The 144,179-nt window shown below is 36.5% G+C and overlaps 2 protein-coding genes across 9 annotated transcripts; one reads left to right on the top strand and one right to left on the bottom strand.

Moving 5' to 3' along the window:
• Positions 1–4,695: 4,695 nt before the first annotated feature.
• SVIP (small VCP interacting protein) lies at positions 4,696–13,611 on the top strand. 2 transcript variants are annotated; one of them, XM_082843820.1, is made up of 4 exons: positions 4,696–4,811; positions 7,490–7,540; positions 8,078–8,191; positions 11,180–13,611. In XM_082843820.1, the coding sequence occupies exons 1-4, from the start codon at positions 4,758–4,760 to the stop codon at positions 11,192–11,194; spliced, it is 234 nt and encodes a 77-aa protein (XP_082699946.1). In that variant the 5' UTR covers positions 4,696–4,757; the 3' UTR covers positions 11,195–13,611. The 2 variants fall into 2 exon arrangements, with proteins under 2 accessions (XP_082699946.1, XP_082699945.1); XM_082843819.1 differs by lacking the exon at positions 11,180–13,611 and having other exon boundaries at positions 8,078–8,754.
• A 9,480-nt stretch (positions 13,612–23,091) lies between these two features.
• On the bottom strand, positions 23,092–142,624 carry GAS2 (growth arrest specific 2). Of its 7 annotated transcripts, none has more exons than XM_082845173.1 (9): positions 142,488–142,624; positions 134,034–134,198; positions 123,538–123,659; positions 100,907–101,048; positions 90,033–90,096; positions 81,860–82,001; positions 75,172–75,279; positions 60,644–60,697; positions 23,092–24,274 (listed from the first exon to the last, which is right to left on the bottom strand). In XM_082845173.1, the coding sequence occupies exons 2-9, from the start codon at positions 134,176–134,178 to the stop codon at positions 24,056–24,058; spliced, it is 996 nt and encodes a 331-aa protein (XP_082701299.1). In that variant the 5' UTR covers positions 134,179–134,198; positions 142,488–142,624; the 3' UTR covers positions 23,092–24,055. The 7 variants fall into 7 exon arrangements, 6 of the variants coding, with proteins under 6 accessions (XP_082701299.1, XP_082701297.1, XP_082701300.1 ...); XM_082845171.1 differs by lacking the exon at positions 142,488–142,624 and adding an exon at positions 142,196–142,457; XM_082845174.1 differs by lacking the exon at positions 142,488–142,624 and adding an exon at positions 142,196–142,457 and having other exon boundaries at positions 100,907–101,045.
• Between the last annotated feature and the right edge of the window lie 1,555 nt (positions 142,625–144,179).

Genomic DNA, 144,179 nt, shown 5'->3' with positions numbered 1-144,179 from the left:
AAAAGAACGTCAGGGGCTCAAAGGTCCAAAGTATACACTATCCTAGTGTTTCTTCTATATATTGACCAAAATATATAATACCTCCTATTTAAGCTCAGGCTCTCCCTGCTTCTCAAATGTGGGCTAAGATAAATTTTGTTTGGTTTAATTTCCAAACCATTGTGGAATGATCATTCTGTAACATACAATCAAAATGTTATGGCAATATCAAATTATTATAAACAAACATAAGTGTTTACTCTCAATTTCTCTACTAATCTTGTTGCAAAGTAGTAATGAATGTAAGATTAGCACCAAAACCAGACCACACAGAATAACACTACTTTGTACATCTTAAATGGTTTGGGATGAAAATAAAGGTCTGAGTCCATACGTACAAGTCCTTTATTAACATGGATTGTGCCCAGTAGAACAGAAGATGCAGGATGAGGCTAGAGCACTCAGTTGTGTTGTGAAAAGTTTGAAAAAGTAGTTTTTGTTTTCATTTTGTCTGTTTAAAATCTCTATAACAAAAGTTTTCTCCTAATTATATAATTATAATATTCATGCATATTAAAATTATCCTGAAATATTATTTTAAGGTTCAGTTCTTCCTAATAGTGATATACATAATCTTTCCATTTTCACTGATTTGTCCCTTTTGTTCACTTCATTTTGGGTCATTTCAAGACTTCAAACACTCAATAGATGCGTATAACATATCTTCTCAGTCAATCACATACCATAAGACTTGGGAAGAAAAATCCTTATGCTTAACATCTCTGTCAAATCCATTATGTTCAGAAATGCCTTTACCCTTTCTCCTGATTGTTAGTTTTGGTTTCTGCAAATTCTTTTTACTTGTAGCATTTGTTGCTTGACTCGTAGAAAAAAATGTTTATGTCATATTTATTCCCAGATATGATTTATTTGATAATAGTGCTTCTCATATCTGGCTTCTATCTGAATGTGACCTTGTTTTAATTTAGAATAGCATTTCCAGCTCTTTATACAATTCTTTTTGTATAAGAAAGGCTTCTCTCTCTGAGACTTTTCCCAGAGGACTTACAGTTTGTATAAACTTTTCCTTATGTATATTTTGATTGAATTTCTTTTTCTTTGTGTATTTTAATCTCTTCTAGTGGACATAAAGCTGAAGTCTGTATGGAAGAAATCATGCCAGAACAAAATATGCAGATTTCTAACATCAAGTGGCATTTTGTGATTTGACTTCGTTTGAAAAATAAAGACAATGCTCTGCCATTTCCGCAAAATAAACAGTGCAGCCATTTAACATCCAAGCTACAGGGTCTAGAATTTTATTAAATACCATATCTTACTACCACTTTCTTTTCTGTGGTAGTTTGAGATTTACTTCTTTTCAACAAATAATAATATGCATAAGCCTTTGAAAATGATGTATTCATGTTTAAATTTTTACAATTGGATTTACAACTTATTTAGAGATTTAGAGTTATGATTTAATAATAGGGGGAAATAAATTTCCTCTGCTGTATATTTATAATGACTTGTGTTTAAACAAAATGTTTAAAATCTTTAAACAGTCCTAGGAGAGAGTTTTGTTTTGTTCTGTTTTGTTTTTTATTGAAGTATAGTTGATTAACAATATTAGTTTCAGGTGTGCAATGTAGTGATTCAATATTTTTAAAGATTATACTCCATTTAAAGTTACTATAACATATTGCCTATATTCTCTGTCCACATAGTGGAAACTATGTGTCTGTGTGTATATATTTATATATGTGTGTTGTAGAGGTGTGGTATTGCCAATATTAATTTGTAAAAGGACTCTATTTAATTGGCTTAAAGGAAATTAAGTGCTTATATAAATACTCAGAAATATAAAAGAAAGTAACCCAAATGAATTTTAGGATCACATGATCTAGAATTAATAGATTAAATGAAATAGATTTAATTTAAATGAATGAAAACAAGTTTCAGTTTGTTGGTTTAATTAATACAGACATTTCTTTAGGGTCATCAACATTAAGTATAATATTTTTATTGTACCTAGGTTTACTAGAAATCAAATAAGATCTTATCCCCATTACAAAATTTGTCAGCAAGAAAAATAACTTGATATGATGAAACTTTTAAGTAAATTAAATAAGAGTTTTAAGCGAACTCTTTAGGAATAATTATGTTTTAAGTATATCTATCGAAAATAGGTCCTCCAGATTTTTTTTTTTGTAACTTGAAACTGCTAAATTAAGTTCAATAATGGCAATTCATTGAATATCCAGATCATTTCCAAATAAGATACTGAAATATTAATTACCTAACATAGGTTTCCTTTTACAGAGAAACTAAAGATATTTAGGACTATTGATAAATATGTAATATCGTATACTAACGCATATATGTGGAACCTAGAAAAATGGTACAGATGAACCAGTTTGCAGGGCAGAAATAGAGACACAGATGTAGAGAACAAATGTATGGACACCAAGGGGGGAAAGTGGCGCGGGGGTGGTGGGGGTGGTGGTGGGATGAACTGGGAGATTGGGATTGACATGTATACACTGATGTGTATAAAATAGATAACTAATAAGAACCTGATGCATAAACAAATAAATAAAATAAAATTCACAATAAATAAATAAATATGTTTAGTGTCACACTGAGACATTTTCTTTAAGGAATCACCTGTTTTTAGAAACTACAAATAGTATTCACAAGTTTGCCTATCTACAAAATGCTAATGTACAAGTTCATAAATTGCTTACTCCTTAGTTTTCACTAGAAACTAAGTTTTTTGAGGTTAAGAATTATAATAATTTAAATATGTAATTAAAACTAGTAAAAATTAATAAGGAAGACATCTTTGTATGGGAAAAAGAAGGTATAAAGAATGGAAATGCGTTTTGTTAAGGGAAAAGAAAGTAATTTTGTCCTAAAGCTGGTTATTCCTAAATGGGAAAGAAAATAAGGGACAAATTAATGTAGATATAGAAAGTTGTAGAAGATTGTGAGGGGAAAAAAAATGAATCTTTAGAAAGCCATTCTATGTGTGGTCAGGAGTGATAAAGATTAGAATCAATTTAATTGAGTAAATTAATTTTATTATGAAAGGTAAAGTGGTACAAAACCTGAATTTGGCTTTCTCTCTATTAAGACAAAGTTTTCTTAAAATATTGATTTGCTTTGGATAACTGACTGCAAAGTTTCTTTACCTTTAACCAGTAATCTGTTACAACTTTTGACATTTGCTTTTGAAATCTTTTATTGTCACTGGTTAAGTAATTAAGTATTGTTCCACTGTGACATACAATCCTATGTGACCAAGTATTTTGAAACCTTTTTGATATTTTTGAAAAACTTCCCAAATATCAAATTCTAATCGAAGTTATTTTGACTTCTAGCTAACTCTAGGATGCTTCAGAGAGGATACCTGAAGCATCTGAGAAAGAGAAATATTAAACAAATTAGGCTTATTTGGTATGTTAAATTACATGGGAAGCATTATCAAATGAGTGCTGATAAACCTTCTTATTTTATATTGTATGGGTAAATGTTATTAATATAGATATACTGGAAATTATATGGAGCTCCTAAAAATCTGGTTATGTCTTAGTAAAATGTTAACAGCCATAATGTTAGTAATTATCTTGAATTGTTGTATGCCACAGCAGTAACCAAGTTTTTTTGTCAATTGCACTGTAATCAGATCTTCAATCATGTCTTTTTAAGTCCTTTGTCATTTACATATGGTCACTATTTCACTCCCATGCTCTTGCAAAAAATGCTTCATCTTCAAGAGGAGTCATAGAAAGGATTTTTTTGACAGGTGCAGGCTTCTGATAATTTTTAGACCATAGCACTGAACTGGGTAAGAAATTATAGAATTCTAAAGGAAAACTTTGTGGCTTCATAAAACTGTTAACAGAAGATTAAGATCAAGAACCCTGCACGCTTGCATCAATTTTCCAATGATACATCCATTTGGCTGTGAAATTTGTTAACTCATATGTTAATTCATTTAAGTAGATGCCCAGGTGATTCTTATGCCTATTAAAATTTGAGAAACATTCAATGTAAATATTTCTGAATATATCAAACATTATTATTACTCTTGAATGGATAAATGAATCCAAAGCACCAGAAACTAATAGGAAACTCAACTAAAGGTGCATTCATGAGGCTCAATTCTAAAACACAGTGATGGATTTCACGTTCTGCCCTCTTAACTGAAGTAGTACTGAGTGGCACTTACAAAAAGGGGGCTGACATCAACTTGAAATCTTGGCTTTAATTTCTTGGAGGTCAGAGTCCCTTCTCACAAAAGGGGTAGCATAAACTATCCAGAGTCTTGTCACTCATTTATACAGGGCTAGCCAACTGGGCTAGCTTTGAGGCCATAGCCAAGCTTTTCCACCTCTCCTCTGCATGTCGCCCTCAGCAGGTGTTTCCTGGGATCAAGGCCCCGTCCTAGCAGAGCCTCTGGAAGTGTGGGTGGGGCGGCTACTCAGTGGGGCGGAGGCTAGCTTCAGGGGTGGGGTCCAGGCACGACCAGGCTGGAGGCTGGCATCAGGGGGGCGGAGCCGAGCCCCAGAGGAATGGTGGGGCGGGGGTGGAGCCGCGGGGCGGTGGTGGGGCGCTGCGGCAGAGGAGCGGGGCGGAGCCGAGCCGCCCAGTCACCAAGCCGCCCGCTGAGGGCGGAGCGAGCACCGCATAACTGGGACTCGGGTCTGATCGCGCAGTTCGCACGGCCTGGTCTGGGGCGGTCCCAGGAGGAGAATCCCCCAGCCGCGATCCCCATGGGGCTGTGTTTTCCCTGTCCCACGGAGGCCGCGCCTCCTTCGCCGGACCTGGTAAGTAAGACCGCCTCCCAGCGTCCCCGCGTCCGCCCGCCGGCGCCGCGAGCACCTGTTCCCGGAGGGGCGCGCCGGAGGCCCCGAGCTGCGGCCCCAGGACTGGCCGTTGGAAGCGGCGGCACGGGCCGTGGAGCCCGTCGACGGGGACCTTGGTGGCGGAGATGGTGGCCGTGCTCCGAGGGACCTTGAGGTCCTGCCTGCCGGACCTGGGCTGCTACCGCCGCGTCGGTGTCTTTCTAAAGGCGGCTCCAGCGTCTCTTTACCTTCAGCCGGGTGGCAGAATTGGCAGTTCGTAGGACGCAGGCGCACGTGGACGGTGCGATGTGGCGGCCATTCCTGGCGATGCGGTAGATGGAGTTAGGGTGCGAAAAGAAATCCTTTCTCCGGGAACTGAAGTGTTTAATCTTGTAGGAGATGTGCATCTTCCTGTTTGTACCAGCTGTTTAAAGAAGGTGATCAATAAAGTCTCGTATATTTCTGCGCTTTATTGGATATTGTATTAATGATTTACCTTTAGTCTTTATCACTTTTAAGGTTTTTTTTTTGAAGTATTTTATGTAGTACCGAGTGTACAGTTTGTAAAGTTGCCACGTTTAGCAAATAAAAATATAGGGCGCCCAGTTAACTTTGAAGTTTCAGATAAACAATATATTTAAAAGATACGTAGGTTTGTTCCATGCAATATTTGGGACATACTTGTACTAGAAAGTATTCGTTATTTATCTGGATAATTTCAGATTTAACTAGGTGGTTTGTGGTATAATACATTTATACTTTTTGTAGCTTTCTAATTTTTAACAGCATTTTTACCTTAATAATCCTTACAGGAAGTTGATAACAGAACACCTAAATTCCTCTCTTGTATCTGGCTAAAAATTCGTTGAAGGAAATGAGTTGTTTAGGGAAGTACATTAACTCTTCAGCTATTCGATCATAAATACTAAAAATGACCTGGAAGTTGATATGAGAAAGTTCACCTTGTCTTTCTTGCTACTGTTGCTTTTAAATGTTCTTAATTTTGTTTATCTAGCTATTGATAAAATGCCAATCTGCCAGCATTTGTTAAGCCCTTCCTCCCCTCCCCCGCCCCAGATAACCACATTGCTTACTGCTTGAATGTCACTTTATCTTTGAGGCTTTTCTTCACCACCCTACATAAAGTAGATCTCCACGCTACCATCCACCCATCCTTCCATTTCTTATTGACCATACTTTTCTTTATATTTCCCTAAAGCACTTACTTCAGTCTGACAGATGTATATTTATTTGATTATATGTGACTGTCCTCATTGGAATGTAAATTCCATGTGGGTGGAAACATTTATCTGTATTATTTCACTGCTGTATCTTCAGCATCTAGAAAAGTTCCTGAGGCATGATAGTTGCTCAATAAGTATTTATCCAATGGATGAAATGAATGAATGTATTGTGGTATGGAAAATGGGGGAATTATTAACACAGCTCCCAAGAGAATGCTACTTACTGTCATATATTTACATAATTTATAACTTATTATTATGAATAATATAGATATAGAAAAATAATATTCACGGTTTCCCAACATGGAACAGTACATCTCATAAATTTCCTCTAGTCCTTCCTGTCCTACTTAATAAGATTCACTCACTTCATTCATGAACTTCTTCCGAAAATACCAGCCTGCTTCAAACTCCTTTTTTTTTTTTTTTTTTTTGCGGTACGCGGGCCTCTCACTGTTGTGGCCTCTCCCGTTGCCGAGCACAGGCTCCGGACGCGCAGGCCATGGCTCACGGGCCCAGCCACTCCGCGGCATGTGGGATCTTCCCGGACCGGGGCATGAACCCGTGTCCCCTGCGTTGGCAGGCGGACTCTCAACCACTGCGCCATCAGGGAAGCCCCAAACTCCTTTTTAATTGGCAGTACCAAACCGTGTATTTCCCTGCTTGTATTATTAAATGTCATTTGTTTTATTATTGCCCTGACTAGCTTGTAAGCTCTTTTTTTTTGAAAAAGCAAATAGATTATTTTATAGGCCACTCTGTGTGTGTATGTGTATGTATGTATGAGATATATAATGTATATATATGATATAGATGTAGGTGTATGTCTCATCATGTGCTTATTTGGAGGGTTTTAAATTTGTTTTTAATTTTTATAAATTTATTTATTTTATTTTTGGCTGTGTTGGGTCTTCGTTGCTGTGCGCGGGCTTTCTCTAGTTGCAGCGAGCAGGGGCTACTCTTCGTTGAGGTATGCGGGCTTCTCATTGCGGTGGCTTCTCATTGCAGAGCACCGACTCTAGGCATGTGGGCTTCAGTAGTTGTGGCATGCAGGTTCAGTAGTTGTGGCACGTGGGCTCTAGAGCGCAGGCTCAGCAGTTGTGGCGCACGGGCTTTGTTGCTCCGCGGTGTGTGTGATCTTCCTGGACCAGGGCTTGAACCCATGTCCCCTGCATTGGCAGGCGGATTCTTAACCATGTGCCACCAGGGAAGTCCTTGAAGGTTTATTGATTGGGAGAATGAAATTCAGAAAGTTGAGTATTTTATAAATGTTATAAATAATGGCATTCTTAATAGGACATTTGGGGCCAGTACTATTTTTGTAAACTGTTATATTACCTATAAGATAAAAGTATAAAATATCAAGGATAATGTTTGGTTTTGTTTTAAACCGTATTTCTTACACATTTTTCCTAGGAAGAAAAAAGAGCAAAGCTTGCAGAGGCTGCAGAAAGAAGACAGAAGGAGGTGAGAGTAAAAATAAAATTCTACCTTAGATAATTAAATTTGTGTTTTGTTCTCTATAGATATCTATTACTAGTAGTATTCTCTGATGAAAATGGTATCTGATATCTTAGAAATTTAAATTAAAGGAAAACATTTTCAAAATGATTTCTGTTTCTATAAATTGGTTTAATGCATTTATGTCATTTAATGTATGAAAATTTCTATACACGTCTTCTGTTATGGGAGATGCCAAGGAAGAATCTTAATAACATTCTTCCTTGAGATGAAATGACTGTGCCTTATAAAACACTGACAGATGTGAAGTAACTTTAGCAGGGAAATGTGTATGGTTGCAAAATACCCAATGAAGAAATCATATGTTGTACGTAAAGCTGTTGTAGAAATAGTCTAATTCTTTGTTACCAAAAATAGACCAACCCCATCCCCTACCCCCCAACTCCAAAGAAAAACCTAAAAGGCAGAAAACAAACAACACCTTTTGGTAACAGGAAATTAATTTTTGTTCTTTTTCTACACTCCTTAATAATTTTCCTGAAGGCTGCATCTCGGGGCATTCTGAACGTTCAGTCTGTGGAAGAAAAGAGAAAGAAAAAGGAAAAAATAGAAAAAGAAATGGCTGCATCTGGACCCCCACCAGAAGGTGGCCTTAGGGTAAGTATTAAAATTTACTTAAGGTTTGATTTACCTGGAATTTTTCAAAACTCCAGTAGCAATCCGTTCAATAATTTCCTCAGGAACTGGATTGTCAGAAAATTGTGAATTAATTTAAAAGCATGAACAATATAGATTGGAAGAAGTGTCAGCTTATTTGGACATTCCAACATTCATTGGAATAGATTTGCTTTCTTTTTCCCAAAATGAAAATAGACTTTTCCTGTTTATCTCAACCCTATATCATAATACTTCATACTTATATGATTAATGGCAATCTTAAATGTGTAGAAAACTTAAGCAAAATGAAAGGACACAAAGAAGAAAGTAAAAATCACCCAAATTCAGTGTCATTTTGACAGACATCGTTTCTAATCTCATTTTATACTTCAGTCTTAGAAAATTGGATTATACTGTAAACTACTTCAAACTCTTTGAGTTTTTTTCACTAAATGATTTGAGATTTTGAGCTTCCCCTTGTCACTCATTATCATAGTTACGTTAATGTTAATTTGGACAATAGGGTGTACACAGGTGAGTCTGACACATGCCCATCCCAATAGCAGCAGTTGTAGCTCTTGACACTAGAAATATAATGATGGACAAGTTAAACAACGTCCCTGAACTTGGGGATCTTTACAGTCTAGCAGGATTATAAAGGTTTTCTTTTACAAGTTAAAGCTCAGGAGGCGAATGGTTCAGATATTAAGATTTTCTTCTTCCATTTTTAAAGGAAATACATTTCTCAAGGGTATTTGTGAAAAGGACAATGTCCTGAGTTTCATTTATATTTAATTTGTCAGTGATTTATGAGCACTTGTTTAGCTGATTCTCTGTCTTCTCCATTTGGTTTGGTTTTTGCTCTCAAAACTATCTGTATAAATACATATATGTACGTACCACCCCAAGTTGTGGGGCAGGCAGTTCAGGAGCATCCTGAGCAGACATGATTCTGACTCAGGAATATCACATAGCAATAAGATTTATCTGTGTGCATTTTATCGTTATATGTTACTTCATCTAATCTCATTTAATAAATGAAATTAAAAGAAAATAATTTTTTATAGTTAACTTTTAACAATATATAAAATAATTGGTTTTGATATTAAGGTAAATAACTGACCATTGTGTTTGTTTGTTTGTTTGTTTATTTATTTTTTAATATACCCCCATAATAGAATAGAATAAATGTAAAGTAAAACAGTTGGAAGATACAAGGTCAGATATTTATCAGAAGTATAGGTGCTTACTTTCAATATTCTGTTGAGATAAAGATCTGTGTCACCAGGTTTACTTCATATAGAGTTCTCAAAGACAAAGAATTTGTGAAAATTAAATTATGGAACTGAAAATGATGCTGAGATCAACTATTTCATAGTAGAAGAAAAAGAAGTTCTGAATGACTTGAAGTCACATATAATGTTACAAAAGGGATACTTTATGTATAGTCAGAAGGTACTTATTTAACATGTTGTAACCTAACAAATTTAACATCAGCTTTTGAACTCCTAAGGGAGAAAGGGGCTTTCTTAATTAAACCCAAAGCTTCTGTGCCCTGAAGCCTATAGATTAAAAATAAATTAGGCCCTATATTTCTTCTGGTCCCTTCAGAAGTGCTCAAAATGAAAAACATCTCAGTGTTAAATTTAGTACCTTTTTTCTTTGACCACCTGCATTGCTTATTGAGAGCATAAAGTGAAGTTCAAAATAAATTTTTGGAGTAACTTTAAAGAGTAACTTTAATGCTCAAACCCTTTGGCCTAGGCTCTTTTAGGGGCTGCTGTCAGGCTGTTCTACAGGCTGGCCTTGAGTGTTCTGTGGTATAGCTACATTCTTCCTAACCCGACTTCATAGTATGAGGAAAACATGTCCTTCCCTGTGTTCATGCCCTCCACATATTCATCTCCTGACTAGCTGCCTCTTCCTGGGACACTTGGCATTGGCCATGCTCACTGTGTTCTGGAAAGGCAGAACTTATTTTACGAAGTCAGTGTGATGATAGCATCAGGACACAAACTAGCATCAGTTCAGGATATACTAGTAGAGGAGTGGTGGCAGATGTCTAGAGCAGTGGCTCATGAGGAGCTTTCAAAAAAGACTGAACCTTGGGTCTGACCTTATATCAATCAGAATCTCTGAGAGTGGGACTTAGCCATCAGGATTTTTAAGCTCCCCAAGGAGTCTGATGTCAAACCAGATTGAGAATCACTGCTCTAGTGTTTGTAACACTAGTCCTAAGAGATATTTTGTGGAAAATAGAATCCCATGGTAAAAATGTTTAAAAATCCTGAATATTGTGTTATATATTGAATTCCTTTCTTAGAGATTAAAAAAGGCACACTATTTAAGTCTGTAAGAAGTTCTAAAATAAAGAAAAGCAAGTTTACTTGGATTAATCCTTAATTTTCAAACTTTAAGTAAAGATTTTTTAAAAATATGTAAAAAAAAAATTCCTTGAATGTACTTGGAAAACACTACTTTAGAGACTGGTAAATATCTCTGGTAATATCCCAATGGCTTTTTCAGAACTTACTATTGCAGATTTAATAAACTTGATTAAACAGAACACCAAATGGAATAGTTTCTCAAGTTAAGCAAGGAAAAGACTTGGCCAGACCATTATTTAATAATTTCTACCGTTTCTTCGCTCCCCTGCCTCAAACAAGAATTTCTTTATTTTTATTTTGTAGTTTCATTGTTGTTCTTGTTTTGTGATGTTTTGTTTTTCTTTTACTGATTATCAGGTATTTGGGAATCTAGCTACCACTCATTAATCTGCCCAGATATTTTGTTTTATTTCTTTATATTTTTATACCATCATGTATCTTATTTCATACTATAATGTAAAATTTTACTAATCACTGCTACTCACAAAGATCATTTTACATTTGTATAGCCTATATTTCTCTCTTATCTGTTTGTTCACTAGAGTATAGTAACATAACTTTAAACAAAATTTACTTTTCTCTATATTTTTATCTTTTCTAGTGGACAGTTTCATAAAGCATAACACGAGTGGAAGAGTCTACTGCCAATAATTAATATCTGCAGTCAAGCGGACATCCTCAATTTAATATCTTCTCTTTGAATAAATGAAGATTCAGACTTCGTAATTTTAGTGCTCTTAAATGCAGTGCTTTTTCAAAATTGAATATTGAAAATGCTTTTGATTGTTAGACTTAGAAAATGGCCAGACCTTTCATTAAATATTTATTTTCCCTACATTTGCTCTTCTGCAGACAGTGGGTGATTTGCCGTTTTTTAGTAGTTAAAACATGGGCCTAAATAGTGAATATATATTTATATATTGCATGGAAAAATTCTGCATACATCTCAGATATTAAAGTTTGCACTTGTATTTTCCCTCCTTTATAAAATGACCTAGCTATTTATAGTTTGCCGATTAACCTTATATCTCTTTATTTCATTATATGTGAAGACTTTTGCTTAAACTTATGGACTTAGTGCCTTTAAACTGATCATCAGGGAAAATCTTGAAAAATCATTTGAAGGGCTTATATGAAGGAACACTGTAAATTTTTATAACTTACTAAGAAATTAATATTTGTAGAAAACTTTGAATTTCCCCTAATTTATTTTCTACTTCTGTAGCTTATAAAATTAACATACTGTGTTTTACATTATAATACTTTTTGGATTTTTTTTTGCTTGCTGAGTTTAAAATTATATATTAGTGGTACCATCAGAGGGCAGTGATGTACTATTATACAGTATCAGATTCAGCTCTGTAAAGATCATTGCAGTAATTGAATGAGTTAAACTAAGAATCTGGATGGGTTAAATATAACAAAGTATAGTGGTAATGTGTTTGTCCAAATTTCATAGGTGTTTTTATTCTTTTGTATTTATTAAAGAATGATCATAAGATTTATATAGATGTCAAATTACCAAGGCAAGTATGAATATATGAAAGAGAAATATGTAAGTACTGTATTTAAAAAGGTCTACTTTAAACATAAAAATATTGTGAGGTAATTCTATATGATACATTGCCATAAACTGTGTAGATTTTTGTTCATTTCTAACATGTATTATAACATATTTGGTTTTTTTAGTTTTTTAATATATAATAAGCTAAAATAGAAGAATTGCTGTGTCTTTTAATTTGGTTGCTCTTTTGGATGACAAGGCCACAGTCTGAGCCCTAAATTAGAATTTTCAAATATCAAGTACAATAGGGACTGTAAATTAAATAGACCAGCTCATTTGATTTACAGAAAGGAAACTGAACCACTATCTCGCTCTTCCTTCCCACAAATCTTGTGTTATGTTGCAGTATGTTATATATGTTAATTTTAAAGAGTTTGAACTAGAATATAGATCTCTTGACTCCTCACTGGAAAAATCACTTCCTTCTGTTACAGAATGAAATATCTGTGACTATCCAGGTAAGATATGTAGTTATAGACAGGTTCAATTTTAAGTTTTAGAGAATTAGTGGTATGTTTGTTCATAAAGGATAGTGAAGCCATTGAATTATATTTTAGAAATATAGTTTTTGACTTTTTCAACATGATTAATTTTTCCAAGGCAGAAAAGAAAAGGAACATTAATAGATGAATGGATATAGAACCAGAGCATACTATCCTAGAACTGTGCACGTCCTTGCTTCTGTTTTAGTATGGAAAGAACAATTTTATCTATATTACAGCTTAGAGAATTACAGCTTGGGTTAGTGTAAACAAAAGGTTTACATCTAGGGGATAATGCTCTATTTCTAATAGCAGTTTATATCCAAATACCATGCTTATTTACTGTTGAACCAAGAATGCTGTGCTGATGAATTGCTTTCTAGGAACAGTGGGATATGCCATTCCCGCCAGTCATAGCCTGCCTCCATGGGTGTGATCGTGTTTCCTCAAAACCACATGGGTTGCATGGGCTAAGGGGTGATAATGTTAGGAATAGTGTTAGGAAGGGGAAGGAAAAAGGAGAGACTGGATGCGTGATAGGAAACCAATAAGTGACTACTTAAAAAAAAAATGTATACACACATACACATATTCCAGGAATCTTCCTCAAAGTTATGAATCAGTTCCTGATGAAAACTTAGCCTAGAGCCAGTTTCCCATAATTCATAATTTAAATAGGAAAGCATTATAATGATTGATATGTCACCCAAACTCCCCAACCAAATTACTAAAATAAAACCAAACAGTAAAATGCTTATATGTAACTATCATGTTGAGATATAAAATGCTTAAATCACTATGTCTTCATTCTAATCATTAAACTATTACTATGGTAACAAAGAGTTGTATATTACCACACAGCCCCTTTGCTAACGTGCTGCATGTTTTTTAAAACATCTGTATGTGATACTTTTGTTCCACTGATTGGAATGTAATTAATAGTTTTGTTATAAATGCTGTACTGCCTTACAGGGTACAAATATACATTTTCCTATATAAGAAATTGGCTTTGGCCATCTGTTTAACAAAAATTTATCTTTACTACATCTTAAATAATTTATAGGTAAGCATGTTTCTTTTCCAAAAAGAAATGCTATTGGGCTTCCTTGGTGGCGCAGTGGTTGAGAGTCCGCCTGCCGATGCAGGGGACACGGGTTCATGCCCCAGTCTGGGAGGATCCCACATGCTGCGGAGCGGCTGGGCCCGTGAGCCATGGCCGCTGAGCCTGCACGTCCGGCGCCTGTGCTCCACAGCGGGAGAGGCCACAGCAGTGAGAGGCCCGCGTACCGCAAAAAAAAAAAAAAAAGAAAAGAAACGCTATTATTAGTCTGGATTTTTCTTAGAGAAATACTATAGTAAAGGTTCTAACTATCATCCTTGGTACCTCAGAAGAATTGGCATAAGCTATGAATTTTCTTTTTCTGCTCCAACATTTCAACTTGTTTGTTTTCACTGATAAGAATTATGCTCTGCCCTTAGAAGAAAAGGTAACCCTTGTCAGTTTTAGATTTGAATAATATCTGCATAAACAGATCAGTAAGAGGTAGGTAGATATGTATACCTATCTGGGATGATATTTAAGGTATTTAAGGTATTCCTTTAACATCTCCAAGCAAGCATGTCAAATGCCCATGATTACTGTATGTACTTTAAGTTGATTGAGATGTGGTAGTTTTCTCTTTCTCAAAAGCCACTGAAACCGTCCATTTGCATATATAGCAGACTTTGAAACTAAGGTGATTAGCAAGGTTGCAGAATACCAAATCATATGGAAAAAATCATTTCTGTCTTTATATGCAAGTAACGAACAATCTGAAAATTAGAACAATATCAATCATACAGTATCATCACATAGGATAAAATACTTAGGAAAAAAGAAAAAGGTAAAAGATCTGAAGTAAAAACCACAAAACTGAGAAAAAAATTTTTTTTAAATATATGAATGGTGAGACATTCATGTTCATGGATTGGTGGACACAGTGTTGTCAAGATGGCATTCTCAAATTGATCAATAAATTAAATGAAACATCCTAGCAAACTCTGGCAGAGAAATTGACAAAACAATCTAAAATTTATATGGGAAATGCAAGATCTATGATAGCCAAAACAAGTTTGAAAAAAGAACCTAGTGATTTTCACTAAGTCAATGAGTAAGAGCCATCTACACTTAGTCCTTTCCTTCTGAATATAGTCTCACTTTTCCATATTCTTTTTCAGTGCCATTCAGCTAGCAGCTAGACCCCAATGTCAATTGTGACCATGTTCTTAGCTCCATTTAAAAAGGCCATCATAGGGCTTCCCTGGTGGCGCAGTGGTTAAGAATCCGCCTGCCAATGCAGGGGACACGGGTTCGAGCCCTGGTCCAGGAAGATCCCACATGATGTGGAGCAAGTAGGCCCATGCACCACAACGGGAGAGGCCACCACAGTGAGAAGCCCGTGCACCACAACGGGGAGTGGCGCCCGCTCGCTGCAACTGGAGAAAGCCCATGCGCAGCAACTAAGACCCAACACAGCCAAAGGTAATAAATAAATAAATAAAATTTAAAAAGACCATCATAAGATGTGTAGGCAGAAAGAATAACGCCACCCTCCCCAAAAGGTGGTCCCATCCTAATCCCTGGAATCTGGGAATATGTTATATAACACAGCAAAAGGTATTTTGCAAATGTGATTCAGTTAATGACATTAAAATGGGGAGATTATACTGGGTTATCCAGGTGGACCCAATCTAACCATATGGATTTTTAAAAGCAAAGAACCTTTCCAACCTGTGGTCAAAGAAATGTAAACAAAGAAGCAGCATCATTGCAGTACTCTATGGCTGGCTTTGAAGATAGAGGAAGGGAGGACATGTACCAAGGAGATCAGACAGCCTCTAGAAGGTGGAAAAGGCAAAGGAACGGATTCTCTCCTAGACTCCTCAGAAGGGAACATAGCCCTGCTGACATATTGATTTTACCCCATTGAGATCATCTCAAACTTCTGACCTACAAAACTATAACATAATAAATTTGTGTTGTTTAAGCTACTAAGTTTCTGGTAAGTTGTTACATCAGGAAAAGAAAACTAAAATAGTAACTAAATTAATTAAATTAATTATTAAAGACATAAATGTTTAGGAGAAAAATTTAAGCACAGTAAAAGTTTTGATGGAAATACTGCTGATTACTATACAGAGAAATTCAGTGTTAATATTAGTTGAGGAACATAAAAGTCAAATCACTCGGGACTTTCCTGGGGGTACAGTGGTAAAGAATCCACACTGCAATGTGGGATGGGGTTCGATCCCTGGTCAGGGAACTAAGATCCCACATGGCAACTGCGTGCCACAACTACTAAGCTCATGTGCCTCAACTACAGAGTCCACGCACCCTGGAGCCTGTGCACCACAACTAGAGGAAATCCACAGGCCACCACTAGAGACAAGCCCACACACCACAATGAAGATCCCATGTGCCTCAACAAAGATCCCATGAGCTGCAACTAAGACCCAAAGCAGCCAAAAACAAATTAAATAAATAAATCTTAAAAAAAAATCAAATCACTTGTATTTTAAAAGATATAACAATAGGGCTTCCCCGGTGGCACAGTGGTTAAGAATCCGCCTGCCAATGCAGGGGACATGGGTTTGAGCCGTGGTCCAGGAAGATCCCACATGCCGAGGAGCAACTAAGCCCGTGCGCCACAACTACTGTGCATGCGCTCTAGAGCCCGCGAGCCACAACTACTGAGCCCATGTGCCACAACTACTGAAGCCTGAGTGCCTAGAGCCCGTGCTCCACAAGAAGAGAAGCCACTGCAATGAGAAGCCCGTGCACCACAAGAAGAGTAGTCCCCGCTCGCCACAACTAGAGAAAGCCTGCGCACAGCAACAAAGACCCAATGCAGCCAAAAATAAAATTAATTAATAAATAAAAAGATATAACAATAATCACTATTCCAAGATGATTTTATTTTCTACAAAACTTTAGTTTTTTTCCATAACGATTATCATGACTTCCAGCACCACCAAATTATACCAGGCCTGTTGTTTTTAAAAGGTTATGTCTGAGATTGGTTCAAGATTATGGAGTAGAAGGACATGCACTCACTCCCTTGTGAGAGCACCGGAATCACAACTAACTGCTGAACAGTCATTGACAGGAAGACACTGGAACTCACCAAAAAAGATATCCCACATCCAAAGACAAAGGAGAAGCCGCAATGAGATGGTAGGAGGGGCGCAATCACAATAAAATCAAATCCCATAACCACTGGGTGGGTGACTCACAAACTGGAGAACAATTATACCACAGAAGCCCACCCACTGGAGTGAAAGTTCTGAGCACAACGTCAGGCTTCCCAACCTGGGGGTCTGGCAATGGTAGGAGGAATTCCCATAGAATCAGACTTTGAAGGCTAGCAGGATTTGATTGCAGGATTTTGGCAGGACTGGGGGAAACAGAGACTCCACTCTTGGAGGGCACACACAAAGTAGTGTGCACATCAGGCCCCGGGGAAAGGAACAGTGACCCCATAGGAGACTGAACCAGACCTACCTGCTAGTGTTGGAGGGTCTCCTGCAGAGGTGGGGGCAGTTGTGGCTCACTGTGGGGACAAGGACACTGGCAGCAGAAGTTCTGGGACGTACTCCTTGGCATGAGCCCTCCCAGTGTCCAACATTAGCCCCACCAAAGAGCCCGTAGCCTTCAGTGCTGGGTTGCCTCAGGCCAAACACCAAACAGAGAGGGAACTCAGCCCCACCCATCAGGAGACAAAAAGATTAAAGTTTTACTGAGTTCTGCCCACCAGAGCAATACCCAGCTCTACCCACCACCAGTCCCTCCCATCAGGAAACTTGCACAAGCCTCTTAGATAGCCTTATCCACCAGAGGGCAGACAGCAGACGCAAGAAGAATTAAAATCCTGCAGCCTGTGGAACCAAAAACACATTCACAGAAAGATAGATAAACTGAAAAGGCAGAGGACTATGTATCAGATGAAGGAACAAAATAAAACCCCAGAAGAACAACTCCATGAAGTGGAGATAGGAAACCTTCCAGAGAAAGAATTCAGAATAATGATAGTGAATATGATCCAAGACCTCGGAAAATGAATGGAGGCAAAGATGGAGAAGATGCAAGAAATGTTTAACAAAGACCTAGAAGAATTAAAGAATAAACACCTAGAAGAATTAAAGAACAAATAAACAGAGATAAACAATACAATAACTGAAATGAAAAATACACAAGAAGGAATCAATAGCAGAATAACTGAGGCAGAAGAACGGATAAGTGACCAGGAAGAGAGAAGGGTGGAATTCACTGCCACAGAACAGAATAAAGAAAAAAGAATGAAAATAAATGAAGACACCCTAAGAGACCTCTGGGACAATGTTAAAAGCACTAACATTCGCATTATAGGGGTCCCAGAAGGAGAAGAGAGGGAGAAAGGACGTGAGAAAATATTTGAAGGGATAATAGTCAAAAAGTTCCCTAACATGGGAAAGGAAATAGCCACCCAAATGCAGGAAGCACAGAGAGTCCCATACAGGATAAACCCAAGGAGAAATATGCCAAGACACATAGTAATCAAGTTGACAAAAATTAAAGACAAAGAAAAATTATCAAAAGCAACAGGGATAAATGACAAATAACATACAAGGGAACTCCCATAAGGTTAACAACTGATTTCTCAGGAGAAACTCTACAAGCCAGAAGGGAGTGGCACAGTATATTTAAAGTGATGAAAGGGCAGAACCTACAACAAAGATTGCTCTACAGGCAAGGATCTCATTCAAATTTGACAGAGAAATCAAAAGCTTTACAGACAAACAAAAGCTAAGAGAATTCAGCACCACAAAACCAGCTCTACAACAAATGCTAAAGGAACTTCTATAAGTGGAAAACACAAGAGAAGAAAAGGACCTACAAAAACAAACCCAAAACAATTAAGAAAATGGTCATAGAAACATACATATCGATAAGTACCTTAAATATGAATGGATTAAATGCTCCAACCAAAAGACACAGGCTCGCAGAATGGATACAAAAGTAAGACCCATATATATGCTGTCTACAACAGACCCACTTCAGACCTAGGGACACATACAGACTGAAAGTGAGGGGATGGAAAAAGATATTCCATGCAAATGGAAATCAAAAGAAAGCTGGAGTAGCAATACTCATATCAGATAAAATAGACTTTAAAATAAAAGAATGGGGTGATCCCACATGCTGCGGAGTGGCTGGGCCCGTGAGCCATGGCCACTGAGTCTGCATGTCCGGAGCCTGTGTACCGCAACAGGAGAGGCCACGACAGTGGGAGACCCGCATAAGGCAAAAAAAAAAAAAAAAAAAAAAAAAGAATGTTACAAGAGACAAGGAAGGACACTACATAATGATCAAGGGATCAATCCAAGAAGAAGATATAACAATTCTAAATATATATGCACCCAACATAGGAGCACCACAACACATAAGGCAAAGGCTAACCGCTATAAAAGAGGAAATTGACAATAACTCAATAATAGTGGGGGACATTAACATGTCACTTACACCAAACGACAGATCATCCAAACAGAAAATTAATAAGGAAACACAAGGTTTAAATGACACAATAGACCAGATAGATTTAATTGATATTTACAGGACATTCCAACTGAAAACAGCAGATTACACTTTCTTCTCAAGTGCACATGGAACGTTCTCCAGGATAGATCACATCTTGGGTCACAAATCAAGCCTTGGTAAATTTAAGAAAATTGAAATCATATCAAGCATCTTTTCTGACCAGAACGCTATGAGATTAGAAATAAACTAGAGGGGAAAAAAACCATAAAAAACAGACACATGGAGGCTAAACAATATATTAGTAAATAACCGAGATATCACTGAAGAAATCAAAGAGGAAATCAAAAAATACCTAGAGACAAATGACAACAAAAACACAATGATCCAAAACCTATGGGATGCAGCAAAAGCAGTTCTAAGAGGGAAGTTTATAGCAATACAACTCTACCTCAAGAAACAAGAAAAATCTCAAATAAATAATCTAACCTCACACCTAAAGGAACGAGAGAAAGAAGAACAAACAAAACCCAAAGTTAGTAGAAGGAAAGAAATCATAAAGATTAGATCAGAAATAAATGAAATAGAAACAAAGAAAACAATAGCAAAGGTCAATAAAACTAAAAGCTGGTTCTTTGGGAAGATATACAAAATTGATAAACCTTTAGCCAGACTCATCAAGAAAAATAGGGAGAGGATTCAAATCAATAAAATTAGAAACGAAAAAGAAGTTACAACAGACTCCGCAGAAATACAAAGCATCCTAAGAGACTACTACAAGCAACTCTATGCCAATAAAATGGACAACCTGGAAGAAATGGACAAATTTTTAGAAAGGTATAACCTTCCAACACTGAACCAGGAAGAAATAGAAAATATGAACTGACCAATTACAAGTAATGAAACTGAAACTGTGACCTAAAAATCTTCCAACGAAGTCCAGGACCAGATGGCTTCACAGGTGAATTCTATCAAACATTTAGAAAAGAGCTAACACACGACCTTCTCAAATGCTTCTAAAAAATTGCAGAGGAAAGAACACTCCCATACCATTCTATGAGGCCACCATCACCCTGACACCAAAACCAGACAAAGATACTACAAAAAAGAAAGAAAATTACAGACCAATATCACTGATGAACAAAGATGCAAAAATCCTCAACAAAATACTAGCAAACAGAATCTAACAACACATTAAAAGGATCATACACCATGATCAAGTGGGATTTATTCCAGGGATGCAAGGATTCTTCAATATATGCAAATCAATCAGTGTGATACACCATATTAACAAATTGAAAAATAAAAACCATATGATCATCTCGATAGATGCAGAAAATGCTTTTGACAAAATTCAGCACCCACTTATGATAAAAACTCTCCAGAAAGTGGGCATAGAGAGAACGTACCTCAACATACTAAAAGCCATATATGACAAACCCACAGCAAACATCATTCTCAATGGTGAAAAAATGAAAGCATTTCCTTTAAGATAAGGAACAACACAGGATGTCCACTCTCGCCACTATTTTTCAACATAGTTTTGGAAGTCCTAGTCATGGCAATCAAAGAAGAAAAAGAAATAAAAGGAATACAAATTGGAAAAGAAGAAGTAAAACTGTCACTGTTTGCAGGTGACATGATACTATACATGGAGAATCCTAAAGATGACACCAGGAAACTACTAGAGCTAATCAATGAATTTGGTAAAGTAGCAGGATACAAAATTAATGCACAGAAATTTCTTGCATTCCTATACACTAACATCAAACAATCAGAAAGAGAAATTAAGGAAACAATCCCATTCACCATTGCAACAAAAAGAATAAAATACCAAGGAACAAACCTACCTAAGGAGGTAAAAGACCTGTACTCAGAAAACTATAAGATATTGATGAAAGAAATCAAAGATGATATCAACAGATGGAGAGATATACCATGTTCTTGGATTGGAAGAATCAATATTGTGAAAATGACTATACTACCCAAAGCAATCTACAGATTCAATGTAATCCCTATCAAACTACCAATGGTATTTTTCACAGAACTAGAACAAAGAATCTTAAAATTTCTATGGAGACACAAAAGACTCTGAATAGCCAAAGCAACCTTGAGGGTAAAAAACAGCTGGAAGAATCAGACTCCCTGACTTTAGACTATACTACAAAGATAAGTCATCATGACAATATGGTACCAGCATAAAAACAGAAATATAGATCAATGGAACAGGATAGAAAGCCCAGAGATAAACCTATGCACCTTTGGTCAACTAATCTATGACAAAGGAGGCAAGGACATACAATGGAGAAAGACAGTCTCTTCAATAAGTGGTGATGGAAAACTGGACAGCTACATGTAAAAGAATGAAATTTGAACACTCCTTAACACCATACACAAAAATAAACTCAAAATGGATTAAACACCTAAATGTAAGACTGGATACTATTAAACTCTTAGAGGAAAACATAGTAAGAACACTCCTTGACATAAATCACAGCAAGATCCTTTTTGACCCACCTCCTAGGGTAATGGAAATAAAAACAAAAATAAACAAATGGGACCTAATGAAACTTAAAAGCTTTTGCACAGCAAAGGAAACTATAAACAAGACGAAAAGACAACCAACAGAATGGGAGAAATTATTTGCAAACGAATCAACGGACAAAGGATTAACCTCCTAAATGTATAAACAGCTGATGCAGCTCAATATTAAAAAAACAAACAACCTAATCAAAAAATGGGCGGAAGACCTAAACAGACATTTCTCCAAAGAAGACATATAGATGACCAAGAGACACACGAAAATCAGCTCAACATCACTAATTATTAGAGAAATGCAAATCAAAACTACAATGAGGTATCACCTGACACCAGTTAGAATGGGCATCATCAGAAAATCTACAAACAACAAATGCTGGAGAGGGTGTGGAGAAAAGGGAACACTCTTGCACTGTTGGTGGGAATGTAAATTGATACAGCCACTATGGAGAACAGTATGGAGGTTCCTTAAAAAACTAAAAATAGAATTACCATATGATCCAGCAATCCCACTACTGGGCATATACCCTGAGAAAACCATAATTCAGAAAGACACATGCACTCCAATGTTCATTGCAGGGCTGTTTACAATAGCTAGGTCATGGAAGCAATCTAAGTGCCCATCGACAGACGAATGGATAAAGAAGATGTAGTGCATATATACAATGGAATATTACTCAGCCATAAAAAGGAAAGATATTGGGTCATTTGTAGAGACGTGGATGGACCTAGAGACTGTCATACAGAGTGCAGGAAGTCAGAAAAACAAATATTGTATATTAACGCATATATGTGGAACGTAGAAAAATGGTACAGATGAACCGGTTTGCAGGGCAGAAACTGAGACACAGATGTAGAAAACAAATGTATGGACACCAAGGGGGGAAAGTGGCGGGTGGTGGTGGTGGGGGTGTGATGAATTGGGAGGTTGGGATTGACATGTATACACTGAGGTGTATAAAATTGATGACTAATAAGAACCTGCTGTATAAAAACAATAAATAAAATTCAATAAATACCAAAAGCAAAAAAAAAAAGGTTGTGTCTGCTTTGATTAAATCATTCATGTGACAAACTGAAATACTTCCTCCCTGACTTTCTGGAGCAAGAAAGGTGGATTTTGTCTTTGTTGAAAAATGAGGAAATGACAAATTAATTTCACCTATACTTTTTATTTCAGGGCAGCCCTTAAAGTACTGTTTATGATAAAACGTAGACTCTCTGCTAAGGAAAACAAACACCAGCACCACTCAGCTATCCAAAGTGAAGAAGTGCTAGGTAACCATAATTTGACTCTTCCTTTAACTCCCAGGGGACGTTGCCATTTGAATATGATCTTTATTTCAGAATGAAGCATTGATATAGAGACAGGTAAAATTTTTTAACATCTTTTTAATTCTTCAATCAGTGAGGACAATATTTTGCTGTTTATGGGTACAAAACAGCCCTGTCCTAGGTATACAAGGGTATACATAAGTCTGTAACATTATTAGCTACAGTGAAATCACTTTACTAGACAGCACAGCAAAGTTGGATTAACTAAAGATATAATAAGAAAATGCTTTGAAATAACATGAAGTCAATGGACATTTGACTGTACAATTTACTCTTTCAAAATATAAACGTATGTCAGCTTATGTGTGTGAATTACACTCAGTCTCAACACAGCCACGTGTCTAGGAATGTGTAAACAACTCATAAGCCATTCTCTAAGGGGTGCAGTGAAAACTTCCAAAAGTGCCCCAGGTGTTTGTTCAGAGATAAGGGATAAACTTTAAGGCATTCTTCCAAGTGAATGTAAACTTTTCTGAAGTGGCCTTTCCAGTAACGTATTACTGTCGTAGATACACTGTACTTTAATTTATAGTGCTGTTGGATATTTTTAGTAGCACATCATCACACTAATTGTCACTTTTAAAAAATCAGCTTAAAAATCCTGCAATTATAAAAAATGTCTGGGGTGTTGTTATTCTGTACACATTAGGCAGGCACTTTCTGTTGACTTAACTGTAAATCCTATTTTCTTCTAATAATTTTTATCTTTAGCTAGAATTATATTGCTAGTATTGTGTTCTAAATACCATGTTCACATATTGAGAAACAATGATTTGCCTACAATTTGTCTAATTTAAATCTGAGTTGATAATTTCTTTTAATAGGTCATTTTCTACAGAAGTGTTCAAAATAAATAGTGCTACTCTTTGAGCATGTTTCAACATGATGACGTCTTTCTATCTGTTATGTCTTTTTCCAAAGTAATTTTCAGAGCATGTGAACTAAACTGACTACTGGAGATGTGGATACAGGCCATTATGAGAGTCCCCTTGTAGTGACCAACTAGTTTCATTTAATTTCCTTCTTTCCCTTATAATTGGCAGAGACCACCAGGTAATTATCTGGATTCATGTCCTTGAGGGTTGGAGATTTGCTCTGGATGGGGGATGTCTTGCCATCCACACGGGAGATCTGCAGCATCCGGCAGGGGTCGTGTTTCAACAAATACCCTGCAAAAGTTTCCCAACCTCCTCCCACACGGACCATGACATGCTTGTTGTGCAGCATCTGGAATGAAAAGAGAGCAAAAGAGTTAAATTCTGAGAATTCTTGCAGTATCTCAAATCAGCTTCCAGCTCTAGCGTTATTGTTTTCTGTTTTGTTTTTCAAGCCCCTATTGTCCTTCCACTTCTTGCACAGTGTCTGAGTTAGCATACAGTTTATGAGAGAAGCTTTGTTTTTCCCATGCAAGTGGATCATGCATGGTACATATCCCCAGGATCCTGCTTTGCCCTGCTGTGGGAATCAGGGTGTAGGTACAATCCCTTGCTTGGTTCAGCGAGTCTAGAGGCTCCTTGCTGACACTGACACCTGATTTTGCATCACAGCCTCATCATTGCCCAATTTCCTGCTTGCTGCCTCAGATCAGAGCTCTGTTCTCCCCACTGGGTTATTCCCCTCTGAACCAGGACTTAAAAGACCATGGAAATGCCTGCTATGGAATATAGCTTTTTTTAATTGAAGTATAGTTGATTTACAATATTGTTAGTTTCAGGTGTGCAGCAAAGTGATTCGTTTATACATATATATGTATATATATTCTTTTCTTTTCAATTCTATCCCATTATAGTTTATTACAAGATACTGAGTGTAGTCCCTGTGCTATACAGTAAATCCTTGTTGTTTATCTATTTTTGGAATATAAAGTTAATAATCACACAAATACTCAATGCAAAATAGAATTGAAAATGCACTCAGAAAAATTGAAATCTTCCCTAGTCACTGTCTGAGGCTTTCAAGGAAAGATATTATGGAATGGCCAAACATTTATGTTGTCTTTACTCTCATTCTTCTTAATTATGATAGAATACTTCTTTAGAAACAAAACAAAAACAAAACCCTTACCTTCAGGGCCATGAACCATCTAGAGCTCCAGGGTTAACAAGGCTACAGATTGAAAAGGTGAAGAATATGTGGTTCTTCCTATCTAGTAAAAACATGTCCGAGTTGTGGAGGATTGGCACAGGGAGCCAAAGATTTGATCTTGGCTTCTTTCAAATATCACAAAATGTAAGAATAAGGGGGAATGTCGCACCTTCACCAAAGACCTCTCCCCTGCCCGAAATACGATGAACACAGAGTGGCAATGTAATCTTGGGAAGGGAATATAGGTTTGGGAGGGGTTTGGTAAGTACTTTTCATGGTAGAGCCTATGAAATCTCTGAATTTCTCTCACTCTGTGTTACCTTCAGATCTGGATTTTTTTGACTCCTATCCAGTGGGGGAAGACTTTGCCCTTAGCTGTTGAGATTCTGATGAAAGTTTTGGATTCTCTTTCTGTATGCCTGTACCCACAAAATATTGCATATATATTTAGGGCTTTCACAGACTCCCCAAAATCCATCCATAGGCTCAAGGTATGAAATCCTGAAACATGGGGTTGACATAAGGCAGTTTTCAAAATCAAATATCGTGGAAAGTAATAAAAATGTGCTGAATAACAATAAAATTATTAGACTCATGAGAATTAAGTGTAACTATACTGGTTATTCTCACTTAGAATATTAGAATTTTAGAATAGAAAGGATCTGGGGAAACATTTTCTAACAAGAAGGCTTCAAACTTATTTTAGCACCAGCACCTACTCATTAAATAAAATCTCAGTGGGAACCCATGAAATATAAAGCATATAAGAGGAGTCAGGATTTAGCTTATAACCATTCTGCCTCCCCAGGTCCGCCAGTGGTCCCATGTTCCTGTTGTTTAGGATGGAGATACTGAGGCCCAGATCTTTAATATGATTTCCTGACTCCCAGTCTAGTACTCTTCCCACAACGGTTCCTCCTTATAAAATCCATCAAGGCTTTTATAATTTTACGGGCCTATTTTCATTGCCACAAGTTCCTGGGTGTGCCTCTACTTCCTGTTTTCAAAACTTGGGAGTTACTGGGACAAAAACTGCAAAGGCCAGGGTCAAAATAGCACTTTGACCCTTTCTCCCATTGTTCCAAGAGCACTGCTTTTGCCTATTGTTGAAGTTCTGGTACCTCCTAGCCCTGTAAATTACATTTAAGAATTGTCTCTAAACGTCCTTGGTATGAATGTCCCTGGCAGAATGCCCAAGTTCTCTTGACTGTAAGCAGGCTGTTTCAACCAGAAAGAACCGCCAGCCAGAAGAGTCTTTAAACAATTAGTGAACTCTGGGAAACAGTGACAGAAATGCTTTTCAGCCTGGAGTATATGATCATGAAGGTAAAAACTCTGCTTGCGGATTCTTTAATGAATCCATAGGACAATGCAAAGTGGATTCAACATGAGACAGAGTCATTCTGAATGTGAGTAACATAGGAATTAAATTTCTGCTCATCTCGTCTTCCAGAATCTTCCTATAGCTAATCAGCAACGTATAACTTCCCAAAGAAAGCCAATGGTCAAACTGGACAAGTTTCAAGCATGGGATTAAGGTATCAGAGCTACAGGTATTCCTATAGCCTGATTGCAGAGATTTAAATTCCATGCCTTTTCTTAGAACATGCTCAGTCTCAAGAAAAAAAAAGGAAGAAACGAATGCCAACCTCATGTCCATGACCAAAATCCCTATTGTTTAACCTAAAAGCAAATCAACCTGCTATAAACTAAATTGCTCTCAACCCTTCCTTCCCTTCACAGCATTTACCGTGTCAAACTCCAACCTTGGATTAAGTGTATAATCTTCTTCCTAAATCAGGGCTGAGCTGCTGAGCTCTTCGGGAAGAACTCCTTCCACCTCAGAGATTAGTGACATTAGACCAAGTGCAATTAATTGAGCCTTTTATTTTTTGTTTTGATCAGTCCCATTTCTTATTCCTCTCTATTATTCTCAAGTACACTACCCATTTCATCCTCATCAGTCTACCATGACTTCATCTTTGTCAGGCATGGCTTCCTCTCTCTTGGTACCTCCACCGGCTAATTCACTCCAACCTATATTTATCCTTTACCCTGCCTTTCTTGTCACATAAATAAGTCCTTCTGTTCAAGGTCAAGTCCTCCCCCCCCCACCCCCGCCCCGTCCTAATCCCCATTTCCGCTCATGAAGAACCCAGCTACATCAAACGTCTCATCCCTCTTCTCTCTCTTTCCAATTTAGTGTATAATGGTCCTTACCCTTTAGGAAATAAACATATCCAAGCCCCTCCCACTCTTGTGCAAAGAAAACTCTTCTTCTTTCATCCCAGTCTACTTTGCTCTCATACCTTCTCCTTACACCTGAGCTTCCTGACAGTTAAGTTTACACTCAATGTTTTCACTTCTAATTTCCTATTTACTGTCCAACCAACAGTAGGCATTGCTTCTGCTTAACTGACTGCATGAGAAAGAAAACCAGATGACTTCTAGAATTATCAAATCCAGTGGACTGTCCCTAATCCTTGTCTTCTTTGATCATTCAATAAGGCATCTGATAGTACTGACACTCCTTCCTTGAAACTCCCTACTCTTTTACTCTCCATGACAAGACTCTCTTTCCTGGATGTCCTGATACTTACCTGAGGGTTCTCTCTCTGCTTCCTTCACAAGTTGTATTTCTTCTACTTATTTTTAAGTTTTGCTTTTCCAGAGGATTCTGAAGTTATCTGTCCTTTCTCTACTGCTTTTCTCAGTCTAACCACTCTCTATTTGCAACCTCATGGTTTTCACTGCCATCTACTTTTGCGTCCCCAAACTATAACTCTAGCCCTTGTTTCTTCCTGGAGCTTCCAAATGCAAAGGCAACCTGCCCTTTTCCTTCCACTAGGGCCCCACAGGTCTTTCATCATAGGGTTGGTGACATGAGCAACCTCCGTACCTAGTCAGATACCAAAAACATTCATTTCCCACTAAATGTTTCTCAGGATTTTTGCTACCATTGCCACCACTTAGTTCAGGAATTCATCTTTCCCTGGTCTATTGTAGAGGGCTCACTGCCTCCAGGCTTGCTGTGTCCAATCCATTTAGTAAACTGCCACCAAATGGAATTCCATAAGTGCAAGTGTGATGGTGTCCTGCCTAAATACTCTCACGACCTCCCTCTCTCCTGTAGGGTGAGTCACTTTATTTGCATATGTTACTCTCCGTGACCACTCCTGCCAGCCTCATCCCTTCCCTGAGCCCTGGGACCCATGAATACTTGTAGTTCTATATTCCCAGATAACATACTCTTTCTTTTATGCTTTTTGCACATTTGCCCCTAAATGTGGAACGTCCTTTCTGTTCTTCCCTCCCTGCTCACCAGGACCATAAACATTTCCCCAATTCAAACATCACCTCCACCTGAAAAAATCTTCCAGGGTCATACCCCTCATGGATAAGGGAATCCTTCCTTGACATGTGCTGTTTAGTTTACACATGATTTCACTGCTTTGCTCATTCTACCGAATTGTAACTATTAATTTACCTGTATGCCCCTTTTAATAATATGGAGCTCTCTGAAAAGAGTGATGATGTACCTCTCATGTTTGGACTCTCACATATGTGATCTCAGAACAGTGTCAATAGTGTAACCATATAGTACTCCTTTTCATGTATCTTTCCATACTACTTACTTTGCCTAATGTAAGATATCAGTATCAGTATTACTCCCATTTTATAGATAGTAAAACTGATGCTCTTAGAAGAACTGATGCTCTTAAACAACTTGTGCAAGATCACACAACAAATCAGTGGCAGAACTGGGACAAGAATCCTTTTGTTTTTGTCTATTATACCATATCCACTTATTCTGTAAAGCTCCTAGATTTAGATTTTCATACCTGCTTAGTTACTTACAAGTGATAATTTAGCACAGGCAAGGAATTATCAATGTCAGAAATAGTTATAAGTTGCTTAAGCAGATTAAATGCTCACATAAAATGATTTATAGTTTTATGTCCTAATAAACTTTAAATAAATAGTGCATTTAATTTAAGAAGGTTATCCTCTAAGTGGCCCTAATTATTTCAGAAATAAATATGTGTCAAGTACAGGTAATACAATAAAATATATTTATAGGTATCTGTTGGCATAAGGAGAGCTGGGCTTTGATTCTCTGTTCAGTGTGCATTTTACAGTTCCTTTATTTTTAATGCTTCACAATGTTGAACAATTTTGTGTTCTCCATTCCAAAAGATAACTCGTTTTGGCTAATAGGGCTAATATATATGTGAATTGAGTATTCAGTGTAGTTTTCTATGTTGTTTGTTGCATTTTTCTCTTTTTAAAATATCTTTATTGGAGTATAATTGCTTTACAATGTGGTGTTAGTTTCTGCTGCACAACAAAGTGAATCAGCTATGTGTATACATATATCCCCATCTCCCCTCCATCTTGAGCCTCCCTCCCACCCTCCCTATCCCACCTGTCTAGGTCATCACAAAGCATCAAGCTGATCTCCCTGTGCTAGTTGCACTTCTCTTGAGTAAAGAAAAATAAGTTAGAGTTGCTACAAATATTCCCCAACACTGCACATTGCAAAGCAGTAGTTTTTGCATATTAGGCTTATTCTAACATTGCTATTTTCTACAGTTGACCTCATTCCTCACCATGCCCCTGATTCTAACAAAGGGAAAAAGATTCTTTACCAATTTAGCAATATTTCTTAATGCTGAAGGGGAAAAGAACAAAATAACAAAAATCTTGTCTCAACATTTCTCCCAAAGGCCTTAATGAAGTTTCATAAGCAGATCTGGGTTATTGTAAACATTTTTTTTTTTGATGTCTATGAGTGACATACATACTTTGCCCAGGGAAAAGAATCAGTAGGTCTCAAAGTTATGTTTTTTAATAATTTCTTCTAATAATGGGAAAAAGAACTCCCATTCTTACCAAGGGCATTTTGATTTCTGCCTTTGTTCTATTATGATATTTGACTACGTGTTGTTTTCTTAGTAGGTCTCTTCTCTTGTGCCAGCAAAAGGGAAACTTTTTTCTTAGTTGACACAGAGTCATAATATTAGAGCACCTACTATGTGCCAGATAATCTACAAATATGCCTTCTTGAATTAAGGAGGATAAAAAAATTGAGGTCATTGGCAATGCTGTCATTTCACAGATGTACAAACTGGCAGACACAGGGTCACACAGGGGGTTCCCAGAGCCAGGCTAGAAATCACACCTCCTTTACTCCCAATCTAGTACATGGCCTTACAATTGAACAGCTATACTCTTCCAAAAATTATTATTCTAAAAATGAATCCAATCTTGAAAGGTGGATGAATCACTTAATATATTAACCCAGTAGGGGTTTATAACATGTCAGATAAGTCTTTTGATTTACTGGATTCAGTGCACATCTTGTCAGGCTACACTATGTTTACCTAAAGCCCACTTTCTAGTACCACCTTTCAATCTTATTTTCCTAACATAGTAAGGTAACAAACTATCCCATAAACAACAAATTCTGTAACTCATCCAGATGCTTAATTTAAAGAAACAAATGGGTTGAAAGGAAATAAGTTAATTCTCTTATATCAACTTACAACATAATGGAAAATCCAAAACGTTGTAGAAATGATTAATCAATAGCTTCCTACAAATGCTGAGATCACTGCGGTATCAGGGGGTCTAGTGGTCTGGCTCTTATGATGTGTGATAACAGGACTTCAGGAAGAAGATTTTTTTTCCTTTCTAATTATTGGAGAGACAGACTGCAATCACATTATGTGCAGTTGTCAAGAACTTAAAGCAAGAAAAAATATGTATTTTTCTTCTTCTTGGGCACATTAATCAGAATTAAGTCGACTCACTTTTTGTTGACAAGGTAGAGCTGATATTTATGTATGGATCACAGAAAATCATATGTTTTACTAAATGAAAAAAATGGTCACATAAGAGAGCCAGGAAATATTATGGATTTACTGGTAATGTATTTGGTTTTTAAGGTGACCAGGTTGTATAAATTTATATTATACAAACAAAAAACAAGCAAAATACCACCAACAAAAATAACTAACTAACAGGAAATGTCTTTTAGGTATGCAGAATTTAAAGTTAAATGCTTTAGGTCCATATCTGATAGCTTTATTTTATTAATTCCCCAGCACAGATCTGCTTGCATGTTCACATCTGTCCTAAATCATAATTCCTATGAAATGCTTCAGGTGTCGCCACCTTCTCAGCAAAACACTGACACATCTCTTCCATTCTGATTTGAGTCTTTTGCCGGTGAACTTGAAAATGCAGGGAAGCAGGAGTGTCTCTCAAGTGCTCTGAATACAAATGTCATTAGACCCGGAGGATGTGAAAGCTTTCCAGCAGGATGCCCTCATCATCTCTCACACTTCACTAATCCACCCTCCACTCCAGTGCCAGAGTGATCTTTGAAAAAGGAAAATCTGATCAGGCTACTGCCTTGTAGTGGACCTGTGAGTGGTTCTCCATTGTCTGCAGTGTTCCTCAGCCATTTTTAGTTCCAGTCCATCTGAGGAATATGACTCTTTCTCATCAGAACAAAAGCCCATGGCAAAGATTCTGGGAAAGCAAGGGTGTGAGCGTGCGAGCATGCATGGGTATGTGTGCTTGTGCGTGTAGGGATGGGGCAGGATCTGCATCTCTAGGGTGGGCAGAAGAACACATCATTTGAGGAAACAATTTGCCAGTGTTTCTGATATCCCTTCCCCTACCTCTGTCCCTCTCCTGCCCCCATGAGAACAACCACCCTGAGGCACCAAGCACTTCACAGTCCAGTTCCTTTCCCACCTTCTTTCTCATTATGCCTTAATGATCACATACTGTTGTGCAGGTTGCACACTGCACAACTATGCGCTATACTGTGGCCCTACCTTTCTGTACCCATGACCACCTTCCAAATTATTTACCCAACAAATATTCTGAACTCCTTAGAATCCCCTGAAAGTTTCATCCCTTTCTACATGCAGAGAATTGTTCCATATTCAACAGGTGAAGTAAAGTGAGTCTCTTCCATTGGCCATTCAACAAATATTTGTTGAGTGCCAGACAAGATTATTCCTTGCTAAATTTTATGCCCTGAGGGCCTAGGGCAGTGAAAAGTACATAATAGGCACTCAATAAATGCTCGTTACATGGATGAATGAACAATGTTAACACCTACTAATGCTCCACCCAGGTATCACTGCCTATATGGAATATTTTTGCACTCTCTGACATTTAGATTACCTTCTTTGGACCTTGAGATTTTCCTGCACAGACCTCAAGCAAAGCACCTACAATACTTTGTTGCCTTATTTCTTGTCCATCTTTCTGACCTCTCTAAAGGGTACCTGGCAACTATTACCATATGTGCTATGTAAAACATCACATATGGAAAGATAAGAAAAAAGAAAAGATGAAATGCTTTGTCTTTAGAAGGAAGAGTCTAAAAAAAAAAAAAACCAGGATGTGAATGATAATCTACATCAAATATTGTTTAAAGAATTCCTTTGAGAGAGACAGATTTTGGGTCAGAGAAGGAAGCTTTAACAGGGATCATATTTAAAAGGGGGAGATCGTATTGAGAATCAATAGAGCAATGGACAGAAGAGAGAGAAAGGAGAAGGGGAAAGAAGGAGAGGAGAGAAGAAGAAAGCGTCCTGAATGAATCCAAAAGTAAGTATATTATTCTCTTCGTTATCTCCCTTCACAAATTCTCATAGCACCAGGAATGCATATTTTTTAAAAATATAGTTCACTATAGTAACAAATCACTTGATAAAAATTTCAACCCCTCCTCTTTCTCTTTCAATGCTTAAGTGTTTGGGGCCACTCTCATTAAGCCCTTCCCCACTTAACTGACCACAGTGGCTCATATTTCTGCCCAATCTGTGAACTGCTCTCCACCTGAGCCATCCTTCTAAGAGGCAACCATCTCTGACACGGACTGAGGAGAGGAGACAACCCACCTAAATTTAGATCAGTTTGGCTTCCTGGGACATCATATGTTTCCAACCCTGCTCTCTGTATGCTTTTACAAGCCCTCATAACTTGAGTGAAAATATTGTTTTTAGAATGCAGTCATCCAGAGAAAGAGTGTTAAATTAATTTATAGGACAACAGACTCTGTCATCTGTTATATTGAAATGGCATACGCTGAAAATTGGGCAACTGGGAATTCAGCTCTCTGCCTAAGGTACCCTGACACCTGGAGGAGTAAGATGGCAGGTGTTCAATCACTAGTTGAAAGGCTGAAACCTGCATTTTCAAGATATGTGTTGAGGTCGCCTGTGAATAGGGCAGCGGAGGCTCTGTTAACCACAGGTGACATAGGAAGGCTCGTTTTTGTCAAAGGTTGGGGATTCATCTCAACATCTCTAGCTACTTGAAATTATAAACGGTTAAATACTACCCAAATAAACAAGCTTCTGGAATTATTGTTTACAAAGAATTTTTCATGTTTATTGTCTCATTTTTATCTACCTAACCATCCTTTTGTTTATCACGCCCTTTTCCTAAATAATGCTTCAGAGATTTGAACTACAGTCACCAGAGCAGAAGCTACCATCTGTTTTGTCTTTACCAGACTGCCCAGGTATGGTTAACACTAACTAGCTGTACAACCCTAAGACACTTATTGAATCTCTCTGTGCTTCAGTTTCTCATCTGTAAAATGATTATAGAGTTTTTTGGATAAAGATATTAATATGTGCAAGCATTTAGCCACGTTGCCCGGGGCATGATACTCAATAGCAACCTGCCGTTATCATAATTATTATTAAAAGAATAATACTGTTATTGTGATAATGATGATAAGCTTCTTATGGATTTTATTTCAGTTACTTCTGTAGCAACTCTAAGTGGCTTGCATTATTATCGACATTTACAGATGACAAAATGATAGCTCAGAAAGGTGAAGTAAATTGCCCAAAGTCACTTAGCTAGGAAGTGACAAAGTTTAGATTTGAACTTGAGTTTCTCTGACCTTGAAGGCAATACTCAGTACCCCTTAACTATACATTCTAAAGGGGCTTCACCAGGAGTCATGGTTGCCCGAGTTCTTACCTAGACTCTTCCCACGGACAAACCTCTTTTCTTTAGGAATAGGTGTTGTCAATTTATGATGTCTCCATTTATGATCCTATCGCCCAGCTCTCAATGTACCCAGACCCAGAACATAAAGGAACTTAATACATGCTTGGAAGGATTTGTTTAAATTTGAACCTGATTGTTTAACCCATACAAAAATACTGAAAATTAGGTATACCCAGAGTGCTTTGCCCTGGGCCCCATACTCTGAAAGGAAACTGTAGAGCAGAAATCTCTGACAGCCTGCAAAATACTTTCACTTAAATCATTTCATTTTGTTATCACACCTGCTTAGTGGTTTGGCTGGTTAATATTTGTTTCCATTGCACAAATGGGGAAAAAGAGGTTAGGTGGGTAGCTCATGAACACACAGCAAGAACACAGACCTAGTCTCCTGATTCCCAGTTTTGTGATTTGCTGTCTTCAGTAATAAATTACAGCAGGGGGAATGTAATCCTCGAACCCTCATTTGAAGGGTGAACTGTTGCAGTGTCCTAATGATGAGAGCCAATCCTCCAGCATGAGCAGGGCCTTGAATCAGAAACCTTCTGGCTGTTGAGGCTGGCCAGAAAAATATTCCTGGCCTGCTTTTGTTGTTTCCCTCTGGAGGGGTAAAAAGTTTAATTTCCAGGCTCAATGTAGACAAATGACTCTCAGTAGCTTCTTTCTGGAAGCAAACATGAGAAGAGCAGCTAGCAGACGAATGTAACCATTGACTGGTAAAAAGTTCCCTTTGCATCTGCCTTGAAATATGTGCAGGAGCCCTTACTGCCAACTGTCTGTCAGTTCTCATCTCCTCGTTATGTAAGGTCTCCATTTTCCCAGTTCTGCACCAAAGGAAATGAAGAAGCCTTGGCCGCAATCTAATTACCAGTCCACGGCAACATTTCAGACAGGGAAGGCAAAGTTACCATAAATATTTAATAGAATACTCAGCATAGTGAAAGCAGCGAGCTGGAAAATGATGGTGCCGGAAAGGGAACAGTTGTCTAGAGGAAGGATTTGTAGCTGGTATATACCCAACTGAAACTAGAATTCATCTACCCCAAAGATGCAACATCTATTCAGGAAGGGGAGCTGAGCTCCAAGAGGCAATGAAAGCCCAACCCTTCCACTAATCAAACAGGGCCATGTTTGTCTGACTCAATCTGAACTCCATTCTCTTCTATGTACTGATAACAAAACCCAACAGACTGGAATCAGTACTGGGAGAGCCAAAGGTTAACATTGCCAAAGGTGGCAATTCAGGTCCTGAAAAGTAACAACAGTGTCTGGAATCCAGACACTGGAAAAATTACTGCTTTGCCCCTGTTTTTAATGTATCTTTAGTATATTGGTAGACCCATTAAAGTGGAAAACCAAGTATTACTAAATATATTCAGAACTTTTATATTGACAAAATATTTGAAAACCTGAGTCTCCTTTTTCTCAAAGCCCCATTCAAATGAAAGGCAAGGAATAAAGATGTTATAAAGCTACCAGGGCAAAGAGAAATTAAGAGGATATAACAGTAGACAAAAAAGGCCAAACACAGTTTTAGAAGATGGAAAAAAGATAAATGAGTCATAACTGACTGAAGGTAGAGAGAGCTGAAACTAAAAACTTGAAATGACAGCTGATGAAGTGAAGCAAGTCAGATCAGGCCTTGAAACTACAGGAAACTCAGGTTTTAAAGTCGTCAGGTACTTCCATCAGGTAAGGAGAGAAATATAGCTGAAAAAAAAGAGAAATGGCTGAAAATCAGTATAAGGATCAGTTAGCCCCCAGATTTTTACTGCACCCCACTCCAGAGTTGCTATGCCTGTGACTATCTCCATGGTACCAATGACCACATCATCACAGCAGGAGACTGAAGGTTTCTCTTTGTAGAAATTGAATCAGAGATGCTCCAGACTAGGGCTCAGGAACAGGATGAAAAGATGGACAGATACATGATAAAGCAAGTCCAGCAAAGTGTTCATTGTAGAACCAGATGGTAGTTCTATGGGTATTGACTTCTCTCTGAAATATTTTCACAATAAGGTGTTAGAGGAAAAATTCATCCCAAATCCAAATCCAATCTGTTCTCACCGTCTCCACTGCTATCTCCCTCATCCCAAGGTTCCTTCGTCTCACCTGGATTTACCACAATAACCTCCCAACTGTTTTTCCTGCTCCTGTTCTGCCCCTCGGTACACTCTCAACAGAGAAACTAGAGGGATCTTGTTCAAACAGAAGTTACCTTGGGTCACAGCTCCACTCGAAACACTGCCTGGCTTCCCATTACACCGGGAACACACTACAGGGTCCTTCCAACAGCCTCCAAGTTCCTCCGTGACCTGAACTCCTGTTACTTCTCTGACTTTATGCGCTACCACGGGGCCCTTCATATGCTCTGATGCAGCCACATTGGCCTCCTTGCTATTTCTCAGACACTCCAGGGCTACTCCAGGCACATTCTTGACTTGGTGTTCCTTCTGTCTAGAAAACATTTCCCCTAGACAACTGGAGCGCTAACTCTGCACCTCTTTCATGCCCTTGCTAATCTCTCATCTCCTCAGTAAGCTGACCTTAACGACTCTTAAAACTGCAGTCTCCGCTCCCGGCACTCCCAGCCTACCTTACCCTGCTCTACTTTTCCTTTCCCACTCCAACACAAAACTTATCACTTCTAGCAAGCTCTATAATTTACATATTTATTATATTTATGGTTTAGACAGTAGAATCCGTCCCAACTAGGGTTGCCAGATTTATCATATAAAAATACAGGGCACCCAGTTCAGTCTGAATTTCAAATAAGCAACAAACACTCTCTCAGTATAAGTATGTCCCCTGCAATATTTAAAACAAACTCATTCTAAAAGGTATCTGTTGTTTATCTGAAATTCAACTGTAATTGAGCATCCTGTATTTAATCTGACGACCCTACACACACACACACGCACACTCACAGGAGTATAAGGTCCTCAAGGGGGCCAGGGATCATCTGTTTTGTTCTCTGATATATCCTCAACTCCCAGAACACGGCATGTTTCAGAGTATATGTTGAATAAATATATGTTGGGTGAATGAATGATTACATTTTCTCAGGTGCGCTCTAAGAATACAAGGGAGTAATCCCCAGAAGACACGTGATGCAGGAAATAGGGAATCCACCATCAAAGCAAGTTTAAAAAACATCAAAGCAAGTTAAAAAAAAAAGTGTCAGATGACACTGTGAGGCCAATCTGGGGGAGGAGGACACATGTGGAGAGGCCAGAAATGAAACCAACAGATGAACTGGTGCTTCTGCCTGTGACATGATCATTGTGATGGGCTTCACAGTTCTTTCAGGGGATCTGCTAGGGGTTCTTAGTCATACTTAGGACCAAAAACAAGACATTATTGACTTCAAGGAAAATAAAAATGGTTACAAAAAATAAAAGTAATCATGGCACACTACAATATTTACATGACCATTATAAAGTAAATACTGACTACAGTACTGATTTGACCAACATTGTGGTACCACCAATGATGCTCGGCAAATAGGAGGAAGGCAAGTGTATGTGTGTTGGGGGGTTAGGCGGAAGCCTCAGACTGCTAAATTGTCATCTTCCTGCTCTTGCTACCTTGGGTTTATAAGCAGACCATAGAAAACGTCTAAACTTTAGAAACTAAGGAAGAACAGCATGATTACATAACTTAGAAATTTGGAGACAAATGAAAGAAGAAACAGCTTCCAGAGGTGAAACTAGCTGCCTCTAGGGAAAATTTGGGAGAAGAAGAATGGAAAAGGGTAGAAAGGGAAGGGGCAGGTTTGCTGTTTTTGAACATAAATCTTACAGCACCACTTTATTAACTATATATATATATTTACAAAAATTAAAATTTAATTTAAAACCCTCAGTTTTGCTACTTAAGGAAACAAAATTAAAAGGGGAAAAATAGAATTTCTAAAACATCAACATAGAAAACATATTTTATTATCCACAAAATTATATTATTGCTATAAAAACTTTATTCTTCTTTTGCAAACTCGCTGGCAGGCTCTCATACACTTCACTATATAAGGATGCAATGTTACCTGAAATTACTACACATTTAATGATGAATCTTTTTTCCTCTTTGACATACTTCAGGAGTAGTAGATAATGGAAGAGTATTCAGACCTGAGTTCCAACCTGGCTACCTAATCTCAAATGTTTACTAACATTTTATTAAGACTTTTTGGTTTACAAAATCCTTTATACCACCATTTTGTTTGATCCTCTAATGTTACTTTAAAAGTTAATTTCATATTATACCTATTTGGATTTCTCCCAACATTAAACAAAAACATCACAATTTCCTCAGATAAGATGGCTACATGAACTTAGGAGGGCAAAGCTTTGCTACTTGCATTGTTTCCTTATAGTTTGTTTTATCCTCCCCTGTTCTTTCTGACTCTTGAACAATTATAAGTCTACAATTAAAGCCTTAGCATTTCTTTTCCAGAAACTTTCCTTCCAAGATCACGCTTCCTGGTTCTTCCTATTTCTCCCTCCATGCTAATTAAATGCCAGTCACTGCTTTCCTTGTAAACCTCATTGTCTCCAAAAACCTTCTCTGAGGCACAAAGTATTGCTTTTCCTTTCAGTTTTTCATGCTATTAAAACAGTTCAAGAGCATAGAAGAAGAATATACACCAATCTCACTTACCAATATATACGTAAAAATATTACTTTTGCATATGGCTTTTAAAAAAATCTTTATCTTCCACACAGTTACTCTTTGCTACATCTTTTAAATAGATTGTACTATTCTGAACTCAAAAATTTTTCTTTATTGAATACTCTATTTCCAGCCTTCATTTTCCAATATGAGGAGGTGAAGTTTGGAGCTCACTTTCAAATTATTCAGTCTTCCTAAAGACCAAGTGCAGAACAATTAAACAATTCATCACTGACTGTGTCTACCCACCCTTGCTTCAGGGACTGGTCATATGTTCACTTATAAATGAGCCTACTGTTCCATGGGGCCACCCAGAGGTTCCCATAGGGAGGATGACACACACTCTCTTGATAAAAGCCACACCTAACTAATACCCTAGGAAACGATCACCTGAAACTGCTCAAATTCACCATTTTCAGACAAGAACTTCCAAAGCTTGCATATTGATTTTCTTTGCTCTTAAATTCACTTTTGTCTCCAAGAATTCAGGTATCTCTTTGTCCAAGTTTCCATGAACGTTTTCAGCAGTCTATCTTTTCTTTTTATGTTTCCATAATTTTATATTTCTATTCTCTCATTTCTGTAATTTTACTCATTATTTTTTAAAGTCTTTCGTACATGCATGCATGTGTGTGTGTGAGAGGTGTGTGTACAGGTATGTTATAGCAATAAAAGTTAGAGCAATAATTTTTATAAATGTATCCCAGCTGATATAAATATATATACATCCATCCCCATTACCATGTCTTTTCTTCCTTCAACTATTGTTGGAGGGATGTTGTTTGTCTAACTAGGGCCTGGCTGGAGCAATGGAAGACTTTCTTTCTGGTTTAGTCCATCTGTCTTAAATAATGTGAATTTTCTCATCACAAAATCCACAGAACCATTCCTCAGTCATGTGGGTTCCACTTCATTTTCTCTCCTCAACAACCCACTGCACATGATGACATGTTTCTGTTTACACAAGTGTCCTCACATATTTCAGGAACCTACCTGCACAGCTATACCTCTTCATGTCAATGAGAAATCGTGGTTTTTCTGATAAACACTTTCCTGTGTCCTTTTATTCCAAGTCAAATTATGATGTTGAAGGAGCAGCAATGCCCACTCCTCAGTGACAAATCTAGTCTGTACTTCCTAGTGCTTTGTTTCCAATTCAGCTAAGCCTCTGGTAATGTGTGTGTTAATATAAGGGCCTCAGATACAGACTCTGTCCCTAGCTTGCTAATAAAAATGTCACCACTGTAGACAGGTTGAGGCCATCCCCTTATCTGCAGTGTAGGTCTACAAGAGGGAAAGCCACCAATGATGTAAGTCGCTCTGATTCTGCTCTTTCCTTCTTCAGTCTTAAATGTCCTCTTTTGTTTGTTCTAATAACTTTTAAGGCCACTCAAAGTTCTTTTCTGTCACTTTGTGATTCATGCCCCCTAGCATCTAACCAGCTTATGTTGCAAGATCAAAACCAAAAATTTTATAATTAATGTTAGAGTCACATCAGTGGCCTTCAGAAATGGATACTCCATATTTTGCCCATTAAATAGTTATTAAAAGCATGACTGTCTGAGATCTTGAAGACTTCAGCACTGAGGCCTACAAGCTGAGATGTACTTTCCATCTACATCAGCCTGGCAGTGGTCTTTGAAGTGTGACATCTTCACCTAATGCCCTCCTCTCCGTGCTTTGCCTAATTTTCCATTTAGAGAGCTCTCCCTGCCCTCTATACCTTTATAAGCTCTTTGTGCAATTTCATAAAACTCCATTAACCAGTCTCAGCACATTCACCATCTATTCATTCTTAACTCTCAAGTCTACCACCCTTTCTTCCCTGTCTCTCCCATATCCTAAGAGGTCTTCAGGAAGGTATTTAATCTTGCCTGACTTATCTTTTTTTTCTTTCCATTTTGAGCCTATTTGATCCTTTTATTCTAACATAATTTAAATTATCTCCCACATAGCTTTGTCAAGCTTATGCTGATAAAGGTTTGCAAAGGATGTTATGAAAGAATCTTAGAGATACCTTCAGCTTAGTCTTGAGGGGCAAGAGTTCTTGAGAATATTTCTTGGAGGAAATGATCTGAGTCTCAAAGAGAAGTAGGATTTCACTGGATAAAGAAGGGCTAGAAGGGCATCCCGGGTTGGGGGATAAGCACATGCAGAGGGACAGAAATATAAAGCAGCACAATCTGAACATAACACCAAGTAGTTCACTGCTACCATGGCTAAAATGTGAGAGGGATGAGGAGAGACTGTTAGGAGATGCAGCTAGTGAGGTAAAGAGTGTCAAGAATAAGATGACCCTCATGGAAGCAACCTACATGCCCATCGACAGACGAATGGATAAAGAAGATGTGGTACATATATACAATAGAATATTACTCAGCCATAAAAAGGAACGAAATTGTAGAGATGTGGATGGACCTAGAGACTGTCATACAGAGTGAAGTAAGTTAGAAAGAGAAAAACAAATATCGTATATTAATGCATATATGTGGAACCTAGAAAAATGGTACAGATGAACTGGTTTGCTGGGCAGAAATAGAGACACAGATGTAGAGAACAAATGTATGGACACCAAGGGGGGAAGTGGTGGGTGGTGGTGGTGGTGGTGGGATGAATTGGGAGATTGGGATTGACAGGTATACACTAACATGTATAAAATACATAACTAATAAGAACCTGCTGTATAATAAATTAATAAAATTAAATTAAAAAAAGAATAAGATGACCTTGAATTCTGTACACATGGGACAGGGAGGGCCACTCATGGGTTTAAAGCAAGGGATTGGCATTGCAAGATTTCTATTGCTCAAAGATCGCCAGCAGATCCATAAAAAAGTCAAAGCTTGAAGGAAGAGAGATTGGATAAGAGGTTTTTACAGTATTTAGGAAAGAGGTGAAATGACTGAGACTTGGATTGAGGTGAAGAGAAAGGGACAACTCGACTGATCTTGCTGCTGCTTTCTCACCTTCGAGTAACTTCATAAGTTATCTCTTCCATCCTTGGACCTTTATTTTGATTTATAAGAGACAACATAAAATTATGAGCATTATGTTTCAACTCCTAATCTTGAAATCCCTTGAAAGCCTGGGGTTAGGACACCAGGAGGTCATGGGATTTCAGGATTTGAAAGGGTTTATTCTTGGGAATGAGCTAGAAGAAACCTCAATGAGGAGTAAAGGAAGCTTTGGGGAATGTCTCAGAGAACATGGCTTTGGACAGGGGACGAGCAGTACAGACTCAAAACAAGACAGATAGCTGATAAGCCAGCCCACACTAAGAAGTTAAGACGTTGCCAAGCTCAATAGGCTTTAATTTCTGATATCTCTCAAATCAGTTCCATACTTTCTTACTTCTATCAACCATTATCAGATTTTTGTTCTCTCTTTGAACAAACAATAATTGCTTTCAGTTTCTCTGCCCTTCTTCTCAGGGCCACCGTACACACTGCTATGGGACTGAACTTACTGTGTACTGAGAAATCTTTGATACATATATTCCAGGTTCTTAAAATATGGCCTGAACTCAACTCTTCAGCTTTCTTCCCCATATATACCTACCTTACGTAGACATTAGCCAAACTATATCACTCACTGTTTCCTGAATACTGTCATTTTCTTTGAATAGGATACGTTCTCCCTGATGACATATACATAGTCATCCCCAATCTATTTCTTATCTGGATGCTTTCATGGCTTTCATACTTTCCTATCTCCAAATCAGATACCATTTGTCCCTCCTTTGAATTGCCCTCTTGAAATTTTTTTTAAAATTATAATGACTTGTTTATTTGCCTTATCTCTTGTAAAATGCTTACTGTGAGCACCGAGTCTCACTCAACATTTTATCTTCCACATTGCCAACTAGGTCCTTTGCACTCTTTATTCTTTCTTTCCAAAGATATTTATTAAGCAACTACTAGGTGGCAGATAATATATTAACCACTACAGAAAGCATATAGAATAAATCCAATACATCCTTGCCTTCATGAAGCTTAGAGTCTACTGAGGAAACAGACATTGACCCAATAAAGGTAAATATGAGTACCATCAAGGATCATTCCAGGGGGCTAAGGGATCGAAAATCATGTTTTGAAAGTCAATTTAGGTTAACGGACTCAGCAGCCATTCTTAATCTCCTTCTTTCTTTTTGCTTCTTTGCTAGAGACTGAGAAATCAAAACACCCACTTTCTCAGCTTTCCTTGCAGTGGGGGTGACTATATAACTCTACTGGCCAACAAGGGATGAGATCTCCAGAAGGAAGTCATTACCAGTACCACTTCTTCCACCTTCCTCCTGTCTTAAACTCAGAACCAGTGTCCCCAGCCATCTTACGACCACAGGGAAGAAACATGAACATGGAAGCCAATACACTCAGGGCAGCAGAGCAGAAGATGTAAAAAGCCCATGTCCTTAGTGGGATACCGTGTTGGTGAAGAAGCAGCAGCAGTGATCTCTGAACTTCACTGTCTATGAAGTTTAAGGCACCATCAACGCATTTCTTTTGTTACATGTAATCAAGTGCAATCCAAATACATCCAAAGGAAAACTAACAGTGTTGGGAAGTCTAAGAAGGCTGCCTGGAAGATGAACATTTTGTGCTGAACCGTGAAAAATGTGTATATGTTAATCTGTCAAAGGAAGTTGGGGGCAGTAGTAGACAGAGAACATTGCAGACAAAGGAATCAAGTTGGTCCCCGATGTGGGGCACTCGACTCACTGAAGATGCTACAGAGTGTATGTGGCGATGACATTGCAGAAAACAAAGGGAATAGTGTCATCATACCAGCCTGAAGAACCAGGCAGGAGCCCTGTAGAGCCATTTAAGGCTTCTGGTCTCCAACTTCAGCGAAAAGCCTTCTACAGACTCTGAGGGGGGAAATAATGTGTTTGCATTTTTACAAGCACTCTCTAGCGGCACTGTGATGACTACATAGAAAGGAGGACGGAGTAGATGTAGTGGGCCAGCTTGGAGACTGTTGCAGCAGTCCGGGCTAAAGATGGTGGCCTGGGCCAGCAGGCTGTGCCTCATAGAATATTTTTCATAGTGTCCCAATTACCTCATTCCCTCACCCCCCAGGATTGATGTTATCTTCTTCCCAGAATGCACCCTGGATTCCCAGGTGGGAATCGTGACATGATGTAAGGCAGATGAAATGGGGAGGGTATACATTCCCTATTTGACAGCAGAGAAAAGTTAGACACAGAAGGCAAACTGCCTGGGCAAACATTTCATCCCTTTAGAGCAACTTCCAGGACAGGTTCTGAGGCCCATGCTTGTATATCATGCCAAGTTAGAAGAACACTTTGTCATAATTAATGTGTTATAATAAACCTTCACTCTGAACTCTTATTTTATAACTCAGCATAAAACTGAGTTACAAACATAGGTAAAACATATTTCAGAGGTAAAACATATAGCTTTTCTGCTAATTAATTTCAGAGTGTATAAGGTGGTATAGGTTTTTTAGTCTAGGGGCCATGAGAAGGCTCCAGGAAGTAGGATTTTTCTCTACTTCAGCTGATTGATTATTGACTAGCAGTTGATTCTCTAAAAGCATCTCTGTCATGTTAGTATCATTCCCAGTAAAATGACACCTAATAGGGTCACGTTCTTCTCCTTCATCTATCACAATAGCAATCAAAATAATTATGTAAATCTTTATTTAATTTCATTCTCCACCACAATGTTAATCTATTTTGGAAAAATAGGTTAACCAGCATTATCTCTCTAGTGACTGGCATCATCCCTGGCACAGAGCATTTACTAAAACTATATGTGAAACAATAACCAACAATTATTGAGCAATTACTAATTAGTAGATACTGTGTTAAGGACTTTAAAGGCAACATCTCATTTATTTTCATGCTAATTTTATGAAGTAGATATAACTACTCTCTCCAGTTTAGAGTTGAAGAAAATGGAACCTAGAGATATCAAGTTGTTTAATCACAAAATTTAGTAAGTGGCAGAGCTGGATTCAGACTCAGACCACTTATTAATATATGATACTGCCTTTCTTGAATATATGAGTGAGTGAGTGAATAAATCAATGAATATTGACTGAATTTTCTGACAATGCACCAGGCATCATACAATCTGTTTCCAACTAGTACAAACCCTAGACTTAACTAAAAAGTATAAAAATCACCTGTTCATATGTAATTACCATAACATGCTGTCACATTTGTGTTTCTCAACCCAGGAGACATTCGGCAATTTCTGGAGACGTATTTGGTTTTCACAGCTAGAAGGGGGAGTTGCCCTGGCATCTAGTGGGCAGAGGTCACAGATGCTTCCAAACCTCCTACAATGCACAGGACAGCCCCCCACGACAAGAAACTGTCTGGGGGCTTCTCTGGTCCCACAGTGGTTAAGAATCCATCTGCCAGTGCAGGGGACACAGGTTCAAGCCCTGGTCCAGGAAGATCCCACATGCCGCGGAACAACTAAGCCAGTGCACCACAACTACTGAGCCTGCACTCTAGAGCCCGCGAGCCACAACTACTGAGCCTGCGCACCTAGAGCCTGTGCTCTGCAACAAGAGAAGCCACCGCAATAAGAAGCCCGCACACTGCAACGAAGAGTAGCCCCCACTCGCCCCAACTAGAGAAAGCCCACGCACAGCAACGAAGACCCAATGCAGCCAAAAATAAAAATAAATCAATCAGAATATGTCACTAAAAAAAAAGGAACTGTCTGGTTCACTATGTCAATTGTGCCAAAGTTGAGAAACCTTGTTCTATTATCATATGACTGTTCATATGAAGTTAGATTAAAATCATATTTAAACCACTCCTGTAAAAAAAAAAATTCTCATCAGATTAAATAACATGCAAGACTCTCACAAAATAACACTTTCCTATAGGAATAATAAGAGTGATAATAGAGGAAAGTGGTGGGGACATTCCTTTTTCTTGTAGGTCAGCAGTGCCTTGCTAAAATGCAGAGCTGAGGAGGAAATGTACACCATTTCACTTTGTAGATACACCCTGACACCTTAAAGGCAGACAAGCCACATGACCAGCAAGGAGCCAGTAACCCATTCTGCTTGGGCCTGAAGCTATCAGCTATTACATACTTAAAAAGGGAAGGGGAACAAATAAATTCCCACAGACACATCTCAACGTTATTTAACATCTGTTTCAAAATAATTAACAAGGTACCAAGCTGTTTTACAACCTTGAAAAACCTGTCAAAGAAAGGAACGAGTAGCAAAATTGCAGTTGTTGAATCTAGGCACTAGGGGGAAGCAGCACATAAGAGCGTGGGTTCATCCCTGAAGAAAAATTTAGTGCTGCATTGCTTAAATTCTCTTGGAACAAAAGAAGTAAACATGCTTTTCCCCAACATTTCTCACCATTGCCTTGTATTTTTTTTTATTGGACTTAAAATTATTAAGCTGCTTTTGTTTTCTAAATAAATCTTTTATTCTCGAATATTTGTTTCTCTGTGACAAATATGTAGTGTGTATGTGGGTATGTAGACATACAATTATGCATATTATATGAACATGAATTGCATATATTGTATGTAATTATATAAATTATACATATGCCATTTATAATAATAATGCTGGTGAACAGAATCCAATAATATCTGTCACTCTCTGTTGAGCATTTTATCTCACTTAATAATTTTAACAATCTTATGGGGAAAGTATTAGTTTTTTCCTTTTGTAGTTTAATTTCCAAGGATCAGAGGGATCAAACAACTTGGCCAGGGTACCACAGCATAATGAACTACAGAAGTGGGATTCATGTTACACATTTCAGAGAACCCAAAGTCTGCGAGCATTTTGAGATCAGGGATCTTGTCTTAATTTCTATTCTTCCTCACCAAAGTTAAGTGCTACAAATCTATCAGTTGTAATAACAGCTTGTGCCCATTTCATGGCATTAAAGAAAAATAATTCATATGGGAAAATGAAGGAAATTACTAGGATGCATGTTAAAATGCAGATGACCAGGCTCACTCTGGACTAATTAAATCAGAATTTCTCATGAAGGGTATTTTCCTTAAAGGTCTCCAGGTGATTTTAATACATAACTATTACTGAGAATCCATAGGGTAGTGACTATGAGAGTCAAATTTTGAGTAGTTTGAGAAGCATTTTCTCACTTTTTGGTAAGTCCTCAAAGACAGAACTGAAAATGACAAATAGCTGTGGAGAAGGTTATGAAGGTGATGTTTGCCACTGAAGGAGACACAAGTTTGCAGCCCACCAACACTGCTAATGTCCCACTCAATTGTGTTCTATTCCATTTGTGGTCAATTTTGTGACTTCAGTGACAGAGGCAGGAACCTATTCTTGTCTATTTCCATAAACAGCATTTCCATGCAAGGCCAACAACATGCATAGAAGTTCGTGGTAGATACAATTAGAATCATTTCTGTCCTACATCACTGATTATCTTCTAGAACTTCAGCAGAATGTCCAAGATACATCTCGAGATGTGATTTATCATTAATACTAACTCTAAATTACTATTATTGAACACAGGAATATTATTGAACACAAGGAACGTGTTCCTTGCACATAATGAACAAGTGACAACCTTTTGCTGTGTGGGTAAGTGGATAAACGGACCAACAGTGACTTATTAATTGATGAGATCCCTTGCTGGTCTTATTAGTTAATCTTCAAAAACCCACCACAAGGCTACTTAGTTATCTCTACCAGTACTTCTATCTACCCAACTGCTTAAAAAATACAAATCGATGTTAACAGCTCAGATAAAGTTCTCCTTTTCCCATTTTTTTAAACTCAACTGAGGTAAACGTAGATCTGAATTTAGAAATGAAGGAAGGTCTGAAAAGCTTCGTGATTGTTTTAACATAACTATGAGATATAATTAGGAACATTTTAAACTATTCTAAGGTGGCACAAGAAAAGTGGCTTGCCTTTGGGAAGACGAGAGGGTGGGGTTTTTTTTGTTGCTGGTTTCCGTTGGATTTTAACCAAACCTCCCCATGAAAAAACTAAGTCATTCTACAGGACTTTTTCAAGAAGCCTGACTCCTATATGTTGTACTCATTGTGTTCAGAATCCATTCAAATCACTACATATAACTTATAGTCAGTATCAGCATGAAAGCAATTCCTGGATGTGCTAACATGTTGATATCTTCCAGAATTATCATGCCAATTCCCACATAAAAGTAAAACCGTCTATGCCAATTGTTTGTCTGTTGCTTTGTTTTGTCATTTATATTCCAATAGGCACATCATTCCGAAGAGTGGTACTCAGGAAGCTAACAACCCTTCCAGTGAAGGTGGCATAATATCCAGTACTTTGAACAGCAGAGAGCTCAGAGCAAAAACTCCAAGTGTTTCAATGTAGTAACAAAAAGTAAAGGTGGAGACACACTTAGCAGAGTTCCCAAAGAACCTTGTAATCCACACAAAGTGTCAAGGCACAGCTGTGGAGGTGACTGGGGCATTCCCTGGTTCCCAAGACACCAGCAAAGTTCTTTAATCAGCACGAATACTGTTCTGTTCTGTATGTAATATTGTTCTTAAATATTAAGCAGCTGCCACCTGGCAGCTCTGATACAGTAGGAACGTGTCAGGAGCAAGGAAGAACAGTTTCCAATGAGAATACTAGGTCAGAGTGAATCAGAGAGACTAAGTGAGTGTGTGAGAGAGGACAGACTACACACCCACCCAGGATTAATAGAAAAAGAGGGGGTGGGAGGGCACTGGATGCCTCATGCCACTGACCTTCTTTGTCCACCCAGCCTGCAAGGATGTACCTTCTGAGTGTGTGGGTTGTTTGGCTTTCTTTTTCCATCAGCAAGGATATTGTGCAGTGTTGAGTCTGTGATACACAGAGTAGGTTGGGTTTAGATGATAAAACAGCCACGACTCTCGCGGGCCAAACAAGCTGTCCTTGTCATTCAGAATTCTGAAGATGAAGCATTTAGAGTGTGACAGAAGAATTTTAGAGTTTTTTCAATCCCCCCTGCCCTTTTTGTTCTCCAAGAGGAAGGATGTCCTTGCAATTTAACCACAGGCTTTTGCCTGTCTCAGGTTTACTGGAGCCTTCTGTGGCCAGGCCAGACGATGGAATATGGTCTGCCAATGACTCTAACGCATGATCTCAGACCTCACAGTTAGAGGCAACAACCAGTTGAGAAATAGTGTCAAGAGAGATGTCTCAGAAATGAAGCTTAAATGCCCTTACAGGAGAGTGGAGATCGAAGGTAGGCAGAGGACCTAGACCCCTTCTGAGAACATGTGTGCAGGACTGGGTCTGATTCCCAGGCATAGTGGGGGAAGGATAAAGCCCGCTTCAAGTGTGCCCAGAGAGGATGGCCAGGAAGGTGAAGAGCCTAGGAAACCTTGGTTGTGAGAAGGGCTGAGTGGACTCCTTAGAGCAATCAGCCTCCACTTACAGTTCAAGCAATTTCTACTATATGCCAGGCTCTTAATATGCAACAAATCCAGAAGGCACATGTTTCTATATCCATTTTGTAGATAAGGAAACTTAAGCTCATTGAGGAGCAGTGACCTGCAAGAAATCACTGTCCACGTAAGGCAGAGCTGGGGAGGGGAAGTCTTGGTTGGGCGGTGAGGAATATAAACTACCTAAGCTACAAAGTACCTTACAGATCAGCATCCAATACTTTCCTTTTCACAGATGGTGACCAGGAGCCCTTTAACAACATCATGACTTGCTCAAGCTGGCTTTGCCCACATCAGCTGAGTCTTATCTTTGTTGGGTCTTCAAACAGTGCTACCCAATAGGTTCTCAACTAAGGAAGTGATTTACTTTAATTTTCTTTTAAACCCCCATGTGTTGATGGAATGAGATAACTTTGAGGATGATGATGATGGTGATGATAACCATCCTTTAATGAAGTGACTACTATGTGCCCGTTGCTGGGCTAGCTTTCCTCTCTAGCTCCCACAATGACTCTGTCATAGGTATCACTAATCCCCTTTGCATAGATGAGAAGATTCATTCTCACAGTAGTTGCATGATTCACTCAAAGTGACCAAAGAGTATCAGGTCTCCATCTTATATTTTATTCTAAAATCTGCATTCTTTTTACATATCATGCTGAGAGAATTTGTCTGCAAAAATTATTCATTAAGAAATAACTTAGTCCCCATTTAAACTAATCAAAAACAAACAAAAATGCTATGTAGAACAGCCATTGATTAGTATAAAGAAACGATTATTATACTGATTTGACCTAAAGCCTAATGTTTTGGTGAGCTCATGCACCCTTGCCTTTGATGAAGGTACAAGTTCCACTTTGCTTTTTGAGATACTAAAATTAGCCTATGAAGCCCCATTTCTGTACGTACCAGACACAGGGAATCTAGATATCTCAAGTTGAGAACGACTTTGTTACAAAATATTAAAAATAATTCCTGCTGATTTTACACTTTTGGACTTTGTATTACACTGAATTAAATTATAAACCTCAAGGAGTTTACTCACACATTTTTGGCTAAAAGCACAGACCAGCATTGTGATTTGATTTCCATTAAGGTTACCAATGAAAATCTATGAGTTGCTAAAGGGTTACAAATCTCTTCCTGTAGCAACAAAAGCACTATAAATCCGCAAGAGCTTTTCCCTCTGAGGGAGAAAAATTACAAAAGAGAAATGATAGATGGGGCTTGCTAGAAATTTTAATTAAAGGTGTGAGTGAAAAATTCTGAATCAGGCCAGTGGCAGCTGCACTCAGACATGACCTGCTACAACAGCAGAGGCGGGGACACGTGTCGGGAAATAGCTATCCTGTGAGAACAGCCATAATACCCTTGAATTTCATTTCATATGGCTCTCCATAAAGTCTAGCTCTGAAAGGCCTTGTGCGAGACCTCCCTAGCTCAGAGAATAAGTCAGAATACAAAGAAATCGGCTCTTGGTTGCTCAGTGAAACCAGAGTGTAGACCACAGCATGTCTTTAGTGTGTGTGTGTGCTGTCCCTTGTTTGTCAAAGGACAGTATGCCCTGCCACCGTGCACCGCTTGCTGCAGTAATTAAGTAGTTAAAAGCCCTGGCCATGGAAGTTTCCGTATGAAACTTCTTTAAGAACTAGGATTGAAGAATATCAGCTACCCATATAAATATTGTAATGTTCTCCTCTTCTATTGCAGGCTTTACCAACGGAGCATTTAGGAGATGCATCTTTTCTTATCCCTACTTCCACATGTTCACTCACTAGGTTTTGACATGCTTTGGGGGACAGGAAGAAGAACTTGAACTTAATATCACATGAACATGGTTCCATCTCAATTCCATCACTTATAAATTGTCCGACTCCGGTCTGTTAATTTCTCAGATTCTCATCTATAAATCTCACTAGCCTTGAGGGCTATTTGTTATAAGGTCATATGCCCTTAATTCAAAGTGCTTGGTAAATAGTCAAGCATTAAATAAATATAAGATGCTGTGACTATTTTTTCCTTTATTTCTAAATCACACTTACTCTCCTTTACCATATTTATTGAAAGTTAAAGACTTCTATGGCTGATTGAATTTAATTTTGACTCTAAGTTAGAATCAGACCGCTTACAAGTCAATACATTTCATGAGAAAAGCATGCTATTCCTTATTATAATCATCCTCATCGTTAGTCTCCTGTATGGATTCCCCCAAAATAACAAAGCAAACACAAAAAGCACTATTCAAAAGAACAGATCATTTTAGTAACAGTAATAAGTAACTCTTATGCCTTTAATTTTTGTTACAAATTATAGAATCAAAGCCTTAAATCCAAGGGCACAGGATGATCTGCTAAGTGGTCACTCAGATATGCCTGATCTCTGTGATGTGTACCCTGACCTCCTGGGAAAGACATGGTGGATCCCTAGACCCTCGTATTTTCCTCCAGAGCAGTAGAAATCTTAGCTGGGCACACAGCTGACTAGAATAAAGGCTACTTTCCTAGTCTCCCATGCAGGTAGATATGGCCACATATCTAAGTTATAGCCAATGAGATGTAAGCAGAACAATCAAGTGAATCAGGAACTCTCCTTAAGTGTCCCTTCTTCATCCTTCCCTCCATGTTTCCGCCTGGGACACAGAGCCACCCTGGACCATGTGTCTGAGGCCCACCACTAGTGATGGTAGAGTGTTGAGCTGGAGCAACCGAGTCTCTGAGAACTTTGAGGAGCAGAGTCATGAAACCAGCGCTGGACTTTCATGATGGAGAAATAAACATCTATATTCTTTAAGTCACTGATGTTTTTCTTGTTTCTGTCACTCACAGCCAACATATGATGTTACTTTTCCACAACTTTGTTTCCAGAGTCCCTCAACTTTCAAAAATCCTGCGTTATGCCTTAATATTTGTTTATTTTAGTGCAATACATTTGACAAATATTTATTAGGCAACTTTCATATGCAAGACCAAGTACTGGAGAGTATGTTGTACTGAGAGAATCAGTGAGCACCTCCAACACAAGTCACACCCCTAAGATCCTTAATAGTGAAAGAAGAAGAAGTTATAGGGTGCCTAGGATCAGTACCTCTTAACAGAGAAACCTAATCTATCGGGGCCCGGTGTGCGGAAGGGAGGTTTGTTGGAGGATGAAACATTAGGAGTGACAACTTAAAAATGAGATGTTAGGCAATGGGCAGTGAGTGGAGGTGCATTCCAGGAAAAGGAACAGTATTTCCAAAGGCCTTTGAGCAGGAAACAACATAGTGTGTTGAAAGAGGAGAAGTCAATATAGTTAGAGCAGAACAAGGGAGACACCAGATTAAGTGTAGAGGGAGTCAAGGTCGAAAACCTCTCACTCTATTCCTTTTTGTCTCTCTGTCACCTTCTAAACTATGAGAATGGACCGAACAATGAAAAAAAATGACTACAGTTCATAAAGAACAAAATTCTAGGGCCTGTTTTTCAGAATTTTCTCGTGGGTGAGGAGATGATAGAATGTAAACCCACACCAATCAAAGTATTTCCTGATTCTAGTGTTTGATTTTTTTCCCCAAAAGGAAAAACACTGAAGTAAGCAAAGATAACACTTAATGGGTTCATTGTTTTGCCCTAGTTTATATAAGAATGAACAGACCAAACTGAAACATGCAAGTCATCCCTCAACAGAACACTGTTTGTTTCCCTCTGTTTCCAGTCCTTCTCATTTGCAAAAATAAATAAACAAATGGAACTCTCTTCTTTGACAGAAGCTGGCCTCTCAGAATTTTTTGTTTCCTATGTAAGAAAATATTAATGCATTTCACTGAACCAATGTGTGCATACATCCTTTTCTCCATGGTACTGAGAAGAGTTGGGGAAAGCCTATTACAAGGATTAAAATGATCCATGGGGCACACTAGAGGGCAGGTATCCCTTTTAAATCTGCTGTAATGTCCACCCACAGACTAACAGCCAACCACTACCATTGTAGATAGCACTCCTAGAGTGGCCCCATTTTCCCAGAATTGTTCAAATATAAGGTAAAAAATTTGCCACCTTGCTTCTCAAATAAGCCAAGCTTTGCTCTTGTTCCTCCTGTCACCTCTAAACTGTTTTCCCTGAACTCCTCAAGCCTGGCTGCTTCTCAACATCTAAGTCTCACTTCCGAAATCACCTCCTAGGAGAGGCCATCCCTTAGAGCTTTTCCTGAAATAACCCCTCCTGCTTTATGTTACATCACATGTTTCCTTCTAACATTTACCAACTTCCAAATTGCCTTGTTATATGTGCTTACTTAAAATGCATCTGTCTCTTCTAGAAAGTTACTCCTTAAAGGCAGTGACCTTGCCTTACTCACTACTCTATTTTCAGGAGGTAGAAAAAACTTTGTAGAGTATCTGGTGAATGAGTGAAACAATGGTCAGTCCTTTAAAATGAATATTATCATAATTCTCATTACAGATAACTCACAAAGATTTGAAATAACTTGATCAAGGTTATATAGCAAGTTGATGGCAGAATCACTTGACCTCAGGGACTCTTTTAAGCTATCAATGTTTCTTCTCTTAAATTTTTTGGGAAAAAATAATGTATCTTAAGAAAATCTTCATTTTCAAAATTCTAGTCTCTTCTTTGCCTTTTCCCTCTATTCTATTAATATCCAATCAAATCTACTTTCAAACTACTATTTACATTGTCCATCCTTTTTCTTTCTACTCTCTCTGCCACCATTTTAATTAATAGTCATATCCTATGAACAAGTGGAATAGCCTCCTAATTAGTTGCATTGCCTTTAGTTTCTTCCTGCTCCTGTCTATAATTCTATATATGTCTCTCCCAGATTAATTGCCTTAAACTTCAATTTTATCATGCTATTGATCAGCATCTCCAGTTGTTGTCTGTTGCCATCAGGTTAAAATGTAAATTTTTTGCCTTACATTCAAGGCCCTTCACAGCTGCCCCCAACCTACCTTTCTCACATTATCCTCTCCTTAAACTCTCTACATGATCTCCAGCTAAACTGGCCCACTCACTATTCAAACATCTCTTGAGTTCTTCCTATTCTTCAACCACACTTACCCTATTATTCTCCAAAAAATGTCTCGCCACATTCAAATTACATTTATTTCTCAAGACACTGGAGAATTTCCACCTTCTCTTGGAAAGTTTTCCAGATAACTCCAATGTACATGGATCCACCTGTCTCTAAATTCATCAGTACCTAGAACAGTGCCCAGCTCATTGCAGGTATGCAGCAAATTTTTGTCCAGTGAATTACTGAATCTGTGGTTGAAATCATGCTCTGTCTTATGGCAGCTTTTATTTTGTCTTATTTTATTTTACCTGTATGATTAAACCTCGAGTCCCTTTCCAACTGGGTCTTTGAGATATGAGGCCATGATTCCTATTCATCTCCTTACACACAAGAAGTAATGCCTCTTGTCTAACAGATTACTCCACATGCTTTAACCAAGTGAGCCAAATGTCACATTGTATTACTGATAAACGTACACTCTCTGATTTGTTTTATGGCTCAGGATTTAACAACTACTACACATAAAACAACTGACCCTACAGATTTTATCAGAGAGGCACTTGAGATTCAAAGTGTACCTCTCCTTTTTCTTCCCTGAGTATCTTACCGTCATTGATACATTACGAAAGCAAATTCTCAATCTGAGCCATTTCTTGTTGGAATTCTAGCTGCATTTTTTTTTTAACTTTTCTGATCCTCATGAAATGATAACCCACAGTTATGGTGTGCCAACAATGTAAGGACACCAAAACACACTATAGGATAGGTACCTATAGCTATCTACCTATAGGATAGATAACTATTTCTATCCTATTCTATACTAGGATAGAAACTAGTATAAAACAGGGTCCATACACTTCTGGGCAGCACACACAAAAGGCAGCATATACAAAAGACATACTGCCCAATATCACTTCTTCTCAATACTATGTGAGTATCGTCAGTTAATAAATGTCATGGAAATTCAAAGGAAGTATGAATTAATGAAGGCTGGGGCATTACAAGAAGATACCTGAAACTCTCTTCAACAACAGTGCTGTTATTTTTGAGTCCATGTACATGTCAACCTGCTCTATACGGTCTCTACCTCCTATAAATATGTAATCTGCAATTTAACTTTAATACCTTCACGTATGTTTTTAAGAGAAAGAAAAGTAGATGATATTGACAACTTGCTCTTTAATCGCTTGGACATTGATTTAACGCAATCACAAAGAGGTCTTGCATCCACTGTAGCCAATGCAGCTACACCCCATATCTCTCTTCCACATTATCTTATTCTGTTCCATTTCTTACTAGTACATGAGAACAGCTAATTTATTTATTGACCTATGTCAGGGGCTGCCAAAATAAAGCCCATAAAACAAATATGACCCTCATTCTACTTTTATAAATAAAACTTTATTGGAACACAGTCATGCTTACTCATTACATATTGCCTAAGGCTGCACTTGCGCTAACACAACAGGGTTGAGTAGTTGTGACTGAAACCGTATGGCCCACAAAGCCTAAAATATTTATATCCGGCTTTTTCCTATCTTACCCTTGGCCTATGAATCTCTTGTCTGTCTCCTCACTCTCAGAACTTGAAAAGAGACTTTTTTGTTTACTGCTTTGACCATGACATTTGTACCTGGGACATAATAGATGCTTCATTCCTGTTGCTGACCACTCTTGGGGACTTAACAGGAGGAGTGTAAATTGTGTTAACATGGACCCAAAGCTCTGAACTCAGCTGCACATCTGGAATCACTGCTTTCTGGGTATATATGTAATGAACTCATGTAAAGAAATTTGTAAATGGCCAAAGAATACTCTGGGGAGGATTCTTGGCCCAAGAAACAGTTTTATAGAAAATGTCTTGGCCTCACTGCTGGGCTTACTGGGAGCAGAGCACTGTATTTTTCATAGCCCTGCTATGCGAAACAAAACATGTACCAAATCACCAGGCAGGCCTGGAGCTGAGAATCTGGGTAACATTTGGAGAATAAGAGTTTAGGGTAACACATTTCTAAAAACTTGTTGACAGGAGCACCAGCCTGTGCCTTTTAATTAATTTATTTGACTCTTGTCAATTGATATTACCCAGAGGTTTTAAGAAAAACACACACACACACACAACAGTTGTAAAATATAAAAACATCACTCCCCATCATTCTCTTCTAGTTTCTAGGAGTAACTTACAATTTTATTCTATGCAACATTCTCACCAAAGAAACTCCTTATTAACAAGTGGAAAGTCTGACCTATTGAAACCCAGCCAATTCCTCTATGCCAGGCAGATGTGTCAGAACAAGTCAACACCAACATGTCGATTTTTCGATATTCTATTTAAGGGACAAAGATGAATGTAACAGTGTCTCAACGTTAAATAACCTATACACCAAGATAGAGAGCCTTGCCCAGTAGATCAGAATATGTATTACATCTGGAAGTTTTATCAGATAGGTCTCCAGGTTGAGCTGCCCCTATCATGACCCATACACTCCTCAAGGCAATATGGGTGGATGGCATTCCTCCAATTTTACATCATTTCAATCCATTCTCCACTCTATAGCCTTAGCAATTTAAAATGTAGTCTACTCACATCTCTCCCCTTCAAAAAATTCTTATCTCCACACTGCCTTCAGGAGCTAAAGCTCTCATAATATAATATTATGTACATAATACATAATACTCATGAACTCATGGTTCATGAGTTAGCTCTGTGCGTCTGCCTGCCTGTCTCCCCTTTGCTACAAGCCTCTCTCCACCCCCTCCCTCCCTTGTCCTCTGCTCCGAAGGCTGCACTTCTAAGAGTTTTGATAATGTCTCATTCTACCTCTGGCCCCCATTCCTCCCTTTCTATCTTTTTCCCTATCCCTTTTCCTCTGGCGCTTCTGAGCCTTTGTGCATGCTGTTTCTTTTCTGATTCTGATTGAAACACTCTCCTTTCTACTCTTTTTTGGCTAACCTAGACTTATTATTTTAGTCTCATTTCAGATGATTCTTTCTCCTGATAGCTCTTCCTGATTCCTGAAGCCCACATTAATAGAAAAACCCCCATGATAGGTAACACTTTATTTGGAATTCCACCCCCAAATCTAACCCCCCAAAATGTTTTACCTGAAAAGACTAATGAAAGGTAGCTCTAACTTAACTGTGACGTCTCCCCCAACATGATCTAAATTCTTCAACTCAATGTACTACGTACAGCTTTAAGTACTCTCCCAGCTCTCCCAAGCAATTTAACTATGCATCTCTTGGATAAATCTTTAAATGCTTTGCTATTTAAAAAAAAACAAAACCACAGAGATTGTTCTATTAAAATATGGAAAAAGTGCTCTGTTTAAAATGACACACTAAATGTATTCTAATCAAGGACATAAGACTTGTTTTGAAAGTCTTTCACTTTAAGGAAATCAAAGACAGAACACGGATGAAGGCAAGCCACTTGTAATAGAAAGCTCCAATGCCTATAGTAATATGAGAAAACACCTGTTATCCTGGAGACGTACTTGTAACAGAGTAAGTAGGCTTGCAGATAACAATATGAAGTTACATGTAAAATAAAAATGGAGTGTTAATGTTTTTAACTGGACACGTCTGGGCAGCAAACACTGAGTGGAGGCATTTTAAGTACATCAACAGCTCCCTCACTAGCTTCTGGTTATGTGGACATTGCTGTAATCTAAGTGGTTACAATGATGCTTGCCACCTTTCTTATAACCTGCTGTGGGTAGAGGGTCAAAAAGTGGTATCTTGGGAGTGAAGAAAATTGACCTCAGAAGTGCCAACAACAGTAGGCAGAAGAGGTAGTCTTGCTTCAGAGAGAACCAAACAAATCCCAAAGCAGGCACCCAACTCTAGGCCTATACAGACCTGGCCAGATCCGAAGCTGGTGTAGATTTCAGAAACTAAGGTTGAGGTGTGGCATTGGGTATAAGGAGCAAAGATGACTAGAGCATAAGTCCCACCTGTGGGAAGGGGTTTGAACGAGGCAGGGAGAACTGAAAACTGGGAACAGAACTGGGTGATGAGACTCGGGAATGAAGATAGCTTGGCAAGCCTCCCTGGCGAAAGTTGGAGGGGCCACAGGGCTGAGATTCCTGCAGGGAATAGTGTGAGAGCAAAGTGAGACAACAAGCAGCAGACTGCAGCCCCCAGGAGGAGGAAGGACTAGGGGCTTGGCCTCAGCTGGCCTCTGGTATTTCAGCCTGCAGGTCCAATGTACAGCAAAGCTTTCTAAACTGTGCTTGTCACAGTCTAGGAAGCTCTTACTGTTCTTCCAGAACCTCCTGCGTTCACGGGTGAAACTCCCAAGAGGGGCTGTACCCACCAAATGATAAAGCTCAGCTCCAAACTCTTGCTTTGGGCATCATAGGGTCTCTGAGAAATGCCTCCAGGAAGCAAGTCTGATTTTAGTGCATTTCACTTCAATTAAGACAATGTCCCTGTTGTCATTCTATGTTTGTATCTGAAAGAAAACCAAGGGACCAGAATGGGGATCCCACCCCCAAAACTTAGCAAAGTATGCTCTCTTCCTCTACTCATCTTCTTAGGGGAAAAAGGGAAGGTAAAGAAAAGGAGAGAAGAGAATTCTGCACCATTTTTAGCCTTCCCAAAGGAGATGTTAACTGCCTGCAAAAGAACTAGCCTGCCAGCTCCATTGCAAACCTCCCCTATAAAATCCACGATGCCTACTGAAATCATACCAACTTCAAATACAGAGATCCACCCTAAAATGTGAAGCACTGCTATGAGGGTTATCAGATAACTATATTCCTGACTTTCTAGTTCAATACCCATGCCCTTTTAAAAGATATGTATGAAAAATTTTTTTAAAAAGAGAAAAGCAAAGAGAGGTGTGGCAATTTTAAGTCGTGAAAAGAACACAGACATTCATGTTCTTTGAACAAAGAAAACCTGTCAGGCAACATCTTCCTCTTTAACCAAGTGACATCTGAAAAGTCAAAAGGGAAACTTCACACCCAGCTAGGAAGAGTGGTTCAGTCAATTTTGGTGATCGATGGGGGTCAAGGCTGTCGTAGTCAGATCAGAGCAACGGATTTAGGTTTCACGTTCATTTAGCAGTAAGTTGCTTCACAGGTCATTATGCAACGACTTTCAACAGGTCCAAGGAAAGTTCTGTGTGGTGTTTTTCTGCCACCCAAAACAGTCATGTGCTCTGTTGTTCTATAACATTTTCAGGTTCAGTGAGGAGATTTTAGAAGTGCTTCTAAGGGAACTCATCTCCTTCTCCTGCTTGTCAATTACTAATGTGGATAACTGGTTAAGTTATACTTCATTGTCAGAATTATCAGTAGTATGTGACCAATTATTTATATAATTAAGCATGATCTTTATAAGGAAACACAGCTTACAGAGGAACTATATCCTTGAAATTTCTATAAGTTCTTTGCACATGCCTCATACTCGTGCATTTGGTGAATGAGTGCAGAAATAAATTACAGATAAGTAGATGCATTCAACAACACTTCTTCTGAAATCTAAACTAGTTCTCATAAAGTAGTTTCAAGATATATTCATCCTGTTTAAAGAAGAATTGACAAAATGGATCTTTTCTAACAGTTATTTGTTTATGTGAAATAGACAAGACTTACTCAAGTAAGCTATTCTTTCTAGATCATAATTATTAATACTTAAAAACTAAAAATGAGCTAATGTTTCTGTCTACACTGGAAACCTCAGGGCCTCAAATTCGAGTCCTATCCCATTCCTATCCCCTGTAACTTTTCTTATACTGAAGTAATAAATCACACGTGTTAATTTAAAGTACTACTGATATATCTGGAGGTTAGATATGGTGTCAGGAGCAGAAATTTGGCAAAGGTCTGTGGGGTTCCATGTGTTAAACCACACAGGGCAATTTGTGCTATGGGAGTAGAATGAAATTATAATTTCAGAATTAAATATTCTGAAATTATGTGGTGTTTCATTTTTATTCCACAAGTGTATTCTTTTAAATGTTTTAAAGCAAAGGCTAAAATGATATTGCATACAGAAGCTAAACTCAGGTTTATACTTTCAAATAATTTAAATAATAAGCTCAATGAAGGAACACACTGGAGTATGAGAATTACACTAAGAAAAGATAAAAATTACTAGGTTACTGCCTACCACCTAACCACAATAAGCTCCAGATTGCCATTTTTACAAACTGCTACAGGAACACTAAAGGAGAAGCAGCATTTTAATACCTCACCAAAAAAAAAAAAAAAAAAAAGAATAAAAAACTGGAAAAAGATTCACTTTTGGATGCCCAACTTCCCTCATTTGATGGGAGGCCAAGGCTCCACAGTGAAAGCAAAGTGGAGAGGTTTTCCCCTAAGGTTTTAAATTACTAAATCATTACTTAAATTATCTAAGTAATTACCTTAAACGTCTGCTTTGCTTTGGCTGTGGAGACATAGTCACAACCATGAAGACCCTACTGAAACAAGAAGATATGAAGTTCATAAAATGTTCTCCATCTCCACTGCAGAAAGGAACACGAACGTTACCTGAAAATGCAAACTGTGATCTTTTGTGATGAGATGCAAGAAAACCTTTACTTTCAAGTTATAATGACTATTCCTATATTTCTTCATATCCTATAGTCAAGGGAAATTTTATTGCCTAATTATCTACATTAAGTGATAACTAAAGCATACATAGTCTGAGAATTGTAGACTGTGTTAGTCATTCACATTTTAAAACATAAATGTTTAGAACTATCCATTTTCTGGGGTCCTTTGGTCTCTTGTTCCTTTCTGAGTTCTTACTATAACAATAAGAGATACATGTAAGGAAATAATTTTTCCCCAAAAATAACATCAAGTCTGTGTCTCGATTCCACAAGTGAAATATACCAGGCTCTAGAGAATGTTTCATGAAACTGTAGAGAAAATTGTTAAGTAAATGAAGTGTTTATTTTCTGTACGAAACTTCCTGTTTTAGGGGAATATCCTGCCATCTTGATCTTACTTCCCCACTTACTTGGTCTATTGCTTTTATTCAAGGCCTTACCATTGTATTTCCACTCAGAAAATTGTGACACGTGGGTACACTACCATTTCCTTCTGTTGTAATTAAAAAGGTATTTATGCAGTGTTCTAATCTCACAATGGTCACATACTCACAGCGAGATGCCTAGTTTATCTGAAAGGTCATTGGTTGAAAGTCCTTCAGTCAGAATTGAAGGACAGGTCCCAGATTCTCAGCTTAAGCGTCAGGGTTCCAAAGTAAAGTTATCCTTGGGAAACATTCATTTCCCTTCCCATGATCAGATAGTATTATGTCTGTAACTTATTATTCAAGGTTATCTTCCATTTTATCCTTAGAATATTTCATCTTTACCTTTCCTCTAGCTGATATATATAACTGTATTATCCACCAGTTCTATGGATGCTGTACGTGAAGAAAGACCTTACTCAATCCTTGGTGCCAGGATGTCAGTTTAAAAACCCAGGCTTCTTTGGAATTCTTTCAGTGCTCATTGGAGGATTTCTCTTTGTTATAAGACGTTGAGTAAATACAGGAGATAGATGAGCTTTCCAAGGTTGGATATGAGACACACTCCGCTCTTGGCTTCTGAGAACACTTTGGCTCCTTGTCATGTTGGTTGTAGATTGTTAGGGAACTTAGAAGAAGGTAGAAAGACATTTTGTAAACATCACCATGGGAGAGGGATTTTTTGACATATACATTTTGGTCCAAAGTTCCTCTCTGTGCAAGGCTGAAGCCTACCTTAGCCTTAGGTAGACAGGCTAATAAAACTCCTAAGGTTCTGTGTGCCATATGACTTTCCATAATTTTTCTATTAGCCCAGGACTTCTAAAGACCATGATTATCTAAAGAGTCCTAGACCGGGTGACATTATCATGGCTAACACACTGGTGGATGATGACAAATTAATGTGTTACTATTTGTCTGGGTGTTGCAGTTAGAGAATGGGATCCTTGGAGACGTTATGCCTAATGCCAAAGTTAGAAGTGAATTTGAAATCCCAGGTCTTCCCTTTACCTGCCTTCAAATGAGGCCTCAGAGAGACTATCCAATCATCTCTGCCCCACATGTTCTATGAGGCTGGATTTCAAGAAAAATACAAGTGACCATGTTTAGAGTAAAAGTTAAAGACTGTTAACTAAGGTGTCAGTTTCTGTGAAATTGACCCCCCCAAAATTATAGAGCTAGTTTAAAAAAAAGAGAGAGAATGAGAAAGCCCTTTACATGGTGATAGCTCAAATAATTATAATTTTTCCATGGAGTTTATAGTGCCCTAAAATGTAGCTGTATTACAAGTTAGGTTATAAAACCTCTGGACTAGAGAGAAGGCATTTCTCCATAATAGCCAAGAGCTCTGGAAGAACAAGTTGTGAGTATAGTGCAGGAGACTTAGAAGTTGGCAAGAGAAGCTAGTATGTAAAAGGAAATGAATATAAGAGAAAGCTGCAGCTAGAAGAAGAGTGATTTCTTGCTGATGTTCTTTTTAGAGAAACAGGGCAAATATCTCTAAATAACTCACTGTGATTTAAAATTTTTTTGGTAACATCAGGATTTTCATTATAGTAAAGCAAACTGAGTATATATTCTATTGAGTATATATCCTAAGGCCAATATTAAACCCAAATTCTTATACCTTGTTCCTCCCAAAATCTACACAATGATTTCCTCAAGATCTTAGTATGCTTCTAACAAGATGGCAGGAAATGGCAGAATATATCCTAAACAACATACAACCAAGCTTCAGATGAAAATGTTAATACTAATAAGAGTGGAACACACCATTCCAGTGAATGAAAAGTTGACGTGAATCAGTAAGATTCCTGAAATAAAAGTCTTGGCAGTTAGGTGGTGAAGGCACCTGCTGGGTCCAGAACCAAGATTCCATGTTTTTACTGAGGAACTGAAATTCAAAATGTCAAGTATTAGAAGATAAAGACAAAGCAAGGTCTAACATGACCAAGTCTGCAGAAATTTATCTCATTGATTTTATGAAAAAGATACCACTAAATAAATGAGCTCTAATTTATTATAGTCAATGTTGTAATGACAAAATTGCTACCATGCTTGACTACATTCAGTACAAACTCAAGATGGCCACAGTTGCAAAGTATGTTTCTTAATGAATCTGGCTGAATCCTGTTTATGCAACTTGAGCCCTTGGAAGGATTACATACAATTTATAATGACAGACATTTCCCAGGTTTGTTCTCTGGCTGCTAGAAGACTCATCAATAATTCAAGAACACAATACCCTTTGTGTATAATTGTTCCATTTCTTTCCCTTTTGCAAAAAATCATTCAGATTTCAATCATTAAAAAATCATTCACATTTATACCAGCATAGAACATGTAAACCAAGAAATGTTCTTGTTGGGAAGACTACAAAAGGAAGAAAGAAGGATCTTATAAACTTTACAATTTCATATTATTATGTAACACAAGGCAAATGATTCTTAAATCAAAAACATAAGGAACAACAAAGGGTTTTCAGTTATGCTAAAATTTATAAAAATTAAAACTTCAAAGGGAAATTTTATCGTGTGACATTTTAAATATATGGAATTTAGTATATAAAAATTATAATATGATTTAATCCTGGATCAACCACTTACTAGCTGGATTACCTTGGGAAAGTTCTTAAATCTCTATTATCTGCAGTTTCCTCATCAATAAGATATGTAGATTAACAATCACACTGATTTTTTTAAAGAGTAGTGATAAAAAAATGACATAATGTATAAGTAAGTGTACTTTACAAACCATATAAAAGTAAGAAATACTCTAGCCTCCATCAAGTAACACGATAAGGAAAAAATGTTATTTAAAAATTACTCAAAACTTATTTTTAGGAAACTTGCTTCAAAAGCATTAATTGCCATGCCAAAAATTTTCAGTTCATACTTTGTCATATGTCTAATTTAATCCCTTTAATAAAAATATTAAAAGGTACAAAAGGCAATTTCACCTCCCTACTCCACCATAGTATGTTCAGAAAATGCTTTCATATATAATCAAATTAAGGGGATTTAATCTTAATAACATAAAAGCAAACTGGAAATGGAAATATATAATTGCAGTAAATTGAGAATATTCCTTAGTTTGTTCATTCATCAAATAAATTGTTGCTTTGGGAAGACTTTTCAAGTATGGTCAATATATGAAAAAAAAATCAATAACTATGTTGAACAATGTGAAAGCTATCCTGGTTTTTCTGAATTGTTTGGGGGGGGATGGTTTGCTATTGTTTTATAAGACTGTTTCCTGGGTACTATCTTCTGTCTCTCTAACAGGGACTGGCTATTAAATTCCATGTTTTACCAAACCACACATTAAGTACAGGTCAATCATTAGTGGATGTTGAAACGCTGAACAGCAATACTCACAACACCACATGCCAAATGACTAGATAGTCTGAAATAGAATGAATAGCATATAGTTAAGATCATGGGCTCTGAAATCAGATATATTGAATTCAAAGAAAGGTTTTGACTCCTACAGCTGCGTGACATTTGGCAAGTAATTAACTTCCTAATACTGGTTTCCTTATTGTTAAAATGGAGATAATAATTGCACCTATCTCAAAGAGTTGTGAGGGCTAAATAAAAGAATCCAAGGAAAGTACTTAGAAAAGCACCTGACACACAGAAAACAATCCATGAGTGTTAAATCGTATATGTAAAGAAATGTAGACAAAATAAAAGATTAATTTTTCTCACAAACTTCTTGATAAGGAATTCAAATCTCTGGTACAGAAAAATCAACCTGAGATCTCTTTTAAAATAAAAAATGTCAAATCATTGGACTTATTTAACTCCCTAAATTGTGCTTTTTCACTACACACACGCGCGTGTGTACCTACACACACATACATATACCACTATATAAGATGCATATAGATGTGGGCTTCCCTGGTAGCGCAGTGTTTGGGACTCTGCCTGCCGATGCAGGGGACACGGGTTCGTGCGTTCGTGCCCCGGTGCGGGAGAATCCCACATGCCGCCGAGAGGCTGGGTCCGTGAGCCATGGCCACTGAGTCTGCGCTTCCGGGGCCTGTGCTCCAACGCGGGAGAGGCCACAGCAGTGGGAGGCCCGCGTGCCGCAAAAAAAAAAAAAAAAAAAAAAAAAAAAAAAGATGTATATATATGCAACAAATTTATCTTAATGTCAGGAAGGGTATAGCAATGCAGAAATTGGGAATGTAGATCAGAGGACCTGTGCATTTCCTCAATGAAGCCATTTAATTTTTCAATGCTTCCGTAAGTTTAAATAATTTTGATTTGTGGCTAGTGAAAAAAAATTGTCCATTTATTCCAGAGGCAGTGTACTGGCAAAAGAAAATGATTCAAGGTGGAATAGAGTCACACGTGTATTGTACAACTTAAAGGCATGCTAAACCTTGCTAATTCAGTTGGAGCTGAATAAAAATGCTTATTAGTTCAAGTAAAAGGAAGACACAAAAATTTTAAAATCTACTCATTGCTAAGTGGCTAATAATGGTAAATTCTCAGGGAAAAAGGATTTTTAGTTTTGAGCTCTCATTTATTTATTGTTCTTCACACTTGATGTACTTCCTAACAATTCAACGGGAAGAGAATAAGTGAATTCCCTAACTTAAATAGGAATATGGAAAATGGCCCAGATACACCACTCTTTCCATTCTTGTAAGAGATATCAAATTGCATTTTTTCTTGCTTTCAAATTTGGTGTCAAATGTAGTGTTGGGTGTAATCTTAGACAAAGTCCGGTATAAATTTTTCTATGTTTAAAGGTTTTCATTCTCAAGGAATAAATCTCAGAAGGGCAACATACCATCAGCTGATTTTTTTTTACAGCGGTGGTTGATCACGTTGTTTATTTTGCACTCATCCAAGATATATGCCTTTCTCCGAAAGAAGAGGTTAAGAAGACATTAACATTTGCAAAGTTCTTTAAGAGATGTGTTACCAAAGTGTAAATTATATCCTATTAGACCAGCCTTATTGAACATGAATAAATTACAGAGAAATGAGGGTCTTTAATAGAGCAAAGACATTATTAAAAAGAAATCTGAATTTAAAGAGTTTGAATATATTTAAAATTTTGAATATGCTTGCTTTTCCTGAATTAGTGTTCAGTTTTGAGGTAGCTGGGCAAAGAAAGGTACTAAGTCTGGAAATATTCATGTGCTAGTAACAGCCATGTTTCTCTCATCATGGATTAGAACACTTATAAATGTTTTGAGATTTTACATATATCAGAGGCAAACGTAGCCATATTTTTTCCTAGAAATTAATATAAGCCATTAGAGTTTTGAAATCATAATCACTGCTCCCATAAATTGCTAAATTAGATGAAATATTTATATCCTTCTTATTCAAAAAAAGTGAATTTTCAACATTCAACTGCTGACTAATGGCTGTTTGTGCAATGTTTCCACTAAGATAAAAGAAAGTTTTACTCCTTGCTACTAGTTTAAAACTCCTTTGCATTTTTACACAAGAGCCCATTTTTCATTACCAGGAAAGGTATGCAATTTGAACCATGCTACTTTTTATTCACAGTAAATCAATATGTGTCATAAGAACAGAAAAGAAAGTAATATTACTCGCTATCATTGGACCTTCCCTTAGAGCAAGTCCTAGAAGACATCGCCAGGTTGGGTTGCTATAGCAACAGAGCTCTGGTACCTCTCTTGCTTGGCTTGTTATAGTGAGTTGATTTCTACCACACAGATATAACCCAGAAGAATTTTTATGGTAAAGAAGTAATTACAAGGAATCAACAGCAATGTGTGTGACTTTTCCATTGATCTGCGCTGATTTAATTCAGAACTAGTATAATGACTCTATAACATTTCAAAGCCCTTTGCTGACTTCCAATTAAATTATTCATTGCCTTTTCTTTAGGCTTCTTAAGTAGTCAGATTTCTTAAAATGTGAAGGAAAAAAGAATACCGAGACCCTTTAGAGTGTTAGCATGAAACCTGATATGGTTTTACCCAACTATGAAAATCTGCTATTAAAATGTCTTGAAATAATATTAATCCACTTAAAAATATCAACAATTAGTAAGAAGACTCAAGAAGACTATACTGGCAATATAAAAAATTATCTTTTGACTTCTTCTAAAAAGATATCAAGACAGAAAAGAATATATCTTATTTTCTTATATAGGCCATATAAGCCATTTTGAAGAGTGTCTGACATACATGTAAACACCTAATAAATATTGTTATAATTTTATTACTATCCCAATACAGTCAAGCAAACAAATTATATTCCTTTCCTTACATTACATAGCACTACTGATTATGCAATTGTAATGCCCTTTGTATTCTGAATATATGTAAAGTAAAAATGATATAAGGAATACACTACTATACAGCTGAGCCTTAAACATATTGTAAAAAGTTGCAAGTCCTTTTTAGAGGACTAACTAACCTTGTGAATAAAAATCTGCATCTGATGGACATTCCATAGGGAAGCTGCTTGGAATGGAGTGTGTTGTGGGTTTGGGAGACAGGATCTAGATTTTGTGTATCATACTATTTACTTGAGACCTTAACCTAAGTCTTTGTCTTTTTACGTGTAACAAAAGGATAAAAACATTTTCCCAGCTGAGTGGTAGAGGATTCAGTGAGACAATGTATATAAAGCACCTGTTACAATGCCTGGCACAAATGATACTTTTAAAATTTTAGCTGCCTTTCCTTTAAAGTTTTCCAGTCATTTCCTTGAATCATAATTTCCAAATGGAACTTATAGGTAAAACTGAGTATAAATTCAGTATTTCTTAGAAGTACTTTGATATACATGGATTTTAGTTCTGGAAAATGGAGAAAACTTTCATTTCCGTATAATTCTATGTTACAAATTATTTTTTAATTGATTTGATTGATAATGTCTTTCCCAAAGTATGTTTTCATGACCCCCTAGCCCAGGATAATGCTCTGGGGGAAAAAAAAAAAAGGTGGCAGAGGGACCATTTCTACAGTCAGATACATTTGGAAAATGCTACATAATACATCTCATTCTAGTGATTAATAGATCACATTAGTATATTCAACCCTCCAAGAAATCCCAGATAAATAAATCAGTATTGCTTAGTGGTAAAGAGTGTAAATTCAGGAGTTAGGCTTTTGAACCTCACTTTCCTCACTTATTCCCTTATAACCTGGGAGTTACTTAACCTCTATGTTTCTCAGCTGTAAAATGGGAATGGCAACAGTGCTTCCCACACTGCAATGAGAGGTTAAAGTGAGATATATCACACCTGCTCAGACAGAGGCTGCGTCAATTATCAATAATAAGTTATTAAAGAAGCCTGTTTAAACCCATTACTATGACCCTTCTTCTTTATGAATTATATTTTTGAACATCTTCTGGAACTATAATTCCTTGGAACACGCTTTGAACAATGCTAAAATTAGGGTAGTGGTAAATTGTAATTAAGGAAAAAATTATTCATCATATTAGTGCCCAAAGCAAGTAGCACCAAAAAAGTCAGCTACTTCACAACATGTGACCTCACTGGCTTGCTCTCATGCTTCTACTATCAGAACACTAGAGCAACTGTGTTAAGTGTAAAGATCTTACCCCCATGGATGTTCTACTCATTGGAGCCATTTACACCCATTTCATGCATTATCACAGATCAGTTTATTGCATAACATTAGATTATTTGCATGTCACTAAAAACTGAGCCTTAAAGGAAAGAGATATCAAATGATTAAAGCCTTAATGACTAGCAGAGAGAAAACTAAGCATATGGCTTACTCATGGGGTCTGCAAAGAGAAGGGACATTATTAAGATGTTTACACATTTCCTAGTGCTAACGGAAAACAACTTGAGTGAATTTTCAAAATGGAGAAATAAAATAGTACAGAACAATAAGGAAAGGTAAGAGGTTCATCCCAGGAAAAATATGGTACAAGTTCACAACAAAATGCAAAGCCCTCCCTGGTCTAGACAACACCATGTCTCCAATGAACTTCCTTACCCTTGTCCAGAAGATCGGAAGCTTAGGCAAAGGACCAGAAAAATGAGCAGTCAGCTGATTAATCTGACACCTTTCAGAAATCCTTTTATTTATTCTCACATTTGCAACTGTATCAGGTTGCTGACTTCTCTTCTTTTAAAGAGTTCTTATTTTTCATCATCAGAAATAAATGCAAAACAGAAAAAAATAATCACTCATAATTTAATGACCTCTGAAAATTAAAAACCATTTTCAATTATTCCTGTTCACTTCAAGTCTTAATCATAATTATACATCATTTCTACACGGGTATTTTTATATGTAAACACAATTTCAAAGCCTGGGTTTTTTTCCACTTAACATTATATCTTCAGTTTTTTTCTCACAATGATACAGAGAAGTCTTCAAAACCATCATTCCTAGTACCTGAATGGTTATATTCTTCCATGATCAAACATGCAAGTGATTTCCAATTGTGCTGTTATATTGATACAACAAATCTCTTCCTTCATATAGTTAGTTCTTTCTTTTAGATTAGTGGTTTCAAACTTTAGTATGCATCAGAATCACCTAGAAGGCTTGTTAAAGCACGGGTGTCTGGACCCCACCCTCAGAGCTTCTGATTCAATAGGTCTGGGGTGAGGCCCAGGAATTTGCATTTCTAACAAGTTCCCAGGTTTTTCTGGGAACCACTTTTAAAAATTACTGTTAGATTGTTTACATGGACTATTATCATTGTTGCATTGGGGTTGACAAATCAAATAGTATAGACATTTTCATGGCATCTAACACATATTTCTGAAAACCTTCCTACAAGCTTATTCAGCTTTATATTGTCAAGTGACTTCTCAATACTTGAAGCCCGGGTAGATATCAACTAACTGAATGAACAAAAGAACAAAGGAAAATTCTTACTTCTCTCCTCCTCAAAATCATAGCATTAGGCTGAGATTCATCTATTTACATTTCAAAGATACACAGCATGGCTAAATAGTAATATCTAAATTTCTGTTACTACAGACATCAGCAAGGAGGTTTTATCATCACTCAAAAGTCAGTGAAAAATAGCTGTTATATTTAAACCTTGGAAGAGAGTAAATCTGTATCTGTACCACACAGTTAGAAATTAGCTGCATTTAGTTTTGTCCACCAGATAGTTCAAAAGCAGTGTTGTTCATTGCAAGGTGCAGGGCAAAAATCTGGCTATGAGAAATTGTGTTTGATAAACTAGAAACAAGAGAATTCCCACTTTAGCAGGGGATTATTAGCATATTTGCCTAAAAGCCACTGTCAGAAACCTTGGAGGTTTCCCCTTGTACTAAAGGATTCTTTATGTTATATATAATACATATAATATATTATATATATTCTTTATATTGAGATTACTCCTTCACCTTTAAATGGAGACCTGTGCATATAAACAAACATGTCTACATGAGACTATAGATGCATCTACATAAGTAACATTAGATAGCCATGTATGCAAAGTATCTATTCATACATTGGTTTCTAGAAACCCACAGACAAAACATATGCTTAGCAAAGATATCATCTGCAGAAATGTCTTCTGCACTCTTTCTCTGTAATCTGCACACATTCTTAATTTTTTCATTCTTTTGTGTTGTTATTGTGTTGATTTGAATGCATAATGAGAAAATGTGTTCATATATATGATAACCATAAAACCATACATAAGTCAAGTCATTGGGTGTTGTCAACAAACTTTGGAATTTGGTTAGACATAAAATTGTTAACTCTGGCTCATGTTAAGAAGAGTAAATCAGGAGTAATTGTGTTAGATAGAGACATTAATAGAATCATGTATTTATGACTTTCTAAGGGATAGTGTTTTCTATGTCAGTGTTTTTTGGTGACTGTGCTCTCTTTATTTTTTTTAAACAGTAAGCAATTTATTATAATGTTAAAAATAAACCTGCCATACAAATCAGGCTTTGCATTCCTAGGTATTTACCCAACAAAAATTAAAGCATATGTCCATACAAAGATTTATACATAAATGCTCATAGCAGCTCTATTTGTAATAATCTCTAACTGGAAACAACCCAAATGTCTTATTGATATAAGTGAATGCATGGACAAATTTTAGTGTATCCATATAATGGAATGCTACTTAGCAATAACAATAAATTATTAACACAGGCAACAACATTGATGAATCTTAAAATAATTATGCTGAGTGAAAAAAAGCCAGAAAATAGAGTGTATACTGTAGAATCCCATTTATATATATATATAAACCTTGGTAAAATGCAAACTAGTGTGTTCTCTTTAACTAAAAGTAAGTCAACATTCTTAATAGCTTGAAAGGAACCTAAATTGTTTTTTTTGCATGGATAGGTTCATTATGCCCACAGGAAGACATGGCTGCTCTCAGGACGGACAGAAAACTAGGAGACAGATGCTAACATACCATATATATTTCATGTTATGAAATAATATGCATAAATGTATCCACTTACTATGTACTATGTCGTAAATATGACTATATTTGGAAGCCTCAGCAAAGAGGACAAAGTTTAAAATACACCAATGTTAAAAATGTGAACTTAAGAAACCCAGAACAGCAACGCAGATACCATGAGGCAATCATTCCCCTAGTGTGTCTGAGAATTTGACCAAAGGCACTCTCTACTTAATTCGGGTGTTCAAAGAAACTTAAAGTTAAGATATTAGCGGCAACAACCATCTAACTATCATTTGAAAATCAATACCTCTGAGTTTTTTTTGACTGATAACTGCCAACTCCTTATAATGTGTTAGTGCAGAATGACAATCAATTAAATATAGCCCCTGCCACAAATCCAAAAGTACTGGCCAAAGTGCGCACACATCAATGAGACATTTCTAGTTCATCCATTCAGTGCAGAGAAAGAAATAGGGAAAAATATATGTTGAAAGGTGCATATGGCCTGCCTGTGAAATTTCAATTCCTGAACTCCAGGGAATGAGAGGTAAAAAGTGTCTAGGGATAACCAGATACAAGAAAAGTTTTGGTAGAATCCCTTTACTCCATCAGGGTAGAAATGGACCCCTGACAAGCCAAAAGATAAGAATTGAAATGAAAATATATTAATGGATATTTTCCTTTTTTGACAAGTAGTTTCTTTTGCAATTTAGGCAGTAATAGATTCTTTCTTTTTAAAAAATTAAGATTAAAAAAAAATGGGTCAGGGCTTCCCTGGTGGCGCAGTGGTTGAGAGTCCGCCTGCCGATGCAGGGGACACGGGTTCGTGCCCCGGTCCGGGAGGGTCCCACGTGCCACGGAGCGGCTGGGCCTGTGAGTCCGGAGCCTGTGCTCCGCAATGGGAGAGGCCACAGCAGTGAGAGGCCCGCGAACAGCAAAAAAAAAAAAAATAGTACAAATTAAAAAAAAAAAAATTTTATTGTGGTAAAAGTCACATAATATAAAACATACTAGTTTAACCATATGTAACTGTACGGTTCAGTGGCACTAAGTACATAAAAAATAAAATAAATAAAATAAAAAAGAAAAGCTGATGGGGCCTGAACTAAGGCTGTGGCTTTGGAGAAGAGGTAATTAGAATGGTTGCTTCACTCAAAACTGATGAGGTTAAAAAAAAAAAACAAAAAAAAACTGATGAGGTTACAAGAAGGTAGGAGGGTTTAAAAAAAGAACCAAAGGAGAACAATAAAAGAAAGTGTTGTTATTCCACAGGCAAGGTCATGCTCCTCTGAGATCTTTAGCCCTTTGTTGGGGGAAATGACTGAATGGGCCCTTTGGTTACACAAATGTAAAATAAAGGTATGGTCTCTCCACCAAATGGGGAAGTTTCCACCAAAAAAAGAAAAAAAAAAGTACAGATTATATGTGGATGGAGCAAAATGAGAAAAAGTGAATGACTAAAATTCACTAAAACACAATTTTAAAACATCTATCACAGCAACATGATGCTATAACTTGCTGGGCCAATCAGTGAATAACCACATTACAGTCAGTTCTCTTACTGCAGGCTCTCCTGGAACTATAGAAGCATGAAACTGCACATTATGTTCTACTGTGGTAACTGATATTAAATTCAAATGCTATCACTAAGGAATTTGATGCAATTTTCTTCAGTAAAGTGAGTCTCAATTCCTTTACAAACAATACATGCATAGGTTTCACCAAAAGGAAACTATTTACTGAAAAGAAAAATGGAACATCAAAAAATATTTTAAATGTTAAATATGATACACTTATGTTATTCACAAATATAGACATCAAATTCTTTGAGAGTTGACTAAATATGGAAGACCAGATACAAATAAATGTATGTAATATATATATTTTTGCCTAAAGATATTAGGTTACATTAGAGGGAAAAACATCTAATTTATTAATCATGTGTTTTGTCAACACTTTCATTATAAAAAAGAATAATTGGTTAAATAAATAAAACCCTATGTTTTGATTCTAAGCTTCAGGACTTAATAGTCTCAAGAAGCCTGAGCTTCAGTTGAGAAAGGCCAACTTAGTAAAATTTAAACACATCCGTGGAGGTACTACTAAATCACCATTTACTAATGTGTTAAAGCAAAAGCAGGCTGGTTGGCTAAAATAAACATGTTATCCTTGTAACAAAAAACAATAAGTGATGACTGGGCCAATTGTCTACTCTAGGGAGGCCAATCTCCTAAACTGGTTCTCAAGCCCCTAATAATAACATATCATTATATCCCTTTCATGCCTTTCCAAAGCAAAATAGCAATTATTACCTGAACATTTTTGTTAGATCAATAAACACTGACCTAATGTTAGATTAAAATACAAAATGATTGACATTATTTTTGAAGGCTAATTATAATTCAACTTTTCTTTAAATTACATCTTGTAGAGCCTTAAAAAATTGTCGTACAAATAACTTTCAGTCAAAAGTGGTCATTAAAAAGAAAACTTTACACTGGAAAAAATTTCTACTGGGTCATCACTGATTTGAGTATGTTAAGAATGTTCATTTGATGTATTAGATGTACACATCCAAATTATTCAGCTCTACAAAATAAAATAAAAAGGAAAATATTTTAACTTATTCAAATGACAAGACAATATAGCTTCTCAGAATCATAACCTCTATTCTTTAGGAAATGACTAAAAATAAGCTAGAAGGACTCATACTTATTAATTGCAGATTTCTAGGAGTATATCAGTGCTTTATTTTTCACTTTCTTATTTTTGAAAAGAAGAATTCTTGGTCTCAGGAAAAGCAGCAAATGTAATTTGAGAGATTAAATTCTCTTGATTATTAACAAAACAGATCACAGCCTGAAATGCTACCTTATTGAGCCAATAATTACAGTCAAGAATTGTTCATGACATCTAGTCAGATTTTTCATTAGGATGATTGTAAAATGGATAGAGGCCACCAAATTATTCATTGGCACAGGCCCATGTTTCTTTATTCTAACCCAGAAAACCAGTAAAAAAATGGCAGTCATCATTTAACCATGCCGTTGTAACGAGTTTTGACTGTCCTCACTCTGGTTTACAACCCAAACTTTTTGAAAAGTCATGTTCCAATAATTTGAAAGTTATCAGGACCTATAGGTTAATCATTTCCCAAACTTGAGATATGGAAAACCAGGGCAGAATACTGTTTTTATTACCCATTGAGGTGGATTTTCTTCCTTTGAAACTAAATGCATAGACAAAAAAGGAATTTGTTTTCTCTTCTTTTCCTCATTCTATTTGATTTCTATGACCTGTTTGGGGTATACGTTTGTGTATACATAAAAAAAGATAAAGTTCTATTTATTTAGCTCTCAGTGATAATTGTGTATGATAATAAAAAATTTTCATACCTCATGTCTTCAAATCCAATCGTAAGCACCATAAGGGAAGTTCCTGCTGAGTTACTGGTCATATTTTCCCTGTAACCTGCAACTTAAGTCCTGTATATGCTCTGAAAGGACAAGCTGTCAAGTGAAAAGTAAAACTTTACCCTAATGAAGAGGATCTTCTCTCCCACTCGGTATCTTCCTTGCGAGAGCCTCTCCACACAGAACTTGCTCGGGCATTTGCAAGGAGGATCTTCAGAAATCCGTTTCACCTGAAATAGAAGAGCAGGCAAGTTCATTCTCCTTAATCAGGTTGCCTTTAGATTAATTTGTTCCATGGGTTCAAAGGCCCCCGAACCATTAATGCTTTTAAATTTGTTCTATATCAGACTATGGACACGATGTGAGCATAGACATATCACATTAAATCTTAACTATGTAAAGGTCAGGCCCTGAAGGCACTTTGTGAAGGTCAATAGCTGCACTAAGGCATAAGCTGGATGATGACAATGATAATGATGCTGGAGGATAATCACAGGCAAATCAACTGGCAGTGTAGGGATGACGAGCTGGGTTCTCACGTTTAGAGGATTAAAAAGATCGTGTACATTGGATTGTCAAGATAAATATATTGAGAACTAGAATACAAGGCACGTTAACATAGTCTATTATGATGAGGAAACATATAGACGTAGTCTATATGTTTCCTCGTCATAACTTTAATATTAATTTTACTCATTTTCAAAATAAATGAGAATTTTAAAAGTATTATTATTTAAAAATGAGACTATTTAACCTTATTTTGAATCCTGAGACTTTCTTTAAGAAGTCATCTCTAATTCATCCAGACTAATCCAGCAATTCACTCCTCAGTAATTCCCACCTGCCAAAACCTATTTCTGTAGCAGCATCTTACAATTTGTATGTATTTTATAGAATCCATGTCTGAATATCAGATTTTCCCTATTTTATCTATCTCTGTACTCTTTACAAAACACATACACTAAATGATAAGTGCATAATGCTTATAGACAGTTGTGACTATTAAAGACAATGTATAGTGCTTGATTTTAGGAATAAGGTTTATTTATTTATGTTTTCCTTGGTTGGGAACCTGCCATGCTGTGTCTCATAACTTTCCTCTCTTCAACTAACCAACCAACCAAAAACCCAAAAGAATAATAGGTTGTGTTTTGAGTCAAAGTTTCCAGAGAAGACAGATCTAAATAATGTACAGCCTACATTTGAGAAGCTAGGCTGAACAAATTTAAATTCTGAAGGGATTGGCTTGGACACCCCTCACCCAAATTCTTGCTTCCACAAAGATATGATTCCTAGAGTTTTGTCATCAAAGCAATTCAATCATTTCATCAAATAATTCAAGGTCTGACTTCAATCAGTCTTCCACTAAGAAAAACTGTGGGAAGAGTCACACAGGAACTCACTTTCCTGTTGGAGTAAAGGACTTAAGCATCTCGGTTTCCCTAGAATAAGCAAGGTTCCAGAAAGTATGGAAGCATAAGACACTAGAGGGGAAAGCTAGAAAGAGTGGGGGAATCCTGAAGCAAAACTTATATTGAGATAAGTTTGGATAAATAAATAAATAATAAATGGATAAATAAGCACAGGGACCTAAAAAGGACGCAGGAGGAAATTAGTGTGACAGATTAAGCCTGGATTCAAAGAATCTTAGAGATGGCTTTCATTCAAACAGTGAGGGAACTGTCTAACATCGTTATGTGAGCGATTAGGCCCATGTCTTTGAGTTCTGAATTTCTCATACCATATGATACTTGGGCCATAGATATATCCACCCACTCCCCCAGTATTAATAGAATCCTACCCCTAGGGATTCCCTTCTATAATGCAGACCCACATTCTGGGGTGGGGGTGAGGTCACAGGACCAATGAATGTGTGCTGTCTTAAGTGTTGTAAGTGTTCCTCTATGTGTATCTCCTTCAATATGTATTTATAGACATGTTTTAAAAATATAAATGTGAGGAGATATGGGGATATATGTATATGTATAGCTGATTCACTTTGTTATACAGCAGAAACTAACATACCATTGTAAAGCAATTATACTCCAATAAAGATGTTAAAAAAAATAAATAAATGCTAAAAAAATATAAATGTGTGTATATATATATATATATATATATATACATATATATAAATTGTGTTTATTGCATACTATTGCTAGAAGCAGTACAGTTTTCCTTTGCACCACAATAATTCCATGAGAAAAGAAGGAAAGGAGGGAGGGAGGGCGGGAGAAGGACTTTGGTCACCCTGAAAAAAATCCAACAGTCAGCAACATAAAAGCACATGGCCCAGACTTTAGGAGAGTCACGCCTGGCACAGCTTTACCGTGATGTAGTAACTGAGCAGACAGTAAATTGGTGTTCAAGTGGTTCCTCTGCTAAGAAATGACAATCACAAGTATGGATGGAAAGTATTTCCATCTTGAAGTGTTTTTAGACAAAATACAGAAACTATTGGTACCAAATGAAATAAAATACAAGAAACACTTTCTCAAGTGGCCTGTCCTTCTCTAATGCCTTCCTAAGCTTTGAAAATATACTTGCTTTTTAAGATCAAGGGCTTTTGTGTGGCTGTGTGAGAGCTGGAAGCAGAAATGGAAGAGACAAGGCCAGGCTGTGGGGAGTTAAGTAAACAGTGACTGATGACATCTTGCTTCTTACATTACCTTGGGGTAAGTCAGTCTGGCAGGTGTTCTGGTTTTGGCCAGGAACCCAGCCAGCTTTTGTTGAAATGGGATTTCAAGAGGAGCCTGATTACTCAGAATTATACTATCTCTCATCCCCAGACTGAGGAAGTTGATGGAGAAGAGGAAGAAAGTAAGAATGGCTTCTTAGAACTGTATTCAACTCATTGTGTGGGAACAGGCTCAACACGAGGGCACTAAACCTGACCCCATCATTTTATCACAGCCGAATCACTCTATCAGGACATCAGGGGAATAAATTAATCCGAATGGACTCCACTGTGTTTCTCTTACGATGTCTGGCTTGATTAAAGAAGTTGGGATGTATTATCCACATAAAAGGTCACCTATTTTGTTTTTCAATTTTCCACAATTCTCCTAAGTAGCAAACAAAGAAATGTGAGGACACATTGAAAGTTTCAAAACTGGCAGTCATTGAAACTGTTCACTGGAATATGACATCTTAGCACAGGTCTGCGTCTCTTTCTTTTTCTTTTTTCTTTACTCTTTTCTCCTTTTTTTTTTTTACTCCCCTTCTTTATTCTCCTTCTTTTTTTTTGATGTAAATAATAACTTTGCCAGAGTAGAAATAGCCAATAGTATTAACTAAACACAGGAACTTTGCAAGCAATATTTTATATCCCTATTCTAAAGAACATGTTGGAGTATATGAACTTCAACTCCCCAATGGCTATATATGCCTCATATGCAGTGAAGCAGTTGCCATAGGAACTATTTCCTTTTTATATCTGACATATGAAGCTCTGATTTAAGCCATTAGTGAGGTTCATATGTTTTTTCTCTCTGTTCCACTGTCCCTGAAATAAAACACTCAATGAAAAACTATCACTTAAACAGAATGCAAATATTTCAATGCAATTTCCCCAATGTAGAATGAAGAAGACTGTAAGAGGCTTCTGTGGCCAAATAAGCATGGAAAATTCCAGGTTAAACAAGATCTTATTACGGAACGCACTAGTGCCTTTGATATGCCAGAATGCATTGCCAAACTCTAGGTAGGGACTATAGTAAGCTGTATTTCTCAAACTAACCTAAGCATGGAATTCTTTTTCCACGGGTCATCTGGTGGTGTGAGTGTTTGATTAAACATTCAAACTAGCATGAGAAATGCTAGTTTGAAGACTGTGAACATAGTATTCTAGCTGGCAACAGTATAGAAATATATGCTTAGAACATTTCCTACATTCAATGAAAACCCCTTCACTATACAGATGGTTATGTTCCCAAACCCTGAAAAACTTTAAAGCTTCTCTGAAACCCCCTTCATTGTTTCCAGCTAAGAGAACAGAACTTGGAGTAGGGAAGAACAACCACAGAGCGACAGTCTTGCCATTTTGAAGAGAGTCCCTATCTCATCTACCTCTTCTGAACTGGAGTATAGGTAAAACTCTTCCAAAATCCCTTTCATAGTTGTTTCACCACCTTCTCCCTCCTGTCCTTCTTCTCCCCTTCTCAAGGATGAGGGATGGCCACATGTGAGACAAGCTGGTGAAGAAAAGGAACCATTCTAACTACTTTTCCCAGGCTCATGGAAATGGTTTCAAGGGGCTACATCTCCTCGCTCTGCAAAGCTACAGCAGAGCTGAGAAGTGCACATATTTCCAGAGCACATGGCCATTCCAGATAAATAGAAAAAGGGAGAGTCTTTTTTAAACTTTGATTACCCACATTAATAATTTATCCAATAAGCATTGTACTAGATCTAGCTGAATAAAATATGGTCCTTGTCTTTGAGAAAAAGGACCATACCTAGAGAAGAATAGGTATTTATGCCCAATAAGGTAAACCCTTCATTAAATATATAAAAGTACTTGAGGTACCAAGCCAAATTTGTCAATTTTACCTGGGATGAGAGATGCCAAGAAAAGCTTTCTATAGAAGGCCACACAACCTGAATTTTAGAAGATGAAAAGGTGTCTAAAAGTAGATTTCAAAGATGAGCAGTGTGAGGAAGCCAAGTGAGGAAAAACACAGGGTATAAAAAATCCTTGGGAGTTTGGGATTAGAGTATAGGTTTACAACAGGTACATCAGAATGCAAGAATGAATCCATAGGGCAAAAAAGTCTGGGAAAGACAAAATGGGCCAGAACATGGAGGGCTTCTGTGGCACATACCTAAGTCTGGGCTTTACCCTGGATATTATAGAGCCCTTATACAATTTTAATCAATTCTGAGTTGCGTTTAGGTTGATCATTCTGGTAGCAATAAAGTTCATGGAGAAGAATTTCAAGAACAGAGTGCTCAACAGTGTCAAACACCAGAAAGTGGTCTCATAATTTGAGGACTAAGAAATTCATTTGATTCAGTAATTCATTCATTAGGAGGTTAAGGGTCAGACCTCTGACTCTAATGCATTAAAGGGAGTGAATGGAGGTAAGAGCTGAGAGGAAAAGGCCTAAGATCAAGCATAGTAACCCCAGAAAAACACTTTTATGAGAGAAAGACTAAAAGGAAGATCTTACTCTAAAGTAAGTCTAATCAAAAAAGTATAACTGAGAGAGAAGAAAAAATTGTTCTCATCAATATATAAATAATGTGCCATTATCTACTATTAGTACAATGTTATTCAATTACCTTACAAAATAAAAATGAAACAGCAGGATTCAAGACATGGGGCTGATCATTAAAAACATTCCTGTGATTTTAAAGTCCTTTTAGGTGTATTATTAAAATGCCCTGCCTATCCTTTCATTTCTGAGTGGATTGAACAAAGGAAAACTAAATTAACCTGGTATTGGATAAGATACCTTGATGGGCTAAGTTTATGTGTGCTACCCTTAGCAGAAATAGGAATTCTCAATCGGTCAGACAAATTGTTATATTTCTGCTCATTTAAATCTGCAATATAGGTTATAGTGTCACATGGAAGAAAGAAAAGATGGGGGAATCTTTCTTTCTGCATCCTACAGCACCAATCAGCCATTTCCCCTGCTCTTTTCAGCTCAGACCCTTGGGAAGGAAACTCTCAGCTACAGGCTAGCTGTCCTTTTCAATCCTGCCTATTCCTTATAACTGGCATTATGGTTGGTGCTAGTTTCTAAGAACTCTCCTTGTGTATGTGAGACATACTTCAGTCTGACATCCCCGAGGTTTCCAGTTTTTATAAAACCCATAGGTTTTTGACATTTACGCTCAAAACATATGTGCTGGGAAGTAAATGCACACACATGACACACTACTTAAGACGCAACAGAAGTAGCCAGAGAATTTTATTTCATCCTGTTTACTGTTACACCCAGAATCTGTTTTCTGTAATTATGAGGGTATAATGAAAATATTTCCTAATCTGCCAAAGATGGTGTCTCAAGAACTCTGAGTGTTGGTGACCTCAGAGAGTTAGACAAAATTAGGTTGGAATCTAAGCTCCTCTCTTCCTCTCAGCAGGTATTTCAACTTCAAGTCTCAGGTTCCTCAATAAGAAACCTGCCCTAAAGATAACAAGAGCACTTGAAGAATACTGGCAGAACCCGGCCCATAGCAGGCAGTCAATAAAGGGCAGTTATCTTCTCCATGGTATTTTGCTTTTCCTTCTTTAAAGATCCTCAAGTCCCATGCCTCAGGCTTCTTATCAGTGAATAAGGAAACAGGAACCAATAGTATCAAGGCTTAAGTGTTTTCAAAGACAATTTTCGGGAGGATGACTTATTATCCTAAAATTTTAGATACTACTCAGCAGAATTAAGTGACGCTTTATTTTAAATAAGTGGCTCAGTTTTGAATCTCAAAATGAATTGCAGGACTATAAACTTCCTCATAGGATTTTTTTTTTTTTTTGCAGTACGCCGGCCTCTCACTGTTGTGGCCTCTCCCATTGCGGAGCACAGGCTCCGGACGCGCAGGCTCAGCGGCCATGGCTCACGGGCCCAGCCGCTCTGCGGCATGTGGGATCTTCCCGGACCGGGGCACGAACCTGTGTCCCCTGCATCGGCAGGCGGACTCTCAATCACTGCGCCACCAGGGAAGACCCCTCATAGGATTTTAAAATAAATTTCAATAACATTGGAATAGGTAAAGGTTAGACTGATCGAAGATTGTACAGAATAAGTTTTGAAGTTCAAAAAAGACCAAGTGTTGATAAGAAACTTGACCAATTTTACTTACTGCATCATCCAGTAAGTTTCCCGTACTCTTTTTTCCAGAAGACTTTGATGAAGGCGAAGGTGAAGGAGAAGGGGCAGAGAGTGTTTCTTCTTGTTCAATTTCTTTTTCCAACTTTATCAAACCAGGAGGCTCCACACCATACCTTTTTAAAAGACACCAGATCAATACACATGCATAAGTTGTAATAATGATACACTTAGCCGTATGTTGCATCCAATTATACCATAGGACCAAACTGCTAACTTTTCAAAACAACATTAACTTTTCTCTGGCATTGAAATAGTATGTTCTTAAATTGGCACCCTTTTAAGCAGGGAAAAACATGCACACCCCCATACATACATACATATATATTTATAGTTACATATATATACGCATATATGTTTATATCTATATATGAACATATAAATGAATAGATGCATAACATACTAAAAATAAATTAAAATACTCCATATATTAATGAGTCAATAACATGAATTACCATATTAATTTAGTCTTCAGCTTTCAGATTTACTAGTTTTAATGATATTAGTGCTATAATTGAACTCCTATTTTGAATATAAGCTTGTTAAAAATGGAAATAAAATCAGAGAGTCAGAGTCAAGTTGAAAACAGCAATTTCCCCAAATAAATGTCCTTAAATGAATTAACAGAGAAGAAATTCACTCTTACGTGTATATCTTTATGGACCCAGATCAAGGTAGAATGGGTAATACAGTACATTGTTTATGCTTTTAAGACCAACATAATGAAAGCATGTACAGTATTACTGAGGAAGAAAATGAATAAAGAAACAAAAAATAATTTAGAATAACAATATGTTAAAAATTATGTGTTGTAAATTGTAAATGCCACAGCAGTTCAAAGACAGAGATGTAGTTGCTAACAGCATTCTAATCTCCCATATTTTTCTTAGGCTAAGTTTAAATTTGGTTTGGTTTCCTAGATGCATATCAATTGTACCTAAGTGAAGGAGGCCAAAGATAATTCCAGAATTTGAGAATTGGGAAGGATCTTTGGGTTCATGTAGTTATACCCTTTCATTTTTACAGAATAAATAAAACAGATCCAGAGGAAATATAGAACGAGCTAGGAACAGAATAAAGATGCAAATCTAGGTTTTCTTACTTCAGGTTTTCTCTGACATTTTAATCAGGTGATCACATGTTAGAAAGAAGAGGAAAAAGTCACTTGGAAATTTTTTCAAAATAGGCTGTGGACTACCTACAAAGTAAATAACCTATATAGAGAGAATAAATATGTTGGCAATATGTCTAATACCTTAGAGTGAGTGAATAGTATATTAAAACATCATTAAATGTAAAAGCTTAGGTTATCGTCATCCTGTTCTAAGGGCTTGTTATTTTAACTGACATCATCACACACGTCAGGTGGCCTTTGAGAGCTGGAAAACTTATATCAGAATTCAGTACAAAACAGTGTAAGCTGGCACAACTCAAATAATAATTGCTGTTTTGCTAACTGCCTCTAGTGAACAGAGTAAGTTTTAGTTACATAAATCATTAGCTAAAAGACTTTAGGCACTATTTATCACATTTCAAACCTTTTATACAGATTGGCCAGTTAACAGGACATTTGTAGAAACATGCAATAGACCGCAGATTCTATAACAGTAGAGACTGTCTGATTCACAGCATACCTAGCAGCCAGTGTAGATCATGGCACACAATAGATACTTAATAGCTACTTTTTTTGAATGCAAAAAATTTCCATATTCTCATATAACAATGAGTTCAGGCTCCAAAGATGAATTAGATTTCATTGTTTTGGACCTTTAAATGCATATCACTTTAATAAAACATATCGACATTAAATGTAAATAAGTGTTTTACCCCCCAAGAATGTTCTTCTAGAAAACTTTAAACCCTATTCAAAACTAAAATACATTTTTAACTTTCTAGCACTCATTAATTACACTTAACTCAACCCAGCATCTCATTACTGTTGACAAGTACCAGTAATATTCACTTGAAGATTTGGGTATCATTCTTCCCTGAGGCAGACTTGAGCTAACTATGCCATTAACCTACTCTTTAAATTTAGCAAATCACTTAACCTCTAAGAGTCTGTTTTCTCTCAGGAAAACACAGATGAAAGTGGCCTGTCCTAGAGGTCTGATGTAGCAGGAGAGAGAGAGAGGGAGGGAGGGGAGGAGGGAGGAAGAAGAAAGTTAAAAGAGCAACTGTTACTGAACGTCTTCCATGTGTCTGGAACTTTTGGGCATCTTGACGTACATTATTTCTGAGCCTCAGTTTTAGTTCACTGTAAAATGCAAGTTCTAATTCCTGTGTTTTAATACAGTTAGAAGGAATTAAAACAGTATCCATTACACTCCCAGTACAGTGTCTGACACATGGCACCATCTCTGAGACGGCTGTTGACAACTGATGTATCAAAGCTTGCACAACCAGGAAACTGCAGCATTGAGGTCCTTTTGCCAAAGTTTTAACTTTTTAAAATATACCACCCAATGAAATTATGTAACAGCCTCAAAATTAAGATGTAGTGTTATTACTATTGTTATATTATTACTGTTGTTGGTATCCTTTACAAAAAAACTCACCATAGGCTTTCTTTAAATTAATTTTCCTAGAATTGTAGGATGGCAGGAATATGTTGGTGCTGGAGCATAGCAGAACAAGTTATAAATTCATTTTTGCTGCTAACTCGCTGGATGAACTTCAACAGGCAACCCTTTTTAATCCCTCTAGACTTATGTGAATTCTTAGTTCCAACAAGGTATAACATTTTGCTACATTTAATGTTCTCAAGATAATAACATAAACTGGGCAGTGAAGCTAGAGGAATTTAACATGCTAGAATTCACAGCCAATTAAAAGTCAATCATAAATGAAAACATATTTGAAAGTATAAATTGGGTCAATTGGAAAATATGATTTCATTTGTAATTGTAGGTGGATTCATGCCACCTTTCAGGAGCAGGCTGGTTGGGTTGCACAATTTTTTCTTTTTCTTTTTTTTTTTTTTAACAAAGTGAAATAATAAGAAATATGTTATTAAAGTAACAACAAGCTCCACTCCATGTTGAATACAAAACAAAATTTGAATGAAGTTGGTAACAAAGTCATACATGGAAAACTTTGCCCTGGAGATTTTTCTTTATCTGCGAATGCTGAAAATTAGCTATGCCACTGCATAGAAAATCAACACTAAGCCCCAAATTTCTGCTTATATTGGCTTTTGAATACTTCAAGCTGCTTAAGGTACAGTCAGCCAGTCCTGAAATACACACTTCAGTATGATTCACTGGCTTCCTGTCTGTCTGGAGGTGTCAACAGTCTGTAAATCACGAAATTCCCCTTGGGTTGGGGGCCTGCACCTGAAGCCAGCTTAGTCACCAGTAGGTCTTTTTTCTGCTCTCCAAAAGGCTGCTTCATTCTGGTTTCCATGATTAACTGTATACCACTCTACATTTTGATTTTGTTTATAAGGTTTTCAAAAATTTATAGTGTTTTCTATTCTTGTCCAACTACAAGATTTCAAAGCTTTGCGGGAGAAGGGTTAACTGTTGCTTTCAAACTGAATAAGGGTAAACTAAAGACAGCAAGAAGGCTGAATCCACTAAAACCAAATCTTTGCATCTGTATACCCCAGTGATGTGAAAATAGGGGGGTTACTGAAAGGGCAATATCATATTATAAATTTTTGGTCTCATTTCAAAAATGCATAGTGCTAGGGAAATGGTCTTATGGTTAATAACTTTATGATGAGATCTTAGAAATGGACTTTTCATTTTTCTGGCACAGGATATAGCTTTTGAGATTGGTCTAGATGAAATAATTGAGCCCCTAAACTAAGCCCTGAACTAGAAAATTTACTCAAACTATTTACTAGACTATAATTTTCAAAGAAAAGACATCTGGAGCCTATTTTACTAGAGTTGGAGGGATAAAGTTTAGAAACTCCCCCTTCTTAAGGCATACAACAGATAGTTTATAGATTCTTACAAGATGGTTTTTGCCCCATTTTTTATTCTGTTTTAAAGTTATTTAAAGATAGATTTAAATTTGGATGGAAATTTCACTCATATGAAAACAAATTTTATTCTTAGCAGTCAGAGTCAAGCTCTTTAAATAGGATGAGTTAATTAATAAGCCTTGTATAAGAATATTTTCTTTTAAGTAACATTTCATTAAGGCATGGATTAAAATAGGAGACTAACAAAAATATTCACAAAGTATATTTCTTTTGAATGGTCATAAATTTTGTTGAAAATGAAGAAAACACTCAAAAATAAAAATATAAAAAGCTTCCCTCTGATGTTGACTATTCATCACAGCCCCAAACCAAAATATCAAAAGGTTTTTTTAGTTTTATCATAAAGCTAATCTTAATTCTGCAGTCTTAAAAAAGGTTGGATTCATAGTAACCTTTTTTAAACAATGAATATCAAAGCACCCTCATTAAAAAGATATTTTTATTGACCTGTTTTTGCTGAATGTTTTATTTCGCAGAAGACAAACATGCATATTTTACACACAGAAACTGACATGGTTTCTGAAATATTAACAGAGGGATTTCACTCTCCAGTGATGACAGCTCTGTTTAGTTGAAAATAAAAGCAAGTTTCACCCATGAGAACAAAAATAAGTGGTCTCATTCTCCCACCCCACAGCTCTCAAAGGAGCTTCACGGAGTGTTCCCAGGCAAAAGAATACAGCAGGGAATTAGAAATATTTAGTGAATCATTTCTAAAGTGACGTTGATGCTTTTAAGATGACATCTATGTAAATTTGAGAAATAAATGTTTAGAATCAAGTGTAAAGAAACATCATCTATCAGTGGAAAAAACACAGAACTTGCAAGGTTGTATTAGGATTTTGTTATGGTCAAACTTCATCTGTTGTGTGTACAAATTAATGTGATTCTTGAGAGCTCTCCAAATACCACTTCTGGTTTTGTCTAATGCTGTCTTAATTCAATAATTCAATAACTCTGTCTTAATTCAACTCCATAGAGGAGTACAGGGAGGAGGAAGCACACATACAATGATCTAGATAAAGGTTTAATACATCTAAAGAAAAAATTAGGAGTAAAATAAGATGGAATGATGAATTTCCCTTTTTTCCTTCAACGATTATGCTTCAACACAGGGCTAAGGTAGTGATGTTTGGGTTTATTGGGTTAGTGTTTTTAAAGCACAATTGAACTTCCATTAAAATTTTGATAAAATCTTCAAATGTGTACAGAGAGAAACTTAAATAGACATTTATACTTAAATGTTCAATCTATCCATTTGGCATTCAGCTGTTTAACCTTATGCTGCACACAAAAGTGATGCCCTGAATAATCTGTTAGCATATTTTTTTCTTTTTCATGGTAAGTGTGCAATACTTCACATCACTTAAGTAGGTGAAGAAGATAAAAGGCAAAATTTACAAATTGAATATTGTAATGTATTGTCTTAATCCTTAGATCACTGCGTTGTGAAATTAGTAATTTTCTTTTGTAATGTGAATAATCTCTGCTTTTATCACATGGTCATAAAGTGAGGTCAGAAATGTAGTCACCCATTCTTATTAATAATAATAATAATAATAATAATGATGATAATAAAGAAGGCAGCGGAAACTTTTGGAGGTGATAGATATATTTATGGCATAGATTGTGGTGATGGTTTCATAAATGTATACTTATATCCAAATTCATCAAGTGGTTTGCGTTAAATATGTACAGCGTTTTTTGTATGTCAACCGTATCTCAATAAAGTGGCTTAAAAAAAAAAAAAATCAGGCTTCCCTGGTGGTGCAGTGGTTGAGAGTCCGCCTGCCGACGCAGGGGACACGGGTTCGTGCCCCGGTCCGCGAAGATCCCACATGCCGCGGAGCGGCTGGGCCCATGAGCCATGGCCGCTGAGCCTGCGCGTCCGGAGCCTGTGCTCCGCAACGGGAGAGGCCACAACAGTGAGAGGCCCGCGTACGCCCCCCCCCAAAAAAGGAGCAACCCAGAATCTCAGTTTTAAAATATTTGGGGAAAAACACACACAAAGCACTTCATATAATGCTTCACCTTCAAACTGACCAGGCCATTATGATTCCCTTTCATTAACCAAGATATTAATTTGTTTTATATACGATGGCAAGGGGCAATTCATGACAGACTCAGTAGCAGGAGGAAAGGTGATTCCTAAGGGAATTTTGTCACTGGATAGCATGCCTTCTTCTTTGATGACTTGTCATAGTTAAAATGTTTAGTTCAGCAAGATTCCTAACAGTGTTCAGATAATAAAATAAATCCAGAAAATAGGTAAATAATGTACACCAAGCAAGAGGAAATGACAACTCCCAGCTAATTCTGCAGATAGCGCCACTCCTTTTTACCTCTATCACAACTTTCAGAATCATGATGCCTGTTTGATCCACATATTTAGGTTATCAAAGCACCAAAATAGAATCTGGCATTTCAGAATATTCTAATGATATAATTAAAATAACCAAGTGAACAAAAAGTTTTCTGCCTAATCTCCTATTACCCAGGAACTCTAGACAATCTTTCTTTTACTCTAGCATTTCAGGGGCAGCAGCTCATTTACTGAGATTTTACTTTGTGTGTATTCCTCCCTCCTGTATTTTTAATATCACCTTTCTTAGGGGATATCTGCTGAGCCCAAGGACTCAAGGCTGAGTCCTTTGACTCATAGCTGTTTGTCCTGCAGGTCAGAAGGCTTAAGCATGGTAGAGGAGTGGCTTAGCGGAGTCCTAAAAGCAATAGGTACCTTTGTCTCGCTCCCTCTCAGAACCCAAGAAAGTGACAGCATTGAAGGGGAAGGGGGTCCTAAGAAACAGTCAGATACTATGAACTATCCCTGAGTAGTAGAGACCTGAGTGGTCAGAAGACAAGGGGACCCTCTCCAGAGGCTGTCACACAAAATAGCTGGGAAAGGTGTGGGAGAAAGTAGGGACATCCCTAAATGTCTCAAATTGATTTTTTTCACTCCTTATTGAGTGGAGCCTCATTCTTATTTAATTCAAATTTTTAAAAATTAAAACAATCTCTCTCATCCAATTATTATGATAAAGTAAAATCCATACCTGATGAACAATTTGTTAAGATTATGTTGACTATGATGTTTTAAAGAACTTGGGGTTACTTCTGATTACAGTGAATTTTCCACTGGCTCAAAAAAAGGGCTATTCATTGGCAACAAGTTTTCTACCCATTGCTGTAATTTGCTGATGTGCTCACCTTGTCTTTTCTTTTCTTTATAGCTCTCCCTTTGAGAATTAACAACCAGAGCAAACTCTTACTTTGTCTTATTGGTTCATCTGATCTCAATGCTAGAAGTATAATCAGATCTGGATGAGAAATGAATTCTAATTACTTCTGAAGTTTTATTTTGCACCAAGATCTATTGAAACATTTATATCTTCACTTATAATTCTTTGGGCTTTATAAAACTGTCAGAAGCCTTGTTTGAGGATTTGCAATGTAATAAGGAGAAGACATGAAACCAAATCAAGTCAGCTGAGCTAATAAAGTCCCTTCTCCTGCTTATTTAGCTACAGTTATGATTTCTATAATTACTTCTTGTTTTTCTTTTCTAGAAAAAAAAGATTCCAAAGATATCTCTACATATGAAGGATAATATTCTATCTTTTTCCAATCAAATTATGGAGAATAATTTTAAAACTATCCATCCACTCAGGAGTAGAAACCAAAAGAGTTGAGGGATGAGATGTTAAATGGGGAAAATGAGGAAAAAGGAACAAAAGAAGAGGCTGAAAATTATTGAAGAGTAAACAGGAAGAGAGGGGTGAAGGAGCTGAGAAAGAGAGAGAGTAATGGGAATAGACTTTCCACTAAGGAAAGCATAATTGTCACATACAATTTCATGTACAAGATCCTCCCCAGCCTCCCAAGAAAGAGTTGCAAGGAAAATGTATTCAATTAAAGGATATTTAGAAAATGCCTAAACACAGTGACTTTGACGATAAGGCCACGATGTTAAGAATATTGGTGGTCCACTTTTTTAGTTTGAACAATTGCTCTCAAGATGTTTATACTGATCATATTTGAAGGAGTTGCTTCTCAACACCTAGGTTAAACATCAGCGATGAAAAGGCAGCAAGCTTCTCAGCTGCTTGGATGCTGAGATGGTCAAGTCTTAAGTAGCGGCAGTAGTATGACCTACCTGGCTGCAATCCGGCCAAGCTCCAGCAAACAGAGACACACTTCTCTGGGTTGCTTGTGGAGGACTGAAAGACAAGACAAAGGTGGACACCTTTACAATAGAAAGGACAGTAAAGCAGCTCAATGGGGAGCAGGATGGACTCCCTCATCGCTCATGGTCCCAGTAAATGAGCTAGTCTTCATTCTGATATTCATAGAAACCATCCTATCCCACAGTACAGTTAGCTTTACTAAAGTCCTAAAGCAGTTTTCAAAACTCTTTCCCCAACTTCCTCCCTAAAAGCCATGAGTCTCAGGAATCCCACCCCGAAAATATTTTCTTCAATTAGTTAATATTTGTAAGTCAATATTGGAAACACATGTAGCTATAATTATGATATAAATAGTTGATGGATTACTTAAAAACAGACAGCAAACATAAGACTATGAAGCAAAGTCTCGTCTTTTAAAAATCCTAACTCTATCTTCACCAGTGATTTTAGCAGAAATAATGCAATGAATAAGGATTAAAAATTACACATCACGGTCCTTTGTTATCCTCCAAACAATAATGTCAAGTGAGCCCTCTGAAACTTGATGTCTTCTCCTAATGAAATTTGATTAAATGATACTTTAGAAACAAACACTTTCAACGGACTGAATTTTGTAAATATGTACAAATATATACCATCAGCCAGTTTTGCCCATAAAATGAGCAAATTAGAAGATGGTTCTTTGCATTGACATTTCTTTTCTAATATAATATGATTACTTAATAAAGCTGCTTTATCAATTGCTCTGGACACATTCAGTAATGTTGACAAATCATATTTGCATTTGTCGAGCCTACCAGAGGACTATGTACTGCTTATACATTTTTCTTTTTAAACTAAGATTAGAGAATTTTTAAAATGTTATTATATACAGCACCTAACAACAGATATTGGGGGGAAAAGATTGAATTGAGAATGGTCTTTACATAGACACAATATCCTGATAAAAGAAAATACTAGCTTATTGATAAACATTAAGAAAAATAGCAATATTCCTTCAATTCTTAAACATAGAATTTATAGTAATTTAATTTCCCAGCTTTATTCTATTCCCCCCACTTAAATATCTAATTCCTTCTCTCCACAGGTTATGGCGATGGCAATATTTGCCACTGACGCCAGGATGGAATTTGTTGGGAGTGTGTGGTGAATAGAAAAATGCATTTACTTAGATTATAAAAGTATATGATTTCACTTGGCTTTAAACAAACAAAAATTTATTATCTTGCTATAAAATGTCATCTTTAAAGCTTTTAAAATAAGTTCTAATATCATCAGCAATGTTCATTAAAATAGAATTATGGGAAATCTGAATTACAGAATCTTTCCATTCTTGGTAATATAAATTTGAGTTTCAGCTAACGCTTAGTGAATTGTCATAAAATCCAGGTTGGGGAAGTCTAAAATTACTTTTAACTAAAGGGCCTTAAAGCAAAGATATTTACTACCTCTAATTTCAAGTGCACCATCAGCTGACTCTGGCTAAATGATACAACTTTTGATATATTAAATCGACTTCAGTGCAATGAAATGTACGGACTGTAATATCACATAGGCACCAAATTCAAACAGAGAACAATAACAAAAATCATAAAACAAAAGCAAACAAATGAAAATCAATCTTCTTGTCTAGATAATCAGTTTCTTCTGATTTGGACTTTTTTTATCCTGTCCATGGTACAAAATAACAAACAGGAAAAAGGAATACATGAAAGCTGAAGTGAAGAAGATGTTTAAGGCCCTGCTGATACCCTCATCTTCAGTGAAAGCTGTGTGAAGCAAGTAGCTAAAGCTCAAGGAGACTTGGATACAATCTCATGCATTTTGTGATGGAAACAGTGTTAAAATATGAAAATTATTAGTGAACTGACCAAACTGTGCCAATATGCAGTCAACACCAACTCTAAAAAGCAACACCTGACTCAACTATCATGATTCTTTAATCAACGTATTGTACTTAATTTGAGAGTATGTAAGAATTGGAAGTAAATACCAATAGATACATTCAATGGAAAATAAAATTCATTCTGAAGAAAAACAGTAATGTGGGTAATGTAAGAAAGACAATGTGATATGTAGGATGCATTGCTATTGTGTATTCAGCTATCAATTTAAAACAGCCTTTGCATGCCAACACTAAAATATTGACTCTACCATGGACTCATTAGAAAATCAATTTGGCAAACCGAAAAGTAACTGCATGATTCTCCTTTTTATATCCTTAACAGAACCAGCTTATAAAATTTAAGACAAATAAACATCTCACTCAGCATCATTCCTTAGGAAAATGATAATAGAAAGATGATGTTTTACTTCCCAGTTTTCTTGGAAGTGTTATCTTTAATAAAGCAATTGCTTTGTTGCTTCAAAACACACCTATAATATTGTCTCACTTGTTAATGGCATTTTGAATATTGGGCATATCATGCTTGATCCATAATGGCCAAAAATATCATGTTTGATGACTTGTAAGCAATGAATGAGTTAAATCTGCAGAGAGGCATAACAGCACAATGACAAGAACAGAACAGAGTAATTACTCAGTAAACACCATGTCTCAAATTATCAAGGATGATGACAATTATGTCGTGATGATAATGGTTGTGACAGTAAACTGAATAAAGGCTAAAATCTTACCTAGCATATTTAGAAAAGGCAAGAATTTAAATTATGTCAAAGTTTATTTAATTGTAAAAGCAAACACTCTTACCTTATTCTATAAAATTAAATTCAAGTGTCTTTAAGTAGTATCTACATTATACCAAAGATGTGACTGTGTTTGGTTTTTGCACTCAAGAAAGTTCTAAACTAAAGTTAACAGATGGAAAGAGAATAGTGACCATGGGATTTGAGCCACAAAGATCTGGGTCTGAGTGTGAGCTCTAACATTTACTAGTTTGTTATTTTGGGAGATTATAAAACCTCAGTTTTCTGAGGGAAAATAATGGTGTGTATCTTGCAATATTTTTGTGTGGATTTAACACAATATTATTCGTGTTATTCCTAGCCAATGTTTGGCACATAGAAAAGAATTCCCAAGGTTACTTTTCTTTCTTTATTATTATTTTTGTTGTAAATTATTTGCTTAAAGATTATCTTCATTTAGCTTAGTTAATATTAATACACTCTTTTTTTTTCCTATAAGCATTTTTTTGTCTGTGCACCTCTCATATGTAAGCCACCATACTAAGCAGTGGAAGAAACTTCAGAATTAAAAAAACTACTATGGATAGATGTGTATAATTTAAAGCGGTTATTATAATGAGTGTATTTTGAATATTTTGTCATTTATATTATATCAGAAATAGTTAATTCTAAATTTAATCAAATTTAAGGTTAAGTAGGTCAATTTGGCCGGCATATATAGACAGATATAAAGGAGAGAGCCTATTATTATTATGGGTTTGTGCTAAGCATAAAACTTAAGTAACAATTATATTAGAACATGTCATTTTATAAAACACTAAACATCTTACTGTCAATTTTTCTGCATCTCTGGGAATAAAATAATTTAGATGAACCCATTTTCAATAAGTTACCTAAGTTGATTATATATTGTATATATGAATGCATGTTTTTGTCAGGATGATTAGAAAGACAATTTTTAGTATACTGCATTTGAACTAAAGCCTTTATGTTGAGTTGTATGTACTACTCATTTTAAAGACATTTTACTGATTTGTCTTTTCAAAAATATAAGGAAATTTATACTTATATTGAGGTTTATGGTAGGAAACATTTTTTCACTCTATCATTACAATATTAATATGGTCTTTTGCTTTGAGTTATGGTTAGAAGGGGGGATCACTATGGCTTTCTTTCCTCTGAACAAATTATCTTTAAAACAAAAAGCTGTCTAGTCACTGGTGATTATTATGCAAAAGGTCTTATCATTGGAGGCTTCTTTTTAAATAATCAAAACTGTTTCGAAGAAAAGTATAAGGCAGAACACCTCTGGGAAAAGCAACATAGATCCCTGTTCAAAATATGTGGCAATCTTATAACCTAGATTCTGTTAAAATCTCATGGGCATCAAATGTCAAATGGAATGCTGCTAGCTCCAGGAATAGAAAATGAGACCTTCTGCTAAGGCAAGGGGTAGAGTTTTAATGTCACAGAATCTGCAAGGATAAAATGCATTAGACCATGAATGTATAGTTTTCCTATATATATTAAGTTTCAACAGATGGACAAAAAATGAAAATAAGAAAATTTCATTATCTATTTGGTTTATATACATTAGAGGCAATAGTATTCATTTTGGTTTTAAAGGAAACTATATTTTAGATTTATATTTAAGAAAATATTTGCAAAACTTTTATTTTTGACTGAATATTAAATTGTGAAAATATCATAAATTTAATAGCTTCCCACCTCCCCAGAGCAGAGAACAGATTCTCATACTCAGAAAGAGTGACATAGTAGAAGACATTAAACTAGATGTCAGAAGAACTGGTTTTACTCCTTTGCTACTTAAGTGATGGTCCACAGACCAGTAGCATTGGTATCAGCTGGGAGCCTGATAAAAATGCAAATTATTGGGTCCCACCCCAGATGTACTGAGCAAAATTTACATTTAAGCAAGGTTTCCAGGTGATGAATATGCACATTAAAGTTTGAGAATCATTATATTAATCAATGTTATGATTATTACAATAAACATCAATTATAATTCTATATCTATTTTGGTTAAAATATTAAAATGTGATTTGATATATGGAACATGTTCTAGAAATGTTTAAGATAACGGTTATGATGATGATTATGATGATGAAGATGATGATGAATGGAGGAAAAAATAATTTGTGAATTGGATTAGCCCTTAATGGGTATTATGGGCATTTATCACCTACCAGGATCTATAAGGTACAAAAGATGCCTCCCAAGAAAGTAAAGGGATGGCTGTCTAAATCATGTCACTCCCAGAAAGTCACACGCAGAAATCCTTGAGTTTAAAGGTAGGGAGCAATTAGGAATAGCAAAGAAATTTAGGTGCCTTAATACTGATCTGAGGGGAAGCTAAAGAGAAGAAAAGGCAAACAAGCATAAACCTCACAACTCAAGAATGCTGAGTGTGTGTGTATCCAAATTTCTCAGAATCACTGTTCGCATTTAAAACAGGATACAGCAGCCATATAATTCACATAAACAAAGAGAATTCATTCATAATCTCATCAGTGATGGAAGATGTGTAGAATAAAATATAGTTAATTGCCTTTGCCACTAAGTCAAAAAATGTCCCAGAGCAAGGAGTGCCCTTTCTGTCTCTAGCACCCAGACCTTATGTGAAATTAATGGATTAAGTCACTATCACTCAGAGCAGCAATAGGAGTCAAGAGTCTCTTCTAATTTGGTTTTTATTTATATTTTACTTTTCCTTTTACTTGAAATCATCATATGAACTTCTAAAATTAACTCATACGAAGCATAACTTTCTGTAACACAAGGATATGATCTTTGAAGGTTAATGAAGCTGAATTCAAAGCCTAGCTGGGTCACTGAGAAGTTGTTAATATTGGGCAAGTTATTTAATTCTCTTGGTCCTAACCAAGTATTTTCATTATAAAATGGTGGTTGTTGGGAAAGTAGATATGATAGCACATGTGCACTGCTAGGCTACCCTTATTGAGCATATAACTATTGTTATTTAATATCGCACATTGAAAATTTGATTCTGGGAAAGCTAAAAGGCTGTCCCCTTTCCTAATTCAACCCTGACTCCATCAAATCCTTGATACTGGGAGACATTTTGTTCTCTCAAGGCGTGAGCCATGGCTGCTGGGCCTGCGGGTCCGGAGCCCGTGCTCCGCGGCGGGAGAGGCCACAACGGTGAGAGGCCCACGTACCGCAAAAAAAAAAAAAAAAAAAAAAAAAACCCAAGATGCTAATAAAGTACTTTATAAGAACAGGTGTCAAAAAATCCAAAGTCTAAAATAAATTGTTCCTGGGGAAGAAATAATGTGAATATAAATGATCCAGAGCTAATTTGGTATCCTGAAGTTGTTATTCTACATTAATATTAATAAAAGTAATATAACTTTTTTTCTACAGAAATACTCTTATAGTCCTCAATACAGACAACAACACCACGAAGGGATGATTTATCAAACACTGGAAGGCAGGCATAGATTCTTTTTCTGATGCAATATGTATAAAACAGAAAATGTTAATGTTTAAAAATCCACACACAATCCTTTTCACTTTTGTGCAACATCAGACCAATACTGTAGGTAGGTCAGTGCTTGACCAGTGTTCAATAGAACAAAGAATTGTATAAAACTACTCTTCAGAGTCATGCATCAAAAGAAGACAGTGCCACACAGCAAACACAAATACAAAAAATAAAAATAAAAAACAAATCACACACATTTGCATGCTAGCACAGCAGATAGCAAACCCTTTTCTTGCTGAGTAGATTCTTTCTCAGAGAAATAGATGAAGAATAGTCACTGGCCTCCAAATCCTATAATCATCCAATAACATAATAATATTGACACAATTACAGCAAGCAAAAAAATGTGCATTTTTCAAATATTCCCTCCCCCATCCTTTTATCTTTTTCCATCTTCCAGCTCACCGGAATGTACATAAGTAAAGCAAAATAAACAAAGCTCTGAGGAAAAAATTAAGCTAACTTAACAATTTCTAAATCAGTGGGCTAAAGTAAATTACAAATAATAAATCCTCCATGCAAGAGTATCACTAATTTAAGGAAATAGTTTCTACTTAAAATATCCTAGAAAAAAATCATATAGGAGCATCAATTTTAGGGCTCATAACTTAAAATTTTTTTAAATTGAGAAAAAGTCATAGATATTTGGTCCTAATATAAAACAGCCCTTATAATACATTGATATATAAAATATACTGATGTATAATATACTGATGTCAATAAATCTCTACGCAACTTGGTTCAAATTATCTTAATATAAATAAAATTGTTCATGTTTCAGATTACATGCCACACCTGTTTACGGTCTAAAGTGTGTTAATAGAGAACTGAAGAAGAAAATGATATTACTTACAACCCAACTACTATTTATCTTACTTTCAGATTCTGAATATAGTATTTTTTTTGATATTTACTAATGTAAATGCTGAGACCTCATGTTCATATTATATCATAATTTTCCCATATTCTTAAATAGTCTCAAAAATATTATGAATATTATTTTTGCTTGGTATCTATGAATGACTACAGTTTAAGCTACCACCAAATAGATTCATTTCATCCCCTTTTTTACTCTTATAAAAAATGTTTCAATGGACATTCTATTGCTTATCTGTACTTACTTCCTCCAAATAAACTTTTAGAAGTAGAACAACTTGATAAAAAGATATGAGCACTGACCTTACATAATGTCAAACTGCCCTCCAAAGAAGGCATGCCAACTTCCAGTTTTTTTTCAGCAACGTATAGAAGATCCCACTTTCCTCTATACGCAGCACTAAATATAAAATTGTTAATCCTCACTAATTTTTCATAGTTTTTATTTGCATTTGCCTTATTACTAAGGTGTCAAACATTTTTATCTCTGTTTTGGGCTTTTATAAGTCTTTCATGAATAAGCTGTTCATGATATTTATCCATTTTTCTATTGTCTCACTTCTGAAACACTATTCTGAGATATTAGTAAACTTATAATCCAAGAACTGACATTTGACAGAGGAAAAATTCTCTCTCAAGAATGTCTTAGAAGGTAAATGGAAGGTTACACCCTGTGTGTGATCACGTCATGTGGCATAGAAAGTTATCTGCCCAGAATCAAAACGACAAGCACGAGAGAAGCATATGGAATAAGATGCTGTCTATACTCCCTAGTTCATCCCTGGCATCCCTTCCCCACCCACTGAGATTTCTTGTCATTAGCTGTTGTGGAAAGAGAACAGATAGAGTGAGTCATGAATTAAGATCCTCCCGCAAATAATCGTACAAAAAAAGCACTGCAACAGAGGGTAACGTATCAGTTGCCACAAAGATAAGAATGCTTTATGCAGGCGAAGACCTTTGAAGAGCTAAAGACAGAAGCCTCTTGATACACATTCAGTACAATGATCTACTTTATCATTCATTCAAACAGATTTTTCCCCTTCATCAGGGCATCTTGTCCTTTTATTTGGTGTTCAAAACACTAGGACACAAAGGATGCTCTTCATCTTCTGTGCTACTGAAATGAAATCTTGAGGTAGGGAAAAAAGAAAACACCCTTGCCCTAAATTCCCTTTCAAAAGTGAAGTGTGAAAAGACATCAAGCAGAGTACACAGTATTATTGTTGCAAGAAAGTCAATTCTGCAAGTGCAGCGGCTCAATCACTTCCTCACTCACAAGCGAATAATAAGAAAAATCCAAGGAGAATGGGTTCCACCTGGGGAAATGGAATTTCTCATTGGGCTTCCTCCTGATTATCATTAACATCTATGGGTACAGCTGTTTCCTTTCTCTGAATAATCCTGAAGTCAATGCTATAGTATTGGCTCCCTTCTTCCATCTCCACAGGGCCTATTGTACATCACCTCATGCCCTATTCTGAGCAGCAGAAATTTCAAATTTATCTTTTCATTGAGTAGCAAACTAGAAAGCCTAACTATTTGATTTGGTTTGGTACTGAGAGGATTCAAAATTATTTTAAAAATTTATAGCCTTGAAAATTTGGTCTTATTAAACCTTCTTGGCTATATAAATACATTTTAATTGCAAGGTATAAGTGAAGTTATACTGTAGAAGGTAACCAGAATCAAAGATATTTTAACAAATTACTCAACAGTTATGACATATAAATTATCATGTATTTAATTTTTATATAAAAATTTCTTGTTTATAAAGTCAGCTTTTTTCAAACAGGGTGAAGAACTCGACCATCTAAAAATTCTTCATGACATAATTTTATATGCTACAGAGTATGTATTTATATACCAGGACCATTGTTACATGAACTGCTTTATGCTTTATTGTTTCAAAATAAAATGTATTATTTATTACCTGAATGGGGTTTTAAAAAGCCATCCAAGCTTCTTGGAGTCCAACTGAAAGTTTGGATAGTTCAATTAACAAAAGAACTCATGAATAGTAAGAAAATTGAGACCAGACCATATTTACATTCAGAGCTCCTAGTAATCCACTTGGCCTACAGTAGTCACTGAAAAAATGCTTTTTTTAATGGAAACCTGTGTAGTAAACAAATTAACAAAAAATAAAGCAGTTTCCCCATGTGGCAGTTCTTCAGCAATGCAGGGGCACTCCAGAATTTTAAATCATGATGTTATTTGTCCACACATAAAGAGTGTGCTTCTTGTGACTAAGATTTGAGTTTTTAAAATTTATATATATAAAAATGTGTGTGTGTGTGTGTGTGTGTGTGTGTGTGTAGACACACACACAGACATTTACTAGATCTTTCAAGGGTTTTTTTCACAACTCATCCACGTGCATAAACCTATAAACATGAAAGTTAAAATCTATTTGTAAAATTACCACTGCACTGAAAAAGAATTATATCCATACATATCTTCCACCAACCTCTTTTTACTTTGACGTGAGGAAATGGTAAGAACACTCAAAGCTCACATATACAATAAGCATTCATAGAGCACACTGTTGTATACAGTATGCTTCTGTGCAATTTTTCTGGTTAAATTTTTCTTTCAGGTACAAAATGTTCTCCTAGTCTAAGTTCATGTTATTCTCTTCTCTGTTGGGTGACTTCTCAGAAATTTGATGACAGTATTTCCATATCACATCAACTCCTCTTAGTACAAATACAAGTTTCCTTAACCACATAAAATGAGTAAGACTTTAGCTGCTCTACCATCAATTTCCTAGGTTCAGCAGGGGAATGCTGTTTTGTGAGGTCTCAGGGCAAAGTGTGTTCTCATTGTTCAGAAGGCAGTTTGTATACTTGTTCTCTCTGAAGGATGCTCAGCTTACTGTGATGTTAATATTTGTATTATGTGATTTTGTGAATTGATTTTTTAAAGCCTCAGATAAAAGAACCAAAGCATTTTTCCCCCCTAAATATCTCCTTTCTTCACTTAGTTCCACTTTACTAGAATTGGACTTTAATTCCAATACTTTCCATAGTAGAGTTCTACTGGGGTAGAACTTATATCGAAGGTTTGAACATTTAAGGGTATCAAGTAATGTCAAAACACTGAATAATCCAATGTATGTTTTCTCCCAAGGAAATACAAAACTATGTATGGAAGTGGACTTGCCAAAATTCAATCATAAAACAAAACAAAAACCCCACAATTATCTGGGTAGGCCTAGGCACTAACGTATCTGTCTCTTGTTCCATCATCTTCAATTAATCTAACCTCTTGCCTGTTTGCCTAATTTTTAACTAGCTAAAAAATAAGTTTCATTAACTAAAAATAAGCTTAACTAACTAAAAAAATCAGTTTCAAGAAAGATAGAACTTATGAGAGATGGTGTTTTCATACTTCTGTAGAGGTGAAAAGATGAAAATGCTCTTGATGGAGGGCTGGAACATATATAGCTATCCTTCTAGTCCAGGTAAGAGCCTGGTGGTAAAACTTAACCCTACATTTTCCAAATATCCCCCAATTTTGCATTGTATGTACTTATTTTTAACCAGGAAAGGATTCTGCTACTTAATGTTCCTGTTACTTTATGCACAAGGTGACCAAGATTAAGAGGGTGAATTTTTCTACCTTCAAAGACTCAAGTTTACAAAAAAACTGCAAGTTTACAACAAACTACAATTTTTTTTTAAAGTTAACAAAGCATGAAATGACATCACACAAAAAAAGTTAGGCTTGAGAGTTATACAAACAATAATTTTAATATTATATCAGCTAAAATTCTGAAGGAAATGTACATACCCAAACCTTCCGATTCAAACAGACATGTTTCATCTACCCCTAAATCTCGGCACCAGGATAAGAAGTTTGCTGTATTGTCTCTGGCAAAAAAGGATCCTGAGGGTGCACTGGCCTTGCATGGAATCTTCTTTAAGGGCAGCTTCTGAAAAACAAAGAAATCTCACTCTGGTGGAATATCTGGCAGTCATCACAGTGACACATTAAGTGTACATTTATGTTTTCAACAAAACGCTTTGGTACAATCTTATGTCAATAAATAGGTTTGTAAAGAACTATAGGAAAGGACATGAAACTCAAATGAAACTTAGTTCTTATTTAAGAGACTAGGAAAATCTGTGCCTGTAAACATATACTTGCCTTTTTAGTATCTAGAAGTAAACATACATAAATCCCTTCCCTGGCTCAGATTGCCTCTTTTCTTTCTCTTCTACTATTTTTTCTTTTTTGGCCTTCTCTTTCATCTAAGTATTCTGTCAGTATTTCTCATAAAGTATGTATAAATGAATTTCTCACTTGTGAAAGAAGAATGAAACACAAATGCAGTATACGAATATAGATAAAATGTAACACACACACCTGCATTTTTATGTGTATACATACACACACACAATAAAAATTACAATAGAATTATAAAGTCAAAAGAAAGCAGCAGAATTGTCTAACATCCATAATTCTCTATCACCAATATAAGAAAAGGAAATATTAAAATTTTTTATCTTTTAACAATAACATTTTACCATCATTCTTCCAGACTATTTCCTTTTAAACCATAAATTATTGCTCTCTTATGTAATATAAAAATAATTCTGGTTGGATTTCTGCTATCTGACCTTGAAACATGTTTACATTCTGCATCATTTCTCTTCCAGGATAAGAAAATGCTTAAGAAAAGGGAGTGTGTGAACCCGGATAGACTTTTCTATTATCAGCCTCATAAAATTTTAGCCCTGGAAATCTCCCTTACCATACCAAATGTTATAAAGAGTTGTGTGAGGTTTTTTCCTTTAATAGAATATAACCAGTTTTCACGGCATTCCATGAAGTCACAGAATGTGATTCTATGTGATGTGAAAGATTGAGCCAAGTGTTTGGATGATCTGGGCTAAATAGAGCTTTGCCTCTGAGAGCAAAAAGATCAAGGGAGAAGCATTTTGTGATTTCAATTCACAGATAGGTTATTTCCTCTATTCTCTGTGAACAAGAAAATATAAACAAAATGTTGTGGATTGTTGAGGTCATTTACAAAGATGGTTATCAAAAAATGAAATAGTGGTCTTGGTGTACTGGTGAAGCCTACTATCATCAAACTATTACTAGGGCATTTTCTGTCCAGGGATTTTATGGCTACATAACTAAAATATTCAGTTACTACATCACTCAAAGACTGTGTCTGTCCAATAGCAAAGATCCATCTCTTTGTTGCTGACTGAATTTGTTTTAGGCTTAGACATAAAAAAATTTTTGCATGAATACACATATATTTATATATACATATAACAATACCCCTTAACCAATTTGGTTAAGTAGTGGTTTTCAAAGAAATGCTTTCCTATATGAATTGTAAAAAACAATAAGAAATAGCATAGTTTAATGTCCCCTTTATAAAATATTCATGAACATCAATTAGTCAATATTTATTAAAATTAAAAATCTAGCAATTTACTCCTAAAAATATATCTTGCAAATATAATAGTATTATTACTTTAAAATATATGGACAAGTATATTTGTTGCAACACTGATTGAATAGGAAAAAAATAGATATAGAATGTGTCAAGAAAGGGCTGGTTGAATAATATAAAGTATACAAATACAGTGGAACTCTGTGCAATAATTTAAAAAGAATAAGATAAATATATATGTGTTGGACCATAAAAATGTGCAGTATATACTCTTAAGCAGAAACCAATAATTTGCAAACACATATGTACACTACAATTTCATTTTATGATGTGTGTGTATGCACATACATACTGGTGCATGTATATGTACATACACACACAGTATAGATGGTCATATATAAAGTTAAATTGCATATAAATATGTTGTATTATAAATATGAATATTGTATTTATTTATATAACATTCATTTAGGAAGAATTCAAGGAGGACATCCATCAGATTGATAGTAATTACCTTTGAGGAAGGTGATTGATGCATAGAGAATCATTTATATCTTAATTTACATAATTCCAAAATATGTAGTAGGATTTTGAGTGACTTTTACATTTTATCAATATTTTCCAATTAAATAATCAAATAAGGTAAATCATGTCAGCCAAAACATAACAAAAAGATCTGCTGAAAAAAAGTCTTCAAGAGGTGACTGTAAAGCTTCTTTATGATGCAAATAGGAAAAGAACATAAACAGAGTCAAACACTAAGCCATTTTAAAATCTACCACCTCTATCCCTGGGTGGGGAAAAAAAACCTTCTGAAACCACTTCAAACTGATGAATGAGTTTGCACACTTGCACACAGGAACTATAACCTAGGAACTATAAAATACTTGACATATATGAGGGCATGCCAAAGGACATGAGGTGCATGGGTTTCATGGCAAAAAGGAATACGATATCCAGATTGCACCAGAGAAGCTAGATTGATTTGACACTTAATCCACCAAGGGACATAGCTCATAGCTTGTAGAATCCAATATTATTCCTGGCTGCATACCAACCAAAAATCAAAGGGTCAACAGTCTTCCCAAGGTTGCTGTGCCATTTATATATAAGAGTCTTAGAGCAGATGTCATATTTCACTTGAATTAAAGAATAAATGATTCGATAATATCAGTACTCAATACCTTTGGAACTTACAAATATTTTTTGACATATTTTACACAAAAATATTCATAAAGTTCCAAAAACCTTAGCAATTACCGTATATCTCTCCAAGTTCTGTTATTTTAAAAAAAATATTAATTTCTCTAGGTTCTCATGAAAATCCTAGGAAAAATGACAGCTCTGAATCTCTTCTTTAGTATCAGTAAATAAAATAAAAGCAAATTGATGTATTGAATAAAATCAGCTTTCACCTTGCCACAAAAATCTTGAAGAAGAGGTTTAGAATAGAGAGCTGTCTTGAGTAATTATGACAGTGTCTACTTGAATAGCTAAAAAATTGACCACAGATAAGGAGAGGAATACTTCAGATGTAAAGAACTAGGGATTCAAAAGAGAACCTCCACATATAGCTCATCTTCCATATTAGTTTTCCCTTTACTGCTTAACTCTCCAAAGAACTCCTATGGCATTTAAATACCATCTCTAATTATTTACTCAGATGAGTTTTTCCAGACAATGCTGCTATATATTATGTCCTCAGAACCTGATTGATGAATACAAGAATGAATGGTTAGATTTGACCCCTCACACTAGATCATAATCAACGTGAGGGCAGGAGCAAACACTCTGCCTTAGAGATTTTACATCTCCAAGGGACATGTTTCCAGGGCCTTCAAAATTCACTAAATTTATAGTACACATAAAATGCTTCCCATAAATTAAGAAAAGTATAACTGAAAAATAGAATAAAACCTTTGAACAGCTTTTGAAAGTTACTGAATATGGAATGAGTTGAGAATAGTTGCCAAGCTGAGCTGAGATCTGGTAGAAATTTAGGCTCGCTTACCCACTAGCAAAAGTCATGCTACCGTCCTCCAGCCTCCATGCTATAGGTTTCAATATTTTGTGTTAGCAAAAGGAGAAATGACTACCAATAAAACATTAGAATCATGTACATGTAGGATACATGTTAATTTTTCTTTCTTTTTTTAAAATTGAAATGTAGTTGATTTACAATGTTGTTAGTTTCAAGTGATTCAGTTATCACACACACACACACACACACATATTCTTATTCAGATTCTTTTCCCTTATAGGTTATTACAAAATGCTAAGTATATCTCCCTATGCTATCCAGCAGGTTGGTTATCTGCTCTATGTATAGCAGTGTGTATATGCTAATCGCAAATTCCCAATTCATCCCTCTCCCCTCTTCCCCCCTGGTAATCACAGGTTTGTTTTCTATGTCTGTGGGTCTATTTCTGCCTTGCAAACAAGTTCATTCGTATTATTTCTTTTTAGATTTCATGTTAATTTTTCTAATATTGATAGTCTAATGTTTATCCTTTTATCTTTCAGCGGGATTAACCTAAGTTATATATTCTCAGCCTCTATACTAATACTTATGAATTGAATGATGAACATACAAGAGAATGGATGGTTTGAAATCTGAAAGTGTCCTCCCCATTCCCTCAAAGCAACAACCAAATTATGTTGAAATAAAAAGAAAGATTTTAAATTTACTTCTAAAATCTTTTAATTCAATCCATTACCTCTTAGGTTAATCACCTGCTAGGGTTTGGAATTCAATTACCTGAGTTCAAACTCAGCTATGTCACCTTCTTGCTATGGTACTTTGGACAGATTAATGTTTCTGCGCCTCAGTCTCATACTTAATGTTTCTGTGCCTCACTCTCAGCTTCTATTCAACGCACATAGAAAAAAAAATGCATCTCATCGACTATGTGTGAGTGCAAATTAAATAATATAATTCAAGTGTAGAAGTAAGTGTTCAATAAAGTTATTATCACTGCCATCAATGCAAGTAAAAATATACTGAATTGCCTATGATTTCCTTCTCTCATATTTTCTTGAAAACATTTCATTTTTTTTTCTGTTACAGGTACAAGAATTCAGAAAAAGATTGGCAAACAATTTATTTCTATTTTTGCCCTAAACTTAAGCGTCACTTTTAAAATAGCTTTCCGATAGAACTTTCTGTGATAATAGAAATGTTCCATATCTGTGCTACCCATTATAGTAACCACTAGTGGCATGTGGCTATTGAGCATTTGAACTGTGGTGAGTGTGACTGGAGACTAATTTTTAAACTTTATTTCTTTTTAATCAGTTTACACTTAAATAGCCACATGTGGCTTGTGGCTATCATATTAGGGCATTCATAACAGGGAAAGTAAAGCCATTATTTGGGGGTTTAGAGAGTCCAATACTTAACCCCTTGACTACTTTGTCTCTAACTAATAGTGTCCCCATGTCTTTCAAGTCCCTCAAATCCAATAGTTCCCCTGGATATAGTTACTGAGATGCATAACTATGTTGGTCATTTAGAAAGAGTTTACTTATGTGCTGCAGAGTACAGCATGTGTATGTCCTAGTTATGGTGTTGTGGGTGTTACAGCTTCAGAAGGGCAGTAGTGACTAATTCTATTTATATTACTTAAAATAATCTACACCTAGAGAACCACGATATTATTTATCATTATACTGCCACAGTGTCAAATACAGTGCTTCACACATAAGCAGTCCTGACTTCCTGTTTTCTGAATCTTATGGTAGATGGGGAAGGAATGAATTAACATTGTGAGTGCTTACCGCACTCTAGGCACACAAAACATATACTTTCAGATAGATTATCCTCTTTAATTCTCAAAAAATAATGCCATGAATTAGGTAGATAATAGTATCTCCATTTTCCAAGATGAAAAAACTGAGCTCACACATAGTTGAAATCGAATCATTCAGTCTCTTACACCCGTACACTTCTAACTGCTCCATGAAAGCTCACCATTGCCTGCAATATATTTAATATATTTTAATATATTTCATATATTTCAATAATTTAATATATTTCAGCATTTGATTTATTTCCCAAGGTTTTAGCCAGGTAACATTACAATAAAGAAATACGTATTTTCTTTCACCTATTAAACCTAGAAAAAATGGAGAGAATGGCATCTTTAGTTCTCCATAGGCAGTGAACTGAAAATTTAATGTTAGTAGTTTATTTTTTTTACTTTACTAGTAGTTTAAATAATCCATTCTTCACAAATGTTTGAGATAAAATACTCCCCTTGATTACATCAAGTAGACATTTCAGCTATGAAACAGAAGAGATATATAAAAGAAGAAATGGAAATTGCCAGGAAGTAATATCCTTCCTTTTCCAAAGGGTATATAGAATGTACTTTCAAATATGCAGGCAATGGGCTTCCCTGGTGGCGCAGTGGTTTGAAGTCCGCCTGCCGATGCAGCAGACACGGGTTCATGCCCCAGTGCGGGAGGATCCCACATGCCTCGGAGCGGCTGGGCCCGTGAGCCATGGCCGCTGAGCCTGCGTGTCTGGAGCCTGTGCTCCGCAACGGGAGAGGCCACAACAGTGAGAGGCCCACGTAACGCAAGAAATAAATAAATAAAAAGAATTACTAATATTGTAATGTCAACCAGGAGTTACAAACTCAAAGGCCCAGAAGAAGTCAGGCAGATTAAATAACAGAACAAAGTGGCTAGCACTAGGGGACTATAAGAAATGGTGGCAATTGTGGAAAACTAAAGAGCTCATGCCATGTCCAGGAGGGGCGGCCATATTTATTTAGTTCTAACTCAATGTTTCCATAAAGAAATGCAGTTCCAGTGTTGCTGGATCTTCCAGTTTCTCAGAAGAGTTTGGAAATCTGGATATTTTAATGTGAAAGTCCCCTGAGTTTGAACAATTGGATCTATAGGCAGCTCTATGTGGTTGCCAGTTTACAATCTCAGTGTTCATATGGGGAATAATAAAAAACAAAAATAACATTTTAAACTAAGAAGTAGTTTAAATTACATGCACACTTTGGAAGAATAACTAGGTCATTTGTTGTAGAAGGTGTAAAGGAATAAAAATTTTTCAGATAATTCTACAGAAGTAAAAACCAGTGACTTCTTTTTCTTCTGTCACTTCTTTTCTAATTGGAACACCTCTAAATCACAGCTATAGTAGTCAGACTTGAAAGAATGAGGTTTGAATGGAAGGAAGAGAAACATTCTGTGAATATGAAAGATTTCTTAGAGGAAGCAAGTGTTGGATACCAGGTGTGACAGTCCCTCAGAGTCTTAACAAAATTAATGGTAATTGTTAATTAGTAATTAATTATAGGAACTCAAGCAAATGATGATAGTTGATGATAATATAAAAAAATGTTTTTGAGAATGTATGCCAGTTTTCTGTGACCTTTCTACAAATCAAGAAATTACCTTAAGGAAATAGTCAGGAAAATTCTTTTAAAATGTATCTTGAAATTTTCCTTTCCAACAACATTTTATACATTCTAAGGTGTAATAACTTATGATTACTGGCAGCAAATTTTGAGTTCACAGGGTCACTGATTCTAATATTTTAGTTAAAACTACTTTTAGTACCCATCTGTATAATATCCAATAAAGAAAAGCATTTTCAAAGGTCCAAAGATTGCCTTATGGATGGATTCCAGGAAACTCAATTTATTTTAGTGGCTAACTGATTTCTAAACACTTTTTGAGCAGACTTTTTTTTTTGTAACTCCATGGGACTGCAGATTTGAGGCACCTTGTAGATGCCCATCAATTGATTAATGATAGCTCCATAGATGCTCAGTAGTTTGAAACACAGGGATATTAAACTTTTAGTAATTCAGAGAAAAGGCTTAAGCCTTGAAACTGCAAATCACTAGCAGTAAGGCCGTGACAAAAAATGGCTATTTATTTAACCTTTTGGAACCTCAGGTCCATCATTTGTAACTTTTTATGAGAATTAAATGTTTTGGAAAGTGCCTAATACCAATCCTAGACCATAGTTTATCTCCAATTAATGTTACTTTTTTTTCAAATACATGTCTACTTTCAGTCTATTTACAAGAAATACCCTGATGAGAGTTGAAAAACAGATACATCATCACATCTGTACTTACTATAATAAGCTCACAAATACATAGGAAAAAATAAAAGACATGCTTTATATTTATATGGTGATTTAATTGCAATTTGTTTTTATCCATCCTCTAATTTTGTTCATCATGCTGTGCATTCATCTTCGTACTCCATACTCTAATCACAGTGGACGTTCCGAAAGGCAAATTTAGCTTCCCAGTGCTTTTAGGATAAAGACAAAGCTCCTTATAATATGGCTTCCACAGGTTGTATTAGCCTGGTTCCTACCTACCGACCTAGCACCATGGTCCTTCCCTATCTTCTGTAGCCACACGAGCTTCTGTTCCCACTCCTGCATTCTCCCGATGCTCCCTCCCACTGCACAGCCCTTACAGAGAACTGTCCTCTCTGCCCTTCCCATACCTGTTTGCCCAAATACCTCCCAATCCCAGATGACAGATCACTTACCCTCAAACACCACCCCTCAACACTTCTTTATAATTGCTTAAAATCCACAATGTTCAAGGGCTCCTGCTGCCATGTTCCTGTGTGAGATTAACTGATTAGCAACTATCTCCCTCAGGACGGTTTAGTTCCATGAGGAATGGAACAGTGTCTGGTTTTGTTCACCGTTTTATCCCCAGCACCTACTGAACAGTATTTATGGAATATTTGTTGGATAAATACAAGTCTGAGTGTAGCTAAGGCATATATTATGTCCAGAGAGGAGCAGCAGAATGGAGTGGTTACAAGCACAAACTTTGGAGCTAGACTGCCTGTGTTTGAATCCTGGACCTTGATTTACTAGTTATGTGACTTCAGGCACGTAAATCAACTTCACCTGTGAAATAATACTAGTGTCTACATCATAGGGTTGCTGTGAGGGATGTATGAGTTTATATGAACAGTTCCTGAAATAATGCCTGACATGTAGTAAGGTTTTCTGTTTTGTTTTGTTTTCTCACAAGATCAACTGTTTATTGATTTTTTTCTAAAATACTATACATTTAAAGAAACTCCTAAACTGAAAAGACTTGACAATTTTTGGTACATCTGTAGCAAAGGAATAAGGATTTCTACTGGTAAGTTTTCATGACAAGCAGACACACATCCATTTTCCAAGCAAGACATGAATCTCACTGGAAACATTGAATAAAATGCATAGCTTGTGATAGCGGCAGCCATTTCTCCAATGTCTGAGTTACACAAAATAAAGGCTTTCCCTCCCTCCCCTGCCCAGTGATTACAGTGTAGTTTCCTGCCCTGTGATTACAGTGTAGCTTCCTGCCCCTACACATCTGCTCCCTGATGACTAAGGATGCTCAGAAGAGACCCTCGTGCTACAGGGTGAGACCCAGCTTTTGTTTGCTCATGAGGAATAAATATATGTTTGTTAGAAAACTGAAACAAAGAGAAGTTTTAAGAAAATGATATAAAATTCAGCCTGCAGCTTCAATGACCTGGTGGGGATTTTAATGATCACTGAAACACATTGGCAGTCTCAAAAATATTCCTCATTTCCATTTTCATACCTTGCCATCTGGGATAACTATCAAGTTCTTATATTTCTCCCACAAACAGAACTTCCTTCTTTTAGTTCTCTCCCCTCATAATTGTAGTTTTTCAAACTTCAAAAAGCATAGTATAGCTTTTATTCTTTCCTCACCTCTTCCTACTTCGGCCAATAAGTCACCAAACCAGCTCACTGTTATTTTCTAATAAATATGTATTGAAATGTCCTGCCCCTTTCAATGTAGTATTGACACTCTTACTTTAAATCCTTTAATATCTCATGTATGAACAAATGCAGAAACTTCACAAAATATTCTTCCTATCTTTAACCTCAGATCCTTCTAACACAATCTGCACATCATCATCATATTAATCTTTCTAAATTTAATGGTTTCAGTCTCCAGCTCACTGTCTACCAAACAAGGATTCAAATGCTTAAGCCTTGCAGCTATCAACTTAATCTGTCCCTCTACAAAAAGTTCTCCCCATATACTCTTCACATCAATCAAGTTGGTCTATTCACCATCCCTAGAATATCCTTACATGTTTCCAACTTCAATATTTGGTTCATTAACCACGAATTTACATTGTATTTGCTTTTTCTCCGTGTTCATCTATTTGCACCAGGTCTGGGCAATTCAAATTCTAGTGCTTCCATGGAAACTTCTCTAAGCACTCCGACAAACTGACTTTTTTTCTGAGCCCCTATAGAATCTACTGTCTATATCAGTAGATGTTCATGTACAATGATGTGTTTCAATTGCTTAAGAGTTAAGTCTCCAGATGTTTGTGATTTAAAAAAAAAAAAAAACTACTGATCTAACAGTTTAAAACTGAAAACCTTTTAAGGACTTATGGCAATTAAGGCAGCCCCCCTGGCCCCTTATTCATTTACTTATATTTTTTCTTGAGCAGAAATGAAAGGATTGGTGTGACAGGGAGCCCACAGCACCCATAACTCTTGGGCACCCATGGGGGTATATTGCACAGTATGTAGGAACCCATGATCTTTCCTCAGTCTGACTCTTCCCCTGCCTTTTCAGCTGTAAAATAAAGCACGATCACCTACCCATTTCTTCATGTACAAAATCCTGGGCCAATCTCCCTAACCATTCTATCTAATTCATCACCAAATCCTGCCAAGCCTGCCAAGTGTATATCCCAAAACCACTTACTTGTTTCTAGTACTACTGCTACCATCCTAGGCTAAATTGTCATAATTTCTCACCTGACCTGGACAATAGCTTCCTAAGTGGGTCCTCAGTTCCATTTTCACCTTTCCTAATCCATTCTCCACACTGCTAATGTTATCTTTCCAAAAGACTTGATCATGTTCCTGTTCAATGGTATAATATTGTTCTTAAAATAGATGACAACAGGGCTTCCCTGGTGGCGCAGTGGTTGAGAGTCCGCCTGCCGATGCAGGGGACACGGGTTCGTGCCCCGGTCCGGGAAGATCCCACATGCCGTGGAGCGGCTGGGCCCGTGGGCCATGGCCGCTGAGCCTGAGCGTCCGGAGCCTGTGCTCCGCAATGGGAGAGGCCACAGCAGTGGGAGGCCCGCATACCGCAAAAAAAAAAAAAAAAATAGATGACAACATCCAACAAAACTTAGCACTGGTCTCACCTCTTGATGCTCTAGTATTACATTCTAGTATCCAGACACTCATTTTCCTTTAGTTCCTCAAAGTCATCCTGCACCTCCACATTTAACGGTTTTCATATGTGCTATTTTCTGTATTTAAAACACTCAGTGTTCCCTCTCTACCTGGCTAATGCCCATTCCTACCTCAGAATTATAGAAAAATCTTTCTACAAGACTAAGTTAGGTCTTCCTCTTACTTACTCATGTACTTAGACTTTCCCATACTTAGTCATAACACAGCTGTAATTCACTGTTGACTTCATTATTAGCTTAAAGTTACTCTCCCTTCCCTGCTACTCCACAAGTTACCTTGTCCTGCATATTTTAGGTGTCCAATAAATATTTATTGAATAATTGATAAAATGTCTTCAATGTAATATATGTTATGGTGATAAAAGTTTGAGAACCATTGGTATATATCATTTATTGAGCACTTACCATTGATATCTGTATTTTTATATGTTCATATTTTATTTTCTTAACTAGACTGTAAGCCCTTTGAGAGGTGACAGTAATGCTTTAATCTTCTTCTTTTTAGTTATCAGCATCTTGAACACAGTTATCACTCAGTAAATATCTATTTGTTGAAAAATCTAGAACAGCATCTTTAAATGATACTTTATATAGGGTGGTTAGGAATGGCCTCAGCCAAGGGATGACATCTGAACAGAGATGTGAAGGGAGTGAGGAACAAGTCATACATGCATGTGAGGAAGGACTACCCTAAGAAGCTAGAAAAGCAAGTGCAAAGACCCTGTGGTGGATGGAACGTGCTTGTTGGGTTCAAAGAACAGCAAAGAAGCTAGTATGGCTGCAGCAAAGTGGGGTGAGGGGAAAGTCATAGGAAATTATATCAGATAGATAGCTGGGGAACAGAGCACATAGTGCTGATAGACTTAGAAAGATTTCAGACTTTTCCTGCAAGTGAGTCAAGGTGCCATTGAAGAATTTTGAGCTAGGAGTTGACATGATATGACTTAAGTTTTAAATTATCTGATGATTTAATCCATGTAAAAAACTTACTTACTGACCTAGAGTAAGTACTTAGTAAATGGTTGCTTTATTATCATATCACGTGGTATTCATTTAGTCTGAGAAAAAAGATCAGACATTTACGTTTCAATCTTTAAACAATGCTTAAATATAGCAAATATGACAAATAGAATAAAATGTGGTGTTGTTGCTCTTATTAAATTATTAACATAATAAATAAATAAATATAATTATATTATAACAATATAAATTATAATAATTTATAATATAATTGATACATGTATATTTATACATATGTAAATGTACATATGAATTGCTACATTATTTCTTATATGGAGCAGTGATGCTAGCAAGGCATTCTTTAGACAAGCAGCCTAAACTGGCGTGAAATTAGACATGACTAGCAAAGTAATATAAACATCAAATACATACTAGACAGCTTCATGCATGATATGTAATGCATTTTCAAACTGCTAAGTGAAACAATAGAAGGTATTCATGTAGTCAGCCCCTAAAAGCTTAAGATACAGTTGAAAAGCTCTATATACTGTAAACTCAATTACCTCATCTAAAAAACATCATGCCATTAGCCTGTAATATACCAGTACCACATACCTTGGACCACACACACATCAATATGGTGAGCACTTATATTTTAAATCACCAAGCAATCCCTAGACATGTTTAAATTAAAAAGAAACTCTTTTCCCCTGATTTTCAGTCCCTTAAAAAAGGCTCTTGTTATAAAATCTGTGAATGTTCTTCATTAAGAAATGGCATGCATAATCATTATTGATTTGTTTAAATGACCAGAATTTCTCCAAAGCATTTAGTAACAGCTCATTTTAAAATGATTAATTTTCTATTTTCCATGTGGTGAGAGTGACTTTTCTTGACATAATATTCTATACCCACAGAGCTTCGAAACAGCAGTGACCACAATTAGTGCTATCAAATATCATGAAAACACTTCCCCAGTTATACTCCTTTTACAGTCTTGTCTTGCCCATGTGCCTGCATGCAGTTAAAGGCAGTATGTAAGCGTGTAAGGGGAAGAGATGATGTCATCATGGAAAAATTTGATCAGGTTTGCTTTTATGCTCAGGGGGCAATGCTCTGCTGGTGCTATGAAATCATGTAGATGAAAAATGTGTGTGTGTGTGTGTGTGTGTGTGTGTGTGTGTGTGTGAGCCTCCTTCTCCTAATCCAAAATTTGTTTTAATTTTTTTCACGTTTTCTGGAATTTCAATTCAACATGTTTTATTTTTAGTCTTATGTTTCATATGTCTTTTTTTTTTTTTTTTTTTTTTTTTTTTTTTTGTTGGTACGCGGGCCTCTCACTGTTGTGGCCTCTCCCATTGCAGAGCACAGGCTCCGGACGCGCAGGCTCAGCGGCCATGGCTCACGGGCCCAGCCGCTCTGCGGCACGTGGGATCTTCACGGACCGGGGCACGAACCCGTGTCCCCTGCATCGGCAGGCGGACTCTCAACCACTGCGCCACCAGGGAAGACCTCATATGTCTTTAATGCAGCCAACATTTACACTACTAAACAATAGCTTACACTTTGAACTTTTGAAACAGTTTTCAAAAACACTTTTGAAGGAGAGTCCTTTATCAGCAGGTCCACATAAACTTGTAGGCTCTGAAACTTTTCAAATTTCTAGATTAAATGCTGCCACCTGGCCTTTCTCCTTCTCCCCCCTCACTCTGGATTTTGGGGATTCTCAGCAGAGCATTAGAATAGGGCTAGAAATACCCTCTCTCACATCTCTTAGCACAAAGAGCTCATCAGAAACAAACTCCAATGTGAAAAGAACATTAGAACGTGGGGAAAAAAATGACTTGCTTTTGCTCATGTTAAAAAGGTCAGCAGCTACTGGTCTACAACAAGTAAGAAAGAAGGTAAACATAATAGTAATAAAATTTATTTTATTCTCTTGCAATTTGAGGGAAATTCTGAAATAATTCTGATTCTTGTCATTTGCTTCTTTTATGTAAAAACCTTACTCAAACATGAGTCCTTGTCACAAAGGTTAATTCTATGCTTTGCACATGGTTATTTTCCATTTGGCTATACAAGGATCTATACACTTGTCCAAATAATTATAAGTATGTAAAGCCAAAATGTAGTTGAACTTCTAATTCCATCTACAGATAATTGAACAAACTTTATACTGTTTTTAGTAATTTTCCCAAAGAACCTCAGCCTGCCTTTCTAGACACTGGCTTTCTCCACCACCCACCAAAAGAATTATACAATAAGAGGAAGATTGACAATTCTTCTATGATTCATTGAGAACAATCAAATGAGAATAATTTAGATTCTGACTTTGTAGTAATAAAAAGTAAGATTAAACAACGTAATAATGTATGGGTACTAGACATGGTCAAATGAATGTACTAAAATCCACTTAAAAACCATTGCAATAGGCCCATATAAGTGCACACTGGGCATTCAAGTGTGTGTACAGCCATTATTTTACAAAGCAGGTATTATTATTTTTAATTTGTATACCTTTGATCTAGGAATTAGATGAGACATACTCAAAATAATGTTTTTAAAACGATGTGTATGAAAACTTTTCAGTATATATTACTATATGTTTTAAGTTCTATTCTAAATTTAGCCACATAATAAAATATTGCCTTTCTCTTTTTTAATCTGTGACTGCTTAAAATTCCTTTCTTCCAAATCACTTTGTATGCTTGATCTGAACATCTATGTACTACCACCTACATATATTCTCCCTGATAGAGAGTAAACTCCTTGAGTAGACTGTGTCTTTGTCACACCCATTCTCACCACCAACAGGCAGGCACATGAATATACAGAGCAAATAACATCACCTCCTGCTCCTAGCATATACTCATCAATCATCTAACAAATGTCAAAATGACATGTACAAGTAGGACTCAATTATTATGAAATATTTGTAGTTCATAATATTCTATATTATTAAAGATTGATAAAATGATGAACTTGTTACCCTTTAATGACTTTTATATTTTCTTTTTGAGCTATCCACTGGTGAATAAAATAACACGTTTTTTGGAAAGCTAATAGCAGTATTTATTGCTCATGTTCCTAAACACTGCAATTTTCTGATTCCCTCCTGCAGTTTTACAGAAACTGTACTTTTACCTTGGTCATTAAATAGTGTTTTGGTAGATGACTAATTAGGGGCTGAGAAGAAACAATAGTTCTTCTATTCTCATTTCACTCACCAACTATTTTATTGGGCAAAAGAGGCAGTTACTGGGAAAAAGATGTAAAAAAAGAAAAGAAAGAAACATGGTGATTCCATCTTTACGGCTCCTTCAGTAATTGAAAAACACAACCCTTAATTGCTGTAACAATACCTCATTTCAGGTCAGAACTATCTCTTGAGAACCTATTCCATGAAAGGCCCTACAATTATTCTTCTTCCTAATTCTCAATGGTGAGCAAATTCATAAAACTACTGGTTATCACTCATCTCATCCTTATTTTACAGGAACTGTGGCAAACATTACAAACAGGCCTTGAAAAGTAATCCCGAAACTAAATAAAACATTTGGATATTAATATGATCATTTCTATCATCATTTTTTTTACCTTTAGATAATGCTCTGAACTCAAATAATAAATATATCATGTGACTATCTAATAACATCTACAATTACCTAAATGACCGACCTCCTCCAGCATTTATTTACTAACTAGTTTAGACCTCCACGGTCTATTGCTTCAGCCAGTCTCTTGTCAGTACTTTTAATGTCCTCAGATCCTTGTTCTTCCCCTGCACCACCCTAAAATTCTCTAATCTGTTTTCTCCATTACTTAAAAAGTCAACTTTGTTCCATATGATTTTGCACATCAAAGACTTCTGAGCTAAGCAGAACCAGCAGAGGGAGGAATTTTCAAGTCGATAAGAATAAAAGTCTTCAGGATTAAAAATCGTTTCATAACAACATCTGGATCTACAAGTAAATGTCTGCATTGCTCTATTTATTCACTCATTCATTTATTTATTCATCCAAAACATGTCAACTGAGCACCTATATGCCAGCTATTATGATGGACTTATATGTGAATAGAACACAAACCATGTCCTCAAGGATCTCAGAGTCTAGTAAAGGAATAAAGAAAGAATAAGACAAGAAAACAACTAAATATAACAATAGGGTACAGGTGTTCTGACAGATGAGAGCCAATTTGTAGACCCTGAGCCCAGTGAATGAAAGGAGTGTTGATCTCAAGTCTTTACTGTAAAGCTTCCTTCTTATAACAGAGACCTCAACTGTTTACTATGCATTAGGGAAAGGGAAATGCCTTGTGGGGACCAGGTGATAGATGGATATATGACCTTAGTCCACATTACACTATGACTATTGTGCCTTCCAGAATGTGTATTTGGCATGGATATTCTCAGCAACTGTCAGAATTTTTATTACCTGATACAGGGAATAAATTCATATTTGACAGAAGGACCAAATAAAATATCACAATTTTGAAAAAATCAGAGATTCACACTACTATCAATGACTCGAACATTGCAAAGAAAGTAATTTCCGTCATATCTCCATTCGATTCAAGGCCATATATAAGACAGATGGGATGCAAAAAACAGTGGGGAAATTATAATGAAGTAACAGTTTCAATCATAGTTGTTCCAGATGTGGTCTTTTCATTGAAGTATATGAACAAATATCCTGGTACTTGGCATGCATCTACTGATATGGAAGATGCAATTTTCTTAATCCTAATAAATAGAAAAATCCAGAAGCAGTTTACATACACTTGACAAAAATAACAGAACACTTACTATCCTGCATCTCAAGCTCCAGCTCTGTGACATAGCCTACAGGGACTATGGGGATTTCAACATCCCACAAAATACCAAACTCTTCTACTATATCATGATATTTTGCTGATTTGATATTGAAGAACAGGAATAGTAGGCAAACTAGATGAGTTCATAAAATACACGCATTCTAGTGGTGTAAGATAAACCCTATGAGAATCCAGGAAGGGGGCTTTGCCAACTAAGTAAAGTTTCTGGGGCCAGTAGTGGAGGCCATGTAGGAACATTGCCTTTTTTGTAAAGGATATCTTGTAAGTGTTCCTAGCTTGCTATGGTTGTTTGATGGAGGTTGAATCCCTGTCTCGGGATACTAATGACCATGAAACTTGAACAGTTTATAATGAACTTAGCTCCAGATAATTAACTTGACCATATTTTTAGTTGTGCCCAGCGACACTCTATCATGGAGTAGAAGTGTAACATATAGAATTAGTTCAATCAGTCCTGAAGATCCAGGTAAATTCCACAAGCACATCATTCACTTCCTATCCTGCTCACTTTTCACACTACTTTTTTTTCTCAGCCTGCACATAGAGTCCATATCAAGTCCCCTATGACTAGCTGACAAAGGGTGAAAAAAAGTCAAGAAGCTTTTTATATCATTCTACATTTTATGTATGCTATTCTATAAATGTTATTATTCTATAACATTTACTGCTATAGCGTTTAAGCCCCATTTAGGTATATCCCTGTAATATGGTATAGAACAGAAGAAACTGCCAATGATAAAAACATTAACCAAGACATTTCATTGTCTCTGAGCTAGAGAAGTCGGGACAAGAGAATTTAATTTTATAATGGGGAATGATTTATTTTAATATATTTAAAACTTGAAGATATTTATTTCTTTTAATTCCTAGGAATTGGACTTTATCACTAACTTTCCTATTTTTTTCATCTCTCCTCAATCCCAGGCCGAGAAATAACCCATCAAAAAAATCATTTATTTCCATATCATTCCACCTATATTCCCTCCCTCTCATCATGATTCACTCTGTTGGTTTAATCTTGGCAATACATTTGCATTTCAAAATCATGGATTTCTTAAGGAATATACGATTATTTTAGTTGCACGGCTAGATACAAACACCTGTAGATTAATCACAGCTGAGATTTTCTTTTCAAGAAAAACCTTTTACCACTTCTACCATACTTGTTCTGTCAGAGACACCAGCAGTACACACAAATTTCTGGATTTCTCTGAATTCAATCTTGGTAAGACGTTCTCTCAACAGAATGTGCTATTGATTTTTGAGGGGAAAAACTCTGATCTTTATGTCTTATTTAATTCCTGGATGGCACAACATCCTGAGGTATTGCTATCTCACAGCTCAGAGAACTAGGTTTTCTTGATGGGCAAACATACTATGGGCCTTCTATCTGACTAGGATGTTCTTTCCCACAAACAAGGGCTGGATTCTACATTTAGATGGTGAATGTTCAGTTCCTTCCTTGGAGCATAATGTAGCATTCTACTAAGTAACAGAACTTCTTTTTTTTTTTTCTTTTCCCTTCATGTACTTCAAACCTGATCTAACCACCCAGAGCTCTTTGAAGTCAAAGGAAACTCTGAACCCAGGGAAACTCTGATGTCTGGGGCAGAGACTCTTAAGATAAATGAGACAAACAGGAATGTTAGGAGAAAAAAAGAGGTTGAATCCTTTGAGTATTTTGCACCATGTTGATGCCCCAGTGGTTCAGAAAATCGTGTACACAAATCAGCAAGTCATGATTGGGAAAAAGAACAGAGTAATTATACAATAGCAAGTGAACTCTCTAGACCAGGATATGAAAGTTCATACAACAATGTAACAATTATTTTGCCTTGATTGGAGACGCCAAGTAACTAAGGGTCAAAAGGCATAAAACCTAACCTTGAACTTATCACTTGTTTTGGTTTTCTCATCCCAATAGGATATTGGAAAGATTAATAGTTTAGATTTTTGCCTTTAAAGTTCCTCAGCTCTGGGAATATTAACATTTATATTTATAATAAATTGATTGTATTATGGTACATATAAAGTAATCAAAATCAAATTACACATTAAATTGCTGCACCCTGGTCTCAAATACTTGTAACCCAACTATGGCGTAACTCTGTGAAATCTCTGCATTGCTTCCATGCAAAATGAGAAAGTGCACAGGCTAAGATTAACTACTTAAAGCTAAAACCATAGAGAGGCTATTTTTAAAATTGATCCATTGATGCTTGGAAAGAAAGAATCATAGGATATAATTTATTTTAATTCAGGGTATTTTATCAAGTCAGAATAGGCTATGAGTCATGCATTTATAAATAAAATATTAAATATGTAAACTGTCTAACATATTTATTAAATTTACTTGCAAATATTAATAGTGTTTAAATCACTCTTAACACAGACATACTTCACACATACCAGACATAACTTACTCGCTCTAAAGTATTTACACAGCTGTAAAATCCCCAAATTAACTATCAATCAGGAAAAGTAAAAATATTGCTATGAGAACAAGAATATGAGATTTAAGCAGCTGGAAAAGAATTACAAAGGACTTCCTATAACGTGACTTTAGATGAGATCAAGTTTGCCGTTGATTTTTTTTTAAGTAATATTGTTTTAACATCTTTCTAAACATAACAGTTTCACTAATTCAGCAAAGTAATTGGCCAACTCATCTATCTTCACCACTATTGTCCCTAAATTTCAAAACGCCCAGGTGGAAAATAATTACTTACATACACACATAAGCAAACAATATTGTGATCTTAATATTGTAACCTCCAATTTGAAAGTCTCCTTTTTTCCTAAAGGAAACAGTCAATGTAAACTCAACTACGTGGGTCTTAGAAAATCTATTCTGGTTTAAATTTAGATTTAATAATAACAAAATATTGTCGAATATCATATAACAGCTATTTCTGTTTATAGACAAAGGTGGACTGAAGACCATGACTCTTGAGAAAATTATATTTATGAACAATAATAGCCATGAAGATATTAGCCATTTGGCTTTTCATCTTTTGAAAAATTTCTCATAAAATGCAAAAAGAAAAACTAGCTGTCTTTGCATTTTTCATAAAGTTAAGCACATGCTATTTTGATTTAAGCTGCACTGGAAGTAAGTTGTGAAATATATGAATTTTGCCAAGGACACAGAAGGCAATTTAGTCAAGAGTAATTGTGTCAACTTCTAACTCAGAGTAAATTTGATTTTTTGAGCATTGAAAGTTAGGTCATAGTGGGTTTTTTTGAACCTACACTTGTTTAATAATGATGGTTGAATTTTTATACTAAAACATTTATCATAGTCAAAATATTACTTGAGTTTTTTATTCAATTAAACAAATGGCTTAGGGTCAATAAATGAAAGGAAAATTTCTTTTGTTTCTTTTTATGTTTTACAGTTTTATTATAAAACTAATATAATTTGAAATAAATGTTTCAAAGGAAACAGCTAGCAAACTCCTGACTCATACCTATCCTCAATATTACATATTACTATGGAGATTTGGGTCAAATGTATCAATACATATATTTGCATAGAGTAGCTATCACATTAACTATAAACTTTTACAAGGTACTTATTTTTTTCTTCTAGTTTCCTCTAGTTAATCTAAAATTCTCATCAGGGTCTCTTAACTCAAATGCATGAGAGGTAATATTTACCAATAGTCTTTTTTGTGTAATGCTCTTTGGCAGGCATAGATGCATAATTATTAATCCTATTTTAAAGATAAGAAAACTAAGGCTCAGACATCCACTCAATAGATAGTAAAACTAGAACCCAAGCAAAATGTGTTCAACATCAAAGCATTTATGCAATAGACTAGTGCTTTGTGGGCTGTCTTACACTTGACAGTCTTATAATTCTCTTCAGGGATCTTAACTTCTGTTTTAAAAAGCAAAAGTTGACAAAATAAACAAAATCAGAAAACTGTGCCTTAGTAGAGTTGCTTATTCTTTGTTACTAGGAAGGATTCAAGATCTTAATATGGAGGCAATGAGCTCTCTTTCCTCAACAATAAATAATACAAATAGAGGTTGCAGGACCTATACAAGCATTATTAAGATAATGCTTTCAAAAATCTGGGCACAACCCTTTTTTTTCCCCTCTGTTAATTATTTTAGAGTGAATTTTCTATGCAGATTGTCCTCCTACTATGCATTATGTTTTCTCATTAGTGAACTGAAGTAAAAGCCAGTTACATTACAATGGAGGACACAGCAGAAGAAAAATCAGTTTCCTAACAGTCCTAACATTGTCTGCATTTTCATAAGCGATCTCTTCGTGTCTAAGCTACGCATAGTGAACCAAAGTGAGAGAGCATTAGACTTGGAAAGAGGACGTCTACATCAAGTTCTTGCTCTGTCACTTACTAGCTGCGTGATCGTTCATAAATCATTTAGTCTGCATCTAAACGCAGGAAAACAAAAAATGAACTCAATGGTTCCCAAACTTTGCTGCACATTAGATTCACCTGCAGAGCTTTTTAGAGCTCCCAATCCCCAGGTCCTTCTCCATGGGGATTAAATCAGAATGTTCAGGTAAAGGAGCCAGGCCTCATAGTTTTTAAAGATCTTCAGGTGATTCCTCTGCACAGCAAGGTTTGGGAGCCAATGAGTTAATAAACATTTTCACAGAGCTTCTTTTATTTTTTAAATTTTTAAATTAAAAAAAAAATTTTAAACATCTCTATTGGAGTATAATTGCTTTACAATGGTGTGTTAGTTTCTGCTTTATAACAAAGTGAATCAGTTATACATATACATATGTTCCCATATCTCTTCCCTCTTGCATCTCCCTCCCTCCCACCCTCCCTATCCCACCCCTCTAGGTGGTCACAAAGCACCGAGCTGATCTCCCTGTGCTATGCGGCTGCTTCCCACTGGCTATCTATTTTACATTTGGTAGTGTATATATGTCCATGCCACTCTCTCACTTTGTCCCAGTTTACCCTTCCCCCTCCCCGTGTCCTCAAGTCCATTCTCTATGTCTGCGTCATTATTCCTGTCCTGCTTTTAAGATGGAAAAAAAAATGAAGAGGCTTTGTATGTTATGTAATACTTTACAGAGCAATATAAAATATTATCCCCAAACTAACTACAGTGCTATAAAAAGAAACCCATTGTTTCAGGGAGCTTTATCTTTTGTTTAGATTTTAGTTCAGTAATCATAAAGAAATTTGACATAAATAATAAGTTTTACTTTTCTTTTGCCAGAGTTGCAGAAAGTTTAACAGCTTTTCCTTTTACTTTTAAGCTGTCTTCAACAATATTTTAACCTCATTTTTTCTTACCTCTTTTTCTTCTGTCTAAAATTAAGGAAAGTAAAAAAAAATAAAATTAAGAAAAGTGTCATCTACCTTGTTCCTTTCCAAAAATATCAAACACCACACTTTTATTATGTGTTTATAATAACCAGGAAAAATATTAGAACAATGTGCAGAAAGGAAATATGAGCAGTCAGAAAGAAAATAATTTGTTCAAAGTTACTTAGTACTTAAGTACTTAATACTTAATACTACTTACTTAAAAAGAGCAAAATATTACACACTCCAGATATTTTGTTCCAGTATTCAGTCTTAATCTATCTGGAAACAAAGACCTATTCAGTATATCTTTCTTGACCAGATTTTGTTCATTGCCTGATGACATAAGTTATTTCTCTGTTAAAATTTTAATCAATAGATCAGATTCAACCAGTTTATATACAGCATTTGTTTTGTATTAATACCATCAACTTCCATAACCTTCTATTTAATTAGACTTATTGAAAGGATTATGTAATTTATGTAATTAGAGTGCAAACAACACGTTACCTAATTAAAAAGCACCCTCTGTGTTTCATTGTTAATAGAGGACTTAATGCATCCATTCACAACAAAATCCTCAAACTCAATTCATAAGCTACTACAAGTGTAATCCACCATCTGACAGCAACTGATTTTGCCTTGGGACCTTTTACCTTGGCGGGCTTGTTAGCATCCATGCTCTCTTTGAATTTCTCCTGCACAGTTTCTACAAGTTGACAGAGCAAGGCACCATTATCCAATTTCTCCATAAAAGTTTCTGCCGTAATCTCCTTCCCTGAAATAACAAAAAGAAGCATTATAAAAACACAATCATTCCCCAACCCAAATGTGACATTCATGCCAACATATGCAGTTTTTATCACCAAAATTCCAATTCTAGCTGAGTTACATATCTGAGATAGGAAATCACTGGAAAGAATGGTTTCTTTGGAATTTTACGTTTTTCAGTTACTTTGGCCTGTAAGGCAAGAGCATAAAGCGAAACTGGTATTTTGTGTTGTGTATACGTCTTTCATCACAAGAACTCCATAGCTCCCCTTTAATATAAAATAGAGCCATAGTATATCAAAAATCAACCACCACTGGCAATTTTAAGAGTGTGGGCAATGCATAAAACCACATCTCTATGGGCTTCCCTGGTGGCGCAGTGGTTGAGAATCTGCCTGCCAGTGTAGGGGACATGGGTTCGAGCCCTGGTCTGGGAAGATCCCACATGCCGCGGAGCAACTAGGCCCGTGAGCCACAACTACTGAGCCTGCGCGTCTGGAGCCTGTGCTCCGCAACAAGAGAGGCTGCAACAGTGAGAGGCCCGCGCACTGCGATGAAGAGTGGCCCCCGCTCGCCGCAACTAGAGAAAGCCCTCACACAGAAAGGAAGACCCAACACAGCCAAAAAATAAATAAATAAAATTAAAAAACAAAAAAACACATCTCTAAATTCCATTGAGTTTGTTTTCCTGATGAAGATAATACAGGTAAAATTAATGCAAGTAAGAAACTCTCTATAAGAAAACACTGCCCCTCTAACCACTCTTCCCCTTCCTGATGCAGTGCTTGAACTGTGGAATTATTAGGTTCAGATCTCTCTGCTTTTTTTTTTTGTCTCCTCACAACCACTCACAGCTTCAATTACTGCTCTTATGAACATGATTCACAGTTGTCCATCCCTGCCATTTTATTGGTTAAAAGTTATTTTTCTTTCTTATATGCTCCCAAAGTATATTTTCTTTCTTCTTTTTTTCTTTTACTTTGTAACAGCTTTATTGGGATATAATTCACATCCCTTACAATTCACCTCTTTCAAGTGCATAATTCAATGACTTTTAGTATATTCACAGAGTTGTGCAATTACCACCACAGTCAATGTTAGTACATTTTTATCACTCCCCAAAGAAACTGTACCCTTTAACTATCACTCCCGATGGCTCCATTCCCCACTCCCCCAGGCTCTATAAAATCATTAATTTCTTTTTTGTATGTTCCTCAAAACCCCTTTCCCTAAGCTCTCTCCTTTTCCTGGTGTTGTAATTCTCTAAGTTTCAGAATATTTTATTTCCCTGTTTTAATTTCCTATAACTTATTAGTCACAAGTCCTGTAGATTCATGCTTCCTTCTGTTTCTAGAACCATAATCTTAATTTAAAAAATGCATGGGGGCTTCCCTGGTGGCGCAGTGGTTGAGAGTCCGCCTGCCGATGCAGGGGACACGGGTTCGTGCCCTGGTCCGGGAAGATCCCACATGCCGCGGAGCGGCTGGGCCCGTGAGCCATGGCCGCTGAGCCTGCGCGTCCGGAGCCTGTGCTCCGCAACGGGAGAGGCCACGAGAGTGAGAGGCCCGCGTACCGCAAAAAAAAAAAAAAAAAAAAAAAATTCATGGTCTGATACCTAAACTCTAGCAGCAAGAACAATGGTTAGTCCTCGTATCCTCAAGGTCTGCCTCCAGAACATACCATAATCACTGCTAAAATTAATATTGCTAAACACCACCCTCACTGAGCCAATCTTCGTCTTTACTGCATAGTCCCTAATCTTCTCCTCTACGTAAAAGATGAAACAAACCCGCTTTAACCCAATATCCAAAGTCCTCTCATATGCCGCTAATCCACCTTTCTATTCTACCTTGCTTACACCCTGCTCCTTGGTCTGCACCCTGCCTTCCTAGTTCCATGGGCAGATCTTCCCGTTTCCACTCCCATGCCTTGGTGCAGGCATGGCCCCTTCCTATAACAGCCCCCTATCTTCTATCTGCCTGGCCACATTCTACTTTCCCTTTAATCAGAAATCCAGAAAGAGATTCTCCCAGTGTACATCAATCTCCTTCCTATATGGTCATACTCGGGAGTATCACTCACTCTGGCACTCATCAAACTTCTTCTGTGGCTAATAACATGCTTTGTACAAAGTTCCTGTCATCACCAGTACATTAGAAACCTCTTGAGGTATATTGTTTTTTGTGTGTGTTACTACAGAGGTAAGCATAATGTTACTCACATAGAAGGTACCTAGTAAAACATGTTCAGTGAGTACGTGAATTGACAAATGAAGAAACAAACTCTTGGAAAACTTTGAGAAAATGTTGGGTATTATTTCCGTGAAAAGTAGTTGTTAAAGAAAAAAGAAAAAAAGGAGGTATTTTAAAGTTTTATACTGAGAGTCATAGGATTACCTTTTATCTTAAGAAAAATGCATGCAGCTCAATTCCATGAACACTTAAGATAAATGTAAACCAACTGGAACAACAGATATACTACTGGCTTAAAGTTAAACTCACACTACCTAATATATTTGGTTTTCAAGAAACATCTGTTTGAAATGATTTTTTTACAGTTTGGGGGGAAGGGCAGGTGAAGGAGGAAAAAGAATTACTTTTTTTATGTTCTTTTTTTCCCTACTGGATAGTTCACATTTTAGCCCTCAGTTAGGATAATGACTTCTGCAGGTGGCAAAACATCAGTAGCTCTAAGTACTCACCACAGAGGTAGCCTATACAGAGCTATTAGTATTTCAAAATTGTATGCAGCTCAGCTCAATTAAGGAATGAAAGTAATAGTCTCAAGATACAAAAAAGCCAGCACAACAGAATTTGTATTATGCATTCACCATATTGGCTTGCATTTTCTAATGATAATAAGACAGTTACGTACGAACAAGCATAAAAATAAATATTAGAAATATTTTTAAAATTATCAATTACATTTCAAGGTAAAGAAGGTAAACTTTACCTAAACTGTTGAATGATTCCTTTATAAATTACTCATAAGATTTTCTACATTTGGAAGAGGTCTTTAGGCATTATTTCATTAAGCTACTTGAAAATTTGAAGATTCTATTCATAATGTCAAGTGATGAGATGATTACAATAAATTTACAAGAACTTGTAAATTATAAAAAGAAAAATGGCTTTCATTGAAAAGTCATTAGCAATTTACCAAAAGGAATGATTTTTACTTTTTCTGCATTATACCTGAACAATTTTTTGTTATCCTCCTTTTCATGAATACTTGAGGAATTTAACATTGAACATCTGTACCTAATGAAAAATATATTAGGTCTCAGCTTTCAATTCTGTATATTTTATAGCTCCAAAAGGTGGGATTTTTTTTTTTTTTTTGGCTAAAGCAGACACTATTACATACTTTATGGTTGAAATGTACTGACTCAAATGAAGGAAAAATGCAAGACAGAGAATTTTTTTAAACCTTCATATGTAACATTTTCCATCCAATGATTAAGAATCATAAAATATACATTTTAAATGTACTGTATAATTTTAAGAAATCAGTTATAATCCTTATATGGGGTGATATATTATCATACTCTTTATTCTATTAATATTACCAAAAGTATATTAAAAACTGAATATAAAGTTGGCTGAATTTAATCATGATGAATCCATCAGAATAGGCTATGAATTACTAATTACAGTTTCTCAAGTAAAAGCTATACACAGTTCAATCTCTGTCAGACAGAACCAGATCTTCTTTAATATAAATTGTGTAGCTGGTTTGAGACATTAGACTATAAATGCTAGAAACAGTAGGATTCTAGTAGCATAGAATCATTTCTTCCCCAATCCCATCTTTCCACGTTTTTGGTATATTTAGTGAAAGAAGGGGCAATGAACAGACACAATTAAATCACCTTGGAATGCCGATACATACTGGGTTGTCTTTATTATTGACTTGAAGGTCAACCCAAAATAGCCAAGTCTAGAAAGAATATCTTTACTTACTGGGTTCATAACTGTGAACTTAGATCTTCACATCATCAATTCAGTCATGATTTGCCAGTAGACAGAGATCAGGTGGTTTGGTTAAATATTGTGATTAGTCATTTCTTCTTAAAATATGAGGATACAATGATATGAAATAATCATGTACCTGAAATATTTTGTCAGGTAACTAAAATCAACACACATACTTGTACATACAAGTGTATTCCTCCCAGAAATGTAGGCTTGCCATAATTTCCATGAAGATTATCCCTTTTATCTTCTATTTTGCTAGGAAAGAATGTTTTCCTCCTAGTAAGTTAGCAGTACTACACTCAGTTCCCTAATAATATATAATATCTAATAATGATATTTAACATTTGAGTTCTTACTATATGCCAAGCACTTTACATGTATTCATGTTTTTAATATTTTTACAAAACTGCGAAGTGAGTGCTTCTATTATATCCATTTTACAGATGATGAAATTGATGTATTTAGGTTAAATAACTTGCTTAAGCTCACACAGTGAATCTGACTCTTTAACCCAAGAAGTCTAGGTTTAGAGTCTATGTTTTTAGCCACCACTCTTAGTTAGTTAAATCAATATTTGCTGGATACACAAATGACTATTTTCTATAACAATGCATTCTCTTGAATGCAGTTGTCTTTTTCTTTTTAGAAAATCTACAGATTTTTTCTCTCTAGAAACTCCTTCAGAAAAAAACAAAACAGTGTAGGGCTGAAGACAGTGGTGCTGAGAAATGAATAGCAAGCCACCTTGCTGATGATTGGAGAATGACCGAGAATAGCATTCAGGCATGCTCTGTTATGTAGCCTGATTCATTGCATAAGAAAACTAGTATGTTTTATCTATAAGGGTGATCTAGATATGATCAAACTCTACTCCAATCTCCACTGTACCTCTCAATCACAGTCTATTGCTCCAATTAGAGAACTCGAAGCAACTCATCTGCTATCTTAACTCAAATTAGTCAGTGTTTTAAGACTGAAATATAAATGTTGTGAGATAGGAAATGATTGATTATATCCAGAAACCCTAGATCAGCACCTGCTCCACACTGATTCAGAGTCTACCCTGTATTTGTATCAACAAAAGACAAAGTCGGTTCTGTTGGAAAAGTTGAGTAAAAAACATTAGGGTGTAACTGCTCTGAAAGGTGTCAATTTGTGAACATAGACTTGATTCTTTAAACTTTTGAACTAGCATAAGACACCACCTTTCCTAAGAAATTTTTATTGACTACATCAAGAATATGAGAAGTCTGCAGGACAAGTATCCAGTAAAAGGACTTTAAGAAAAAAGAAAAGAGAGCTGTTCCAAACTCATTAGACAGCAGCAACTCCAGTAAATAGGTGCTTAACTTTCTAAGGTTAAAAATAGGTTTTTTCAGAAATAACTGAAATAAGGAAAACATTACCTATTGATCATACTACGCATATAACAACTGAATTTTCCTTTATGTGCATGTAGGAAAGTCAGAGAAAGGGACAATCATCATAACATCAACTGTCATAATGCATTTCTAAATATTAGTAAAATCAATTTAGCTTAACTTGATTTGTAATACATTTTTTGATTTATTCAAACTCCCTGCATATATCCAAACACATATGCCTACATCTTAACGATCTAAAATCCTTAAGAGCAATATCAATTTCTGTGATGCTTAACAACTACAGTCTTTTCTCAAAATTATACTCCCATGTGATTCATGTAGTGTTATTAAACAAATACTAATTGAAGATAAAGGTCATTTTCAAATGATTAAAGAAACACAAAATAATAAACAATCTGAGAACATCTATGTTAGTATATTGATTTCAAAATTAAACCAACAACAGTCTTCAATAGTCTTTCAACAATCATGAAATCTGTAGAATGTGCCTCATCTATCTGAATGATGGGTAGTTGCTATAATCTGGGACTGTTAATTTAATTACATGCTGTTTATTCAAAGTAACAAGTTTTTCTCCAAGACTTATTTGTATAATCATTTGATGTTCAAATATGTCCTAAGGACATAGTTAATTAACATATGAGCAATAGCTAGTTCATGAACAAAAATAACAAAACAGAAAACCTAAAATAAAAATTACATGTGTATATTTAATGTACAGCAGGGGACAATGGCCAGAGAAATGTTTTAGAGGCAAGATTCTCTTGATTCAGGTTTCTTTTGCTGTCTTTTCTGAGTGTTGGTCATAAAACTCCATAGTGTCAACTATTATCAATAGAAAACATACTTGGACTACAAAGATATGTAAGTAGTCTGTAAATATCACAGGATGATTTTCTCATGAATCAGACTGGTATGCTACCACATAAACAAATCCCAACCATCATGACAATTTATTTAACTCAACTAGTTAACTTATAAAATAGTTTTTTATATTCTAATATATAAATTTTAGTTAGTCTAAAAATTTGCTATTGCAAATTTGCTATTGCTGCTTTAATTTTATGCTGAGGAATCTAAAGCGCTATTATTGTTACTGATTAAGTAAGTATATAGTACTTGAAAATTACAGTATTATGCCTTCATATTTGGCAAGAATGTGAATATTGGTCTATGAACCAATGAAATAATTTTCTTCTCTATCAAATAATTTTTATCCACCCAAAAACCTGAATGCAAAGTGAGCATTCTTTAAAAAATTCCACCTTTCAATTGACATTTTATATGTAGGATCAGAAATACCTGAATTTAGAATATCATTACTACTTTTTTTGAAAGGAAAAAAAGGAAAAAAAGTTACATTTTAGTCAAGTATTGCTAGAAAGAAATAGGAAATCTTTCCACAAGTAAGGTCCACACTACAATGGCAAAGTCTAGTCAGAAGCTTTAATTTAGTATGTGAATTTCCTCCTCACCAAAAAATTCAGATACTTTATCTAGAGACCAGATCAACTTTGAAACTACCTTCAAGATATCTCTGACCTTCAAGTAGATAAAAATGGAGAATTGAAATAGAGCTGTATAATATAAATTTGCAAATATTTCTGAGGCAACAAAATGACCAGTAAAATTTTAAAATTTACTTTAATGACTCTATTTCTAAAATACGTGAATACTAAATGTATCTATTATGTCTAGTAAAAATATCTTGTCACATAGCCATACATTTTTTCTCTCTTCCTTATTATCACCATTCTAGTACATAACATATTTTCTTACCTCTGAATGTTTTACCACTTTAAATAACCTCAAGCTATTGGTCTACTTTCCAAGTTACCATGAGGATATTTACTTGAAATCTATCATCTACCTACTTTTATGAATTCAAGTTAACAGAAAGTGGCACTTTACTATATTTTAAGATTCTTTTTTTTTTTGAGATTCTTTTAAGATTTCTTTTCTGAGAAAATTTCACAAGCCATCAGTTGCTTCTGTGTTACCAATAACTGGCATTAAGAACATTAGCCTTTTTATTCTTTAAAAGAAAGATTATTCATTTACGTAAACTGTTTTCTCCTTGTTTATACATATTGATGATTTCAAACTGGGTCTCAAGAGATGGATTTCTTGGAAACTTAGACTTTTGGAACTGGAATGGACATTAGAGATCATCTACTCCAACCCCTTCATTTTATGGTTGAGGACACTGAGCCCAGAAAAGATAGCTGAGTGACTTTGGGCAAGTTTACCAAGTGAGAGAGCCAGAATCAGAAGCCAGGTCTCCTGACACCAGTTAGGAGCCAGGTCTCCTGACTTTTAGTCCAAGGATATTTCCATTACACATACACTGACTCTCTATTCTTTGAGGCTGTCTTGGGGCTGCTCACACTGCTCAAGCTACTTTGTAAATGATCACATTCACCAAATAAAATGCTTTTGATGACAAGTCATGGGACCTTGGAACACACCTGTGTAATCAGGCTATACTCATAATCATGATTTCCCCCTGCCTGGAACATCTCAGGGACTCCTCGTGGAGCATGCAATAAATTATAAGCTCCTCAACATGGTATTCAAAGCAGTATACGCTCTAGCCCCAACAAATCTCATGAAAGTCTCCCCCTCTTGATCTACGCTGTTGACACTAGCTTTTGTTCAGTTCTTCTAAGGCGCCAAACTCCTTCCTATCCCGCACATGCCATTCTTTCCACACAGGCTTTTTTCCCCACACTTTGTCTGGCTAGCTATTAATTATTCTTCAGATCTCAGTTTTAAATATAAGACCCCTTAAAAAGGATTTCCCCAAGCCCTCTGATCATTTGCCCCATTCCCATCTCCTTGTTTTTACATTCTTATTGCAACCTATATCTTTTAGTGTTTATACCAAGTCCAATTAATGAATCATTTATTCAGTCACTTATTTATATTAATTTCTTGTTCAATCTACTCCAAGCTCTATACGAACAGGCACTCTGTCTATTCTTAGTCACCACTCTACCCTCTAGCACTTAGCAGACTGTGCTGAAACACAATAGCTAGTATATTTACTATAGCTAGTTGATTACTATGTGCCAGACCTTGTTCTAAAGCTGACGATCTTACTTGACGCTCCAACAATCCCATGAGGTTGGTACTAGTATTATATGTATTTCACAGATGATGAAACCCAGGCACAGTGCATTCAGAAAATTGCCCAGTATCACAGAGCTAGTAAGTGATGGCACTGAGATTTGAATTCAAGCATTCTGATTCCAGAGTCCATTTTATTCAAATAATTATTATGCTGATGCACACTCAAATATTTGTTGAATAAATGAATGAACTTACCCACCAAATCAAATTAATCATATCACTGAACTATATAAATGGAATAACACCACCACATATAGAGTTATAATATTTCAGGCACTAAGTAGTATACATATTTTAATTATTTAATCTCACAGCAATCCTACTGTCATTACCACTTCATAGATGAGGAAACTAAAGAACAGAAAGATTAAATAACTTGCTCAAGATCATATTGCCAGTTAAGTGGCACATCTGGTGTTCAAACACAGGCAGTTCATTCCAAGTCTGTGCCTTAACTTCTATACTGCCATGCTGTGACAGCCCATATCTGAAAACAGCTCTAAGTTAATAAAATACTAATATAACAATAATTAGTGAACACACAAAAGAGGGAGGAAACCCATCTGTTTAGGCTAAATTGACATCCTCTATATAATGGAGATAAATAAAAATGCTCTCCCCTTGTATAAATGAAAGGTAGCCCTTCCTTCTGGTGGATATCACTCCATAGCACAGTGAAGGGTCTTTCTGGGGAGTGATGGATGTGAAGGATGCCTTCTGCATTTCTTCTCTTACCCTTTAACTGGGGTCCCTTGCAAAGGGCACCACCTGCATTTCCATATGCGGTAGCCCTGGTTAGACTACATAGAATTGTCAAAAGCATGTGCACACAGTAAGGAAAAAGGAAAGCTCTAACTCTAGGATAAAGGCTTAAAAAATGCAAAAGCAATGTAAAAATCCAGAGCCATGGTGAGCAAAAAGAAAAATCTTGCTCAAATGTGCTAAAACCTTGTCAAACCTTGCTAAAATTACAGATGCCCTATGCTCTTCACTAAACTCTTCAGTTTCAGCAGCTAGAAAGTGACGATAACAACACATACCTTGAAGGAATCCTTTCAATAATAAAATAATATTGGTGAAATCCTTTCTGTAAATGATAAAGCACCATGCAAATTCTATGTTTACTCAATATTCAAATCTTATAGACTCTATAAGGATCCTTTTTTCAGGTCTTAAAACAATTTTGTTCTCTGTGAAAAATTACTAGTGAAAAAGCATTGCTTTATATGATGATCCTTTGAATGTATGATTCCACTTTGCACATGGTTGAAATTGTATACTCTGAATATGCCAGCACAACAGAAACAAAAAAAGAGGCAGCCTTAGCATGAGGTAGCATTTTTCTCTAAGATCGTCCTTTTGGAAGAATACTTAAAAACAAAAGTGTAATGAAAAGAAAAATTTTAGTTCAAGGTTGGATGACTCCAGTCAGCTCATTTGGACAAAGGATAGATGTTATTGTTCCAGAGTCTGGCTATTCAGCAGTTTTAGAAGGTGTGCTACAAAAGTAGGGCAACGAAATCTAGCTTTAGAAGCCAGATCTCACAGACTGTGGCCCGTGTGCAGTGTCAAAAGAATAGACCAAACTGGTCAGTTGCATGAAAGAAAAGTAAAAATAAATCAGATCAGCAAGGGTGTAGATGAAATGAGCAATTTGACCACACAGTTACAATGCATGATACTGGAATTACTAAGCACAGTTAATGTGAGAGACATTGGGAAATTCATTTAAATTCTCTATATGCTTCAGGTCTCCCAGATGCAAAATGCAAATAATGAAAGTCTTTCTTTCTAAAGTGGTGTCACATGCTTAGGAGAAGGACACTACATGAGCAGGGAGAATAAACCTGTTATCTTTGATGACAAAATGAGATCTTATAACCTTACCTAACAGATTGGTTAACCACAAGGCCAGATCTTCTTTCATCGGTAGCAAATTAGCTTCATGTCTGCTGGCCAGCCACTGGCTATACTGATGCATATCAGAGAGGCCAGGTCCACTGCGTACCTTTGGGCTCAGAGCAGTGCACATTATTTATCCACTTGTAATACCTGTTTTGGAAACAAAAGAGCAATTGCTTTTTATACAGACTTCTCTTGTTAAAATCTCACTGCCAATGACACAGTAAGGAACAGGATCTGTGGAAGTTTGGATGACAAGTCAGGTTATTAATTATTAAACCCTCATGAAACACTGTTTGCTTTACTTGTACTGGCCCTGTCACTTTTGACCAACTACTTGGTAGGAAGCAGCAGCTGTCAAAGGTCAAATAGAAAAATCAAACAGTAAGCTCTCTGCTTGTGTAAAACATCATATTTGGAAAAACGAAAGTTTCTAAGGAAAGAAATTCTACTTATTCAAAAACAATAAAAAGTGGTTGATTAAAATTTTGGTATCCAAATTGTAAACTCCCATTGTTTGGGTTAATTTTTGAAGCCATCGATTTCCACAGAATTTTAGGACTGAATACTAGCAAAATTGACCTTTGTTCACCGCAATTTAATCATTTCATTTGGAAACTGCTTCAACATGGAGTAATTCACACTCCAAATTTTGATCCGCAAAATTTGGACTTGCAAAATTTCTTATAAACATATGACCACTACTCTTAAAACTATTACCTATGAGATTAAGCACAGCCCTTGGTTCTTTGCAGATGGCCAAGTAATCATGCACTTATACTTTAGAGAATTGGGTGGGACATGGGGGAGTGCATCCTTTTAGAGTCCCTACTACACTTCTCTTATTTTACAGTTAATGAAAACAAAATCAAAGAGGAAGGGTGACTCAACCAAGATCATATAGCTAGATCACGGCAGAGTCAGGCTTGAACTTGGGTCTTTACTCTAAGACCATTACTGTTTTCAGAATGACACATTTTACAAAATAGTGTCATCAGGAACCCACGTTATAACCCAGGAATTACACCGTAATTCTAATAAATATCGTCACAGGTTTTCTTTTGTCATACTTTGTACCTTCTCACTTCGTATGTTTTGCATACTAGGGTTTGTTTGTATTCATGTTTAGCAAAGAAGTAATTACATTACATATCTTATATCTACACAGTAAGGGATGATTTCACTAACCTATGAGTAACAGTCTTCTATGTGGGTTGCAGAAAAGATGTATGAATATATACTTGGCCTTAAATGTAGTACTATTGTATGCATTATTTATAGGACCTAAGACTACAGATGTAATATTGGAGCAGGAAGGTAATAAACTCATAAGTTTATGTGTAGAACTCCATTCTGTATGCAAATAGTGACTATAAAATAACCAAATGCATTATGACTGAATGAAATGAAAATGTTTGCAAATGACAAAAACTAAGATTTATATGATATAATGGGGTTTTCAGCTATATTTATTACTAATGGTATTTTAAGTTCACCAGTATAAGTTGTATATATCCTTGTCAGTTTTATCATTTGAAACATTACATAGCATTCTTTTCCAATTAATCTCAAACTTTAATTCTCTTAGCCTCGGTTAATTTTTGTCTTTTAAAGACAGCTTTTAAACAAAATAAGACATTGGTGTTCAGAAAACTGTAAAATGTGACAGTCTCACAAACATTTTGCTGTAGCATTAGAAAAGACTGCTGGGAGCATGGTTAAACACCTAAAAAGTTTCATAAATATATAATTTAAAAGCACAGACAATTTAATTTCCAGAGAAATTATGCTTTGAAGTAATTTTTGCAGAAAAAAATTACTGTAAGTTTTCTTTGAAAACACCTTCCATAAATCTCTGTATATCTAGTCATCTAAAGTAATAACTAGTGAAAATGTGAAACATTTTAATATACCTGGTCATATGCTACTAAATTGTCATTACAGGGACCAGAAGATCACAATTGTCTATTTTCTTTTGCAGTTAATCATGACATTATTCATATAAAGTCCTAAAGATTCTCCAAACCCTGTGACTAAACCAGAAGGCTAAAACATTTTTTGCCCCAGTTCTTTAAAAAATAGGTCCAACCCCAGGAAAACAAAACATTTCCCAGTAGTTGGTTAGGATTCCTACAGGCTAGCTAGCCTCAGAAACAAACATTTAAGTAATAATACATTTAAGCACATGATTCATACATTTAAATAACTAATTGAAATCTTAAAAGGGTTACCTCTAAAATGCCTTTCTTCTGAAGACACAATATCTCCCGCTACTTTCCTGAAAGTGAGATGTGGTAGTTCAGTAACTTTACCTACATCCTATTATGTTCTCTGCAACTTCCATTTAAGCATCAGAGTCCTATTTTGCTTTGTAAAAGCAAGAAGACACCTCAGATTCGTAAGCTCATTGTCCAGCAAAGAATTCATCAAGGGATAGTTTACAGTAAGCCTAATGGCATGTAACAGTTTCAGTGAGCCAGAGGGACACAATCTGTCCCCTCAATGCTTCTAAACAGTGAAGTTTTTATTTTCCTTGACAGTGGCACATTTATTTCTCATGTAGTCTGTCCTGTATTTTGCCAGAAATGTAATTTAAACTATCTTCTAATATTTACAGATGATCATTAAGTTAAATAAGAATAACTAAGCAATGTTTGTCACGCTGCTTTGTATATAATCAAAATTATATGTAAAGTGAAAAAAAAGAAAGAACAGAGTTATATTTTCCCAGGAGGCAAAGGTAGGAGAAAGAAGGCTTAGTGGGTAATTAGCATCTGACAGTAGTTAAACAATGAAACATATGCCAAATATGTAGACACCTAAGTCACTGTCATAGATAGGGACTCTTCTGTTTAAGGGACTCTTCTGTTTAAGTCCCTTTTGAAAAAAATTAGGATTTTGATCCAAATTCTTCTGATCCTTTTTTCACATTTTAAATCACCATCAAACTTGGCATGACTCTATGGTTTAGCTGAAAGTCATTACATGGTGGTCTTGGATTTAAATATAGCTGAGATATGAATAGAAAAGATGAAAATGGACCCAGCTAGCCGGATCAAAATTTGGAGTGTGAATTACCCCATATTGAAGCAGTTTCCAAATGAAATGATTAAATTGCGGTGTACAAAGGTCAAATAAATTTATATTACCCAGATAAAAAGATCACTACAGGATTATAAACCTTTTATAATTTTCAACAAATGTTTAATCCATCTGAATGAGTTGAATTAGATCACAAAGAACAAATTACAAGACAAAGGTCATTTCTGATCTTTTGAATTCATTCAAACATTTTCGAAAACCACCAGAGATACCAAGGGGTAGCTTTTAAGACAGGAAATGAAATGATACACTGACTTGAAGAAAAAAAATAGGTTTTGGAGAAAGAGAAACTTCTTTTTTTGTATAACATATCTAAATACTGAAAGATGTTACTATTAAAATTCATACAACCTAAATATTTAAAAAGCTTGATAAGTAACTTCAGTAATTACTAAGCAAAGCCAATCGCTTTGAAAAAAGGAGTAAGGATTCAAATGCTTGTAATGCCTTCTTCAGACTATGGCTTCTCCAAGCTTTATGGGTATATCTAAAAATGGATAACTCAACCCTCAGGATTTGGAATTCAGAAAAATAAAACTTAAAGGGAAAAACATGCAGAAACTTAATACAGAATTCTTCAAAGAATGTGTGTGCGTGTATTTTTTTCTTTCTTTCCATAGAAGTGATTCTGGAATAACCATTATGAATATGATGAGACTTGAACCAGCCCAGGGGAAGAAGAAAAAATTAATCACTCCATAAGTACAATATCACATGTTTTAAAGATTCTGTTTAGTCTGTTGTTCCAGAATCCCAGTTGAAGACATAGTTTTGACTCTGAGGAAAAAGTATTCTTTTTCACCACCTAGAGGTGTGCTTCGATTATGACCAAGATGGTTTCTGGTTTATCTCTAGTCTTTGTTGCCATATTATAAAAAAAGTATCACAATATTGCATGGAAAATAAATTGGAAAGACAGAAAAATAAGAATAAAATGATAAACATTATATCACTACTGTCTGATATGAAATTCTGCTAAGAAGCGTGAATAATAGAATATTAGAACTGGAATCCTGGGGTCAAATACTGGGGTCAATCCTGGGGTCAAATACTGGCTCTACTACCTGGCCATTTAGTAGTTGTTCTATCCTAGTTATATGACTTTTTCTCTTTGTACTTGAGTTCTCCAGTATGTATAATGGAGGTTAACACCTCACATATACGTGTGAAGATGAAATATTTGTGTCAGTATTTGGCATATATTTTACATTCAACAAACACTAGCTAAATTGAAATCATCACCATAGGAAATATGCAAAAATAAAGCTTCCACTGACTTATTTTAAAAAGAAAAGAAATTCTGTAACAAAAATAGGAATATTTTGTAGAACTCTAGATAACTAAGAAATGGCAAAGGCCAGGGGGAGAAATGAAAACAGATAAAGAATTGATGAAATAAAACCATAAATAACGGAAAATCCCAAGTTTTCTTCATATTGAGAGGGATGAAACTCCCAGGATGATGAGTGAAATGCTGAACTCCAAGATGGGTAGTTCACATGTTTTTAAAAACAAATTTTGGTAACATATTATACTTCATTTTGGCATCAAAGACTCATAAGCTATTAAGAAAGGGGAATGCCATGCCTCTCAAAATAAATGTGAAAGGATGTCACCACACCCTTCCCCCCCACAGACACCTAACTGTGGCCATTTAAAACAGAGTGCTAATGAACCCACAGTCAAGGGTCCCTGCACTAAAGGTCACCTTTGTTCTGATTTAGAGCATCGACCTCCCCTCTGTCTAGTCAGTTTTGTGTGCTATGGGTGTGAAACAACTAAGAAAACAACGTTTATAGGCCAATAACACTGTCTTTTACAATTAAAAAAAAAACAAAACACCTTAAGCCAAACACCCTTCCATAATCTGGAAGGAGAAAATGCTATCTTTCAAACTAGACTCAAAGAATTAACAACCAAGGATAGCTCTAGATGGCTCTTTCACCATTCTGAGTTCTTTACACCTATGTGATTCACTTTGGCTGGCCAATAATATATCTACAAAGCTATATATTCTCAACCAATGTCATGAATGTAAAATCTTAACCTAAGAATCCGAACAGAAAATAAAAGTCCAAAACGTAATCAGAAAGGTAATTCTAGATCTTGTAAATGGACCTCCGCTTCTGGCTAAGGGGAGCAACTTGTCCAAAATTAAAAAGCGCCAAGTGTAAAGGCAAAATGACACTCGTTACTAGTTTTTCTAATTATATAATAAAATCTTTAAACTCAAATGGACCTTAGAAGATTTACCAGCCAAATTTCTGGTTATTAATACGGGACTGGAAGCCTAAGACATTTTGGCCAAAGTAACAAGTCTAGTTAGTCATTAAAAGTACCCTACTCAGCCCTTCTGGTGCCCAAACTCAAGGAATGCTAACTCTCTTCCAGGAACCTTTTTCTTATTTTGCAGCCCCATGATGAGTTGTCTTGAACCAAATGATGGTATACCTACAATAATAATTCCTTCTCAAATCATGACCAAAATATTAAGACTGAGTGGGAACTAATTTCTTATATTTTCTTGGCATTAGAGATTTTTAAGTTTTTTTTTTTTTTAATTATACTAAAGTATTCTTCCAAACAATTTAGCTCAGGTTTCTGGACCCCTACCAGATTAATTTCAAACTTAATTTGAATAGAAAATCACCTGAAAGTCATCAATCGATTAGGATGTTTGAGGACTTACATCAAAATTTAACCTAAGTTGATTAAGTAAATCTTAATTCATAAGAAGATGTTGTTGTGTGTGTGTCCATGTGTGTGTTGTTTGCAATAAAAAGATTTCTGTTTTACGTAACTATAGTGTAGTTGAGAGCTAGCAGAGTTCTACATTCTGTTGAATATATATGTACTCTCATGTAAGGGGAGAGCATTAGCAAAAACTCAGTTGCTTTGACTCTGAAAACATTTAGGACAGAAAAATTACACAAGCATCTTACTCTTTTTGCCAAGAGATATTTTCTACCTTTACTCCAATTCTTTTCTCTAGTCAGAAAACACTGAGTGGAAAATCTTGACAGTCGTCCAGGAGAAATTAAAAGAAACAGCGGGATCTCTGTGCCACCATATCAAAACCACAAAGATACCAAAATTACCTTAACATCAGCTCCAGTTTTAACAACTCCCTCTGCAACAAACCATTAGAGCCTCATTATTTGGTTTCAACCAAGGTAACTTTGGCCTTCCAAAGGCTCCCGAAGTCTATAAATATAAAGCAGGCTTGCAGGCTTGAAGCAAAATTCTAAAATTATGCATAACATACTTAGGATTAATATAAGACCTGACATTCTTTCATACCTGCAAGTTTAACTAAAATTTCTTACCAAGATACTAGGACACTCAGTGGCAATCACAGTACCTTTTGAACCAGATGAAATAAATTTTGCCTTGTGAGTTTATTTCCCAGCAAAGCACAGTCCACATCACAAAAGTATGGTGAGTAACACTAAAATGAAGAACTAAGCCCCAAGTTCAGTAGCACACAGGCTGAAATACAAGCTACCTTTCCCTTTCAGAGCCCACTCAGGGAACCACGTACTAAAGCTGCAAGGTGCATTGCAAAGGCTGCCTGTCCCATGCCTCAGATGTCTGTCCCTTACCTTGTCTTAGGCACTGAGAACCAAGATGCCCATGCTGGAGAGGACTGCCACAGTCACCACCTCCTCCTCCACAGTTAGGGGGGAGCATTCCTCGAGAAGGAACTCATTGATCAATTTCAAAGACAGGCTGGGCAAACCAGATCCAGCTGGAGTTAATCAGCGTCCACACTGCTAAGATGTTGGGGAAGAAAACCAGTGAGCAGAGGCCTCCTCAGCCTTGTCTCTGTGAATCTCAGGGGGTAGGTGAGGAGAAAAGGTGGATTTCCTCTGCCTGGCTGGCACCTCCGACCTGTCTGAGCCTTTATTTAACACTAGGAGGCCTAATGGGTGTTCCTGTGCACATGCAGATCTTATTTCCTGGGCATAAGATCTCCCATAGTTGATCTAGCTTTGTAGGAGAGGGTGCTTGGGGAGAGGGAGGAGTTTACAAGAGAGACAGTAAAGTTTTGCAAACTCTTCACTGTGAGAGGATGAAGATGAAGAAGGTGGGAGAGAGGAAAGGTTTTGATTTCCAAAAAGGTTAACTGGAGGAAAGTGGAGAATCCCCCCGCCCCCCACACACACCCCAATTGTACTGAAAGGTAGAAGACAGAATCTGTTAACCCCTGCTTTTGCTTCCCCTCTATTCACGACAGTAGAAACTTCGGGTGTCTGGACTAGGCTAATGGCAATTTATTAGGCTGATAGAATTTAATCTTGCCAGAATCGTTAATGCTTCCAAAGCCAAGTTGGCTCCTGTGCTCCCCAAATAATTTCAGATTCCAAAACCTTGCTCTTTGGACGAGAAGAACAATACCAGGCAAAAAAAAATCGCCCCAAAGGGGGTTGATTCATAGGCTAGCCTAGCGTTTGTTTATTCACGTAGCAAAAGCTCGACTCTGTCAAACTCATCAGTGGAAGACGGCATCACCCCAAATCACGCGTGTCGCGCTCTTTCCCCCCCTCCCGGCCTCCTTGACTCAAGTAAAGCAATAAGGATCAATCCATTAAGACCATCCCCCCTCCGCTTTCCTCTCCTCAATAAGGGACAACGCTGAGCATGCAGACAGAGACCCTTCTGCACGAAATGCATATGTGTGTCTTTACAATCGTTGTGCTAATGAGAAATCCTCACTCCTGTCCCCGGTTGGCTGAGCCGCCCCAGCGGGTTTCTTCGTTGCGGCGGTCATTTGGACTGTTCCACAATAGGGATGAGGAACACATGGTCGCTTCCAGGGAGTCAGAGAGTCACCCACTGCAGTGACCACACACCGAGCGCCACAGCCCGTCCGGCTGTCCGAGGCTCTCCACCCTTCCCAGCCGCGTGCCCGACGTTACTGGCAACGACGGCCCCCCTCCCCTGCCGCCAGCCGTGCAGCAGAGGCCGGGGCTCCGCAAGCCGGGCTGCAGAGCGCTCACGCCGCGACAACGGCGGCGGAGAGCGGGGCCCGCCCGCCTGCTCACCCCCGCGTCCGGAGCTGGGCTGCTGGCGGCTCTCAGGGGCACCGGGGCTCCCGGCTCGGCTCCTGCAGCGTCTCGGGGCCGGCCCCCTCCCGGCGCGGGTCCTGCGGCAGCCGCTCTCCGCACCCCACCAGCCCGGCGGCAGCGGCAGCAGCTCCAGCCGCGCTGCCCCTCTTCATACTTCTCTGATGGCTCCTCTCGGTGCTGTTTGGGAAAACGATTTTTTCCCCCTGCCAGAAACAGATTTCCTACATTTCATCAGTCCACATAGACCGAGCGGAAGTAAAATGCTTACTTTTTCTGGTGGACAGCAAACGCAATTGACACTGATTTACCCTTCAAACGGGGAGAGATTGTATTACAAGCCCTTGGCACCAATTCCGAGGTTGGGGCCAAGCTCCGGCCCCCTCCCGGTCCCCCAAACACTAACCTAAAGGGCGGGGGAGAGCGGTGGGGAGGGGATCATATTTAACTCGGAGGTTTTAACAAAGTCAGTGGCTTTAGCGCAATATTAAAATTGGGTGTTGGGAAGGTTTTGCTTTCCTGGTCAGTGATTTTGCAGACTCGGAGGCATGAGCTTGCCAGTAACTTTGGCCACTCTTCGTTAAAATTGAACAATTTGATTTCTTACAACTCCCTTTAAATATCAGACTTTAGAAGAGGCTGTATTTCACGGCTGTTTTCGCTTTACAAAAGGAAATACAGTTCCACCCTTCCTTCTCTCAGCCTCAGCTGAGTATTATGTTGAATGTCATAGACAATTTTCTCCAACTGTTGTTTATTAGGGTATGTATTCTGAGATGAAAAGTCTCCCCATGAAGCAGACAGATGTTCAAGTGTCTGCTTCACCTCTAATAGACATGTGACCTCTTGTTGAGTGTCCTAATCGTCTCAGGTTACTACTTTCCGTGGAGTGTAGGTGAAAATGATCATACTTTTTTGTTGTCGTTTCCATGTTCATCAGTTTCACAAGCATTTCTATCCAATGATCGTGTGGCACAGGTATTCTAGTCCTCTCTTGGATATCATGTTTAAGATGGTGAGCAATGTACCAACACACCCAGCCCAGCCTCCCCCCCCACCCCCCCCAAAAATAGAAACTACCTGTGAATGGATAATAGCAAACTGATGTGGGTAATTTTAGACATAACTGAAAAAATGCATTTTGTACTTATTATTGCTTTCATCTGGAAATGGTTATTTGCTCTAAAACAGCTAGAAACTGCATCAGTTCTTTGGTTGTAGTAGCGGTGCAAATAATGAAGAAGGGAAGAAAACAGATGGAAGTTTGCTGGCGCTGAACTCCAAGCTTTTTATTTTAGTTCAGTTGGGTACTGCAGTTAGCTCCATATTCCTCCTTAGGCTTCCCGGAAGAAAGGGAAAAGAGCCATTCCTCATTTTAAGGAGAAACAGCATTATAAAAAGGCCTATCTTACTGCTTAGATATACATCAACGAGAACAACAAAACATACAGAACAGGTTACTGATGAATTTGAGCAATCATTCTGATAATAAAAATTTTCAAAATTTAACCGGATAGATCTGAGTATTACTACAGGCCCAACAAAGAACTCTTTGTTTCTGAACCTATAAAATTTAAGTAAAATCAAACATCCTTGATAATTCTTCATGATCAAAATATCATCAGCCAATAAATGTTAATTTCAATATCTTCAGGGTATAAGAGTTCAAAAAGTTGAACACCTAGATTTTCAAAAGCTCATAGTCTCCTCTTCTTTCTGTATAAATATTCTTGTCACATTATTCAATATTGACATTATAAAAAGCAAAGTGTAAAGACAATATTTTTGTTGATTAAGGGACAATGTTAAACCCAGTTTGGGAAAATAAGGAGGCTTCCAGAAGCTTTGGGAGAACATAATCATTCAAATTACTCCCTTTCATGCCCCTTTCTTCCAGGTATTTTTAATTTTAAATTCTGCCTTATATCAGATCCTCTTTCCTTTTTAGCAAAAGCCAAAAGGA

The sequence above is a fragment of the Leucopleurus acutus genome (genome assembly GCF_964270905.1).
Source record: "Leucopleurus acutus genome assembly, chromosome: 8".
In the NCBI taxonomy this organism is placed as follows: domain Eukaryota; kingdom Metazoa; phylum Chordata; class Mammalia; order Artiodactyla; family Delphinidae; genus Leucopleurus; species Leucopleurus acutus.
The sequence above is the reverse complement of the archived record's forward strand: the minus strand, read 5'-3'. Positions and strand labels throughout refer to the sequence as shown.

Excerpts from the sequence above, each read along its gene's own strand:
- SVIP (XM_082843819.1), top strand. The coding sequence starts at position 4,758 with ATGGGGCTGTGTTTTCCCTGTCCCACGGAGGCCGCGCCTCCTTCGCCG. Across the intron at positions 4,812-7,489 it reads CGCCTCCTTCGCCGGACCTG|GAAGAAAAAAGAGCAAAGCT; the intron begins GTAAGTAAGACC and ends CATTTTTCCTAG. Across the intron at positions 7,541-8,077 it reads CAGAAAGAAGACAGAAGGAG|GCTGCATCTCGGGGCATTCT; the intron begins GTGAGAGTAAAA and ends ATTTTCCTGAAG.
- GAS2 (XM_082845173.1), bottom strand. The coding sequence starts at position 134,178 with ATGTGCACTGCTCTGAGCCCAAAGGTACGCAGTGGACCTGGCCTCTCT. Across the intron at positions 82,002-90,032 it reads CTTGGCCGGATTGCAGCCAG|GTATGGTGTGGAGCCTCCTG; the intron begins GTAGGTCATACT and ends TCTTTTAAAAAG. Across the intron at positions 24,275-60,643 it reads AAGCAAAGCAGACGTTTAAG|ATGCTGCACAACAAGCATGT; the intron begins GTAATTACTTAG and ends TTTTCATTCCAG.